At 37.6% G+C, this 138457-nt stretch overlaps 16 protein-coding genes and 1 long non-coding RNA gene across 31 annotated transcripts in view; 9 read left to right on the forward strand and 8 right to left on the reverse strand.

Annotated features, from left to right (window-relative positions):
• Positions 1-4871, forward strand: part of LOC131298166 (putative disease resistance RPP13-like protein 3) — a 5771-nt gene extending 900 nt beyond the window's left edge. The window contains exons 2-3 of the mRNA XM_058323494.1: positions 1748-1903; positions 1992-4871. Coding sequence (XP_058179477.1) covers positions 2030-4693 — 2664 coding nt within the window. The 5' untranslated portion in view covers positions 1748-1903; positions 1992-2029 and the 3' untranslated portion in view covers positions 4694-4871. The remainder of the gene's footprint in view (positions 1-1747; positions 1904-1991) is intronic.
• Positions 4872-6843: 1972 nt separating this feature from the next.
• On the reverse strand, positions 6844-12921 carry LOC131298167 (ABC transporter F family member 5). Its single transcript, XM_058323495.1, has 9 exons — positions 11590-12921; positions 10401-10742; positions 9148-9288; positions 8876-9055; positions 8647-8802; positions 8320-8421; positions 8095-8223; positions 7238-7342; positions 6844-7109 (listed from the first exon to the last, which is right to left on the reverse strand). The coding sequence occupies exons 1-9, from the start codon at positions 12493-12495 to the stop codon at positions 7014-7016; spliced, it is 2157 nt and encodes a 718-aa protein (XP_058179478.1). The 5' UTR covers positions 12496-12921; the 3' UTR covers positions 6844-7013.
• A 6355-nt stretch (positions 12922-19276) lies between these two features.
• Positions 19277-26833, forward strand: LOC131298168 (uncharacterized). Of its 2 annotated transcripts, XM_058323498.1 has the most exons (4): positions 19277-19817; positions 21591-21833; positions 23280-23376; positions 26815-26833. In XM_058323498.1, the coding sequence occupies exons 1-3, from the start codon at positions 19641-19643 to the stop codon at positions 23325-23327; spliced, it is 468 nt and encodes a 155-aa protein (XP_058179481.1). In that variant the 5' UTR covers positions 19277-19640; the 3' UTR covers positions 23328-23376; positions 26815-26833. The 2 variants fall into 2 exon arrangements, with proteins under 2 accessions (XP_058179481.1, XP_058179479.1); XM_058323496.1 differs by lacking the exon at positions 26815-26833 and having other exon boundaries at positions 23280-23503.
• Positions 26834-27134: 301 nt separating this feature from the next.
• On the reverse strand, positions 27135-36049 carry LOC131298169 (developmentally-regulated G-protein 3). 2 transcript variants are annotated; one of them, XM_058323499.1, is made up of 10 exons: positions 35830-36048; positions 34590-34643; positions 33423-33596; positions 31592-31663; positions 31318-31377; positions 30532-30641; positions 29228-29527; positions 28094-28285; positions 27583-27634; positions 27135-27480 (listed from the first exon to the last, which is right to left on the reverse strand). In XM_058323499.1, exons 1-10 carry the CDS (start codon positions 35869-35871, stop codon positions 27430-27432), a joined length of 1107 nt encoding a protein of 368 aa, XP_058179482.1. In that variant the 5' UTR covers positions 35872-36048; the 3' UTR covers positions 27135-27429. The 2 variants fall into 2 exon arrangements, with proteins under 2 accessions (XP_058179482.1, XP_058179483.1); XM_058323500.1 differs by lacking the exon at positions 31592-31663 and having other exon boundaries at positions 35830-36049.
• A 697-nt stretch (positions 36050-36746) lies between these two features.
• On the forward strand, positions 36747-43416 carry LOC131298171 (uncharacterized). 3 transcript variants are annotated; one of them, XM_058323502.1, is made up of 10 exons: positions 36747-36992; positions 37813-37908; positions 38090-38164; positions 38525-38593; positions 40283-40359; positions 40545-40633; positions 41922-42051; positions 42486-42576; positions 42668-42733; positions 43048-43416. In XM_058323502.1, the coding sequence occupies exons 1-10, from the start codon at positions 36834-36836 to the stop codon at positions 43165-43167; spliced, it is 972 nt and encodes a 323-aa protein (XP_058179485.1). In that variant the 5' UTR covers positions 36747-36833; the 3' UTR covers positions 43168-43416. The 3 variants fall into 3 exon arrangements, with proteins under 3 accessions (XP_058179485.1, XP_058179486.1, XP_058179487.1); XM_058323503.1 differs by having other exon boundaries at positions 36851-36992; positions 37813-37987; XM_058323504.1 differs by lacking the exon at positions 36747-36992 and having other exon boundaries at positions 37861-38000.
• Positions 43417-43768: 352 nt separating this feature from the next.
• LOC131298172 (stress enhanced protein 2, chloroplastic-like) lies at positions 43769-49592 on the reverse strand. The gene is made up of 2 exons (XM_058323505.1): positions 49201-49592; positions 43769-44398 (listed from the first exon to the last, which is right to left on the reverse strand). Exons 1-2 carry the CDS (start codon positions 49516-49518, stop codon positions 44129-44131), a joined length of 588 nt encoding a protein of 195 aa, XP_058179488.1. The 5' UTR covers positions 49519-49592; the 3' UTR covers positions 43769-44128.
• On the forward strand, positions 45236-46657 carry LOC131298170 (uncharacterized). Its single transcript, XM_058323501.1, has 2 exons — positions 45236-45757; positions 45875-46657. The coding sequence occupies exons 1-2, from the start codon at positions 45380-45382 to the stop codon at positions 46541-46543; spliced, it is 1047 nt and encodes a 348-aa protein (XP_058179484.1). The 5' UTR covers positions 45236-45379; the 3' UTR covers positions 46544-46657.
• Positions 49593-54773: 5181 nt separating the features above from the next.
• Positions 54774-55980, reverse strand: LOC131298174 (protein MIZU-KUSSEI 1). Its single transcript, XM_058323506.1, has 2 exons — positions 55382-55980; positions 54774-55057 (listed from the first exon to the last, which is right to left on the reverse strand). Exons 1-2 carry the CDS (start codon positions 55874-55876, stop codon positions 54854-54856), a joined length of 699 nt encoding a protein of 232 aa, XP_058179489.1. The 5' UTR covers positions 55877-55980; the 3' UTR covers positions 54774-54853.
• A 1896-nt stretch (positions 55981-57876) lies between these two features.
• On the forward strand, positions 57877-61441 carry LOC131298175 (uncharacterized). Its single transcript, XM_058323507.1, has 2 exons — positions 57877-58315; positions 60941-61441. The coding sequence occupies exons 1-2, from the start codon at positions 58076-58078 to the stop codon at positions 61145-61147; spliced, it is 447 nt and encodes a 148-aa protein (XP_058179490.1). The 5' UTR covers positions 57877-58075; the 3' UTR covers positions 61148-61441.
• A 5220-nt stretch (positions 61442-66661) lies between these two features.
• LOC131298176 (protein HEAT INTOLERANT 4-like) lies at positions 66662-77141 on the forward strand. Of its 2 annotated transcripts, XM_058323508.1 has the most exons (14): positions 66662-67154; positions 67963-68001; positions 68087-68140; positions 68354-68417; positions 70216-70274; positions 70844-70968; positions 71107-71166; positions 72013-72071; positions 73783-73862; positions 74128-74166; positions 74453-74515; positions 74612-74659; positions 74739-74867; positions 76668-77141. In XM_058323508.1, the coding sequence occupies exons 1-14, from the start codon at positions 66942-66944 to the stop codon at positions 76713-76715; spliced, it is 1080 nt and encodes a 359-aa protein (XP_058179491.1). In that variant the 5' UTR covers positions 66662-66941; the 3' UTR covers positions 76716-77141. The 2 variants fall into 2 exon arrangements, 1 of the variants encoding a protein (XP_058179491.1); XR_009190467.1 differs by lacking the exon at positions 76668-77141 and having other exon boundaries at positions 66678-67154; positions 74453-74536; positions 74739-74773.
• Positions 77142-77405: 264 nt separating this feature from the next.
• LOC131298177 (nuclear transcription factor Y subunit B-1-like) lies at positions 77406-78277 on the reverse strand. The gene has a single exon (XM_058323510.1). It carries the CDS (start codon positions 78161-78163, stop codon positions 77681-77683), a length of 483 nt encoding a protein of 160 aa, XP_058179493.1. The 5' UTR covers positions 78164-78277; the 3' UTR covers positions 77406-77680.
• A 4550-nt stretch (positions 78278-82827) lies between these two features.
• On the forward strand, positions 82828-96043 carry LOC131298178 (protein ACTIVITY OF BC1 COMPLEX KINASE 8, chloroplastic). Of its 3 annotated transcripts, none has more exons than XM_058323511.1 (21): positions 82829-83428; positions 84727-84862; positions 85282-85448; positions 87097-87217; positions 87291-87391; positions 87802-87900; positions 88849-88959; positions 89053-89132; positions 89266-89335; positions 90375-90448; positions 90545-90614; positions 90741-90829; positions 91262-91386; positions 92282-92362; positions 92449-92509; positions 92621-92675; positions 92765-92863; positions 92963-93052; positions 93877-93936; positions 94032-94180; positions 95509-96043. In XM_058323511.1, the coding sequence occupies exons 1-20, from the start codon at positions 82976-82978 to the stop codon at positions 94146-94148; spliced, it is 2259 nt and encodes a 752-aa protein (XP_058179494.1). In that variant the 5' UTR covers positions 82829-82975; the 3' UTR covers positions 94149-94180; positions 95509-96043. The 3 variants fall into 3 exon arrangements, with proteins under 3 accessions (XP_058179496.1, XP_058179494.1, XP_058179495.1); XM_058323512.1 differs by having other exon boundaries at positions 82829-83422; XM_058323513.1 differs by lacking the exons at positions 93877-93936; positions 94032-94180; positions 95509-96043 and adding an exon at positions 93360-93735 and having other exon boundaries at positions 82828-83428.
• A 585-nt stretch (positions 96044-96628) lies between these two features.
• LOC131298179 (uncharacterized) lies at positions 96629-99367 on the reverse strand. The gene is made up of 2 exons (XR_009190468.1): positions 99020-99367; positions 96629-98939 (listed from the first exon to the last, which is right to left on the reverse strand). It is a non-coding gene; the product is annotated as an uncharacterized LOC131298179 (long non-coding RNA).
• Positions 99368-108082: 8715 nt separating this feature from the next.
• Positions 108083-111627, forward strand: LOC131298180 (uncharacterized). Of its 4 annotated transcripts, none has more exons than XM_058323514.1 (7): positions 108083-108350; positions 109167-109387; positions 109584-109922; positions 110013-110059; positions 110393-110455; positions 110869-111001; positions 111236-111627. In XM_058323514.1, exons 2-7 carry the CDS (start codon positions 109261-109263, stop codon positions 111250-111252), a joined length of 726 nt encoding a protein of 241 aa, XP_058179497.1. In that variant the 5' UTR covers positions 108083-108350; positions 109167-109260; the 3' UTR covers positions 111253-111627. The 4 variants fall into 4 exon arrangements, with proteins under 4 accessions (XP_058179497.1, XP_058179499.1, XP_058179500.1 ...); XM_058323515.1 differs by having other exon boundaries at positions 108140-108350; positions 109172-109387; XM_058323516.1 differs by lacking the exon at positions 110869-111001 and having other exon boundaries at positions 108089-108350.
• Positions 111628-112712: 1085 nt separating this feature from the next.
• Positions 112713-115460, reverse strand: LOC131298181 (pentatricopeptide repeat-containing protein At4g39620, chloroplastic). Its single transcript, XM_058323519.1, has 2 exons — positions 115062-115460; positions 112713-114033 (listed from the first exon to the last, which is right to left on the reverse strand). The coding sequence occupies exons 1-2, from the start codon at positions 115401-115403 to the stop codon at positions 112969-112971; spliced, it is 1407 nt and encodes a 468-aa protein (XP_058179502.1). The 5' UTR covers positions 115404-115460; the 3' UTR covers positions 112713-112968.
• Positions 115461-116689: 1229 nt separating this feature from the next.
• LOC131298182 (transcription factor TGA1-like) lies at positions 116690-124187 on the reverse strand. Of its 5 annotated transcripts, XM_058323524.1 has the most exons (11): positions 123751-124187; positions 123414-123477; positions 122720-122779; positions 122084-122249; positions 121914-121988; positions 121304-121363; positions 121074-121151; positions 120885-120951; positions 119898-120169; positions 119124-119348; positions 116690-117265 (listed from the first exon to the last, which is right to left on the reverse strand). In XM_058323524.1, exons 4-11 carry the CDS (start codon positions 122237-122239, stop codon positions 117113-117115), a joined length of 1086 nt encoding a protein of 361 aa, XP_058179507.1. In that variant the 5' UTR covers positions 122240-122249; positions 122720-122779; positions 123414-123477; positions 123751-124187; the 3' UTR covers positions 116690-117112. The 5 variants fall into 5 exon arrangements, with proteins under 5 accessions (XP_058179507.1, XP_058179505.1, XP_058179506.1 ...); XM_058323522.1 differs by lacking the exon at positions 122720-122779 and having other exon boundaries at positions 123751-124186; XM_058323523.1 differs by lacking the exon at positions 123751-124187 and having other exon boundaries at positions 123414-123717.
• Positions 124188-133616: 9429 nt separating this feature from the next.
• Positions 133617-138316, forward strand: LOC131298183 (uncharacterized). Its single transcript, XM_058323525.1, has 3 exons — positions 133617-133932; positions 134543-134689; positions 137612-138316. Exons 2-3 carry the CDS (start codon positions 134567-134569, stop codon positions 138077-138079), a joined length of 591 nt encoding a protein of 196 aa, XP_058179508.1. The 5' UTR covers positions 133617-133932; positions 134543-134566; the 3' UTR covers positions 138080-138316.
• The last annotated feature ends 141 nt before the right edge of the window (positions 138317-138457 follow it).

Below are 138457 nucleotides of genomic sequence, written 5' to 3' on the forward strand. Positions count from 1 at the left end.
TTGCTTATATACACTATTTTGCGAGCCCTACAAAATGAATGGTTCAGATTATTGCGATAAACTGTCAATGGGACCCATACATGATGAGGGTGTAAACTCCAAGTTTACACCTCTACTGTAAACAAGTTAATCTCATTATTACATTTATATGGTGGAAGTTTGAGTAGCGGTTTATATGGTGGTTTTGAAATGGATACAAAGTTTCCACATAGTATCAGAGCGGCTGAGCGGGCCTCATTTCACCCTACATTTTAAAAATTCACAATTCACACCCCATGAAGAAATAGACCAGCAGCAAAAATATTGCATTATGATAGACCCAAAAAGAGATTACACGTGAGTCACGTGACAAACCTCAAACACGGCTGCATGTAAAGGGGGATATTAAAGAAATATAGTCCCACATTGCTTGAGAGTACAATGAGTGATCACTTGATAACATGAGGGACTTCTCCACTCATTGCCAATTTATTTTGAGATAGATATAAAGTTTTCACATGAGAATTGTTTTGAAGGAGAACTTGTGGGAGAGTTATACATAAAATGCCTACCTCGATGTTTGGATTGCCCAATCCCGACTCCAAGCTCGGTTGCCCACATACGAAATTCATAAAAAATCAAAAGGTGGATAGTAAAAAATAAAATAAAATACGAAATCAATGTTACATTGTGCTTTTAACTTGAAAATAATAATTCAAAATGTAACCCTAGTTATACTAGTGTTTTATGATTAGTATGATCCGATTCAAATGAAACAACATTTTCTTGCATTTTTTGAAGTAAATTCTTCAATTAAGTTTTTGAAGTTTCGAGTTTGAATGGTGTGGGGTCGTACCGTCATAGAAAAGAAAAGGGTTTCACGTTTCCTCTATGGTGGCTTTGGAATGGGCTTTCTTTCAATCTGAAACTTTTTATTTGTTGGGTTCATAATTTTTGTTTTTGGTTGGGTATACAACAACAAAATTTTTATTAGGATTACAAGTGTTTTTCAGATTATTTATTTTTCTGGCGGGAAAAGTCTCAAAAGGAAAAAAAAAAAGTTCTCAGAGTAAAAAATAATCTTATTAGAAAATGTAATCTTTTTTCTGGGTTTGACTTTGGTTTTATTTTCATTTTAAGGGAGAATGGGCTACCAAACGGGAGTAAGGGAAGGAGCTGAGGGGCTGTCTAGGCCCAAAACGGTGGGGTTTTGCCTCACGGCACATGTTGCCGTCCTTGGAGGGCAGCAGCGTCCCAGGTCCCAAAAAGAATACTACTCCAACTGATTTTGGATGTTTGTGCCGCTGTAGCACAAACATATAGTTTTGTGCGTGTGTGTGTGTTTTTCCCGAGGAATTTTTCGGTGCCGGATAGGTATATTTCACGTGGTACCCGCTTGGCACATTCGAGTCGTCCAATACACTTTTGAACGGCTCAGTTTGAAACCCTCTCTCCCCACCCACCCCAACACTTTCTCTCCTTTCTTTCTCTCCAAATCCGAGCAGTCCAAAAACGCAATGAACGACTCGGATGCGCCGAGTGGGCACCACGTGGTACCCACTCATCACTGAAAATTTTTCCGTTTTTCCCGGATTGAACATGGACAAATTTTCTGTTTCCAGGAAATAAAGAACTGGCAACTGAACATAACAATAGGCCTAATGATCTTTAGTATCCAACTTACCTATTTGTTAAGGTTTTCTCTAGCTAACTCCCACTGATTTGAGATTCCTTATATATATTTTTGTTTTTACCTTTGTTATTCTAGAGGTTGAGAGTCATAGATGTGCAAGCAAGATTGTTGTGAGCCATTGCCAAACAGAAAATTTTGCTCGCGTTCAAGCGGAGCTGTGCTCTCCACCCAATCCCTCCCACGTTCCTCCCATTACTTCCTCAAGTGAATCGTAGTTCATTCATCTAAAGGGTATGATTATTTTCCAATATACTAGTGTCAAATCTAGCAAGTTTTGGTGATTACGTATTGAATTCGGTATTTTATACTTGTTAATTAGAGTAAGCTAGGTGAAGCAAGGAACACAATCAACGAACCATGGTTGATGCCGTTGTCTCCTTCGTTGTGGAAAGACTTGGTGAACTACTCATCGAACAAGTTGTCTTTTTGCGCGGAGTGAGAGATGAAGTGACATGGTTGAGAAACAAATTGGACATGATGTCGTGCTTCTTGAAAGATGCGGAAGAAAAACAGGATGGAGACCACCGAGTGCGCAAGTGGATATCCGACGTTAGAGATGTGGCTTATGATGCCGAGGATATTATTGACAACTTTATACTCAAAGTAGAAGAGGGAGAGGGGACTCCAAAAAAGATGGGGCTAAAAGATTGCCTTAAAAAGTATTTTTGCATTTGTAGCAAACGTGCTAGCCTTGTCGAACAAGCAAATCTCTATGGTATAGGAAAAGAAATAAATACACTGAAGAAGAGGCTCGAGGAGATCCAACGAAATCGGGAAATTTTCAATATTAGAGATATCAATGATGGAAGAGAAGGATCAGATCGCACGAATGAAAGACTAAATCAACTACGAAGAGAGACGCCATACGGAGACAATGAGCTTGTTGTAGGCTTTCAAGAGGATGCTGCAAAATTGGAGTCTGAACTTGTCAAGGAAGTCAAACACCGAAGAGTGATATCAATCGTGGGCATGGGCGGCTTAGGTAAGACAACTATAGCTCGGAAGCTTTACAACAACAATTGCCTTAGAGACAAATTTGACTGTTGTGCTTGGGTTTCTGTGTCCAAAGATTACAAAATCCAGGATCTTCTTCTAAGAACCATAAAATCTTTCGAGAGGCCGACAAGGAAAGAGGAATTTGAACTTTTGGAGAAGATGAAAGAATTAGATGATTTGGAGACTCAGCTACGTAAGTATTTGGAAGGACGTCGATACTTGGTGGTGGTTGATGATGTATGGGACGTAAATGCTTGGGCAAGCTTGAGGAGAGCTTTTCCAGACAACAAAAATGGAAGCATGGTAATTATGACGACCCGAAATAAAACTGTTGCCGAGCATTGCGATGAGAGACCGTATGTCTATGAGCTCCCATTTTTGAAGGAAGAAGAAAGTTGGGAATTGTTCTGTAAGAAAGCGTTTCCTACCTATGACGAGGTTGGAGACAAGAAAATTTTTTGTCCTCCAACCTTGGAGGGTTTGGCAAGAGAAATGGTCAGCAAATGCCGCGGCTTGCCCCTAGCCTTAGTCGTATTGGGAGGGGTACTGCACAGAAAACATCCCGATGAGTGGTCCAAGCTGAAAGACCAAATATGGCGCCATGTAACAGAAGAGTCGGATAATGTCAAATACATATTGGAATTAAGCTTCAACGATTTGCCTCATCACTTGAAGTCGTGCTTTCTTTACTTGGGTTTGTTTCCAGAAGACTATGAAATTGATGCTGAGAGACTTTGTTGGTTGTGGGAGGCGGAGGGTTTCATAAAACTGGATGAGGAACCTTTTGAGATGGCATATCTGCAACAGCTAATTGACAGAAGTTTGATTCTAGTTTCAGAAAGAAACTGGAGGAGAATCGTGAAATGCCGAGTGCATGATTTGCTCCGTGATCTTGCAATCCGAAAGTCAAAGGAGCTAAATTTCCTTCACATCTATGATGGAACTCATCATTCACAGCTCACTCGAAATAGTCGACGACTGGCTTCACATTGTGGATTTAAGAGGTTTGTTTCATTGGATCATTCAGATATGCGCTTACGAACTCTCTTGTTTTTCAATTGTGAAAACGAATCCAATGATTTTGAAATAGCACAGTTACAACCTTTATGCATGAAGTTGAGATTACTGAGAGTGCTAAATCTTGAGGAGCTTTCTTTCCGTGGTTCTCGAGAAACAGGGGAAGTAAGGCTACTTGATGAAATAGGGAAACTTATTCACTTGAGGTACTTGGGGTTACGTGGCACAGAAATAAATCAGCTCTCGCCGTCCATCGGTAACTTACATGCCCTACAAACGTTGGAGCTAAGTTATGATTCCGATCCAATTCAATTACCTGATGAAATACGCAATGCAAAGCAGCTAAGACGTTTAGTTGGAGTTTTCAAGTGGCCGTTTCCGGTGGACAATTTGACTGAGCTTCGAACTCTCAGAGGGGTGGTAGTTGAGGATCAGATGGAGTTCGAACCAACGGGTTTGATCAATCTTCGTGAGCTCTGCGTAAGAATTGAGGGAAGGGACAAAAGAATCACACTAGACTCTATCGGTGGACTTAGAAGCCTCCAAGCCTTGCATCTAGCAGTTGATTTAGGAGACTCTGGTTTGTTCCCTGCATTGCAACCGCTTTCTCATTGCCAAAACCTCATCCAAATGAGATTAGAGGTCGAAGGAGCTTGGAAGTTGCCAGCAAAGGTCCACCAATTCCTACCGAATCTCAAGTACCTTTTGATAAAATCTAAATCTCTTACTGAAGATCCCTTTCCTGTGTTGGAGAAGCTTCCCAATTTGACCGTGTTGGAGTTGCAGAACTATCGTGGACCTAAATTGGTTTGCTCTGCTAAAGGATTCCCTCAACTCGAAATCCTAGAGGTTTATGGAAGTTCTTACGGGGAGCTGGAAGTGGAAGAAGGAGGAATGCCCACGCTTAAGGGCTTTACAATGAGTGGTTTTAATCTTTCCGACAATTCAGAGAGGCTACGCTCCATCCCCGACCCGCCCTTTATTGATGATGAGGTTTGGCCTTACTAAGTAACAGAACGTGTTACCTGGGAATAATAGCTTGCCTGTTGTAAGAGGTGCTATACAACCTTTAATTGTTTATTTTCTTGTGATGTTGATGTTGTTTGGACTACTGGGCTCAGTAATCTTCATCGGCTTTCATGTAATTAAAGCTTGTGTTCTAATTAAGCTCATGAAGCCTATGTTTCGTGTGGGTTCAGTACTAATGCCAAAGGTGGTGGCTAAATTGTTTGTTTTTCAATCTTGGAAAAAAACTTCTCCTGCCTTTTTATCTATTTTTTTATTTAGTTCATGTGAGAACATCAATATAAGATACAGTTATAGGGGCCTGCTGAGAGGATTTGGACACTCAACAACTTGGCCTAGCTTGTAAGTTCCCTGCTACGTTTGATATAAATATATTGTGCGTAAGGGTGAGCAAAAAATCCGTCAAACCACGAATTCAGTTCACATCAATCCGAACCGAAATGTTTGGTTCGGTTTTTTAGTAGTATAGTTTGGTCATGGTTTTAAAAAATTAGAAACCGCATTATATGGTTTGGTTCGTGAATTCACGTTCACGGTTATGATTCCAAACCAATCTGAACCGTATAATACACACACATATTTATTTATAGTTATATATATAATTTAATTATGATTGAGCAAATAAATATGGGAGTCTTAGTCAACTACTTTTCTAATTTATTGATCCTATTAAATCCACCGGAATATTTAGTTTTCCAAGAAATTTGGACTAAACTTCCATATATCACAAGAAGTTGGTTGCTACCATGCTGCTGGTTCTACCCTTTTGCTACCTCATTTTAATTCAATAGTTTTAATAATTTTCTTTGACCTTTTATTTTGCTAAACTATCTTAAGATGTTTAGTAGTTGGTATTCTTAGTTGGTTCATTTTAGTAACTTACCAGTATTTCATTTTTTTAGTTAAGACTTGAGGCAATGGTTGATATTCTACTACTGGAGTAGTTGGTTGATATTAGTGTGTTTTGATAATTTGTAAGTGTTTTTTTTTTTTGTTAATTGAATGGAATTGGTTTAAATATAAGTTTTTTTAGTTTATCTTTATAAATTTAAGTACTTAAATATAAATAATTTTTTGAAGATGATAGATTAATTCAAAGCAAACTATGGTTTAAAACCAAAACCGAACCGTATTTAATGGTTTGGATTGATTTGGTTCTATGTCTTTTGTGGGTTGGTTTAGTTCTCCAAATTCATAATCCGCAGTATTATTTTGGTTCTTAGTTTACTATAAAACCGAACCAATCCGGACCATACTCATCCCTAATTGTGCGTCTTTTGTTTCATCTAAGAGTTTGTTGTTGTGTTGTTTTTTGATCTTATGATTTTCTAAGCAATTGTGGGATGGGGATATAACTAGGGAAGAGAAATAGCAACCGACAAACACGAACTCGGGCTTCACAGCATGTAGAGAATTTCCTGTACCTCACTGGCTTTATCCGAGAATTTTTGGGGCATCATAACAATCGACTAAAGGGTAATCATTTGGATTTGAGCTTATGGAACAATACCGACACTCATGTTATAATCTAAAGTACAACTTACAATGAGGGCCAATTTGGATTTAAAAGTGAAACGGTAACTTTTTTTTTTTTTTTTTTCAAAAAAAATTCGTATTTGATAATTTTGCGTCAAATTTTTGTTAATTATTGATTCGCCTCGGCGAGAAGAATCGAAATCAAATTGACTTATTGATTAATTCTTGTCTTTTTGAAAAAAATTATGAGTTTTGATCAAAAATTTTTACTTTTCCCATACTTCTAGCCAAGACAAATCAATAATTCACAAAAGTTTGACGCAAAATAAACAAATGCGAAAAAAATTTAAATAAAGACAAAAAAATAAGTTACTTAACTTTTCAATACAAACCCACCCTGGGCAGGGGGAAAAGGAGTTCTTTGAGTATTCTCCGTATAAAACAATCACATTTAATGGAGACCTATCTAAATGAGTTAATTGACATAGCAATTTCATTTAAGTAGCAATGTAGCATAAAGAAACTGAAGTTTGATTTCAACACAACACTTTAATTGGGAACAGGTAAGCTACTGGTATTTCTTTCTCGTGTGCTCCGACTAGTACATAAGAATGAGATTTGCAAACGATTACGGGGGATACATACCAAAGGGCATATATCGTTAACATGAACCCTTTATCAAAAATTTGGGTCACATCTGGATTCAATTCAAACTTCAAAGTAACCAAGTAAACTAATTATATTCACCGTTATATACACATGGTCAAGGTTTTTGACAAAGTAAGACCATCTAAAAGATACAGATTTTTTCCAACTAAAGTATAGCTCAATTCCATCTTTTAGAATTCTTCGACCCTTTCGATTTTGCTTTTGCATTCTGAAATGCCTGTGATTTCTGCTTCTTACGCACTTCCCTTTCAGCCTGAAAGGAATATGCAAAGCAAAAATTAAGCCTTTGATCAGATTTTACCCAGATATCAGTGTAAACATAAATTTGCCACTTTCCATTTTCATTACATGGTTTGAGAATAACTACAAGGGTAGCACTACCTTCGACATTTTCGACTTGGCTTTTGCTTTAGGAGATTTTTCCTCGAGATCAGCCTCCCGTTCAAGCGCTTTTTGTCTTGCTTCAATGTTCTTCTCCAAATAGTACTGCAATTTTGTAATGGTTGGATTCTCAGAAACCACCATCATTCTCATAAACTTAGCAGTTCTCTAACACAAGCATTTGAGTCTAAATCCAAGTTTAAGAGACCCTTCTGAACGGTGCTCATACCAAAGCGAGCATACACAAGTAAGTTCGAATTCTTGGAGTTCAACAACGTTTGAGCTGATAACATATGCATAATATACAAAATCATGCTCCATCTGTCCCTTTTTTTTAATTGTCTATGCTTTTTTTTTTTTTTAAAAAGATTCTTAGATGATTTTGAAATTGTCTAGAAGAACTAATTCAGATTTATTGTTAACAAAATTTCAAATACAGAAATACTTTATCAAGAAAATATAGGAGTAGTATTTATTAAAGTGAACAACTTTTAAAAAATAGACAAACAAAATAGGATGGATGGAGTATATGCAGTATGCACAAATGATAGATTATTCCTTATACTAATCAGTTTTTTTAGGGTTAAGAACTGAAAAGACTTGACCTGACATATTAAAATTACTGTCAAAGCGCATAGCTACGATAACTGTTGAGGGCATGATTAGCCGAATAATGGTGAGAATTCAGTAATCCAGTAATTCCAACTCATGAGTTGGCATCCACAGCCCGCGATTGGAACCCATATGTAAGGGGAAAAAACACCAATTTTCTGATGCAAGGCATTTGCAACACAAGAAGCAAATGCTAAAATAAGTATGCTAAAATTCCAAGTCGAATAAGTTAAAGAAAAGCTTACATTGTAATCGCCCTCATAGTCTTGTAAAGTGCCATCCTTGACTTCCAATACCCGATTAACTATTTGCTTTATGAAGTATCGATCATGAGAAACAGTAATGACAGTGCCCTCATACTCGGATATCGCCTCCTAATAAGTACAATAGAGTTCAAAAAAATAGAAAAGGGTGATGATGGATGTAATAATAACATTAACTGAAGAAAATAAATGGAATAGGGAGCAAACCTCAAGCATCTCTTTTGACGGTATATCCAAGTGGTTGGTCGGCTCATCCAAAACTAGCAAGGTTGATGGTTTTACCATGAACTTGCAAAAGGCGAGACGTGCCTAAACTCAACAGGCAATGAGATAAATGTGAAGCGAAATAGAACACAAACTACAAGCCCTGATGAAGCTAAGGAGAACATGTTAACTCATTAAAAGTAACACCCTAACGATAGTTGTTTCCTATAAGAGATCCAAAACGTAAAGCTAGATTCTTATGTAACCACAAAGGTGATGCGAGCGCTCCATGAAAACTAAGACCAAAAAAAAAAAACCACGAGTACTAACCTTCTCGCCACCGCTCAAGAAGGATACCTTCCTATCAAGCATATCAGCTTTGAAATTGCAACGCCCAAGGAGCCCTTTTACATCATCCATGCGCCAATCTTCCGCAACTTCTGCCACAGTCTCGAGCACTGTTTTATCCAAATCAAGTGCCTCAGCCTGAAATTAAATAATTAATCGTAGGGAGAAATAATGGCCCAAGAAAACTATAAGAATTATCACAGGTTTATACCTGATTCTGCTCAAAATAATTTGGAAGAACATTGTGTTCCCCAAGCAGAACTTCGCCTCCTCTGGGATTCTCTAAACCCATAATAAGTTTAAGCAAAGTACTCTTTCCGCACCCATTTGGGCCGATAATGGCAATTTTCTCGCCCCTTTCAATCGTCACATTCGCCTTCTTAAACAAAACCTGACAAAGAATGGATCACATGTACAATAATCAGAAACAGAGAGCTAAACTTCATTAGCCTTTGTCCTCTTTCAGTTCATTATGTTACTTACCTCATCCCCAAATCCAAATTCCAGATTCTTGAGTGTTACAACAGATCTCCCGCTTCTTCCACGCTCAGGGAATCTTATTTTCATTTGTTTCCGTATAAAAGGCTTGTCAACTTGTTCACCTTCCTGAAGCTTATCAAGTTTCTATTTACATAAAAATGAAACAGCAGTTATTGACGCCGCCCATAATAAAAGAGAATGTGAACAAAATCATGATCAAGCCGCGTAGAAAGCAACTTTGTTTTAGTCCTGCATATCAGTGTCTCACGTAGCAGTTGTTGAAAAGGTCCAAAGAGTCCACAATAATCGGTAAAGTTACTTTTTAAGGATAACTGATAGAAACAGTAAATAAAAATCGCGGTCCCCATTACAGAAGCGAAGCAGCTATCTACCATGATTGCAGCCTGATGGGGACACTAACATACTACTGAGCCAGTAAATATATTCTGCAAAGACCATCCATGATTACCACACAGAACAATGAGACTGATACAAAATAATCAAAATAGGGGAGCAATGTGTAGATCTAAATATCAATCCTCGTTCTCTTTACCAGGATCTCTTAGCATTTCGAAATGTTCTTCTTTCTCCAACATTTCAGTAAGAGCGAAAACCCAAAATAACACGATTTTTCTTCACACTTTGACATTCATTTCCTTTTCCCCTATCCATACCCCCACCAAGTCCAAGTTCTAAGCAAAATCTACCTAATTTATGTCTTAGCCCCTTAGGTTTTGAAGACACCGTTATCAATGTTAGAACTCTCAGGGATGCAATTTTGCATCATCAAGGAGTATTCCACACTTTATTTTTCGAAAGAGCCACATTTCAAGAAACAAGTAGTCTTCACCACCTCCCCAAAACAATAATGCTACCCATGTTGAGCACTGCTCTTCAGAAGAGCCGCATTTCAAGAAACAGATAGAAATCACCACTTCCAAAAAACATAACGCATGCCGTCTTGTGAACGCAAAAACTACGAATGCTTTATCCTGTGTAGGGAAGATGATGTGAGTTGTGACCCCTGATAAAACTTAGCAGGACCTGAGATACCAAAGTGAGTCTGTCTTCCTCTTATTTATAACCATTGGTAGGAAGTTGGTCTGTATCAAATAAAGTAAAATGATAGATTTTGCAACAAGCAATTGCTTAGGATTATAAAGATTCATCACTAATCAGACATAACTGCTTCCGCCATAACACTATGGATTAGAACATGCATTCACTGAATGGAATAATTGAGTAAAATAGTACACCTTTTCAGCAGAAGATGCACGGCCAGCATTTACTCCTGCACTTAATCTGCTTATCAAGTCCCTTGTATGCTCGATTTCCTTTTGCTGCTTCTCCCACGCTGCAAACTGAGCTTCAATCCAGGCTGCCTTTGCAGCAACATAGTCAGAATAATTGCCCATGTATGTCCTCGATACACCCATGTCTGTTTCCACAATTTTTGTACAAAGCTGGTCAAGGAAAGCCCTGTCATGGGATATGATGACCATAGGCACATCTTGCTTATTAAGATATCCTTCCAGCCACTCAATTGTGTCAAGATCGAGATGATTAGTGGGCTCATCCAATAGTAATAAATCTGGGTCCTGCAGATTATATCACATGTCAGCACTTAACCAATCAATCAGAAACTACTGTTCTTACACATTGAAAATTTAATCAATAAGGCCAAAAAAAAAAAAAACCCATTTAGAATACACTTTTCAAAACTTCACTTAATTTGGTTAACTTATGCTAAGCAAGTGCAATTTTGCAGAAATGATATGATATGGTGGAAGCAGCAGTTCCTTGAAGCATGGATGGGTATAATAAAGGAATGCCGCATGACACGGCATGATAACAAAAGGAAGTCTAAATTTAGCCTTAGTATACCTATACAGCAATGCTGCAATACAGACACTCACACATTTAATATTCATTGCCCAGACATGTCTCTTAGATTATTTGAGAAGTATCAGATAATGGTTCAAAATTACAAAAAAAAAAAATTTGAAGGAAGTTTAAAAGTAGAGCATGCATTGACCTCGCAGAGTATTCACGAGGATTGTACCCATCAAGATGCAAGACTGTTTAGACTGCCAAGTAGAAGTATCAGTGCTTTATTGACACTAATTTACTGTGTTACAGCATACTGAATTTTAAAACTCCAACACCACTAATGCAAACGCAAAGAGCATATTTACAACACAATCTTTGATTCTGAAGTCTACGCATCAAAACCTATTACTCACTCCGTCCCATATTCTTAGTCTTTTTTCAACAGTCGTGCCTTTAATCTGGTCAACAATAATCAGTTTTTTTGTGGAAACAATTAGAGACTTATTCCCACCAATCAAAATTTCTTTTTTGAAAAAGTTTTCAAATTCATCAAAACTGGGGACTGAGGTAGTAACAAAATTTCAAGACCAACAATGAATCCAGTTACACTGATACCTGAAGTAGAATCTTCCCAAGTGACATCCTCATCTGCCACCCACCACTAAACGAAGCCACTAACCTATCTGAATCCTCCGGAGCAAACCCAAGTTCAGGCATCAACTTACTAATCTTGACATCCACCTGATCCAAATCCACAGACTGTGCTCTCCTCTGAAGCAAATCAAACTCATCCAAAAGCCTCCCCATCAACTCCAAATCGTCCACTGACCCCTCAATCGCCTTCTGCACCTTCTCCAACCTCTTTGCCACCTCCATCTGCTCTTCAAAAGCACTTAACAACTCCTCCTTCACCGTCCTACTCAATGAAACCTCGAATTCTTGACTCAAAAACGCGATTTTCATATTGTGTTTGGCCTTTATAACATTACCAGAATCGGGTACTTCTAACCCAGCAATAATTCTCAACTGGGTTGTCTTCCCCGCACCATTTACCCCCACCAAACCCACTTTTTCGCCTTTCTTCACTTCCCAAGTCACGTCTTTCAACAGAGTCACACCCTTGTAGCTCTTACTCACATTCTCTAACCTAACACCCGATGATACACTCGATGCCCCGGTATTCGATTTCTTGTTATTTGCACGCTTATAGTTGATTTCATCAGTCGAATAATCCGAAAACAGAGATTCGATATCGTCCTCCTCGACACCAGTCTTTGCAACCGGTGTTTCGGCGGTCGCCTCTGACAATTTAGCTGAAACCCTAGTAGGGTTTTTTATTGGTTTTCTAGGGTTAAGGAAATTCGTTCTGTATTTGATAGAATGATGATATGACCGACCTGCGGAAGAAATTGGGCTGAAAAGTGGTCGGAGATTAGGTTTCTGAACGTCTAAACGGGAGGATGAACCGGTGAGGAAGGTTGAGCGGAGGTCGATGAATTGGAGTTTTGTTGCGAAGTCCATGTTTGGATGGCGGGAAAGTAACTGAAATTGAGAATTTTTTTAGCGATGAAAAGAAAAGGGGGTTAATTTTGAGAACGGGAAAGAAACTCTGAGATTTTCTCTGTGCGGGTAGCCGAGAGAACAGAGTGGAAGAGAAAACACACACTCTCTCTCTCTCTCTCTCTCTCTCTCTCTCTCTCTCTCTCTCTCCCTCTCTCACCCTATCCGCACCAGTGCACTCTATCAGTCCATGGAAGATGAAGAAATCCCGGGTAAACTATTTTTAGCAATTTTTAGTCAAGCCAAAAATTGGAAGTAGAAGAAAAAAAAAGACACAGAAAAATCAATTTTACAGGAAGAATGTTGATATAAAATGAAAATGAAAATGAAAATGAAAATGAATTCTTCTCCAGTCCGTGTTTTGGAATTGCCTGAATCAATTATTTTTGGCCGAGCAGCTCGATAACTAATGTTCTAAATTTATTAGTAGTAATATCTTATTGATAAAATTAGTCCCTTACTCAGCAATTTTTAACACTCAAATAGGCGGTCGAAATTTAGACAATCCAATCCATCCATCCAAAATAAGGATAAAGGAGGATCCGAACCCATATAAAATAAGCAAAATCAAAGAGAAAAATTCACCACTTTCTCCCAAAAAAACTAATTAAAAATCAAGACTAACGTTAAGGAGAGTACTATGATAAAAAAAAGAAAGTACTTTATAGAATAATTTTGATTTTTTGTGGGCTTACTTTAGCCCAAAACAATAAATTCGAAGAATGATTCAAAGTGTTGAGCTCGAATGTCACACTTAGATAACCTTCTTTATTAAACTATCTTAATTGAACATTAATGAGTTTAGAAGCATATTGATTATGTGTGATGATTTAAGAACAGTTTGAGATTATAAGGCTCCGTTCCGGAAATCTTTTTAAAAAATAAGTACTTATTTTGAAACTTCTCATTCAAAAATAAGAAGGGTCATTCCACAAAATCCAAATAAAAAGTTCCTTTCACATTTTCAAACTCAAAAATAATATAAATGAAAACAAAAATTCAAATTTTTTTGCACCGTATTAAAGATCTCAATGAGATCTATCAAATAAGATTCATAGTGATAAGAAAATTATTTGCGTAAACACATGATTTTTGAGCTTGAAGTTGTCTTATACAAAAAATAAAACTGTTGCTATGAGAATGGGCGCCGACGGAGGGAAATCGTACCGATGGCCGCGCCGGGCCATCTCCGGCCACCGGACGGCCGATCCGAGTCGTCCAAAATTCTATAAAAAAAAATCAAGGGGGCTTAAGCGGGAATCAACGGCATCCGATGTGTGTAGGGTGCTTGATCCGAGTATCCCTTATTATTAGCACTCCATTTTCCAGCTCACATTTCAATGATTGAAGAAACTATTAATTGCATCCTATTTTTGTGGCCAGCAAAATATTTGCAGCCGAGGGGATTTAGATAACGCCCTTGGAAGGCATACAAGTCTTGTGGTGTAGAAAACTGCTTAAGTTTGATTCCAATTTCCATCCACTCATTAAGTGCCACGTGTACTAAAATCTTAAGATGTTGTACAATCCACACATTCTGAAGTGTTGAAAGGAGAATCCCGTTGTTGTTCAGTGAATTTGCTTCCAACGTAATTGTAAATGATCTGATTTTTGGAATCAGACCGCAACAAAGTAATTTCTTCTTAATCTCTTAGTCCTTGCATAAATGGTCCGACTTTGATCGGACCGTAGAAGAAATTAATCGAGATGCACGTAAACTGACCCAAACATTCTTCCAACTTAAAAAAACGAAATAAGAAAGGAGACATTTGTAAATGCATAAGCCCAACGCTGATAATCCTTTCAAAGCCCAGCTCTTAATCTGAATATCCCAACCCACAAAACATCACCACTCGGCCCTAAATTTGTATTGGGCCACAAATGAACGAGAAGAGGTTTACTCCGCATGTAATCTTTCCAAAAAAAATAAGGGAAAATGACGGCCCATGTCGTGTTTTGATAATTAATACCTGCAAAAGACAAGCTAAGAATATTTGTTAATGCTGAAAATGTCCTTAGCGGGTATTAAATATCAAAACACATCATTGGTCGTCATTTTCCCAAAAAACAATCCATCAAAATGGTAAATTCCACTAAAGCCGGATTTACGCCGACTTTAGGCCACGAATTTTTTGGTCGAAAGATAGGGTCCCAATTGAATATGGTTATATTAATATCAATTAGAAAATATCAAATAGAAATGAATCACTGGTCTAGAATGAGAAGATTTATCTTTAGAACGCTCAGTACTCTGGGTTGAATCAACAACGGGTGCTTGAGATTTATCATATTCTTCTTTTTATTGATATTGTCAAATGAATGCTCGAGTTTATGACCAGATCTTAATTCAATCTATAATCCTCATAAACAAAACTACTTTCACAGATGTTGGGTCCAAAAATATAAACAAAATTATTTTCAGAAAATGATTTGTTAAGATATAAAGCAACCACATCTATATTATATAATATGAAGATTTCTCTATATTTTGAATCATCGGACTTGTACATATTTTTTCTATAATTAAGATTTACGATTTTTAAGACTAGAAATATACTTTGAAAGAATGAATATTTGGAAGAAGTATGAAAGAAAAACTAAAATTAATGTTTCCTAATCTTATTCGGATTCCTTATTTTCGAATTTTCCTTACTTTCCTAATAGTTATCAGTTAAAAACGATTACCGTGGCTGTCTCTCTCTCCAAAACGGATTCCAATTTTGAATCCAAAACTGTTTTCTCCCTCACACATACATTTAGCTCTCTCTCTCTCTCTCTCTCTCTCTCTCTCTCTCTCTCTCTCTCTCTCTCTCTCTCTCTCTCTCTCTCTCTCTCTCTCTCTCTCTCTCTCTCTCTCTCTCTCTCTCGGGGGGGGGGGGGGGGGGGGGGGGGGGGGGTTGTGCTATCATTTTTTGAAATATATTCAAATTGCTAAATGTTTAGTTGGTTGAGTGATTGAAGGAAACAAATTGATTAATTATATATTTGGTTATTTGATTCATTGTAATATGTTGGTGGCAGCAAATGTATTGATCCAATCCGTCCAAAAATTCTTTAAAAAAAAATCGATGGGGCCCACTCGAGAATCAACGGTATTCGAGGTGTATAGGGTGCTTGATCCGAGCACCCCTTTTTCGTGTATATATACATTCGGCCGTCCTGTGGCCAGAGACGGCCCGCCGGCGGCCATCGGTACGATTTCTCTCCTCCCGGTCGGTACCTATATCATTACGCCATAATACAAGGGCGTAGGGCACATTCATACTGAATAAAAGACAAGTTGATGCAATGGATGATTACTTTGATCCAATGTTTAGCCTCATTCTTCTCCTTTCATTAAAGTGCTCACACTTTTTGCACATATTACACAATTGCCGTGTAGGTTTATTTACATCTAACAACTATACATTAATGTCTCTATGATTTTTCAAAAAAAAAATAGAGAAGAACACCAAAACTTTCCAAATTCTGTGCTAATTTGAAATATATATATATATATATATATATGTGTGTGTGTGTGTGTGTGTGTGTGTGTGTGGGAGCATTCCGGGAACACAAAAAAATACTTGTTATTGGCTACAAAGAATTACTATTGAAGCCAATGGTTGAGATTAGAAACGTTCACAAAAACTTACTATTGGCCGCAAAGAATTACTTCTAGCCACGAAGAATTGCTATTGGCCGCATCGAATTGCACTTGGCCGCGAAGAATTACATTTGGCCCATCGAATTGCACTTAGCCGCTACTAATTGCACTTGGACGCTACTAATTGCACTTGGCCACATCGAATACTCTTGGCCAAGTGCAATTCGATGCGGCCAAATGTAATTCGTAGCGGCCAAGTGCAATTCTGTGCGGCTAAATGCAATTCGATGAGGCCAACAGTAATTCTTTGCGGCCAAGAGTAATTAGTAGCGGTCAGGAGTTATTCTTCGTGGCCAAGAGTAATTCATAGCGGCAAGAATAATTTTTCGCGGCCATGAGTAATTCGATGTGGCCAAGATTAATTCTTCACAGTCTGGAGTAATATTTTGCGGTCATGAGTAATTCTTAATTCTTCGCTTTAAATTCTTTTTCTTTTTAACTAATAGGTAAGAGAACAAAATTGTTATTCAATACAACTTAAGCTATTGGTTTAGATAATTTAGAGTTTCATAATCTTTCTGGAATTGAAGATTGTAGGTTTTTGTTTACGTCTTTTGAGGTAGACAAAGTTTCAAACTCTGCTCCTTACTTGGTTAAATGTAATCTTGAACTATTTTGTTTTTCTATTTTTCTAGATCATTTAACGAAACAAATGCGATAGGGGTGTCACTTTTGAATGAGTGGACATTTTAAAAAATTGAATTAGAGTTGAAATCCCGTATAATTATACATTCTTAATATCTCTGATGCTATCTCTGAATGCAACTAACGGAATTAAACAAATATCTATTATGTAATGTTTTTCGTTTAAGTTAATGTAAATAAGTAAATCAATCATTCTACAATCACAAATATTTACACAAATATTTATACAAATTCATATTCATATTGGGGCCCACACACATTACACTTTCAGTATTATGGGATCAATCAAAAAATTTGAATATTTGTGTATACGTGTGTGGTTGTAAAATACAGTAATTGCAAAATGGATATCACTAGTTTTCGTACAAATGCACTTTCGGCCCCTCCTCTCCCTTTTTTCGCTTTCTGTGACTTTCTTTTTAATGCATTAGTAACAAAGGAAGCAGTACCCCTTTGTTAAAGCAAAGAATCAATTCCTCTGTCCTTCAAAAATCAGATATTCACTAAATCTACTTTGATGTAATGTAATAATGTAAATAAAGAGGAAAGAAAGAACTTGCTGCACTTCCGGAGAAAGAAAGTCGTCTTGGTATTGGATCCGCTCTTCTGTTAGTATGAACATGAATTAGATTTTATTCGGTTTTTTTATTCTTAAGAGAAACCCTCCACCCGAACCCTTCTTAAAACCGCCAAGCCCTCTCGAATGAGTTCTACTATAGAAGCTTTCAACGTACACCCAGGGACAAATCTTTCACTCACTGAGAAGTGAAAACCTATGACTAGATCGTCCTGAAGACAGATGTGACGGGAAGAAATGGCATTTGGAAGTGTTGCTTAGGTTTCGGCATAACAAAGTTTGCACTGTCTTTTCGCACTTAGGCGCACAGCGTGCCATTGGTAATGATTCTACTAGCTGATCCTAAGTAATCATTATTGTTCATTGGATTCCGGAGGAAATACTTCGTTAGGATTGAGGAATTGTTGCGATTCTTCCTGAATAGCCTGGATTCTCCCGTCGAGAGTCACTTTGAAAGTGTTACCTAAACTCTTTCGACTGAATATGATAAAGCCTATAAAACAACGAGCTACTATCATTTCTTCATTATAGATTGAGATCTTCTTCAAACTTGATGCACAAATAGATAGACTAGCAGCACATAGCATCTTTCTAGCCTACATATTCGTGGAACTCAATCTCATTTAGAAAGCTTCTCTCTATCTTTCAGCAACGGAACGGAAATGGGTTTAGGAAAGGACTTTTGAATCGGATGCGCTCTATCCTTTAAAAATCAGATATTCACTAAATCTACTTTCATGTAATGTAATAATGTAAATAAGGAGGAAAAATGCTCTGAAATTCGTTAAACTTGTAAACTTCTCTTAATCTAATCAATGTTCAAAAGATAAACAAACGGAATTCAGAGACGTTCTAAGCTTACAGTGTATAATTTAATGAACGATCTTCTTAGACTCCGAGGAAGTGTTTATAATGAGGCTTCTAAGTATGAAGTTATTATTTTGGCCCTAAATTTAAAGAATTTTTCCATTTAAAATGTCAATTCTTCGGGACCAAAAAAAAACTTTGAATAAAGATTTAAACAACTTTACCCTATAGGGTATATCTATATATACATTATTGAAAAGTATTTTGTAGTAATCTCTGCAAACATATTGATATGGCGGCTAACAACTTCTTATCCGGCATTTAGTATTTTACATTCCACATATGTAGGGGCTTCATGTTAAGTTTGTCCTTATTTTAATGTATTATACTATGGAGACTCTAGAAAAGTTGAATTTAGGAGATTTTTTTAATCTTTGTAAGGTGGTAACAAGGTAATTTCATAACAAACAAACAAATGGAGTAGTAAGATATAGGCATGAAAATGTCTTCTTCTTTTTTTTTAACAAACAAAATGGTTTGAATAGTACTATGCATTGAGATGGGATTTCTTGGGTTTATCTCAACGTCTGCTACTTCCGGTGGCTATTGACAATTGTACGACAGAATATCACTTGTTTATGATCGTACGGATTAGGGTCAATCATAGGTTACTCCTTAAAGATTTACTACATTTTCAACGTGATGTTGTCTCGGAGTAATTAATTTGAGGTTTCGAGGCATCGTCATGTAGTGTTTCAACACCTTAATTTATTTCATATTTTTGCGGAGTCCATATATTTGGTATTCATCAATCTCGCAAAAAATATGAAATGAATAATCGTGTTAGGACATCACGTGATGGTGCAAATAAATTTTCGTTGTGTCGCCCCTTGGCTCATAAGAGCAAGTTTACCAGAATAGGAAATCACCTTTTGTAGCTATTTTACATATTTAAGACACCAAAAAAGGGCTACAGCAGATTAGACAAATAAGTAGGTATTTTTCATTTATGAACCGTTCTTTCTTTACTTCTACCTAACAACTGTTTACAAGTTAAGTATTAAAATATTGTTTCTTTCTCTATCCTCCCTACCAATCTCTCTCTCTCTCTCTCTCTCTCTCTCTCTCTCTCGGTGCTCATCACCATGAAACAAATTTCTTCCCATGTTTGATTAAAACCCAATTTCAGCACAAAAACTGATCAGTTTGATCAAAATCCAATTTTGAGTTAAAAAACTGATTATCCACTGCCAAGGTGGAAGAAACTCTGGAAAAAAATGATAAAGTTAAAGGAAAAAAGTGAAAGAATATATATTTTAATTGATATTAGATAAATTATACAGTATTAATATAGTTATGAAAGAAAAAAAATAATTGTTAAACTCGAATTGTGAACCATTTGCATGGTGTTTTACCAAATCATTGGGGTACATGCTCAAGCTTGTATACACAAAACTGCGCCCCTTCCGAAGACACTGCTTCCACCCCCGCCTCTCTCTCTCTCTCTCTCTCTCTCTCTCTCTCTCTCTCTTCATATATCTATCTGCTAAGCATATATATCAACGCCTAATCCTCCTTGCAAAGAATCGCATGGAAGACCCAAAGGAGGTAAGTGAAACTCTCTCTCTCTCTCTCTCTCTCTCTGCCTTTTCACTATGAGATTTGTATATACTCTGTTCTGGTTTCACTAGCTATCAGATTCAAACTCTCTGTTCTCTCAGATCGAAATTAAATAAAAACCCTCGGTTCTCTTACATTTTTCCAGGCATCATAAAGAGAGGACTTCAGTTTAGTTAAAAGATAAGCATATCTGGCCAAGCAACAGATACATACATAAGTGTTGTGTATCTCTACCCGGATGTTAAAATTTCGTTTTATGACATTAAATGTTGATATATTCGAGTAATTTGTTCAATTTTACTCATCTTTTTCGTTCTGATTGTTGATGCATGTCCTATCGATGAGCTTGGGTATGCGGTTTTTTTTTTTTTGGTTTCGATTTAGCTCTTTGAAAAAAGCTAAAATTGATTCATGGAAAAAGAATGGCATGCCTAGAGGTAAAAGGGTTAATTTTATATTTTTTCCCCCACAGAGGCAAGGGTTAGTTTGAGATTAGTCAAATATTTTGGGCTTGAAAAATCTGCTCTTACCGACGGAAAATTCAAATAAGACAGAAGAAAAATCTGGCAGTGACAGAATTTTGAAGGAATTGCCCTCAGATGAAAATGTCAGAAAATGACCTGTCAAATTTCGTTGACTAACAATAAAGATGCAAAATATCAAGAATATACTAAGGGCGGAACCAGGAAATGATTCTGCCCTGGGCGATTCCGCCCTGGCTAACCCAAAATTTATATATGAACCAAAATGCCGACCAATGTTCATCAAAACATAACAACATTTCGCAGCATTGGAATGTGGTGAACTGAGACCTCCTACATGCATTATAATTTTAACCTAAAGAGTAAGATTGTAAGAACTAACATTTTAAACCAATTTGAGCACATTAGTCAGTGCTCTGCATCAACTAAATCAGTAAAAATCTAAGCACACAAATCAAACACCAATGCTCTGTGTTTAACAAATCTAAGCACTCTCTGCATTTAACAATATAAGTACAAATTTAAGCATACTCCCCACAAATCGGTGCAAACAGGAAAGAGAAGAAGTTTTGTACGGGTTTCCCCAGCTCACCGACGAGGAAAGAGAAGAAGTTGGGTTAGGCTAAAGAAAAAATTGAGCTGGGCTAAAATTAATTCGGCTACAAACCTACTGATGAATTTTTTTTTTTTTGGGTTCATGTGAACTTCACTTGGGCTACAGCCCACTGTAGCCCCTTGTATGTTCCGCACTTCAATATACTCAACATTCGTGTGAAAGATATATAAACAAAAGGTTGGGGTGTGTGTGTGTATATATTTGTACACAGAATGATCGTGGCTCAATGTGATTTTTTTTTTTTACAAGTATTATTATTTTTTTTTGGACAAGTCAATGTGATATGTTTCTGTCAATGTGGCACGTATTCTCATTTTGATAGTAACTTTTTGTATGAATTCCTTAGGTTTCCTTTGTAAACAAACACTTAAAAAAAAAAGTATGGTCAGCACATAAGTCGAAAGGAAAAATTAAGGCCTCTTCTTCGAAATTCGTCTTAGGCCTCTGAAATGTCGGGACCGGCCCTGTTTGGATCTTGACTTCAAGAGGGATTTGTAAACGGTAAAAATAAATGTGACAGAATTCTCTCCACGAATCTAAGCAGTGTTTACCTTTCTTTTTTCCCTTTCACAAAAATATGTGCACAATTCAATATATTTTTCTGTATTGAGAATTTGAAAAATTGTTACTTAAGGGTATAGTTTTTTCTTCTTTATTGTGCAGAAGAACAAGCCATGGCTATCAGTGCCCCAGTTTGGGGACTGGGAACAACATGGAGAAATGCCAGACTACTCCATGGACTTCACAAAAATCAGAGAAATGAGGAAACATCACAAGAGGGATGCATCCAGAGCTAGTCTTGGCAATGAAGAAGAGCTCACCTCCTCAACCGCCTCTGCTGCCACCAAAACCACCGTCCACCACAGTGATCATCACCATTACCACCAGAACAACCACTCTCCAACTGTAAGATTCCATTACTTGCTTTGTTAAAAGAACTAGTTTTTGTCTGATTGATACAATTGGTGTTCCATCCCAAAATTGTATTACCACAATAAAAGCAGCTTTACAAGTAGGTACAAAGTTGTTCATTATTAGCAGAGATTTAATTAGTCTTGCTTGTTTGAATCGCATATGTTGCAAATTAATAAGAGAATAAGAAAATTCTGATGTTTAGATTCTCCGTAAAAAATAGAGGTTGATGGTCAAATTCGGGAAGAGTCTTAGTCTTATTGAAATGTACGTATAGAGAAAGATGGATGGTTAGAAGTCTGATTGTTAATCTCTTAGTTAAGCAGATTTTTCCGCTAATAATCTGTACATTGAGAGTGAGTTAGTCCAGTGAATAGTTCAAATCAAGAAACTAGCAGTTTTTTTAATAAGTTTCTGTGCTAAGCCATAGCAGTATTTTTGTTTCAGCGTCTATTACGTTTGGTGCTCTTGGTTGGTGGTGTTGGTAATGGTTGGTAATGAGAAACAAAAAGACTTGTCATTATTTTGGTCCTTGTTAATGTGAACCCCTCACGTGGGATCTAACGGTTCCGAACACATCTGTATCTACGTGTTCCATACAGTAATGGCTGATATGACGCTCCATAATATAAATAATGGGTCGAGTCCGTTGTTCCAATTCCCACAATCCTTTAGACCTATTATGGGAATTCGGAATATAGAACTATGGGCCCTTGAATAAATACTGGAAGTCAGTAGTTAGAACTTTATGAAGAACATTGATGATAGTGGGATGCATGAGGTAGGATGGTGGTGACAATTGCTTGTACCAATCGCCTTTTTTTTTTTATAACTCAGCTTTTGCACACCTCGACGAGAAACCAATCCCACCGCCCATTTAAGGCCAATTAAAGGCAGGGCAAAACTCTATATGAAATGACCTCAAAGGAGTTGATAGCAAATAAGAGATTTCAAATCTGAGATCTTAGGAGGCAACAAATTCCTAAGTTTGTCTCAGGCCTTGATCACTAGGTATCTAGTGGTCTCCACCGCAATGGAACCCTTTCCACTTTGAGCAAGGATTTTTGCATTCTGAGCTCACAGCCAAAAAACTCTGGTAGCTTACTCGGGGAGCTACTAGACGTTTGCCCGTTAGCCAATTATTTTCAGGTTCGGGACTAATCAAGGCTCTCATGAGTGGGCCAGGACACCTGGTAGTAACTTACTAGTAATTTGAAAGTCTTTTTACAAAAAGTGGTGCATTTCTGATGAAACATGAAAAGTCCCATTTGGTTCTTTGTGAAGATTTTTCCTTTTTGAGTATTTGATAAGAATGCATTGGTTAGACATGTAAACATTTTGCTCAAGAACGATATCAAGTTAGTTTTCTCTATATGTTATGGTAAACTCATGTTGAGTTTTGCCTGGATGTTTTAATGATTTTTTCCCTTTCTCTCACAGCCGAGGAGGAGCATTTTCAGCTACTTCAACTGCTTTGCAAAAGCATGAGCTTCCTGGATCAATTGCACTCTAATTAAAAAGTTTTCGTGTAATGATATTATACACTTGTTTTTAGTTTAGGAACAATGATGTGTTTGTGAATCCTATGAGGGCATGTTGATTCTTGTGAACATACGGTATTCCTTAACGGTGGTAAATTATGATGAAAAAGGAAATTAAATCTGTGGAACAGTTAGCCATAGTTAACTGGAAATTTGAAGGGGGTAAACAAAAAACTAGCAGGACTCTGCCAAATCTTTTACCATGCATGTTTACGTACTGTTTAGATGACTTACCAAACTGTGCAAATAAATCAGAATTTTCGCAGACACAACTGAATGGGAGGAGGATCATACACCATAGCAACAATCAATTAGGGTTGATTACAGCTCTAAGTCTAATGCAAAAGGGAAGGAAATCTCTGAAGAATAACCGAAGGAAATCTCCGAAGAAGAATAACCGAGGCAAAAGTTGCACAAATCACCCTCTTTTTCGCGCTGGAAAGAAGTTCATAGACAATAGTGAAAGCGCAGTAATGCAATGTATTACTAACAGTGAACAGCGTTTTCCTTGTGATACAGTGCAGTAATACAACGTATCCCGGACAGAACAGAGATTTCCTCTCTCATTGTTTGGTTTGGTTTAGTTCATTTTGACTTTTTGATGACTGGATTGGCGTTCTTTTTGGATAATCAAATTGGAACCTAGCTTGGATAATCAAATTGGAACCTAGCTTGCTACTGGAGTAGCATTATGAAATCAACAATTAAACAGGCACGAAGCTTTCAATCGATCGGAAAATAAATTAATAAATACATAGAGCATGAAAAACAATCCTGATTAATATATTGAATTCTCGAATTATATACTATATCCTACCATGCACCTAGCTAAAAAGTCCCACTAATTAAATTCAGAAACTAAACTCCTAACCTAACTTATTCAAAACAGATCTCATCAACAAGCTATGATAGTGATGAAACCTCATTAGAGAGAGATTAAAACGAAAACAAAATCCTAACCGGCTACTAACATTGCTGAGGATATATACCCAAAATCAATGAACTACCCCCAGGACATTGACTCACTTGTTGGAAAATACTGCAACAATGCTCCTTGTTAAAGTCACCAACCCAATATGTCGCAATGCAACCAACCACATCGCCAACAAGTTCACCGCATTTCCTTGGATCGAAGTATCCAGTAGACGGCGGATTCTGACTGGCTGGTGGCGGCTTTTGTTCGGCCGGCGGCGATGGAGTCGTCGGTGGTGGCTTTGGAGTGACCGGTGGCAATGGAGTTGGTGGCGGCTTTGGAGTGGCTGGTGGCGGTTTCTGACTGGCTGGCGGAGATGGTGGATAGTATGGGTTATACGGTGGATAGTATGGGTTGTATGGTGGATAGTATGGGTATAGTTGTGAATAGTACAGGTACGGCTGTCCATATCCAGCGCCGTCGAGTGATTTGGATGGTGGCAGGTGAGACTTGGTTTCCTCGGTGGCTAAGGCATTGGTCATCCACATACCAATGCAAACTAGTACTAACATAAAAACAATGGTAGCTGAACCTCTCTTCATCATCATCACTCAAATTATCTCTCTCCAATTAAGTTGGGGTGATGGAATGAAAGTTTGTGATCACCTTTTTATAGGCTTAAGTGAGGTATAAATGGATAACAACTAAAAAATTCAAATGGGATTTTTGTGATAGATTCAAATGATGAACATGCATTTAACAAAAATTTGAAGGAGATGACAATTGATCAGATAAGTTACATATCTAAATGACCTATACTTATCTAGGAGTGTGGGCACATTTCATTAATTTTGCATATATTTTCCCAAATACAACATTTCATTAATTTTGCATATATTTTCCCAAGTACAACATGAAAATTGTTCCTCAGACTATCTAGGATTAATCTCTATACTAGCTAGATACTGCATGGATATTAAACAAATGGGGTGAATAGGTGATTAGTCGTGAGAAGGCATCACGTGGCGTGGCCCTGTATGCTAGCATTTACAAACTAGCTTTTTAGATTATAAGCTTAAACAAATTAAATAAGTTATAAAGTTTTATGAGTTGTAATTTTTTTTAACTTGTTTGCTTGAATATGCCATCAAATAGCTATTCATTTCAGGATTGTTTTATAAAGTGTTTGCTGAGGGGAAAAAACATACGCAAGAATGTTAATAGTTATCCTATCCAATGTTTTTAAATTGGGATACGTATCGTGTATTATTTTTTCACTTATAGTTCGTATCAAGATATGTATCGTATATCTTGAGATATGTTTGCTGGAAGAGTAGGAGATGAGGGAGAATACTAAATAGGGGAAGAAGAGTTTGTATTGCACTTAAACTCAAACTTTTTTTTGGATTGGTACAAAATGGTTAGAACTCATCCCTATTTGTATTACTCCATGAAAGACTCTAGTACAAAGATATTTTCATACAAGATAAACTTTGAGGTAATTCTAGAATTACACTTGAAATCAATTCTCACAAAAAAAAAAAAAAACTCTAGAAGTTTTACAAGGATATTCTAGAGCTAGATATTTTAGAGTTTCTAAAAACTACTATTTATATCTTTTTCGATAATATCTATCATATTTGGGTTTTGCCAATTGGAGTTTTGTCAAAATACTAAATTTAGTTTATGTTTCAACAACGTTAATCATAATTAAAATATAATTAAGAAGTAGATACACCTAATAACACCAACAAACTATGCTTCCATTTAAATAAAAAAATAAGATGCAAAATTTCAAAGTCTCTCAACTGGGCCTATTACATTAAGGCTTTATGTTCCCTTTGTTAGGAAAAGAAAAGTATGACAAAATACAATCGAAGTATGATTCTTTTTTTATACAAGATCTACATTGAGGTTGAATTTCTATCAAATTAAGGGTTTGAAAGATGCCATAATTAGATCAAACGGCTTAGATTAATGTATTTGGAATTCTGCTTCTTGAAATAAGGACCGACGTTTTTCGAATAAGTAATTGTAGGATACGTACAGAATTAGGATGCGCATATAAATCGTAGGATACGCTATCGTACCGTAGGATTTTTATACAAAAAAAAAAAATACACGATGGGATAAGTATCGTTCCCTGAAGGAGACGATACAAATTGTAAGATACGTATCGTCGTAGGTTTTTAACAACTATGATCCTATCCCTCTTGGCTATGTTGCATAGGTTAATTAGATAAAGATCAAAATCGTAATTAGATATAGAGAAGTTTACTAGGTAACTCCCTCGGCTGCGTATGGTTGTGTTCCACATGCATTTTCCCTTTTATATTTCATGAAGTCGTCTTCTCTTATTTTCATTAGGTAGCATGTTTCATGAGTATTGTTTATATAATCAGTCCAATTGAAAAAGACAAATTCTTGAATTAATGTCGAATCGCTCACCAGGATTGATCAAACGGAAAACAAATCAACGAAACGGCAAAAGAAGGATGGTATAAGATTATATTCATGCATCTTATACACTTGTTTTTAGTTTTAGGAACGATGATGCGTATGCAAATCCTACGAGAGCATGTTGATTCCTGAGAACATACCGTATTTCTCAACGGTGGTAAATTTTGATGAAAAAGAAACGATGATTTGTTTGCGAATCCTTTCTCTTGTATCGCTTCGTATTTTTGCATTTGACTACAACCAGTTTAATTAGAATGAAACACCACCAGTAAGTAGTAACACCATACCACCAAAAAGCAATCACGTAAGAGCTTCCAAGTTTCAAGGAGATCAAAAAATGTTATGCGAATCCAAAAGTTGAAAGCAAAGAGAAGCCAAAGGTTACCAGAGTTCAAAGTTCTTCAAACCAAGAGCTAAATCTAGTTTCACCAAATGTATTGTGACATAAATTTATCTTAAAAACAAGCTAGGGAATAGATGAACGATTACAAAATAGGCTTTAGTACAACATGGCTTAGCCACACATCAAGCTGTACTTAGATCAAACAAACAGAACTCTAACAAAAATAAGACATGAGCCAAAGCTTACCGACTCAAGTAAGCTTTACCTACTGCCGCCTATTCCTATCACCAAAAAGGGCACCACCAACTGATGTAAAACTACAGAATACTATCATCACACCTTTTTGATGATTTGCACGACATCTTCATCTTCAAGTTCATGCTCCTGTGTTTTGAGGTGCCAAACATGAATGTTAATAAACAAATACAATATGCCGGAAGAAATAAGAGCAACCAAGTAAACATGGGCTAAGCATGCACTATTTACCTTGCCAACTCTCTGGGGCTTGTGTTTCACACTTGAACCCCAAACCAGTGCGCTGCAACAATGCACCAATTAATAAAGTTAGAATTTAGTAAGGGAGTAGGGTGAATCCCCAGGAAGGGTTCAAAACCCCGAGATGAATATCCAGCTAAAATACAGCACTTGTATTTGTGGCCATTACTGCATGTGCAGTAACTGAATCACATCCACAGGATCCACTTCACAAGTTTTATAACTGGCTTCATAAAAAATGGAAGGTTATTACAGAAGATAGCGTCACCTCTCGGTCTTCATGAAGCAAAGATAATTCTATTTTTTGTTCTCGTTTCTGTATGGATGTTGCTTTCACAAAGCCAATTTTTACATTTTCAACAAAAAATAAATTCTAGTTTCTTAATCTTCCTTTCGGAAATATAGAACCCATATATACTTCATGCACAAATTGTCGTTAATGGATGTTCACAGTCTGAAGTTCAAGGAAAGTCGGGTTAAATTATAGTTTTAGAGGACTCACAACTTAAATTGTTTGAGCATATCCTTGTGAATTCGCTCGCAGAAGTCCTCGACTGTCTTCTTCTTGGATGACAGGATTACAGGGTCTTCGTAATCCGGATTCATACCCTTGGGCTTTGTGTATATGCGAGTTAAAGCAAGATATTCCCATATCTTGTCAAGCAGACCATCAAGGTTCCATTCCAGGTGAGCACTGCAGCAAGTCATTCCAATATGGAAAATAAATACATATCCAAATAATAATGTAGCAGGTAGAAACAAATATTTTTTAACCAAGATATAATGCTCAGAAACAGCACAAGAAGTATAGCAAAGCACCACTCTGATATCAACTGTCAAATATTCATTAAATGTAATGTCCCCGTTATCAGAACATGATGCAAGTGAAGTAAAAATACGGAACATATGTCCAGGGCATCGTGAGTTAGACTGCGGTTTACCAATTTCCTCATACAGAAATGCTCTAACACAATTTCAACAGGATACAACATCCTTTTCTTCTTCTATTTCTTTTTTCATATGTACTAACAGCATACTGCATCACAATTGTTTTTAGTCTTGGAAGTATCTCTGCAGCTCTACTTAACAAATGTAGCTAGTTTGGGAAAATTTATGCAGCATTCAGTTTGACTATTTAGCTGAACATTACTGAAATAGATTTTTAAGAGAGAGAGAGAGAGAGAGAGAGAGAGAGAGAATATGCCGTTTTGCAATAACCTGCAAGTTCGAACTAGCAGTCTTTGTAGTTAGTTTCATTATAGTGAAAATTTTCAAAAGCATGCCTTACAGAAACAAAAACTGGAACAGAGATGGAATACGCAGACCAGATTTTTTTGCAAAACAATTTCAGAATTCAGGTTTCTGGTATAACAGGAAAATGAAACAAAAAAAAATTAAATTAAATTAAAGGTATATATTTACAATTCAGTAATCAATTGCAACATCATCTGATGGTCTTTCTCTGCAAAAAGGAAATCATCTAACTGAAGACAACATTCAAAAGATGGTGTTTCACTTCATAGACACCATCTCAATTCTCAAATATTTACTTACAGACTCCAATTTATATTCATGTTTTCCAATTCAAACCGAACACTCACGAAACTGTAGTCTATGGAAGGGCCGAAGGGGTTACCTTACTGGACAGTAATGAGGAAGTTTATCCAAAATCTCCAGCTCTTCCAATGTTATCTGATCAATTTTGTTTACTGCATAGATGCAAGGCATATAGATCCTACTACCCTCGATAACATCAATGAGGTCATCAGCAGTTGCATCACACCTAAGATTGACATCAGCATTGTGTATTCTGTATTCACTACATATTGCCTTCACCGTTTCAAGATCCAGATGTGTGTTGGCAACTGTTGAGGTGAAATTAATTCCACCCTTCTCTTTCTTCCTGAAGGAAAGATTAGGTGGTTCCTTGTTTAACCTGGATGAAGATAGAAAAAACGATCAAAATGATCAAAACCAGAGCAAATAGGAGCAAAAATGTAGCTGTAGCCTGTAGGTAGTAAGTACAATGTCTACAGCTCTAACACACTGAAGTAGCTCGGGAAGTATACAATTTTACGTAACTAGATTAGACCACCCCATACAACATTTTACAGAACAGCAAGTATGGAAAGTCTCTGAAGTAGTAGAAAGGGGGAGAAGAAAGAGGCGAGTTGGTGTTTTATCATTTGGCATATTGTGATAAATTTACTAATAGGAACACAACCAAAATTCAAATAGAAAGATACTTCTGATCCAAAATACATACTACATTTTTGCATCTATATGAATGGTCCAGAATTCCTGATAACGCATTTAGTGACGAAAAACTAGATTTTGGCCATAAACTGCTAAGTATTAAAGGAATGCCACTCGAACATTAATCTCAAAGTTTGATTCATTTCGGCACAACTAACAATCAGTGAACAACATATACTTATCACTTCATACTCAGTAATAAAACAGCAGCCCTGAAAATGTGATGCAAACAGACGACGGAACATAGTGAAGGAATTAGAAGCAGTAGAGAAGGAGGGGAAACAAGGGGGGAAGAATCGAACAATATCCATTAGATAAAGAAATAAGGGAAGCAGAAACTGCATAAACAGAGAATCATCCACTATAAACAGTAATTACAGGAGTTTGTTTACTTAAGAAGACATTAGTTCCTCATAAACTCATGAGGAACTTTATCCATGCCACGGGCAACATTTGATAAAAGGAGCATTATCTTCCCCTCCCAGCCATTTCCCCACCTTTTCCCCAAGATTTTATGAATCTATTCCCAGGACATGCATCAGTATCATAATAGAGATCGAATCAAAAGTATAAAGGAAGACCTTACAGAAGCAAAAATATAGGATGAGCTGGTAGGTCGATATACATTATGTCTAGAATACAAAGCAGCTAACAAATTTAAAAAAAAGGAAGATTTCAAATCACCTAATGCCAAATCCTTCAAGCTCTTTCTCTATCAAGCGTTTGTGAGTTATTGGCTTTATTGCATCAAGAACAATTAGAATACAGTTGCATGTCCTTGCAGTACTGATGACCTGGATTTTGATGAAACATACTGAGTTACTGATCCAATAAATGAGCATTAGAAACTGTACATAAATAATATCTGAAAGAAGTTATCTTTAACATGCTAATGGATTTGTGATAGGATGATTTCTAAATCCAGATAATCATTGTGTAATGCTAAGATAATGATTGCAATTGATTTCCATACGTGACAATTAGAAGATTGACAAACCCTTTTTTTTTTTGAGCTATAGCAACCAATTGCCAAACATTTTAGTACCATACATAGGTTCGAGAAACATATCTTCCAAAAACTCAGCATTGCTGCTGGCCTTCTTTTGGGTTAGATGCATCTAGATAACGCAGCTAACGGCACGAATATGGAACTGTGATACTGTGTATATGCCTAATTCATTAATCAATGGACATGAAACAGTGTCTACTCAGTACATTTCGGTAGAGTATAGAAGTGCTGTTGCATTGAGTACCAGAAACAACCATCACCCAAGAAGTTGACAGAAATTATGGTCAAGTAATGGAAACAAAACAATACTTTCGCGGGTACACTACACAAATATGCAATGATTACCAGAACCCTGATAAGTCTTTTAGATTCCTTTGTTACCAGTGAGAAAGAGCAATGAATATCTAATATCTAATAATGGAAGAAAAAACAACGGATAGACAACAATAGTCATAGTTTACCTGTCTCCCTCTACCCTTACCATCCTTAGCACCCTCGATAATACCAGGGAGATCCAACAACTGCCAGATAGTAGAGCAATAAAAAAATAGTCAATTATCACATGTGGAAAATGAGAATCATACGGTGCAAGGGGTACCTAATCACTAGTGAACATGGGAAAAGAACGAAGAACCAATCTATTGATGTTGTTTATGTACATTGCCACAACTAATGCAGAAAACTATACCAAAGACCAGGATAAGCCCTTCAACACATGCATGAGAATGATAGTACCTGAATTTTAGCTCCTCGATATACGATCACGCCGGGGATGCAAGTCAATGTAGTGAATTCATAGGAAGCGACCTATGAGCATGGAAAACATAAGGTCTTGATAAAACAATAACAAGAACCTTAACCCTAAGTCTATAAGCAATTTTGTAAATCTGAATGTTCAACACAGAAATATAAGAAACCAAAAGCGAAGAAGGCTTCTTAGACAAAGTAACCTGTTGGATAGTAAATGGTATTGTTTGAAAATTACATACCAACCAATAAAACTTTCAACTTCCAAGCAGGAAAATTTGTTTCAGTTATTAGAACAAGTTCTTCGACATAGGTCAGGAATTGTTATCTTTGTCCCCTCTTGGCTTCATCTCAGAAATGGAGCGAAATCATGAAAAGTAAAAGTTATGGACATTTGAAATGTGGACTATACACTACATGCTCCCAATTTGATTTCCATGCGTGCTTTGAATATGCTTCATAATGAAGATCCATTACAATCATGGCAGTTTAAATATTAATTCCAAGACTTGACAGGTCCCTCACATCAAAAATACCACCGATGTTATCAAGCATGCACTATTGGGTTCAGAAACCCAGCAAGAAAACTTCCTCCCCTTACAAATTTAAGAGCCAGTAAACCAGGAGTCGATCAAGGATGTATAGATTCTTACCTGTCATGCATATCTCTGAGGTTCCAATCCAAGGGTTGTCGCCCCAAGTCCCACAAGATTTAGGCCAACCCAGACAAATGTTAAGGTATAAGAGGGTGCAAGCGCAGCCCAACCCAGCACAAGGCATAAATCATTACCTCCAAGCTCAGCCTAAGAATTTTAGGCATGCGCACATCTCATGCTAAGCAGTGTTTTGGAGCAGCAAAACCCTTAACTGACGCCAATTTCAGCCATAAACCAATCTATAAACTCATGCAGAACAGCCTACAATAGGAATTGTGGTGTTTTGCGTAGGGAACAGTAACCGACAATATGGGTCACCGGCACCTCTAGTTAAGCTGTCTCAATGCGTTTTGACTATCTAAATCGGCAATCCTGCTCCTAATAAGATTTGAGGAATTAGGGAATCGAAGCACCTAGTCTAGTCATTACTTGATGGATTCAAGCAATAAAAAAAAGTCAGCGGGGTGGCTGTTGGTTTCGTTGAAGACGCGAAGGCAAGAGCTCTCAAAACTAGAGAATAGTACTTGGGTTATTCACACAAGGAAGAAGAAAGAGAAAGATGACTGGATGAGGAGATTACTCGAGGCACCAAACTCGAATAGTGCCTTCTCCAATATAATTTTGCCCAGAACTACAGCAGACCACCTCTCTATTGCTGCTTTATCTCCTCCAAAATTGTAGTGTGGGTTACGCACATCACACACCACTAATGTTGCAACATCTTTCATTAGAGGCATCCCATTCTTTTCAGTGTGTGTCCCACACACACACACACACAGAGATGACATTATTGAACCCTATCCATATGAACTTCACTGTGTTTAAAATCTAACAGGAAAGATGGGAAACCAAAGGACAGACTAGACAAGAAAGATCTAACTCCCAGACCTCAGTATAACACTATCTCCTATGTTCCTCTTAATTGGATAACATGAGACTGAAAATTTTCCCCTTCAGTACCAACTTAGAAGTAACACAACATAAATGCTTAAGATCTCAATTGAACTACAACGTCGATATAAAAATCAAATGCACTGTAAGCTATTAAGGAATAATCTTTCCCACAGAAAGTTAAAGTTGATGCAATATTAAGATACAGTGTTGCCTCGTATCCCCGTTAAAGAATGGAAACAATTATGAATTCAAGTGTGAGGATTACACACCTCTGAAAAAGTCCCAGTTAATTTATTCAGAAGCGTTGATTTCCCAACTGAAGGGAAACCCACTAGACCAACTCTTGCATCTCCGCTTTTTGTAACATCAAAACCTTCCCCAGCACCACCACCTCCTTTGGATGGAGGTGCAAGAAGGTCCCTCCGTAGCTTCGCAAGCTTAGCCTAGTATCACAAGCATTGGAATATGCAAAATTAGCGAGAACGAAAAAGGTATCAATAACAATTTCTAAAAGAAGATTTTTTTTTTTTTGATAAGTACTTTCTATTAAAAAGCTCAAACCCAACTACAAACTCTAAGGGGCATTCCCCCGTAAAGAACAAGGCACCTATACATCAGAAAAAAAACAAACTAATGCCAACTGAAATGAGCAAGAATAAAAACTAGAAAGAAATCTATATATCCAATTCTAATTTTCCAACTCCAAAGCTACTAGTGCGAAGGGCCAAAAATCTTGTCTGTGAGATCTTTGAAATCTAAAAGAAGATTGCGTGTATTTAACGGAACATCAAGTAAAAGCACATGAAATCAGGCGATGGTAGCTCAGAAAAGTGACTAGCAGTCTACCACAGCAACTTCAATTGAGATCTTTGAAATCAGGCAATGGTAGTTCAGCAGTCGTGTTAGCAAATAGCTTTTCAAATTTTTTCCCAGCCAATTAAAAGAACTTATTGAGATCTTTTGATAGATGGGAAAGATTTAAAAAATCCAAAGGCACAATTGTCAAAAGTGGACAAACAAAATGGGACAAGAAAGTATACTACTAGTTCCAGTTTACTGAAATCAATTGAAGATGAAAGAAACCGTGGTAGATTCAAGACCACTCACTACTTCCAAAGGAAAATCAGATTCAATATTCAACTTGCAATAGATAAACTAGCACACTATTAACAGTACATGCTTGCAGGCAATGACTAAAAATGATTGAAGAGCATCTACTGCAAGAAATTGCAAGTAGACATACTACCACTAAATCTTAATCAACACTTCAGTATTAAAGAAAAGTCGGTACAAATGTTGCTTCCTTTTTCCAAATAGCAAGACTCTTCTTAAAAGAATGTACTAAAACAGAGTCCTAAGTAATTATATAATGAATGCTCCCTACAAAAACAAAAAGCAGCACCACTAGAAATGTTAGAAAACACAATTATGCATACCTTGAGCAAGCCCAGATGATGGGCAGTAGCTTTGTTCTTTTGGGTCTTGGCCATCTACATTAAAAAGGAAAGAAACGTCACATCCTTAAAACAGACCAAGCCATGAGCAAATAGAGAAATATTGGTATGCCATGAGCAACATATGCTATTCACTAATGCGACATCAAAAATTGCATAAGGAATTATCTAATATTGGCTGAAACACACGCATAAGCACACACATGCACAAGAACACACACGAACAGCAAGGATTCAATCTACTAGAAGTGATTAGAATGAAAGGGGCAATTTCACCAGCACAAGACTGAGACTCCACTTGATTCTTGTTAAGACGAACCCAAGAACGTCGCAATTAGAGAGGAAAATGTTGTACGTACTATATAAAGTCAATACGTGCCGAGTATATAAAGGGTGACATTTGGTACTTTATCACTTTTACTTCGTTAACCCTTCTTTATCTCCACCCAATAGTTCCCATTTCAATTGTGATGACTGAAACAATAAGGGATTTGGTTTTTCGAGGTTTTTATGACACTATTCCTTTCCAAAGGAAGCCACGTGAACGTACTTTTTTCTCTAAAGTTTCACATATAGAATTTGGCTAACATTTAGGATGTTATCAACATTGCTGCATGACCCGATAAGTTCAACCAATTACTAAACCAGGTTACATAATTTCTGCGTATGTATTTGGATGAGTCTAAAAAGTTGAAAACTCGAGCATTTCAACTTGAATGGCTCGCTGTCACTACACAAGAGTGCTACAAACATGAAAGGGCCAAAAAATCCAGCACGTTGATAATAAATGACTAACAGCGCTCAATGAATTCCGTCACTTTCTTCAGAGAGTTACCTGTACCTCTCTCGAAAAAATCCCTGCAGAAATAAAGACTCTTACTTGCCGTGACCTTGTGGCCAATAAGTGGAATAGGTTATTGGTTTCAATGTCTAAGGAATTTTTTCGCTTGTGATAGATAAAGCAGTAAAGGTGAAAAACTCCACATTTTTCTGGGTTACTCATAAAAACAAAAGCAGAACTACTATCCAAGAAGATTTGACCCGAAATAATAATAGACGGAAACAAAAACTCTCTGTGGCTCGATATGGATGCAAACTGCAAAGCAGCTAGGGTTTTGAAATTCGGGAGACGGTTGAAAGAACACATGCATACAGTTTACATATATGGACACAGATGTAGATATATGCAGAGAGAGAGAGGGAGAGAGAAGGGGGATGAGACCTCATCCTCGATGTCTTTGATTTTTTGCATAACAGTAGCCATTGTTGAAGCTGGAAGCTCGAGGAGAGAGTGCGCCTCACTCGATCACGAAGTACCGACTGCTTAGACTAGTAATTGGTACTACGCTACAAGCTTTGGATTGTTGGAACTCCGAATTTGGGTCGTGCGATGAAGATTGAAGAAGGAAGAGCCTATAGCTACGGTGGAGGAGTGTAATAGAACTGGCGTGTGGGGGTACGTATCAGGTCGTGGTTCTTTAACCTCGCGACTCCAACGCACGAGTTCAGAAAACGTTTATCATTCTTCGGTAAATGGGTTCGATCCGGTATAACCCAACCTATTTTCATGAAATAGAATCCTCTTTGATCATCTTAGATTACGTATCAAACAGATATCGATTAATATGGTATTCAACGTAGTTTATCTTCTTGACAAGATCTACAAAATGAACAGTTTAAATCATGGATATAAACCGGTATGAGCTCGAAATTCAACAAATTCACATTGTAATTCCAATATTGGCACGTTACGACGTCGTTTCATACACTTTTCAGGGTCAAGATGCGAAGTCTTGATGACAAACGGGCGACCTGGTTGTTTGAGAAAGCTCGCGTTGTGAATTCTTTGATGAAAGGGGTTTGATACAATGTGGCTCAAGCTATTTTTAGGAAAACAAATTCACACCGATCATCTTCGATTATGTATCAGCTAGTATTTGATCGATACAATACATGACATGGTTTATTGTCTTGGCAAGAGCTACAACATGAGCGGTTTCGATTACAGATATAACCTGGAATCAGCTCACAATTTCCATAGAAGTCCGTTTCAAGATACCTCGCACGTTCAAATTGAGAAGTCTTAGTGAAACACGGGCGACGTCGTTTTCGGAAAACCTCCAGTACGAAAACCAGTGAAAGACTCCCGCGTAACCTTATCGACTTTATCCGACCATCAACAGTCGATCGATCGACCAAAACAAGAGAGAGAGAGAGAGATCATCAATGTCCATCGCCGCGTCGCTCTCCGCTTCTCTATCTACGCCTACTGCACATTCGACATTCGAATTCCACCAAAACTGCGTCGCAAGAAAATGGAGGACCAGAGCTTCCTCCGCCGCTCCTGGCGTCGACTTGACTACACTCGAATCCGCTATTGCCAAGGTAGAATTCTCTTCCTCTTGAATTTCTTCTTGTTCCTTTCACAAAAGCATGTAGAATTTCTAATCAAATGTTATTTCCTACGAAGTACCAACTTACCAGACTAAAAGAACTCTTCACATACAGGCGCAGAGCGTAGCGTATCAATTGTAATTTGTATTTTCATGCTTGTAATTAGGAATTTGACCTCTTTGTTAATAAATGTTTGGAAGCTATTATCACAGAGTGTAGGAGTATGTTTCATTTTGATAACTCAAGTTGCAGGAAAGTTCTGTTAATTTTATCATAATTACCGGCATAACAAGGTTCTAGAGTGGGAAAGACAACTTTACACGCAGCCACATATGTATGTGTTGGGTGGGCTTTGGTTCAATGTATGGGTCTAAACTACGAGTGAGATTGTCTGTAGGTGAAGTCTTGAAGTAACAAAAGGTGCTCCAGTCGTAAGGCAAGAGATTTAAAAGGCCATTATGATATAGCAAATGTGGCAAAGTAAAAGCTTCCCAAAACTGCACAGTTAAATGCCAAACTGTTGCAGTTTGGCATTTTTTGTTGCAGTTTGGAAGCTGGAATTTTTTGTCATTCTTAAAGCATCAATTGAACTGATCTTTTGTTTATTATTACTCACTGGATTTATTTTAGTAATTGACTTGTAGAGTATGCTCTGCCCTAGTGGTAGTTGTGAGCTGATTGAAAATTCGTTTGTATGAGTCAAGAATTGGTGGTTGCAGTGTTCATTGTTGTGATTTACAGTTTGGAGAATGGTAAGAATAAGATTCTGTACGTCGACCTATTGCTAAGGTAGCTCTATGATTTGCTGCAGAAAGACAGTGATGCTGTTAAAGAGGCACTTGATCAGCTGACCAAAGTAGGCTGGGCCAAAAAGTGGAGTTCTCAACCATATGTTTCACGTCGTATGGTCAGTCTCCATAACAAATGTGAAGTTCTGGGAAAGTGCTACTCAAACATTAGCCACACCTACAAACCTATGCATAAATGTACATGAATGATGTATATCTGTTAGCTTTTAAAACTTTTATATATTTACTGTCTGGGAAAGAAGGTCTGTAGTATAACTGCTTCAAAATTTTATGTGACAGACCTCTCTTCGGGAGTTGACCACTCTTGGAATTAAGAATGCAGAGAACCTTGCAATCCCAAGTGTTAGAAATGATGTAAGTTCCTTTGCACTGATATTGTTGCTGGTCCTGATACAGTAGAAGAGCATATAAACCCCGCACTGACATCATTCTGTAACTCTTTGACTAACCTTGATAATTTTGTGTGAAAGATCAGTTTGTGGGCATAAATCCTCAACAGGATTTTTGTTCCCCTCCTTTTCCTTACCTTGTTCCAGGATCAGTAGGTCTGTTTCATGTGTTGCAACCGAAATTTGTTTTTAGTTGTGCAGTGCCATGCATTTCATCCGAAGTTTTGTTTATGTTGATTTGTTCTTTTCTTTCTGTAAGACTTGCAGTTGTAAAAATTGGTAAATGAATTATTCTCCATGAATTTGATTTCATTCGGTGATGCAGGCAGCTTTTCTCTTTACAGTGGTAGGGACAACAGGCTTTGTGGGTGTTCTTGCTGGCCAGCTTCCTGGGGTAACTTTTCTTAAGATCCTCTCTGGTAAATTATTACGCAGGTTTCATTTATTTTGCAATATATTGTTAACCCGTATTTCACTGTTTTTGTCTTTTGCTTATTGCTGGAATACAGTTCACTTGGGTAGAGAGGCTCCTAAATATTGTCATATGTGTTTGGTTCTTTTAACTTTTTACCTGGACCATGGTAATGGAATTTTGTTGTGGATGCCAATTTGGTATGAATCACATAAGCACAAGTGCTATTCAGAATATCGACTACCAGAACTGACTAATCATAGGACTGGAGGCCTTTTTCACCTTTCCTTCTGTTTAAGCGGACATAGTCATACTGTACATTTCCTGGTTAGTTTCAGTTTCTTCTGTATTGGTCCATTGAGAATGTATTTCAAACGTTATTTTATAGAAACTTCCTGATGAGCTGGAGTTATTCTGCTCAGTTTTTATGTTTTAGTTCAGCCCAAGACATGCTAAGCACTCACTGGAGAGCAGTACTTAAAGTTCAAACTGATTGACCACACCTCTTGTATAGGGGTTTTGTAAATGTAAACGATGTCCCACTGTTCTTCCCCCTCTTCTTCATAGAGTATAAACATTGCATATTCTCACCCTGCTGGTGTCCATTTAAGTTGATAAGAGCTGTGGAAGCTCTTGATAGTTTAGCCTACAGACATTCTTACAGGGAAGTAGTAATTCAAACAGATAGATACACCTCCTGGAAAGGCATTTTGGAAATGTAATCAGTAGGCTACATCTCTCCTGTGTGCTGCATAATATCTGACTTAGGTGCAGCATTTGGTGAGAGTCTTGCGATCTCACCTTGACTTTATACTTCAAAGTGTATAGGAAAATCATATTCTTAGCCTGTGGTTGTCCACTTTATGTGTATAACAGCTGAGAAACTCTAAATGCAGCTCTCTGATGATTTCTGAAGCATAGTTGATGTGTGTGGGAGTTGTTAAGATAGGATGACCAGAAGGTTTTGTGGATTCATTTTACAGCAATTTCAAAACATGTTAAAGATAATAAATCTACCATGCGGATTGCTCTCTCTCTCTCTCTCTCTCTCTCTCTCTCTCTCTCTCTCTCTCTCTCTCTCTCTCTCTCTCAAAAAGCTTCATTTTTCATGCCTTTCTTATCAGGTGGCTGCTTCAATGACTTCTGTAATGTTTTGAACACTCGATGAACTATATAAAACTCAAGCTACATGATGCTCTCAATTTCCCAAGTCACCATGATTTTGCTTTTTATTTTCCTTTGTAATCTGCTCATCCCACATATACGGTGCTGTGGGCCCATTGGTAGACTAATTACATCCATTTGCTCTTATAGCTGTACCCTGAACATTGGTCAATGACCTATTTGCTTTCATTCTACGCATGGTTATGCTCTCTGTCCTGCAATCTCACTCTCTCTTTGTCTGTTTCCTCTATTTGTATGATTGCCATATTTTAGATTCTTCAATGCGATCATATGTTCCATGTCTTTAATATTTCAGCCTGTCTAGGTATTGCAATGAGGTTTTCCTTGACCTAATTTGTACAATTCTTTATTTTAGTAGCCTAATATTCATTATAGCTTACTTACCAAAAAAAAAGTATTTATTATAGCTAGGCTGGCAACTGCAATTGTTTTTGAAGTGAATGAACGAATAATTTACTTACATTTTCCTCCACATTTACTTGTTAGGATTGGGGATTCTTCGTGCCATACTTGGTTGGGAGTATTTCTTTAGTAGTTTTGGCTGTGGGAAGCATTTCACCTGGGTAAGTTGTTCGTCAAAGATTGAGCAAAAAACCAGAAAACAAATCTGTTATGGATATACGAGGTTTTATACCAGAAGATTGTCAATGAGGTTTTATATGGTACAGTAGTCATTGAATAAGAGAACAGATGAGATCTGACCGTGAATTTATGGATCTTGTTTAAAGACGATTCTTCTTCATTGTAGGCTTCTTCAAGCTGCGATTGGTGGATTTGCATCCTTTTTTCCTGATTACCAAGAGAGGATTTCTAGGCATGAAGCAGCTCATTTCTTAGGTAATTTTGTTTGGATTTAAAGTGCAAGCAACGGCTAGTATGGCATAAAAACATTGGGAACCACAACAGCATAATGGGTAATTAAATGTATCTTTCTTGTTATGTATTCATTATATTTTCAAAATAACCCTGTTCATAGAAGTGCATACTTCCATCTCTGAAATGTGAGGGGGCAATGCCTTTTTTAATCTGACATTATGACATAAAATGCACATCCACTCTGCAGATGTGAGTGCTGTTTGTTTGTGTTCACGTGCCTCTTATATATGAACATGATGAGATTTGATTTTAGATGTATATTTATTCTGCAGACATGAATGCTAGTGTTCATGTTCATGCATGTGCAGTTTTGGATGCAGATGGGATGGGATCCTCTTTGTCCGATTTATTAACTTTGTGCTTTTCAAGTTGCAAACTATCATGAAATGGTAGTCAACGGTCTTAGAAATGGAGTGATAATTCTAAAATCTTGGTGATTTCTTTAGGCCTATGTTGCAGGATCTCCTTTCTCCAACTTACAGAAATGTTCTTGCCTTAACGAACACATAACATATGAGATACATCTTAAGTCTTACAAGCATAGGTATATCTGTCCAGACCTACCAGGTGTCTGATGAGTGGCGGCCACCTAGCAGGCCCTACCTCGGACAACCAAGAACATGATCCATGAGTCTCAGAGACATGTCTATGAACACTGTGAACGCCACTATTCGTATCATGGAGTGATCACCAGTGTGAGGATGCTACTTATCCTCGCAAGAGTGGTCACCTCGCTACACATGTGGGGCTACACACCCATGTAAGATATAAAGAGAAGAACTCCAGAGCATCTCTCTCTCTCTCTCTCTCTCTCTCTCCACCTTCACTGGTTTTGTGGTTACCTAGCTTCTACCGTCCCTACGTTCAGCAAAAAGAAAGAAGAAACTGATGTGATGATATTGCCAATGGTGAATCATGATCCTCTCACTAAGTGCTGGCTTTCTGTTTATTCACCATGTCTTTTGGTGCCCTTGAGAGACAACATGTCCAGAGTTATTGTTAGCACACACTCCTGTCAATCCCATGTGGATGATGGATCTGCCCTTTCAGTTCCATTGCATGCGCACCGTATGGTAAGTATATGGTTGAATGAATCTCGTGGAAGATCCCCTTGCTTATTTTAACAAGTTGCTAATCTGAGTTTTTTCCTAGTCATTTTAGTATTTTTGTCTTTTCTCCAATTTGGGAAGCATTCTTTGATGAAACTGGGCCGGTGAATTCTTTGATGAAACTGGGCCGGTGATTTCAGTTGCCTACTTGCTTGGCCTTCCTATATTGGGATATTCTTTGGATATTGGAAAAGAGCATGTTAATCTCATCGATGAAAAGCTGGAAAAGCTTATATACAGTGGACAGCTTGATGCAAAGGAATTAGACAGGTACGAAAGCTGTAGTTTCCACAACAGCATATTTCTGCTTCTACTTTGTGTCTTTATCCCCAAACAATCTCTCTTTTATCCTTTTTCCTTTCTCCCTTTTTCCTTTCTCCTCAGTTGTATCAGCTTTTAGTTTACAGTGATAGTGCTGCATCTGCATGCTATGATGTCAATGTATTAAGTTGAAGCCATTCCCAGTGTTGCTTGTCTCTACGCTTCTCCCCTAAGAACCCATGTCCACAGGATAGGGCAAGGTAGGGTATGGGAAATGTATCCAGCGGCCGTACCAAATTAGACTTGTGGATCATCTAAATCTCAATGATATTTGAAGAGGAAGAAGTCACATTGATTATATTATAATGACTAATCTCACATGGATGAGAGATAGATATCCCATTTTGTTTAGAGACGATGTCACCGCTATTTCTTTTTCTTAGGTTGGCAGTTGTAGCTATGGCTGGACTGGCAGCTGAAGGTCTTCAGTACGATAAAGTGGTCGGCCAATCTGCCGATCTTTTCACTCTTCAGGTTTGTTACATTAAAATTTCCCCAAAGTCAAATCTTTCTATCGACCTTCGTAGACGTCTGATCTTTTACCCATTTCCTTCTATCTTCGCAGAGACTCATAAACAGGAGCAAGCCGCAGATTAGCAAAGAACAGCAGCAAAATCTTACCAGATGGGCTGTGAGTATTGCATTTGAACCTGGTCTTAGAATACTGAGTTTCAATGACAATTATATCGAAAACTGATTTTGTCACTCGTTGCTAGTTTTCGTGTAGTCTCAGTAGGATATGTTACTCTCTTCTTTGCTTTTGTTTTTCCGCTTTAATGTAAAAGGTATGCCGCCCTTGTCCTGGTTTGATGTGTTGTTTCCAATGAAAATTCATTTACCCAAAAACAAGATTAGGAAAAGAGAAAGTGTCAGGTAAATTTGATCGATCATATCAAGGAATGTTGGTATCTGTGGAATGCTGATGGCTCTGGGGAATTAATGCAGGTTCTGTTCGCGGCTTCCCTCCTAAAGAATAACAAGGTAATTCACGAGACCCTAATGTCAGCAATGGCGAGGAAGGCAACTGTGTTAGAGTGCATCGACGCAATTGAGAAGGCTGCATAACTGATTAAAATATCTCTGGAGCTCTAAATGATTGTATTCGAGGAAGAGAAATACAAATATGCAGATAGTACGACACCTCATGCAAATACAGATTTTTTCAGTTACCTAAATTTTCTGTTGAGAAATATTAAGGACATCTATTTGTTTTCTCTCTCACAAAAGATGGTAAGACCTATGAACTCTGGCGCCTACTGTGAACTTGTAAGAGATGATATGGAAAATATATGAAAGAGTGGATGCATTCCCAAATTGCTTTTTCTGGAGGTCTCTGGGTTAGGCTCTCTCTAAAAGTGCGACGGAATGAAAGTGAGGATGCATTAGCAAAATGCGTTGTGGTTTCCCCTATCCCAACTAGCACCTATCCAGCAATGGCCAGATCCTCATGCAAAATAGCCCATTTTAAATATCTGCTCCTTTGTCGTTCTAAGATACCAAATGGTGTCTGAAGCTTCCTCCGACTAATTTATATATCTCCCGTCCCAAATACATGTAGGGTTCGTAGATCTATGTGTTTGACCGACTGAATATGAATGTCAGGTAATATTAGACATATAAAGAGACCACATATTTGTTGAAACATCTTACAAAGAAAAATAGACAATATCACAAAGGATGTCATACCATTAGTCAACTCAGTATTAATTCAATGGGAGTTTTACATCTTATGAATTTTGTATTTTTTCCCACTATCAATTCTGTCAAACAAACGATCCCATAAGCTAATTTGCAAACCCAAAAGCCACCGAAGCCCTCAAATAGCATGAAGGAAAAATAGAGATTTAAGTATGCTAGCCTTGCGATAAAAAAAAAAAAAAAAAAGTATGCAAGCCTTATCCACCACTGAAACCCGATTCAAAGCCTATCTGCACATAGTCTTGACGAGGTAACAAACTGGTAAATCTGTTATTCGTATAAACCGCTCCACTCAAACTACATATACAATTTCTGATCATGCCTGCTTTTACATATCATCAGACCAATCGCTTGGTTCACCCTCATAGAACAAGCCATCAACAATTTGATCGATCAGCGAGTCGATGAACGTGTTACAACTTAGGGTGAAAATTTTACCCACTCTGTTCCGAGCAGAGGAAAAGTAAGCGAAAATGGCAGCACAGGTCACGGCTGCCAGACACACCCCTAATGCTTCAGCAATCCTTTCCACGTCCATCTTCCTGAATAAGGAGTTCCCCGTCACTTCCTCCGTTGTCACTGTAGCCGCAAACACCATCTGCACAGAATAGCAGATTTAAAGTGACTTCGTTTGTTCTAATTCGCTAAACAAAATTAAGAGATCTGAAACATACTATCCATGGAGTAACTTTATGACTAAAAACTAACCAAGAAATCTCTAAACATCAACAATATGCAGTTATGCAGTATCATATAATTTGTTAGATTTCTTAAAGCTTCCAACCTAAGAGCATCCCCAATGGGGATGTAAAACCAGGTGCTATACTTATAATACAACCCAGATGTAAAAAAAACTGCTCCAATGGGGATGTAAAATAGCAATTTTGGAGATGGAAAATAGCACAAATGGAAAGGGAGATGTATATTTACATCTCCTTTTGGCTGCAGCTATAAATTACAGGTCACCAAAATCATCCAATCCAACTGAAATACCAGAATTTTGGACAGCCGGAGGTTACCTGATTTCGTCGGAAAGGCATCGGAAATTGGAAGAACACGCCGGAATCCGGTAGAACACGCCGGAATCCGGAGATGACCGTCTCGTACCCCGATTCTTGACGATCCATGGACGGCGCATGCCGCCGGCTGTTCGCCGGCTGTACCCTTCTGAAACTCTGGCCGGCTGTGCCTTTCTGTCTAGGATTTCTCCCTTCGGTTCAGAGAAAGGGAGAGGAGGGCTGGGTTGGACGCCAGAGAGAGAGAGAGAGGGGAGTCTGCTACAGAGAAAGAGAGAGAGAGAGAGAGAGAGAGAGAGAGAGAGAGAGAGGAGCCGTCTGGTTTGAGAGGAGAGAGGAGGGGTGGAGTCTGTCTTCGTAGAGAGAGAGAGAGAGAGAGAGAGAGAGAACAGATGATAAAAGATTAAAAGAAGAGAAAGAGTAAAGTTGGACACCGGTTGGAATCCGACCGTTGGTCTTTTTTTTTTTTTTTTTTTTTATTAAAATCCGACCGTTGGTGACCCAACGGCTGTTTGGGTGTTGAAAAAAATTTGTAACGGTCCATTTTTTTCCCCTGCCTATAAATGTGTCTTAATAGAATTTTAGACAACAAAATTTTTATTCATTCTCCACAAACACTCTCCAAAAAAAATAGTGTATTAATTATGGCAGAAGGAAGTCGTAGTGCGAGAGGAAAATCGTTCAACTCCGATCAAGATGAAGCAATTTGTAATGCTTACTTGTGCATTAGTCAAGACCCGATTATTGGTACCAACCAACCAAGATCTAAATTATGGGATCGGATTGCAAAAAAATACACTGAATTCACAGGAGGCGATGTACGATCGGATGCTTCTATCAAGTCTCGATGGCAAGTCATCCAGCAGGCTTGCAACAAATATCGTGGATATTTAAGGCAAATTCAAAGGCAACATCAAAGTGGAATGACAGAACAAAATGAGGTATTATTATTTTGTTAATAATATTATTTTGTTAATAATATTATTTTGTTTTCATAAGAATTTGTTAATATTATTATTTTGATAATTAATTAAATTATTTTGTTATTATTTGTATAGATTGATCTAGCGAAGAGACATTACAAAGATACTGAGACTAAACCTTTCGCCAATTTGGATTGTTGCTGGGCAATCTTAGAACACAGTATGAAGTGGGCGGATTTAACCCCACCCAGGTCCGACCCAAGATCTTCACAAATGGATACAAGTTCGGTCCCGCTATCTCCTGATTTCTCTCAAAATCCAAATTTAGACTCTCCTGATTTCTCTCAAGTTCCAAACACAGCGACTACATTAGAAGATAGCAATCCTACGAGTGGAGGTAGTGTTCAGTCTCCAAGAAAGAGGCCTCCCGGATGTAAAGCATCGAAGGCAAAATTATTGAAGACCAAAAAATCAGGAAATGAAGAACGTGAATGGATAAACTTGATGGAAAAATTCAACCAAACTACATCTGACAAGGAAAGTAGGAGAGCTGAAATGGAAGCAAGAAGAGTCGCGGCTTTGGAAAGGTCTACAACAAATGATGAGAGAAGGGTGGCGCTTGAGGAGAGAAAGGCAGCAATAAAGGAAAAAGAGATGGAAGATAGGATTATGCAAATGGACTTGGATTTGGTTCAAGACCCCCAAATGAAGGCTTATTACCAGTATCGCAAGGGTGAAATCTTGGCTAAATGGACGGCTAGCTCAAGTTCGAACGGTTATTTTCCTGATTTTCCTGATTATTGATTGTAATAATTTTTTATTGTCATATGTAATAGTCTTTAGCAATTATGTAATAATCTTGACTTTGATGTAATCGTTGAGTACTATTCGATAATAAAATGCATTTTATTTAGCTAATGAAGTACAAGACTCGATAATGAAATACAAGACTCGATAATAAAAAACAAGACTCGAAAATGAAATACAAGACTCGATAATGAAATATAAGACTAGAAAATGACATACAAGACTCGATAATGAAATACAAGACACGGGAACCTCATTCTTCATCTCCATTACGGGCCCATAGGTGTTCAATAAGATCATTGCGGAGCGAATGATGTGCCTCATTTGATCGAATCCTGCGGTTATTTTTAAAGAAATCAACCAATGCAGGAGTGATATCTCTCGATACTTGAATTGGATTGGAAGAAAGAAGTTCAGTAATTTCATCACTAGCATCGTGATCACGTTGGTCTTCAATTATCATGTTATGCAAAATGACACATGTTTTCATGATGCAGCCTAGATCCTCCTCATTCCAGAATCGCGCCGGTCCTCTCACAATTGCCCAGCGCGCTTGGAGTACGCCAAATGCCCTTTCAACATCTTTGCGACATGCCTCCTGCATCCTCGCAAAGTGTTGCTTCTTTCTTCCTTGTGGTTGAGAAATGGTTTGGACGAGAGTCGCCCATTTTGGATAGATACCATCAGCAAGGTAGTACCCCATGTCATACTGACTCCCGTTAACAACAAAATGGGCTGGAGGGGCACGACCGGCACTGAGATCATCAAAGAGATGAGATTGATCAAGAACGTTGATATCGTTGAATGACCCAGGCATGCCAAAGAAAGCATGCCAAATCCACAAATCATACGATGCAACTGCTTCAAGTACGATAGTGGGTTTTCCGCTGCGGCCACTGAAGAAGCCGTGGTAAGCAGTTGGACATTTGTCCCACTGCCAATGCATACAATCTAAGCTGCCTAGCATTCCAGGAAAACCACGCTGATTGCCCACATGTAAGAGCCTTGCAGTATCTGCTTCATTTGGTTTTCTCAGGTATTCTGCTTCAAAAATAGAGATAACGCCTCTACAGAAGTTTTGAAGAGAGTCAACTGCTGTACTTTCTCCAATCTTGAGATACTCATCAAGACTATCAGCAGGCGTCCCATATGCCATCATCCTCAGAGCTGCTGTCATCTTTTGGATACCAGAAAGACCTGCAGCTCCCGTTGCATCATTCCTTTGGACGAACGTCACGTCATGTTGTTGGAGTTTGCCCAAGATCTTGTGAAATAAGGGTCGACTCATTCGAAAACGTTGCTGAAACAACTTTTCGTCGTAGAGCGGATACTCACAAAAGTAATCATCATTGAGTCGTTGGTCAGCAGCAACTCTGTCACGGGGGATCCAGGCTCGACCGCTTGTAGAACCAACATGACCTCTTTGTTGGCGTCTTCTTTGAAATTTTTGGTATTGCCTGGCCATGATCAATTGCGCCATTGCAATCTCATCATCATCGGAGGAAGATCCGTCAAATTCTCCCAGTAATATTCTGTGGGTTAAATTGCTCATGATGATTTTTTTGGAAAGAGAAGACTGTATATAGATTTGAGTGTGAGAATGAATAATGGGGAGGATAGTATATATAGAAGGTAAGTAAATGGTGTAGTTGAGAGTAGATAAGAATAAATGACTGAAGTAAATGATGTAGGTGAGAGTAGATGAGAGTAAATGATGTAGGTGAGAGTAGATGACAGTAAATGATGTAGTTGAGAGTAGATATGAGTAAATGACTATAGTAAATGGTATAGTTGAGAGTGGGGAGTAAATGGATCAATTAAATGACGTGGTTGAGAATTGATGGGAGTAAATGGACGAAGTAAATTGTGAAACTGAAGTGGATGAGAAGTAAAAACAAAAATATGGGACGGAAGTATTTTTTTTTTTCCGGAAATATTTTTTTTTTTAAGTTCTCGATTACCGGATACCAAAATTATTTTTCAACGGAAGTAGTACTTAAATTAGAATTAAGAAAGTTGAGGAAAATTAAGAAGGATTGAAAGTTTGTTAATTATCCATCTTTTTTTTACATCTCACCATTGGATAGGCATAGGTTCTATTTTACATCTAACCAACTTTTAACCACTTTTTTCATCTAAAATAACTATACAACCTCTTCTATTTTACATCCCCATTGGGGATGCTCTAACACAACATTGAAAATGAGTGGAGTAGCCTCTAGAATACGCTAACCAAGCAAATGATGTGGGATAAAGTCTAATATTCCCCTCACGGGCCTGGATGCATTTGGATTGTGGGGGGTACGAAATGAGGAGGCGAGGAGATTTGACTCAGGCAATAGAGATTCAATCACATGAGATGAGACCACCCAAAATATACGCTTGATACCATGTTCAATTTGGGTCTCCAACCTAAATTCAGGTTCAATTGGCAATAGGCGGAATAACCTGTAAAATACATATTTACCCCCCCCAAAAAAAACCCTGTAAAATACATAAACCGAGCTTGGGTGGCATCAGCGATGCAGGTAAACTCTAACATAATTAATACTACAAGATCCATGCACAATAACTAGGTTGAAATATCTTCGATTTATTCTAGGAGTATAAGTTTATCGCATAACAAACGGGGATCGGAAATTCGGAAACATTACCATAGCAAGACGACCAGAGATGGTCTCGAAATCCTGACTCTTCTTCGAGCTCTCAATATAATCCGACAACGTCACGAAAAACGACGTCACTGCACCACCGTTATCGTCATCGCCGCCGTCCTTCCTCGACTTGATCACTCCGACTCGATCAGTTGATCCGTACGATCTTAGGGTGCACAGGCGCGGCTGCAAAACTATCTTCACGTTATCCGTTACCGGCGACATGTCAGAACCTCTCATCACTTTCTGAACCTGAACCGGAGTCGCCGGTTTGGTCGACTTCAGCTCGCAGAATACTAGCCGAGACGCCGTGGCCATGAGAGAGAGAGAGAGAGAGAGAGAGAGAGAGAGAATCTGTGGAGGATTCAAAGTGGAATAAGGAATCTGTTACGGAAGTAAAAGTACTCCACTATTTTGGGTGACTTTTCGCGGTGGGTGAGGAGTCCACGTCTGTCGAAAAGTTTTGAGACTTGAGAGATTTGCTTTGGGACGCCATTGCGTGGGGCCTTGTGTAGACGTGGCACTATCACAGGTGGTTAACGTGGCTGAAAACAAAATTGGGTTTGTGCAACTACAACAATTTTTTTGGAAGATTCTCTCAAATGGGAGGAGCCATCTCAAAAAGCACAAGGATTGTCTGCATTCTCCGTTTGTATTGCATATGTGGGATCGGAGTATTTGCAACAGTTGGATGGTATTTTTAATTGTTGAGATTAAAGAAATTTTTTTCAAAAAGTTTTTTAAAATTTTGACCGTTAAATGTAAAGATAAATGATTATGATACAACTGCATAGGCTCTCTATAGTTGAACTACAAAGAGGACGGGTTCTCTCAAAAATTCCTCAACTGCTCAGTTTCGTCCTTATGAATTCAGAAAAAAATATTTACCGATATCTGTTGGCACTGATTTTTCCATAAAAAATTGTTTTGAAATTTATGGGTATTTTTTGTATTTTTTTAGACCTAGAGTGGGCCCCACAAGCATGCGGTGGACACGTGCGGTAAAAGTGAAACTATGCGGTGACTACAGCACGACGCTTTAGAGTAACGAGTGAGGAGAGATGGATAAATAAATGAGAGTAATGATTGGAAAGAAAATTTATTGACAACCGTGCGCAGAAATAAAGGATTGGGATCTCTAAACCCAAAGCGAACACAGCGGTCTCTCAAATTTTATGGTCAAATGTATTGCCAAATTCTTCTATGAAAATTTGGCATCAACTAATTTGCTTCAAAATTGACATAAGGAGTCAAATACAAAATTGACTATTTGACTTTTTGAATTCGTTTAGATTGTTCGTACCATTTTGGCAAAAAAAAATAAAAAAATTGTTTAGATTTTGAGAGCAAATTTGACATTATCATTGGAGGGTAGGAATGTTAGGTGTCAAAATTAAATGCGTCAAATTATCACATTAACCTTCATAATTTGTTAGACATCTTCAAATTTGAAGAAAAGGTTGGAGATGCTATGCGCATGCCCCATTCCTCACGAGCTCGAAATTTTCGGAAGGTAAGATGGTGCCCCATAGTTTTTGAGTTTATCGATTTGGACCTTGATCTTTTCTTGTCGTTTCAATTTACTACTAATAGTTTCTTGGGAAAGACTACAATATACACCTCTTATTTTGATGTGTATCATATGCACCCCCAAAATGTTATGAATTATAGAGAAAATGTTACAAATCGTATTGCTAAAGAGTTACAAATCGTATAAAGGTTACAAGATACACCAAAATGTTATAAATCATAATGAAAATGTTACGAATTGTACTACTGAAAAGTTATGAATTCTATAATAAAAGTTACGAAACACGCTAAAATGTTATGAATAAAACATAAAATAGGTACATATGGTACACCCTTTTAAATGTTGTGTATTGTAGACTTTTCCTAGTTTCTTTCATCTTAATTGGTTTCAGCCAAAGACACATGCATGCTCTTGAAGCCGGAAGGAGTAAAGTATCAAGCTCTTGAAAAATTCATAATTAGAATTCAAGATCCAGAATCAAACTCCTAAACTATGTTGAACAACCACTTAGCTCGGAGGTATCTATACGCACACATTTGATCTCTTCTTTGTTTCTTTTGGACTTGAATTGTTGCAAAAAAGTCAGTATTTTGAAAACTTGGTCATGTGAGTTGCACAAGATATGTTCTCTTTCATTTGGAGAAAAACTTATTTATGGAGGCTAGGGTTTCGTAAACAAGTTTTATGGAACTCTTACCCGGAAAAGTTTGTTTAAAATTCGGATCATCGAAAACACTTTTGGATTGTCCGAATTCACCCCACTGTAAACAGCTTATTCACTGCTCCGCCGTGAATCTCTCTTTGGTTTGAAATGTTAACAGAGAATAGCAACTACTCCAAAAACAAAAACGAAAATAAAAGAGCAATGTTTCAATTGAGGAAATAAACATCACCTATATATATATATATATATATATATATATAATATGGAAGAGCGGTACATATTTTTCACCGTTGGATTGGTACATAAATTTCAACCGTTGGATGAGAAATACAATACTAACTGAAATCAAAATACATACCATCTTTTTAATTACGGAAATCTCTGTCAATACATACCTTCTTTTTGAAGGAAAAAAAAAAACATGCCTTTTACACGTCTTTGAATCAATCAATGCCTTTTCATGACCGAAATCCTTTATTTTATTGACTAATTTTCTAGAAATTAGTGACTAATTATGGTAATCTACAATTAATGAAGTTATCCTAATTCTAATGCTATAATCAGCTAAAATTTGAATTAAAAATAATGAATACACGTTATGGTAATCTATTTGATTATCTCCAAAATTGGAATTCATCCTAATCTTCAGGAATTTATAGATAGTAGAGCTAGCGATACATTTGGAAAGAATGAAAATTTAGAAAAAGGATGAAAGGTAACCTAAAATTGATGTTTCCTTATTAATCTTATTCTGATTTCTTATTTCCGAATTTTAGAAAGGAAATCAAAGGTAAATAGAAAGGAAACAATATATGGCTCTTAATATGGTAGATTTACATATTTCCTTTCTCTATCTTTGAATTTTAGAAGGCAAAGCAAAGTTTAAACAAAGAAAAAAAATGAGATATATTCTCTGAAAAATGGGGGAGAGAGGGGTTTTCTTCTGTTTTCGGCAGTGCCATCGTCCTAATCTTCTCTCTCTCTCTCTCTCTCTCTCTCTCTCTCTCTCTCTCTCTCTCTCTCTCTCTCTCTCTCTCTCTCTCTCTCTCTTCCCATCTCCCTTTTCAGCTCTCTCTTCGACCACCAGGTTCGTGTTTATTCTTCTTCTTTTTCGTTTGTACTTTTCATTCAATTCTTTTTTATCTCCGGGTTCATTTTTTTTCCTCTCTTTTGTGTTATTCAACTATATCTTCAGGTACCGCTTTTACTGCCGGCACCACCAAGTTCGGGTTTGTTCTTACTTTTTTTTTCGTTTATACTGCTGTCACCACCCTGTTCCTTCTTTTTTTTTTTACATACGTACGTAACTGATTTTTGGTTGCTGGCTTTGAAAGGTTGAGAATAGAAATTGAGTGGGGAAAATGAGAAAAGGTTTTTTTTTCTTTGCAAAATGAGAAAAGTTAAAGATTTGAGCTTCGTACGTGTGACGTATCATGTGTGTGTTGGTTGTGTAAATCTATTAATTTGTGTACCTTCATTTGATGGCTATGTTCTTTTCATTAAGTATGGCCTTTTTCTAGAAACCAAACATGAATCAAATCTTTTTACCGGAAAATCAAAATTGGTTAGTGTTTTCATTTTTTTTAAAAATGAAAACACTAAACAATTTCATTAACCCTGTTTTATTTGTTTAGCTGTTGGTGATCGTCCTTTAGTCACAAATAGTGTCATGGAAGGACTTCAAGGTTATGCGATTAGATATCAAAAAGCCATTGAATATTGCAATTTCGCAACTGCAGAGAACTTTTGTATATAGATATACACACCTCTTTTGTTGTAAGCAATGAGATGCAAAAAAGTGAAATGGGAGAAAAGATAAGGTCGCATTAGTTACTTCCGTCAACAACACCAAATGGGCTGCTGCAATTTTTACCTCCTTCAAGAATTTTTTTCTTTTCTTTGAGAAGGTAGATACATGTACCAAATGCTTCATGTCAAGTGATAGTGGTTGTTAATCCAACAGTGGTTATTGAGGTTGATGACTCTAGATACTGTTGGCTATCTCGACAATAGTTTTTTGTGGTGTTTGTTAAATAGTTTCTATTGCCAATTGTTATGCCTTTGGTATAAAAGGATATCACTTTTTGTCAGGAACTTCCAAACGATCTTATGACTAGATGAGATCGTTCATGAAACCAACTAGAATCTACTGCAAAAGCAACATACTTTTCACTCCTTCTATAGTGTAGCTGGGAAAAAAAATACTTTTTCATGTTGTGCTTTGTGGATTTAAAATTGAATACTCTATCATAAAGTTCTTTTATTGGAATTCTAATCTTGCCACATTTTCCACATTTTCTCAATCTTTCCTTGGAAGTCTAATCATGCTACAATCATTGTTATGAGACTAACTGCTCAGTCTCCTATTTTGTGGTTTGTAGCTTCTCATATTTGTTTTTTTTTGGTTGGTTGCACTCCATGGTGCAGGAAGATATCCCTTTATTTGAAGAGAAAAATTTTGTTGGTTGGTTGAACTAGGAGGTCTAAGTTAGATTGTTATTTACTCAAAGGTGAGTGCCCATTAGTTTTGATACTTTTGAACATTTTTTTTAATCCAAGTGTTGTATCTTAACTTTCAGACTTCTTACTTTAGTTCTTTATGCTTTCCGCTTCATTTGATTTTATCATAAACAAGCTCTATTTCACCACAAAAAAGGGAAGAAAAATAGAAAGTGGATGGTTTTATTCATTTTTACGCACTATTTCTATTAACCATTCATAAACTTCATTTAATTTTCAGGACTAAGATTACTTGGTTCTGAAAGTAGTTCGACTTTCATTGTTACATGCACAGATATGGATGAGGAAACGAATTAACAATGGCTGCGACTGCCACCGAAATGTTTTGATGGTTGAAATTGTATTTAGGAGCGGAAACAATATTGCACCATTCAACCTATTAGTCCAAAAATAACATATTTTGATTTTGATCATTAACTTTCTTCTTACTTTTTGGGTATACTTTGTTAATTGGACATTGGTCTCTAGATTTTCTGAAACTTTAATTGGGAGTTGTCGGGTTTGATTTGTATTTCATATGTGAACCAAGGGTTTCTTATTCCATGAATGATGATTTCTACTTTCTTTTTTTTGAAACTTTAATTTGGAGTTGTCGATTTTGTTGGTGTTCCATCTCCAAAGCAAAGGTTTCCTAATCTGTTAAGTTAGTTTTCATCAATTAACAATTGAGAGTTGCTAATTATTACTTCCTATCTTATTATTGAGCGTAAATGCTGAAGAATATGCTAGAATTATTGTTTTTCGCAAAGTTGAAATTGTTGGATTGAGGTTGAGATATTGCATATGCGAGCACGTAATGATTTGCATTTGCTGATTGCTCAAGCCGTGCCTTCAGGCACGGGCATGCGCTAGTATATATATATATGCAGACACTATTCAGTTGTACATATAAGTCATGACCATGTACAATAATGAATCACTCACACAAATATATACTATCATACCCTTACAAAGAAAATGCTCAATTCAGGTCCATTGTTTCCATCGGGGCTTAACATGTAAAAGGTCTCCGAGTCCTTTGATCCCACCATTCGTTCAAAGTGGGCCCGGATGTACGCCAGTTCGCCGTCCGGTCCATTCACATCAGATTTTCCCGGCAAGACTCCGGCACCCATTGATATCGCCTTAAGAAGCTCCATAACCTGCAAGTACATAGGGGCGAAGATGGGATTTATATTTACCTGTGACAAAATCTTACGTACCTTGAATTTTAGAAACATAGTTCAAAATTGCTGCTTGATTGTTTTTTTTGGAGAAGTTGAAATTTTTGAACCAATGTTGAATTAATTTATATTGTATCATCATACAATATAATTTAAATAATTTTCCTCTACGCTCTTCTTTTTCGGTTGTAGAGATTTGATATTTTCTCTCTGTTGATAATGCAATTTTCTTTTACCGATCGAAAATAATAATTTTCCTCTCCACAAAAATGGAGTTGTATGAAATTAATATTTCTGCCTTGCCTGTAAATCCTCTTCTGAAGCCTCCCTTTTGACCCCATACCCATTCTTCTTCCCATTACAATACATAGCCCACATAGGCTCTTCTAAAAGCTTCATCTTCTCCTTTTCCGGTCTTTTATCGCATTCGAGGGCAATTCTGACCAATCCCAAACTCATTTCCTTTTGCAACACGTTCATTTGCATGGCCAGCTCCACCACCGTGGTTGGAAGGGTCCTAGGATTTTCCTGTATGGACAAACTTACCCTTCCCTTGCGGTATCCAAACAATGTGCCCGTAACGCGGTTGCTCGAACCGCTGCTCCGGTGAACTTCCGGTAAAACTCCGCCTGGGAGCGATGAAAACTTGCAGGTGGGGGTATTAACGATGGGGAATGACCTGAGAACGGATCGAATTGCTCGGAATACTTTGATGGATTTTTGTTTCTTCTTGTTGGATGGTTGTACAAGGGAAGATGGGTGGTTTGGTAGTTGTGGAGGAAGTTTTGGTTCTCCCATCACTGGATTTTTGCAGAATCACAGCGATGGGAGATTGCAGGAGGAGAGAGGGGGAAGGCTTGGTTATCGCGTAAACGCTGGTTTGAGGTTTGGTGCTGCAATTGTGGTTGCAAAGACTATAATTATGAGGGTTTTTTTTGTTAGGTCTAAAAATGGACCCTAGAATTGAGGAATTAAGTTTTACAGTTTGGGTCATGGTCGCGATAAGTGTGTATTTGGAACTTATAAAATAAAGAAATTAATAATATTCTTTTCGTTTTGCTTGATTTCCAATTTGGGAAGATGTAGGAATTCAAGATGGCTGATTGAGAATTACTTTGTTCGGGCTTGGTTAATTCATTGAATACTAGCCAAACACAAAACAATAGTGGTTATGATACAAATCTGCACATAGATACGTTCGAAAACGTTTGATGCATGTAGATTTTATGATTGTACGGTGAGATTCCCATGCACCAAATGGCCTTAAACACATGTGTCTGAATGTTTGTATTTCTTGCAAAACTTCTCAGCAAAATAAGGCTCAAATTTCGATAAATACCGATACTGTCCATTGGTCACTTTCCTTCAAAGGGTCCCTTTTTTCAAGCATGGTTCAGTCCTAGCCAATTTTGGGACCTAAATTCTCAAATCTCTCGACGCCAAGAATCTTTTATGTGTCAAGGTTGATCAGAGATTCGGCTAAGATTGGGGTGGGACAGGAGGTGAGGTCTGAAGCCCTTGATCTATTTGGTTTCCACCATCTAATAATACAAAAATGAGTCAAATTTTTGGAAACTTGATAATTTAATAAATTCAGTTTCGAGTCTTTCGACACTTCTAATTCTTTTTCTTGAAGCAGAGTTAAATTGTGTCGTAAGTAAATTATGGCATATACTCGAAATGAATGACCGTTGTATGACTCGATATATATACTAATATATAAAATGGGTAAAACCCAATTTCATTTGGATCAAGGAGGAAGTTAGGAATTGGATTTTGATTAGCCAAAGCTAGGAACCGAGATCCTCTGTCTGACCCCAATCAGGACAGGGGCCTGTCCCACCCCTCTCGGCCGTTGATTTCGCTAATAAACGGATGAGATGTGTCGAGCCAAAATGACATCGTTTTGGAGAAAAACGACTTCGTTTTGACTCGGCACATCTCAGCTGTTGATTTGCGAGATCAACAATCGAGAGGGGGTCAGACAGGAGATTTCGGTTCCAAAGCTAGTGTATGCATCCAAGAAAAAAGTGCTTTTAAAATACAATAATTGCATACATGAGTATTTGGATAATTATCTCATTTCCAAATAAGAGGAGGTCGTATCATATTTTGAAAGAAATTCTTATATAGCAGAAATAAAAAGATCAAAAAGTCTGTTGGCACAGCTTTTATGTGCATAGGTCATGCACAGATTTGTGTGTAGGGTCCTTTTTGGGTCTCACAAGAATAATTTGAGCCGTTCATTTAATCTTAAAATTTGAATGAAAAGTTTAAAGATTGCATCAAGTACTTATAGTTATGCGATTGAGCTGATTTTATTCGGACATGCTAAAAAAATAGTTTAGATTTAATAAATGACTAAGATCATTTTTTTTGGACTTCAAAATTAGCCCCACGCACGGATCTGTGTACAAAAAATACGCGCCCACAGTCGAACTGCAAAAAAATTTCTCAATAACTTAGGAGTCATATTGGATTCTGAAATATACTAAGGCAGGTCTAACTTTATTATTGATTTCTTTTTAAAAAAATCGTCTTTTCCTTTAGTTTATAACTTTTTCAATAATTATTTAGATTCCTCTGGCAATAGAAATTCCAAAAAAAATTATAAGTGCGAAAGTAATGAAATTTCTAGAAGATAAAAAAGTGGTCCAATCAAATCCAGCCTCACAAATCATTTTTCTAATAATAACTTTGGACTATTATTTATAATTATAGGGGGCGTATAGTAATTTCGAAAACTTTAGGCCCCCCATCACTATTGGAGTAGTATTACCAACTGGCAGGGGCAGCACCAAAAACTTCCCAACCCGTTGCAACAAAAGGAAGGCTCCAAGTCCTTCGCCGTCAAGTCTATTCTCACCCTTTTCGCTCTCTCGCTCTCTCTATAGATTTGTACTTGCTCCACCTACCATTCATCTCTCTTTCTCTCTCCTTCTCTCTCTCTCTCTCTCTCTCTCTCCATCTTGTCTTGGCTAGGAGCAGTACTTCATAATGTTTGATTTAGGGGACGAACTCATAATCGGTAGCCAAAGAATACCATGGCTAATATGGATCCAACTCCTCGTAATGCTCCTCCTCATAATTCTCCTCTATTACTTCACCGTCTCCGCTCTAGGCTTAGATCCTTCCCCCTCCGCCACCGCCACCGCCGCTGCAGCTTCTACTTCCACTGTTCTCCTCGCCTCCGGTAACGCTGCCGCCGCCAGTGCAAGCCAAGTACACAATATCAAGGTGCGTAATCAGTTGCCAACTTATTTTTTCTTTTTGATAGTGTCCGGCTCAACTTACGCTAAAAGCGATGGCCCAATTAAAGTGAGAGAACTGCTCCAATTGACTTCAAAAGATCAATTGTGCTTTATTTGGTTTGTTTTTTAAAAAAAAAAATTTCAAACTCAAAAAAACGCTTATTATCCATATTTTCAATCATTGCTTTCATTTCTTTTTCTACTAATTATCCATTTGTTCAATCATTATTCTCATTTCTCTCCCTATCTCTCTTTGCTCATTCTCCCCACTCATTACCCTTGTCTTCAGTTATTATCCTAATTTCTCTGCTCACTCATTGTCCCAAAAACCATACTCAAAAATTCTCAAAAACTCTGTGTTTATCAAACACAGAGTAGTACCTGAGAGTTCCGAATCCTGAAATCTTTAAGGGGAGCAAACCCCTCTATTTTTAGCTTACGAGAAGGATTAAAGCAACCTTTATTCTGAAAAAATATTGCGCAACTGGTTATCTTGAACTGTATGTTGTTTTATCTCAAAATCAAAGTCATAATTTTGAATTTGCTAAATTGGAAAGATAGAAACTCGTTGAGGGAGAAGAATGAGAATGCTAGAGGAGTTGTGGGACAGTGGTAGGCTGGTAGCAATGTTGTGAATGAATTTTTGGCTGGTGCTAGCTTTTGAATTTTTTCTCTTTTGGTTTTGCATGGTTAGAACAAATAGTATCTATCAGTTAGCGTAAGTGTTTCGTACTCAGAAAGTTGACTAAAGATAGTTGCCATGAAAATGAGTTCTATGGTCTACATTCAAAATCAATGTGAACTTTACCCTATCCATGAGCTATTTCTGGGTAGTTAGTGGACAATGATTCTTGTGTTGTATTGTTGGTCAGATTTACATATTTTGATGCTCTATTTCATAAGTTAACCTTCGGTGAAGTATTCAATCTTTTTTGGTGTTTCACTACTTTGAAGTGTGAATCACTCCAAATTGATTCCAAACGACTCCAAATTGTTTGTCGGGGGGACCCTTTGCTTGAGTAAAGCTAAAGGTTGGTATCCCTTGTTGCCTTGTTGGGTAGGCAAAGAATTCCTTATATTCAGACCAAAAGATAATTCCTCCGTGACAAATTAGAGATTGATATCAGTTTAAGACATGAAAAGACACAGTTTAATCGACCAAGGGAAGAAATTCAATGGACGCTTATGTCTTTACGAGTGTGTCAACTCATCTCCTGATTAAACCATGAGAGATTTTTTTGCACATGGAAGCCTTGTCGACTTCCAAATGGGGCACCTGATGACAATTTCCCCCTGACAACCTCATTAAACCACGAGGCAGGGAAAATTGGATCGGCTATTAATGGCTTTCAGGATGGTGCTGTGGTTTAGGGGGAAGAAATTCAATTGACTCATATCTTGTTTGAAATTCTCTGTTTCCCTTCTGGTCTTGTATTATTGTCAAACTTATAAAGTTTTGGCAACTGGGTCAAATCTCAGTTTAGCTAACACTTAAATACCTAATTAATTTAACTGTTATGGATGAACCAAAGGTTCGATGTTTTTCTTTAGTGTTAGACAGGCCACATAGGCAAAATATGTGAAGAAATCACGAATACCAAGATTGTTCATCATTTTTCTGCTCATCTGATTAGTGCTGTAAAATGAATATTTTTACTGTAAATTGTTAGGTGATCCATCCTCATATAACCAGTACCTCACACAACATAGAAGTCCTACTTGAATATGGCACTACAGTTTTTGGCTAGAGAAGTTTTTAGAATATATTAACTGTTAAAAGTATACAGCCCTCAAAGCAACCTTTCTGCCTGTCCAAGCCATTACCCATTAGAGAAAGAAAAACATAACAAAACAAAAGAAAAAGTGGCATGGATGGTCTCAAACAGTGGCATGTCGCTGTTGCACTATTATATATCCACATTATCCTCTACCGACCAATTTGTCAAGTCTGTATTTGTTCTGTTGTGATCATCTTCAATTCTTTTAACTAACTCAAATAATTGGAAAGAGGGTGAGAGAGCCTCTTGTTGGGACTCAGCAGAGTCAAGTTCATTGTTTCTAGCATTTCTCCTGGATTTGTCAGATCATTTAACCCTGGATGTAGAACTATATATTCTTTACGAGAACAATTCAGGCACAACAGGAAGAAGCCCCTTCTGGCCCCTTCTGTCCCCTTCTTGGTATTGTTTACTCAAGGCTGGACATTTTGCTGCTTCATCCTCAGAATAATATGCATCTCCCTAAGATGTTTTCAATCCCATTTGATACCACATTATGTTGAGTTGCATAATTTCCTAACCTTATTTGGACAAAGCTATCTCGTTTTATGCTACAGTTGGATAGAGGACTTGATAGGGTCAAGGAAATGAAAAGGGAAATGGAAGTACTGTGGGTGTGCTTTTATTTTCTTGTGAGTTGTGACAAGTCTTCCAAGTTCAAGCATGGCCTAAGTAGAATTTCTTTTCCTGTATCTATGACATGAAACTGAAGATGTAATCTATGATCTCATTCTAATATAGTTCATTGAAGTACATTTTTGAAGAAGAATATTTTGGTTAGAGGAGGATTTTGTTATTTAATCTTTACAGTTCTGCTGCTACTATACTTGTAGGTGGGTGAGGGCCACAGTATTACGGACGATATGGGAACAAGCACAAGAAGAAGAAGAATAAGAAGAGAAGACACCCAAGAGAGGGATGGCATTGCTTACCACCCTTGCCATTATTTTGGTCTCGCTAAACAAGCTTTTCTCAAGTGCTTGGGCTTTGATCCCACCTCTAAAGATTCTTCCAACTCACGTCACAGAAAAGAAGAATAATGTATTCAGCTCTCTAGCTCGTCAGTTTGATCATTGATGTATACGTACATAATATCTAGTTTGTCGAAAAAGTTACTCCAAGCGCCGAAATATTACTCTAGAAGAGTTGTACATATCGTAGGAATGTCTTTCATTTATGATTTTTGGATAACTATAATAGGACCTATGTATATGGAAGGGAATGTCATACTAGTGCGCAACCTAAGTTATGTGAGTTCCCCTGGTATTCACTGTATTTTGGATTTCCCAAAACAGTCCCTTCGTGTAATTCTGAAACACAACAATCTGTCCTCATATTGCTGCCCCGACTCTCCTAACTTGTCAAAGATCATCATCATTTTTGTGCTTCTTAGTCCTTAATTTTGTTGTAGTTGATTTCTGCCGAGTTTGATGCCATTGTGATTAATGGGTGTGTCCCCCTTTTTATTCTTGGCTGTCACTGTGAAAGAGGACTATTTTTCTCATAAAGGTGGTGCTGTCGATTTCAATTTGAAGCTGAAAACCACAGCTCTCTTGGAACCACAGATGGGCTAACCACCGGAAACCTTAGAAGAGTCATGCAATGTGTATGCGGTTATGTTACGATTTCATGTGTCTAATTTAAAGTGGCAATTATTTACACGAATTTTCGTATGCAAGGAAACTTGATCATGGAGCCGTTCAATCACATTTTCTCTGCTGGTTGTAGCTCCCCAGGTGTGAACAAGGATGAAGTTGAAACTTTAAAGGTGACGGGATATAAAGTAGGTAAGTGATCTTATGGAAGTTTCTGTGCTTAAAAAACTAACGGTCGATTCTTCTATTTTCCAAACAATGTTTATTTCTTTTCTTTTTCTGCACGGATTGAACGGTTCAGATTATCAAAATTTAATCGGGAAAGGGAGGTCCGCACTTAAGGAGCTCGCTTAAGGTCCTTACAAGAAGCTCTCTCTCTCTCTCTCTCTCTCTCTCTCTCTCTCTCTCTCTCTCTCCCTATATATATATATACTATATAACAATACATTTGACAACACTTTTGACAACACATTTTTCAAAATTCCACGTGGGATCTTCATACAATTGATCGGAGCCATTCAATATATTTAAAACATGTTTTTAAGGGGTCCCATAAAAAATCAACTCATTTGGATATCGGTAAGGGCTTGATCGGCTCATTTAATTGATTTTTATCAAATTTGACAGGATAAAATTGAATGAGCCGATCAAGCCCTTGTTGATATCTAAATGAGTTGATTTTTTATGAGAACCTTTAAAAACATGTTTTAAACAAATTGAACGGCTCCGATTATTCACGTGGGGCTCTGAAAAATGTGTTGTTCGGCTCATTTAATTGATTTTTATCAAATTTGACAGGATAAAATTGAATGAGCCGATCAAGCCCTTGTCGATATCTAAATGAGTTGATTTTTTATGAGAACCTTTAAAAACATGTTTTAAACAAATTGAACGGCTCCGATTATTCACGTGGGGCTCTGAAAAATGTGTTGTTAAAAGTGTTGTCAAATGTATTGTCTCTAGAACCGGCCCCATATATATATATATATATATATATAGAGCTGTGTTTGAATCCAATCTCCGCCCTCCATTCTATATTCCTTTTTTAATCTTAAATGTTTCCCTGATATAGAATTAGATGAATCAGTAACAAGGTATGATTTTGATTTAATTTTGTTTCAAACCTAATTTTGTTCCCTTCTCCTTTTTGGTTCAGAATTTGAAACCTCTCTCTCTCTCTCTCTCTCTCTCTCTCTCTCTCAACCGTGGTTCAAAAATTGAGAGGTCCTTTACCTCTTCAGTTAGGGTTTTTTTTTCACATTTTTGCAACATGAATATGAGTTCATCCAACAACGTCGATGGCAACAAAGTTCTATTCCTCCCGTGCTCTCATTTGGGTCTTTCTGTTCAGGTCTTCTTCTTTTTTAATCGCATAAAAACTCGATTACGTAGGGATTATTTCTAAATTAATTTATGATGTTTGAGTTTGTTTTGCAGCAGGTTTACCTAATGAGTTTATCGGAAAATTGAGGTACACTTAAAGTTTTTGTTTACATTTATCCATTCGCATGCTCATGAATTTTTACTATATTGAAGGTAGACGGTTTGTTTGGTCAGATTTTTTATTTCTACTAAATCTGCTTTTTCATTTTTTGAATGTAAACAAAAAAAAAAAAAAACCACATCTTTGATAAAAAGATGTGATCGCTATGTGTGATAAAAAGCCTTGGTGAAGAACTCGTATTGGCTGTCTAAACATTTAAGTTCTTGATTAGGTAGTATTAGCTCTATTTTCTTTCTAATTTTATCTTTCGCAATTTTAATTGGAGTATAACCGGTGGTCTTCTTCCGTAATTTTATCTTTGTTAAGATTAACCTTAACAAAGGGTTAGTTGGTTTTGGTTATTTTATTGGAGACTTGATAAGTGTACTCGTATGTGATTTTTAATATAAAAGGCATCTTTGATGAATTTCTCATAGTAAGAGCGTTTTGCAAAACTTAGTGATGTTGTTCAAAAAAGGGAGGGGAGGCTGATCTAATGAATATGGTTTTTTCCCTCTGAGGTAATTCCAATCAGCTACTTTCTTCCTTTTAAAAAAAAAAAAAGAAATGAGAGAGAGTAAAGGGTTTAAAGGGTCTGGCGAGGTCACAGGAGGCAGAATGGATGTGTATCTCATTGTGATATCCGTGCTAAAAATGAAACCTTTTTCTTTTGTGGGCATAAAAAAGTATTCGTTAAAATCATGGGAAAAAGTAGCCGGACTGGGTACTGAAAAGGGCAAGTCAAACATCTAAAATCGGACTATGATTGGAACGAAGCCTCTCAAATCCAAATTAGAAATCGGATGATTCATCTTTACAAGTAGGATATTTAGAGAAACATGATCTATTTGTGCCTTAAAAATGTGTGAAATTGTGCCGAATATTCAATGAAAGTATTAGACAACTATGAGTGAGCAATTATGTGAGAATCAATTTGAAATTTCTGAAGTCAAACAAACAACGTGTTTTTGTTCTAAATACATATTACCTCTCTAGGTGCAATGCCCAGTTCCAATGCCATATTTATTTTGATAATATTCTTAGTTTTGTTAATTTCTTTTTATTAGGTTATGAAGCAGGGGTTGGTGTTGCAGATGGGAGAAACTGCATGAGAGAGCTATGGAGGTGGGCGGGTGCATAAGGATCACATGAAATGGGTTTCAGTTTTCATGCAGAAATATTGCAAGATGTGAGGTCCTGCTGCTATTACTAGAGGGAGATGAGAATAGAGGATTTGATTATGGTAAGAAGTGGAAAGAGATACGAATGGGTTGAAGTGGGTTAGAACGGGTGAGAATCTAAAGGAGGATTCGAATGTAAGTCATGATAAATTGGGGTTTGAAATTTATTACGGTTGATTGTGTTTTAATAGGTTAGAGGACGAAGATGGGTCTCTCACTGGTGTTGTGTCTGGTTTTGTAATTGCTATTGTCGATTTGTTAAACATGCAATCACATTACGTTTAGGCTAAGATGACATTGTTTGTAGTTAATTTCACTTCAAGTGTGAGTGTGATTGACTCTCGATTTTTTTTTTTCCACGGAAGAAGCAAATTCATTAATCAAGCCATACGGCATCTACAGATAATTTCGAATAGAGAATAGGACATACGTCAAGTACAGATTTCCACCAAAATACAGAGAAACAGAGACACAATACAAAAAAAGATTAAGAGACGAAATTAATGTCTAGCGCCTATGCAAGAGCCAAACACTCACTTCTTCACACCGTCAACATGGCCGGCTAACGTGGAGCTAGTACCCAAACACCACCGTCTCGGGATGGCGGAGCTCCGAATCAAAGATAACATTAAACCTGTGGAAATCAGTCACCCGATTTGGAAAAATCAGATCAGAACAAAACCACCCGGGAAGACCCACCGGGACAAAAACCGGACCAACATCTGGACAGAAACCGGCCTCAACATCTGGACATAACCAAACAAGAGTCCGGACAAAACAAAAAAGAAACACAAAATCAAAACCCTAACCTGCCGAAACACTCAAAACAACCACCGCATCACCGCTGCCACACCAACCACAGGAATCACGGCAGCCCCTACTACCGCCATGCCCAATCCCAACACACCATATCCACTCACAGCATCGCCACCAACAACCCAGCAAAATCGCACCATCCACCACCCGAAACGGCCAAAGCGCCGCTAAGCAAGAGACCGGCTATCTCCAACAAGGTAGAAAGGCGGTCCACAACGGGATCCAGAAAGCCGGCGGAACAGGATACACCCAGCAGAGTATCCGGCGGGATCTTACCGGAGGGGGGAGGGGGTGGAAACGAGGAAGGTGGAGGGAAGGGGAAGAGGGAGGGGGGAACAACAGCCCACAGAGGAGAGGAGCGGCGGCAAGGGAAGGGGAGAAGAAAAAGGAAGACAAAAAGAGGCGCCCGGGGGTGGAGGCGGCGCCTCCCCCCAAGCAAGCAAACAACGGCGGCTAGGGTTTCTCTAGTAAAAGTTTAGAGAGAGAAAGAAGAGAGAAGGGAGAAGGGTTTGTTCTCAATTGACTCTCGATGGAGCTGTTGAATTTTAGATTAGTCGAAGTGGTTCCCACTAATTAAAAATCGATTTGTGTTGGGGTCAAATTATGTGGGTGTGTGTCCATAGGCACGATTTTGCTGAAGAGTAACGACACTAAAAGCCAGTTCCAATGCCACATTCTTTGAGTGGTGCCTTCAGGCATGGGCATGCGCTAGTATATATATATATATATATATATATTGTATTTGTTAGTTTGCGTTCATTTTTTGTGGATTATTGTTCGTCTCGACGAGAGTAATATAAGAGACAAAAATTTATGAAACCAAATTAAATTTTCTTGCAACAAAAATAATCCAAAAGGAAGTCTGTCTGGTGTGGATTGTCTGTCTTTGTTGAACTTTTTAAAGACTTCGATCATAATTTTTTTTATTTTTAAAAATTTCTCTTGTTGAAACAAATTGATAATCTATATAAAAAAAAATTTATGCAAAACTAACAGATGCAAAAAAAATTGAATAAAGATAAAAAAAAATCTCTCATCTCAGAAATATTTTCTCCAATTTTTTTATTGTTCGTCATCCATGTTTTTTCATTTTTTATGATATTTTTTAATCAAATTTTTTACTTATCTATTTATTTTTGACTATATATAGCATAATTTTATTCAAAAATTCAATTTTTTTTTTAAAATGTTAAATTTTTTTTGCTAAAGATAAAAAAATATGCAAATCTATGAAATATTTATATATAAAAAATATATTTCAAAATTGACAACCAAACACAGGAATCGGTCTTTTTTATTAAGCCGAACTGGGCCTAAAAAAGAAAAGAAAAGGACTAGACGGACCCAATCCGAGTAAGCCCCAGATAAAGTCAGGCTTAAGCCAAGCCCAGGCCCATGTAAAACCAATAAAATCGGGGCCTAGTAAGTAAACTCCGTAGCTTGAAAAGGCTGCCACCCCCCATCTACCAAAATTTGAAATATTTCTCTCTCCTCCTACCAAAATTTTGAGTAACCCATCCCCGCGTCTCTCTCTCTCTCTCTCTAGAACCCTACCTCCCTTCCCAAGCCACACCTGTCTCTCTAGACTACATCTCTCTTCGAATTCAGACTCTGCCCGCTTACATTTCACGCGCGTCCTTTCCACGCCCCTTTTCAAAACCCTACATTTCTCGCTCCCCCGTTTCTCTCTCCCTCCTCAATTTCTTCTCGCTTCTTCTTCGCTCTTTCTCTCTCTCTGAAAGAGCCGATAGGATTTGAAATGAGGAAAGGTGCGAAGAGAAAGGCGAGCAAAGAGGAGGCTATTAAATCCACAGAAGAAGAGAACACCACTCCTGCCAAGGAGGACTCGAGCAAATCAACGGAGAAGAAAACTACCAAAACCGAGTCCAGCAAAGCTGGGGCAAGACGTAAGAAAGTCAAACCATCCAAGCCTGAGTCGGAGCCCGAGTTCTTCCCTGACAGGCGTAATTTGGTATACACATATTGTATACATCTTTATACAGTTGGTAGCATTGTTTTTCAACTTCTTTGCCTTTTGAAAACTGTACTTGCAATCTTGCTTGCTTGCTGAGAAAATTCAGGAATCTGATTAGGTTTAGCTACGTCGCTTTGTTTTTGTTTTGTGAATTTCGGTTTTCCTGTTTTTTTGTTTCTCACCTACGAAAATATATTGCGTGTATATGTATGTATGTATGTATGTGTGGATGTTCAATTAATTTGAATGTTTAGGTGAAACATACGAAAAACTGTACTCGCTGTCTTGCTTACATCCTTGCTGAGAAAATTCAGGAATGGGATTAGGTTTAGCTATGTTGCTTTGTTTTTATTTCCGAATTTCATTTTTTCTTTTTTGTATTTCGGATGAAGGAAATTAATTATTGGAGACACTTGAGGGAAAATAATATGATGATGGAATCCAGTCTTACATGTTGTGTTGGCTTATGAAACATGAAGTAGTTACTTATTGATCCAAATGAAAACTATGTTGCTATCCATTGAGATGGAGATAAGCAATTCTATATTTCTATTTGCTATGGTTCATAGTAAGCATCCTGCCTTTTCTATTAGACATTTGCTCATCAGGTATCTTTTCTCCTGTTTTTATGATGCTGCAATTCTGCCTTACCGATAATTTGCACTCAATGCCTGAAAGTAGTTTCCCGTTGAAAGCTCATATTTGGTGTCTGAATGGAAGAACTGTTTTATATCTTGTAAGTGTTCACACAATCTTCAGTGGCAGCCTAATGCTTTGAAATCACATGTCATGTTATGTTTTGCAGGAAGATCTATGGAAACAGGTTTTCCCTGTCGGAACAGAGGTTTGGCAATGATGCTGTTTTCTCATACTATTAGTTTCCCTGTTTTTAATTCCGTACTCCTTAATAATTTTTTTCCTCATGGCAGTGGGATCAGTTAGACCAGGTTTATCAGTACAATTGGAATTTCTCTAATCTGGAGGTGAGTTGCATGAGTATTGTTGCATTTTCTGTCAATATGATAGGCTTATTTAATGGTTTTGTTTTCTTCTTTGGTTTCTGATTACCGTTGAGGTTAAATAAGAAAGACAATTATGAGTATATTAAGGAAAAGTTCAAGTGTAAGAACAATATTTTTTGCTTACTACTTACTAAAAAAAAGAATTTAATGCTAACTGCTGTTTATTGTGCCCAGAATGCATTTGAAGAGGGTGGAGAGCTATATGGGCAAAAAGTCTACCTTTTTGGCTGTACTGAGCGTAAGTGACGACCATAATTTGGAATCCTTGCATCTTTTTCTCTAAGTTATGTAATCCTTTATTTTCTTGTTCAGTTTCTTATGAGGAGTATGTGATGTTACCTTCCAATTGAGCAAACGGTGTTAAGATGGTATTGGATGTGCTTTGGTTAGCACTCAGCACAACCGAGTTGAGTAACTATTAAACCACCGTTGCTTGATCAATCCTCTTTATGCAAAATGTATTGCCGCTGTTACTTTCTCTTTTTACTAGTACCATTGAAAACTTTTTACCAGGTTTGTCATTGAATCTAGCACCATTTGATAACTTTTCATCATGTTTGACAAAAAGACAACATTTCACCTCCGTTGCAACTGGTTAGATCTAATGTTCTTTGGTGTTGATCAATGACCCTAGTCATCTCACAAACTACAACCCAGATCAATTCCATGTGTCTTCACTCTTCAATGAATGAGTGAATATCGCCTTTCCATCAAAGAATACTATAGTTTAGACCCCATTACTATTATATTTATATCTTTAGTCATGTTGGGCTCAATGAGCCCTTGTTTCCCTTTGCTCAACCACCAAGGATCGTAGTGTGTGTGTTCATTAGTTCTAATATGGTATCTTTGTCTGGCGTGATGGAACCCACAATTGCTGGCTCCTCCACAGTGGTTGATAATAGCTTTCTAGCTAAGATATCTTGGATGACAATGTTACTTTGCGATTTGCATGTTCTCTTACAACAGTATTAGATTGTTAATCACCAACTTATCTAAAAGCTTAAGCTATTAGAGGGAGGGGCAACTTTATTATTTATATCTTCAACACGCCCCTTCATGTGTAGCCAAGCTCTCCTCCATAAGCGGGCTAAACACATATAAATATTTTAACATGAGGTAGGCGGTGAGGTTCGAACACAAGATCTATTGCCTGCTCTGATACCATATTAGATTGTTAACCACTAACTCATCTAAAAGCTTAAGCTGTTAGAGAGAGGGCAACTTTATTATTTATATCTTCAACAAACAATACCGCTTTTTTCCGATGTGACAATCTCCTAGCGATGGCTCGTTCTTCTAATCTTTTAGTACCATGATATAACCTCATAAATTGATATGGAAAGGCGAGAAGATGGCTGCTAAACTTCTGGGAATAAACTGTGTTTATTCTTCCAAGGATCATTCACGGCATTGCACCTTAGACATTCTCCATAAGAATTTGTGTTGCATAGCTTACATCCTCGTTGCAGATGGACATGCTTGTAGCTGCACTCTATTCCTTTTTATGTGAACACCCATTTGGGGCTCTTTCTAAGCAAGAATGGGCCGATGTGAAAATGATATCTTAGAGCCCTCCACTATACTTGGAGCCTTAGAGGCATCCACCACCTTTGTTTTGCAGCTGTTGCAAATCTGAAGATATCTTGGAGGCCTTCTATTATATTGGGAGGCCTTTACCTTTCATGCTTTGCCGAATGTAAGGAATATCAAATTTTCATCACACTTGTAGTTGATGAGCTTGTGTGAAGAATCACTCTCCAGAGAGAGGGTCAGAAGGTTAATCTGGTAACTCTATGGTGGACATGAGAGGAATAGAATATCATTTTTTCTTAAAAAAAAGCATTCACAGAGGTTTTTTCTTGTTGTGGTGTTGTTACCATCTGTTATATATTGTCTCCAAGACACAATGCCAATTCACTAGATATCATTTTTAGTGTTGTTCTTGTACTAGTCATGATTTAATCCATAAGTGGTGATGTGCCTTCCCTTTTTCTTGACGTTTCGTTTTTTTGGATATTTGTTCTGTTTTGCAGCTCAATTAGTCTTTTTCAAGGATGAAGGAAAAGTAACCTGCATACCTGTTGTGATTGCTGTAAGTTACAAAATTATTAGCTTTGTTAATCTGAAGGTTATTTAATCAGTGGCCCACCTTTTCTCTCTACAAAATTCCTATGCCTGTTGCTAGCTTTTGTTGCTGCTCCCTTGACATGCACTCCCTAACTAAGAAATCCTAACTTCTAGATTTTGGGTGTGAAATTTTCTTTGTTCCACCTATCCATGTGGATGCTAACAGGATCTTTAAATAGCTATTTCCAATCCTTACGAAGGAAATATTACTATTTTTTGTTAGAATTGCTCTTAGCCTTTTACTTTCACGATTGTGACATATTCACTATTATTGAATCTTCGGAAGCTCCAACATTATTGACCTATGCATAATGGTATTTTGAAGGAGTATTAGTCTAACAAATCCATATTTAGGTATTAGTCTTTCTTGACATCACCAAATGGATGCTGAAATGAGACTTCTCTAACCATTTGAAACACATTGAAACATGCTCTCTCTCTCTCTCTCTCTCTCTCTCTCTTTCTCTCTCTCTCTCTCTCTGCAGGCATTTGCTATTTTATACCTTATTCCTGTTGTTCCTTCTTGTGGAATAGGTTGTTTCCCCTTTTCCACCTTCTGATAAGATTGGGATTAATTCGGTCCAAAGGGAGGCAGAGGAAATTGTGCCCATGAAACAGATGAAGATGGATTGGGTTCCTTACATACCATTGGAAGATAGGTACCAAGCTTGATTTACATTATTTGGTTTCTTATTTTGGTTTTTCCTGGCTTATCTATGCAATGTTTCTCATTGCTCACCACGTCAAAGTTCTTAGTCAATCACCTTATGGCATTCTCCAATATCATTTGCCCACAGAGATTCTCGAGTTGAAAAACTAAAGTCTCAAATTTTTATTCTGAGCTGTACGCAAAGAAGGTATCATTGCATCCTCTCACCTTATATTTTCCTTTGTGTTTTTTGTGTCCAGATGCTTTGGAGTCTGTTCATCTGTTAACTATTTGGTTTTAGCTAGTTTATAACACTACTTCGCAAAGCAATCTGGGTTTGTTGAACATCTACTGGATCAGGAGAATTTTTTGGTAACGCAATCTAGAATTAACCAACCATGGTACAAAGATTAAATTTGGAAATCCATTGCCTATTTGGTTAAGTAAGCCCTAAACACTCACAAAATCTGAAGGAAAACTTCCCTAAGCCAACAAAACAAGGAGACAAGCATTGCACCTTTCAAACACAATATGGAACTATCAATATTTCCAAAAGCTTTCTATCTCTCCTGTTCCACAAACACCACATAAAGTAAATTGCAAGAGCCTTCCTTGCTTTCTGGAAGCTTTCCTTGAGACAACCTCTGCTCCAATGAGTTAACAATGATGTAGCAAATAAGGCATCACCTACTCCACCAGCAATCGATTACGCCCCATCCACATCTCCCTTGCCACTGAGCCATGTAATAGGAGTTGGTTCATAGCTGTCCCTCTTTCTCCCTTGGTCACTCCGGCACATTAATTTGCCCTTCTTCTCCACTTCTGCGTAAATCATGGGAATAGCCTCCCTAGCCACCTTTCTTGGAAAGAAGGCCACATTAGGGTGGTTGTAGTGGGGACCTCAAGGTTAGGTTATGAAATTTAAACCATCCAACCAAATTATGGATGGCATTTTGCAAATCAAGTATTTTTTGATTGAGTTCTGTGTATTTCATTAACGTTTATGTTCTTTTACTTGGTTTATATAATAATATCTTGAACTTGCTTGTTGCAGGGCTGGTTTAAGACACTTGAAGTTAGAGCGTGTGAAGAAATTTGAGTACTGTTTACCTTGTGTGTCCTATTTATCTTCTATTGTCTGATGTTACTTCTGGATGCCATGCTAGGGTCATTTCTCATATTATTGGTCGGTTGCTAGGTCCATTTGGCAATTACCTGTGTGCCCAAATCCAATTCGTGACCTCAAACCTGTAGTAATTCAAAAAAAAAATTATGCATATGGCTAACGTGAGACTGAAAACTTTTGAAATATTAATATGTTTGAGATGGGGTTGAACACTGTTATTTCCCTATCCCTGTACTAGATGAAACAAATATGACTCTGGTTATTTATTCTTAAGGGGGTTCGAAATTTTCTACTGTGAGTTGTGTTTGTGTTGAAACCACTTTGGCATCAACCGCGGACATGGCATTTAATACAGAAAACTGAAGGAAATCTATTATGTGGCCGACCCTAAGTAGTTTGAAGAAATCTTTGTTAAGTTGAAACCAAACTGGCAAATAATATTACGATATCAATCTGTCCTATATTAAGGCGCCGTTCCAGCTTTTCAAAAAGTTCTTTTTTTTGGGGCAAAAAGAATGCTTGTTCCAGGTTTCTGAACCTTCTTTTTTTTTTAAAATCTCCGACCAAAACGATGTCGTTTTGGTCCCTGTTCCCCACAGCGCCCGAGTGAAATGACAATACTGCCCTTGCCCCTTTTCCATCTCCTAGGGCTTCCACTGTTCGCCATTTTCATCTCTGTAGCCCTCGCTCTCCCTCTTTCCAGAAGTCGCCCTCCCTCTTCCCCTCTCCAGAAGTCGTTACGAGCTAGGAAGAACTCCTATGTCCAACCTCATCTGTGTTGCCCTCCCTCTCCCCTTTCCAGAAGTAACAACGGGCCGGGAAGAACACGGAGAAGAAAGGTCCGATTCCAACAGAGAAAGCCAGTTCGTTAGTTACCCAATGACTCATGTAAGAACTGAACCTTAACCCAGGAAAAAATGTTGATAATCACATTTGGCTGGATAATCTACAACAACAAAGGAAACCCAAAATTTCCACCCAACGGCACTCAAAAGGGGCCACTAAAATGATGCCCCAAAACGGAGCCAAAAAAGGCAATCACCTTTCAATTTATCCAAATGGGTTCCCTCCGACAGGGTTGAAAGAATTTGGCGTAGCAGGTGCTGAATACATTATACTCAGCGGCCGAATCGGCTGGTTTGGATTTGTGGATCCAAATGTGGTGCTTGGCAGATTGTGGACACAATTTTCTGTGAGCGTATGTATTCGTATGAGCTTCGGCCGAACCAGAAGAAGATTGAAGAGAGAGAGAGTCTGGGTTTGCTCTGTGCCGAAGAGGGAGAGAAGAGGGATGGCGTCTGGAGAAGTTGAGTTGGTAAAAGGGCAATATTGTCATTTCAACATGGCTCTTTTTTTAAAAGAACAACTTGTTAAGAGAAACTGGAATGGATCTTCTTTTTGTGCACTGTTCATTACCTGAAAAGGAAGTTTGGAAAAAGGAAGCCAATCTGGAACGCCCCCTAAATCTTCATGCTGTGAACTTGAAACTTCATGGGCTTCTTCATTGGCCTGTTTCTTCAAGAATCGAATGCAAGAAACTAAGCATGTTCATTCCTCGAGCATTGTCTATCTAGAGTTGGGGAAATAATCAAGTATTGTAGAAGATGTCTAGCTTTGTGAATTTTGTTGATCACCTATCTTGATGCTGCTTTTGGCTACACCGCGGAGAATCTTTTGTGATGAGATGTCCTTTTGCAGATTTCTACCAGCCCCTTCAGGAAGATGAACTTGAACAGAGCACCATCGTGCAAATCATATTTCCAGCTGAAGAAAAGCCGGTAAGGTTTTTGTTTGTAGTTGAGGATGAGGTCCTAAATTTTAGCGATGATATGGGTCTAGAGTATATTAGATGATTAAATAATAGTCTTAGAGTGAACACTTGGAAGTTTGTTTGGGATGAATTCTAAATCATGCATATAGTAAATGGGAACTCCTCAAATGGGTTGACTTATCAGCTGTTGTCAAGTGCTTTGAATAATTTCTTTTTTTGGTCAACTATAATATGTTTTATAAACTGATTTCATTTTCGCTTATTCTCTTCAGGTATTTTGTGAGTTTGATTGGGAACTTGATGAACTTGAGGTATGCATGACTCTTTAGTTACATTCCCATGTCTGTATTGTTCTCATTGAAATTGGAATTACAATGGTTGGTTGGCAACTTGAATCAAACATGTTTCTGTGGCAAAGTGAGCCAATTGTCAACACTTCTTGCCATCTGCAAGTGCCACTTCTCTTCTTTGGCTATGATTCTTGAATAGTATTAGTTTCTGTTATGAGGCTTTGGTTTTCCTCACCGTTAATGACAGACCTGATTTCAGGGTTTTGTGATAGAATTGCTGTTTAAACTTGCTTCCAATGGTATGTAGGAATTTACTGATAAGCTCATTGAGGAGGAAGAGTTATCTGCAGATCAAAAGGACGCTTTCAAGGTGAACTTTCACTAAATAATAGTAACCAACTTATATCTTCCATGTGATGAAACTAGAGTCTGTAAATGTGATCACCTTTTGGGTTATTTGTCTCAGGATTTTGTGAGGGAGAAGGTCCGTGAAGGAAAAAAAGCTAACCGCGAGGTATTTTATTGAAAGCAACTTTTTCTGTTAAAAGTACTGTGATGGAATGTTAGGCATTGTTGCAACTTTTCTCTTCTAGGCAAGGCAAGCACGGAAGAAAGCTTTAGAAGAAATGAGTGAGGAAACGAAAGCAGCATTCCAAAATATAAAGTTTTACAAGTTCTATCCTGTGCCAACTCCTGATTCTCCTGATGTGTCCAATGTCAAGGTAATCTTTGCGAGCTTGTTGATAAGGCTTCTTGATTTGGGTTTGATCCATGCCATGATTAGTCCTCATTGAATTGTGAGACCAAGTCCAGTGGGTATTCAACTAGGCCTGAAATTTAGAGGCCGTTAATAGATCCTCTATAACTTTGTAGTTTTGCTCTTTTGCTACTCTTGTTAGTTGTTACTGTTGTTTTTTATTCTCAAATAGAGAAGCTTTTAGAAGTGTACATTTATTATTCACGAAAGTTAGTCTGACATTTTTGCAGAGCTCATTTGGGTAATCAGAACACCACCACTGCACTACGCATATTATTCACAAAAATTAGTCGTTTGCAGAGTTCATTTCGGTGATCAGACCACCACCACTGACCACTGCACTAACCATTCGCCTATTCTGGCCTTATCTTTTATTTACTTTGAGGAGGAACTATGCCGATGTTGAGTTTAACTTCCCCCCGGAGGATTGTTGCTTTGTTGTGATGCTTATCTTGAAGACTGATGCTCACTTCATAGTTAGTTGAATCTTCAACTACTAATATGAATAGGGGATAGTAGAGGGGAAACTTTAACTTTACACGAAGTTAGTCTAAGAGAGATAATTGAAGTTATAGAGCTTATTATAAAATCCTCCCTTCTCAGTCACTCAGAAATTTCTTGTTTAAAGAAGCAGCTATAAATTGGTGTGGTATTTTGGTGCTATTTGTGCTAAACAGAAGTGCAGTTCATACGGATTTGCCACAAGCTGCCAGTTGTGTGTACTGTGCAGTATTCATTGTGTTATTTCAAAGGTTTCGTATTAGTTAGTGCTGGTCTATTTTCAAATACACACACACACATGTATGTATGGATATGCGCATATATTTATGTATATATGTTTATATATTTGTTCTACTTTAGATTGGGACACAACTTTTATTTTCTGATGTTTGTGTTTGTTGTCACTATATAGTTGGATGACAAAAAAAAATTGCTATTTTCAGTCCTGTCAGCCTCAATTCCGTGTTTTTTTGGGTCCAGAAATTTGGATTTTAGAAGAATGATAGTGGCCGAGACATAACATGTGGTATCTGTTGCCGCATACTAACAGTTTACTTGTATTTATTGTTGTGCTTGCATGATATATGCTGTCTTTAGTTTATAGCTGCCTATGGGTTCCAAGTTCCAACTTAATAATTGTGTAGGTTGACCTGGGCAGGTCTTCCTGCCCAATTGTCATGTGTAGCATTTAAATGCTCAAGGTTCTGGGTTTGAGTTGATGGACCAGCATGAACATCTTTTTAACCTAGGAAAAAAAAATCTAGTTGGTTTCCCATAGCTGCAAATTCATGTTTCCAAACTCAAACTTTCTTCATTGTGAACTACCTTTCTGATTGTCAAGGCTTGAGAACCGCTCTTCTACAATCACACACACTTACACAGACACAATACACACACTCACATTCATGTGTGGTCCCACACACACCGGAGGTGTAGTGTTTGTGGGTCCCAACATGAATGTGACTGTGTGTGTAAAAGTGTTTGTGTGAGTGTGTGCTTTCTTGTTATAGTAAATCAATCAGAAATTTGAGGAGCAGGTCTGGAAACCTTTCAAGTGTTGGAACATGGGATTCATTCCAAAGGGATTGGACGACTGTTTGCAGAATTGCTGTCTGTAATCTGTTATTCAACTGCTTCAGGAAAATCTAATTTCTGTATCAATAAATAGAACTAAATAAAATTAGTGCCTCAGCCAATCTTTTCTGATGCAAAGGAAATTTCTCTAATGGTTTGGCCTTTTTGTTTTCTGTATTTTGCTGTGCAGTCTCCATTTATAAACAGGTATTATGGGAAGGCACATATAGTTCTTTGACTTCATGCCGAGGACTGAATTGTCATATCCAGACGGTGAAGCGAATGCTTAATTTGTTCATTTTGGCTGCCACAAAAAACCTAGCCAAGGGTAAAAGATTCAGTTCCTTTGTAGAAATTTGCTGGCCATTTGGTTTCTTGTCATCTCAAATGTAAGCTTGTAGTTCTACCATGTTGGAGGAAAGCGGAAAAAGAGAGATACAATAATGAGGTGCTTTGTATACCATCGGATGTAGTTCATGAATACAATGCTGAGGTTATGATTTTGGAAACTGTTTTCTCCGGTCTTAGTTTGGTTTGCACTGACGTCATTTTGAACTTCTCCTTCTGCCCAGCAGAAAGAGGAGACCCTTGGTTATGTAGTTGTAATTCATTAGTTCTGGGAGTTCGAATCCCCCATCATTTTCAATGGAAGTTAGTAACTTTTTATCTGGTTGTGTATATGGCGAAATAAATTGATGATAGAAATTGGCAAATTATAGCACTGTTTTGTGGGTGATCTTATAATCTTTGAGAAGCTTAAGCTTTGATAAGTTACGGTATGACTTTTGGATTTTTTTTGTTTTTTTGTTTCTGGGTGGAGAGTAAATTAATACCATTAACTATAAAGTTATTCGAGGGCACTATTCAACCCTCGTGAATGTGAGGGTCCATCTCCACACATTTGTAATGGGGTTGGGTCATGCTCCCGAAGCATTGAATAATTCTCCATATATTCACACATCACCATAGCTAATGCAATTTTACATCATGTTATTGTGGTTTTTCTTGCACTTTGCTAGGCAGTGTTGATATCGATTACAAATCAAAAAACTTAAGACATAACAGGACTACGCAAGGGCTAAAAGTTAGAAGGGAAGAAACAAACTATAGAGATTAACATTTTATATGTTACTAAAATCTACCACCTTAACAGTTAACCCCATGGTGATGAGTTGGCTTGGCATAGCCCTTTTAGCTTTTTTCCTATCCAAGTTGATGGAAATTTCCCATAGTAAAACCACCATTCACCCAATTTTCCTCGTACCCAATAACTTCATGGTTGATGATAGTATCATTAATGTCACTAAGGGGCTGCTCTTCTTGTCTACTCATATTGGGGTTCTTGAGATGATCTCCCTCAGTCTCTCTGTACTTGGTGAGGTAAACCATCAAAGGTCCCACATAGTTTTCAAACCCCAGGGTTCTCATAGCCCACAGAAGATCGTCGCCGTTGATTGTCTTCCTCTTCTCTCTTTGGCACTTATCGGATGCTTCACCTGTTATGAAGCTTATGAACTCGGAAACGCATGTCTGGACCGTTTCCTTTGCTTCTTTCGATATCTTTGCATTTGTGGGGAGGGACTTTTTCATGATCCGACTCACGTTGGCAATGGGGAGGAATTGGTCTAGCTCTTTGTCCCTTGAAGGACTTCCAATGGGGCTTGTTAGAATTTTTTCCGCTGCCATGGGGAAAGGAGTTGAAATGGAAAGAGAGGAAAAGAAAAGGGGAGAGGAGAAATGAAATGAAATGTTTGGAGAGGTGTTTGTGGAATCTAATGAGAGAGGGGTTGGGTTTTTAAGCTTTGTGAAAGAAGAGAAAAAGGAAAGAGTATAAAAAGTGGAAGGGCGGTTTGATGTGGACACAAAAGGAAAGAAAGAAAATATCACTTGGTAATGGGAAACCATTGGCAAAGGATGGTGTGGGAAAAGTGTGGAATCTGGAGGGGGCTAGAAAGAGTAGTACTCCTAATTTGGAGCTTTGAAGAAAAATAAGCGAAGAAGTGATGTGGTGTCATGGTAATTCATTAAGTTTATATGGAATTTAAATACTCGGTGACGTGCGTAATGTGAGTCTTGCGAGAGGTGGAGAGTTTACTTTTTAGCGATTCGTTTGAAAATCAAAGTACGACGATACACTCATGGGCGGACCCAATATAGAGCAAGCGGGGTCACTTGACCCCACTGAGTTCCAAAATACCCCTAGAGCAGGTATAGTTTTGAGGAGAATTTTATAATTTTGTCCCAAAACGATCACATTCTTGCCTTGAAGATCCCATGAAATTTATAATTCTTGTCTTCTTTAATTGTGACGTTATGCAAAGAACTCAATATTTTCTCTCTCCACAAAGTCTACGAGTCTATAAACTCTTACTTTATAGTCTGTTCTTGTATCTCTCTCTATAGACAAAAGCAAGCATAGGCTTCTATAAAGACAAAAGCAAACAAAGGCAAAAGCAAGCAGTCTTTTTAGATGAAAGCTAGGTCAGACAATTACCAATTAATGTAAAAAAGGTTGGGTATGGTAGTTTCTACTCATTGTTTTTTTGTTTTCGTATTTAGTTCCAATTTTTACATACAAAAATAAAATAAAATACATATGTTATGAATATTTGACCGCACTACAACTAAATTCTGGTCCGCCCCTGAATACACTATATTTTGTAAGTGTATTGATTGGATATTGATCCTAGTTTAATATTTTTTTTGCTCGGCGATTCTAGTTTAATATTGTGCTATGTGCAGGGGATATCTTTGGCTAGTTAAATCTCTTTTAGTACACTGAATTGATTTAGTATAGTGTGAAGATGATATAATTTACATCTTTTTGTGTAAGTTTATCCTTGGCAACGTGTTAGATAGATGTACTAGGCTCGATTTTGATCGTCTAGCAATTACTTTGATCAATGTTGTGGAATGGATATCATTTGTTGATTTTGATCGTCTAGCAAGTATAGTCTACGAGTCTATAGACTCTTACTTTATAGTCTGTTCTTGTATCTCTCTCTATAGACAAAAGCAAGCATAGGCTTCTATGAAGACAAAAGCAAACAAAGGCAAAAGCAAGCAATCTTTTTAGATGAAAGCTAGGTCAGACAATTACCATTAATGTAAAAAAGGTTGGGTATAGTAGTTTCTACTCTTTGTTTTTTTGTTTTCGTATTTAGTTCAATTTCTTATCCAATTTTTACATACAAAAAATAAATTACATATGTTATAGATATTTGACCCCACTGCAACTAAATTCTGTTCCGCCCCTGGATACACTATATTTTGTAAGTGCGCAATATGCATCCTTTTGATTATATAGGTACCTATAATATTTAGACGTAAATGCAGAACTTCAATCTTGAATTCATAGCATCTACGTATTTCTGTGCAAATATCTTGAATTTTGATATATCAATTCCCATTTCAAATATCATAAATTTCTTTCTATGCAAATATCTTGAATTGTTTTTTTACCAAATATATATGAATTTAGGGCAATTCAAAAGAGGAGTGTGTATTATAGCAATTCCCATTTCAGAAACTGAAGTGCCTTGTCCTCCAAATAAAATAAGAACTGAAACCAACAGATTAATAAACAAACTTGGTAGATACTACATTATTTATGCGTTTCTCCTCTAATGACTCATATTAGAACCAAATAAATAAATAAATTTTATCAATTGATAAGGTCAGAAGCTAGGGTAAACAAGAAAGGTGGATGCTTGTAGGTCAAACCAAGAATCAGGTTTAATCAAATCTTGAACGAATATGTGTTAATTGTGATCTGTTGTCAATTATACTTTTGATTTGTTGGTCTACCTTATTTTTTCTCCCCCATGCCTTGGGTGGCTGCTGTGCTGGTGGAGGAAAATGAATTGTATAATCTTCATGCTTTCCAACAAGAAATTTGACTATTCTAAAAATTTGGGGACAAAAATACTATCTTGATTTGCGCAATTATTTTCACACTCCCTTAATCTCGCACTCCTTTTCTAGTCTTTTTCTTTAGGTGGAATTACCATGTTACTCTTGCTCACTTGCACCTCTACGAAAGGACATTGTAGTATATTCTCATAAATTATGATAAAAATAGGATTGCAAATAGTTAAAACGAAAGTGTAAAATTCGATTACTCTTGTTTCAGGATTTTTTTTCGTCTTTGTTAATCTCTCTTAGGAATTGATTTTATTCTAATCTCTAGTATTTTACTTAGGTAAGCTACCTACTTGTATTCGAATTACTATATGGTTTGCTGGCAGATATTAATAGTGTCCAAACATTAATTACTATTGCAATTTAGTCAGGTTTAGTGTGTAAACACTAACATGGCCAATTAGTTACAATGATTTTTTCATGTACTTCAGGTTGTTTGGGCCGACTCACGCACACTAAATATCTGGAACTCTTACTACAAATATGTTAGATCATGTAAGATTACCAGAAAATAATGCTATAGAAACGGAACCAAGCCAAATTTACTACTTTATAAATTATGATATGAAATTGTAGTAGGTTAGGCATTGGTCTCTCTCACCACGAATTCATTTAAGAGCCTTGAAGTATCACGTGACAATGCTCAATAGCACTTATTCGAGGTTAAGTACTTGCATGTCCCAACAAAACCTGCCCACCCCAAAGTTTGGGACTACCCAAAATGTATTGGTTCGGTAGAATGGGATGTGCCTGGATTGTGTTCTACCCAAAGTTGAGACTAGGCTAGTAGACAATACTACACTGGTCCAAGCATCTGTACCCTGGCTAATCAAGAAAAACCTTCTCTCTCTCTCTCTCTCTCTCTCTCTCACTTTGTTTTTGTTTTGTTTTTTGTAAGTGGCTATAGATTTACATTTAGTATGAGAAAAAAAAAATGTATAGTAAACTTGTCAAGTAGACAGTGAGTGAAAAGAAGTTTTCAGTTTATTTTTATTTAAAGTTTTCATTTCACAATCTATAAGTAGAAAAAGTGTAGCAATGGCAGCGAATCCACTGCAATACGTTCATTCGCTAAAAATGTTATAAAAGATTTTCGTAAGGGGAGTGATTTTATCATTCATTTTTTTGTTAATGTCACTCTCTTTTGTGTCTTTATTAGATGATTTTTTTTTTTTGTGAAAGAAGGAGAGTGACATTAAAAAAAGGGAAGTGGCAAAATCAATTTCCTTTCGTAAAATCCATTCTTTATTAGATTTTTGACTTCTTCAATGAAGTTGAAATGTTAGATTTCTTTGAGTAAATTTTATTAACCAAGTTTGGGTGGCTTAGATGAGCAATATGGGATAAAGTCTAATACTCCGCCTCACATGCACGTGAAGGTGCGAAATGAGCTGACCAAGAGATTTGCTTCGGGCGACAGAGACTTGATCACGAGAGGTGAGGCCACTCAAGACCTAACTCTGATACAATGTTAAATTTCTTGGAGGGTTCCAACAGAGCCGGCCCTGACTTTACGAAGGCTTAAAGCAAAAATCAAAAGAAGGCTCTTTTTCAGAATCTTAATGAACAAAATGTAAATGGGTAAATTACCCTTCCAAGAACTAATACTATCAATAAGAATAACCCTAAAATAATAACCAAACATTACAAGATTTCAAACTCGTCACTTATATAAATATGAGGGGCCCTTAAAATTTGTACTTTTGGAGGGGCCTAAAGCAACCGCAACACTTACTTTAGCTTAGGGCCGACTCTGAGATCCAATATAAAATCAATTGGCAATAGGTGAAATAACTTCTAGATTTTATTAACCAAATCTTGGGTGGCTTAGATGAAAAATATGAGTTAAAGTCTAACATAAATAAAAAATCGTTCTGAACTTCAGGACTTAGTCATTTGTCTACTCTTTTTATATTTTCTAATTGTTTTTTAACCTTTCTAACCAAAACTTGACTGATTCAATAGACACCAGTCAACATAGGAAATTTCTAAATCTACCTTCTCTTAAAGAAACACGAAATTCATTAACACAAGGGATTGACCAATTGAGCATGAAAAAAATAACTATAGAACTTCGTGCTTGAGAGATCGCATGATCGAATTTTATGAAAGTCAAACAATTCAAATCGTCTGAAGAAGTTTTTGAAAAAAAAACCCGTTGAAGCACTTAAGATTTGCGCGGGTATTAACTTCACAATCTTCAAAGTAGTCCTGATGCACGCAATCTGGACATTAGAGCACGAAATTCATTTCTTACCGGAGGGAGTATAGAGTAGACACGTAATCCTGAGAAAAGCGTCGTCCGCAGGAACAGTACAATCTCGCATCCAATCGGAATCCTCAGATATCCCAACACTCTCATCTCCTCTTGCCACGTGTCCTCCCCCATCACCACCCCTTTCTCTTCACTCTGAAATTTTTGTCGAAATTTCAACTAAACACTTCTCTCACTCTTCCTCTTCTTCTCCCGCGACACTCTCCTCCACTGCCTCTCTCTCTCTTTCTCTCTCTCTCTCTCTCTCTCTCTAACGTGGTGAGAATTGGGGCTAGGGTTTGATTTCATTCCCAATTCGAAAAATGGCCTCCACTTCTATCTCTACCTGCACTTTACCTGAACCTTCTACCTTTCTCCGCCCACACTACACTCGAAAACTCCTCCGAGTTTCTCTCTCTAGAATTCCTCTCTCCAAGCGCAGTAAATCTACTCTGCTGTTCCGTGCTCGAGTTCAGAGAGAGGAATTTGTAGTCGAAGAGAGAGAGAGTGAAGTTAACGGTATTAACCTGAATGGGAATGGTAATGGTAGTGGAAGTAGTTATGGTTATAATGGAGGTGTTGGAGTGATTGAGAGCGGTAATGGAGCGGTTAATGGGAGGTTAGTGAAGTACGTTAATGGAAACGGTGCGGCTGCGCCGAGGATTGATGAGAAGGTTTTGGAATCGAAGGAGGAGGAGGTTCGGGGTAAGAAAACTATAGAGGAGATTGGGCAGGAGGAGGCTTGGTTTAAGAGTAAGGGAAAAGAACAAGTAGAGGTACATGAATTTTGGTTTCGATTAATGCGGTTATGTAGGGTCCGTTTGGTTGTGCAGAATTTTGTGTTTATTAGTCGCATGCAACTGAAAATCACTGTTTTATAGACATTGGCATACAAGGGGGAAAAACAGTGAGCTAGGGATGCAGCTATTTAGCAGTTCGTTGTAATGACTTAACTGGAACCTGTGTAGGCCAGTGGTTATGGAGTGTGATCATAATTCAAATGCTTGTAGAATTTGTGGTAAAGAATGCAAGTATCAACCCCAAGGTCTTTGTCCCGAGTTTAATTTAATTGGGTCCTGCCCCAGGATTATTCAAAGTGCGCATAAGCTGGCCTGGACACATGAGTTATAAAAAAAAAAGGAATGTGAAAGGCTGTAGAGTTTTAAATTGGATATTGATTCTAGTTTAATATTGTGCTATGTGCAGGGGATATCTTTGGCTAGTTAACTCTCTTTTAGTACATTGAATTGATTTAGTATAGTGTGAAGATGATATAATTTACATTTTCTTGTGTAAGCTTATCCTTGGCAACATGTTAGATAGATGTACTAGACTCAATTTTGATCGTCTAGCAAGTACTTTGATCAGTGTCGTGGAATGGATATCTTTTGTTGATATTGGTTGTGTTGTCATGGTTTTGCAACTTAGTGTGATGTAAAAATAGTAGTATGGTATACCAACTGGATTGTGTAGTAGTCCAACAGATGTTGAATTTGGTGGGAATTGGGACAAGGGGTACTTTGTACGGGGTTCTAAATGCGAGTTGATCGTAGATAAGAAGGGTGATGTAGGGATACCTAAATTAAGCTGAAATACAGTTCCTTGTCTGAAAGCAAGACAACAGGATACAACATGCCTACTTACATGGCTATATATCAGAATTTTTAGGTCATCTTCTTCTTTCAAAGCTTTTCAAATTTTCTAGAGGGCTACCTTTTTTTTTTTGGGGGGGGGGGGGGGGGGGGGGGGTTTGAGTGTTGAGTGAAGGCCAAGAGGGGGTGGGTGGGTGGGAAGTAGTGTTCAGCGAAGAATGAAGTTTATGTTTCTGGTTTTGAAAAGTGGCCCATTCGAGGATGAGAGGAGAATCAGGGACTCTATGCATCAGCACCTCTCTTCTTTGAAGGACCTACTCTCACCTGTATTTACCAAGTCAAGCACATAACTGGAGATTGAAATGTGACCAAGAGTGTGTTTGTGCACATATACCTGGATATGTGGTTATATAGTTCTATTTTTTTTTTTTTGCCTTTGTATGCCTAACTATCCCATTAATGAGAACAAACCACTTTTTCAGGTGTCTGTTGCTCCTGGGGGCCGTTGGAATAGATTCAAAACCTATTCAACCATACAAAGGACTTTGGAAATTTGGGGTTTTGTTATCTCTTTCATCTTCAAGGCTTGGTTGAACAATCAGAAATTTTCTTATCGAGGTTAGTTACTTCCATAAGATTTGGAATGGTGATGAGTTAAAGAAATGTGTTTGGCTACCACGAAGATGTCACCTTATAGAGTTTGATTGCTAATTTCACATGAGATGACTATCCATGTAACCATGCAAGTTAAAGGAATCATCTGGCAAAGTCAACAATGCAAGAGGATTATTTCTGATGGATGTCATACATCAGTAACTGATTGCATAATTATGCTGTTTTTATGCTTACGTATTTGGGACCCTTGTTCTGAAACGCATGATACTTCATGATTTCTTAAATTACAGTTATTAATTGTTTCATCTAGCTTCCTTGAAGTCTCACCAGATAACAATATAATGTGCTTTTGGTATCACAGTTGTTAGTGTTGACTGTTAATATTTTGGTCAATATCTGAACTGTGGGATAATAATAAGCAGGTGGAATAACCGAGGGGAAGAAGGTTCAAAGGAGGAAAGCCCTTGCCAAATGGTTGAAGGAAAATATTTTGAGATTAGGTCCTACATTTATTAAAATTGGCCAGCAGTTCTCCACAAGGGTGGACATTCTTGCTCAAGAATATGTTGATCAGTTATCAGAACTTCAGGTCAGAAATATTGTACTAAGCACCCTTGAATCATTGATACCATTGCATGCTTCCTCATTTAATATCCTTCCGGCTTCTCATTTCCAAGATGAGCATGGCCAAAGTGTCATCCCTCCGCGTGTGTCTTTTGTTGCTATTAAGATGTACAAAATGGGTTTTATTGGTGTAGCTTAATCATCCTTTCAGTGTGGGCCAGGTCCTACATTCCAGTCTCCTGTTTCCTGCTCCACTGTGTACTGTTTCTGGCTAGGGATGGCAATGGTTCAGTTTGTTTCGGGTTTTGGTAAAGCAAAAACCAAACCCGAAATTTATAACTGAAACCGAAACCGTCAGGTTTCTTTTTATCTAATCCGCTACTGAAACCGTTCGAAGCCGGTTCAGTTCGGTTTTCCCCGATCTGGTGGTTAACCTGCTTAATCACTGAACCGATCTGAAACCGACCGAAACATGTATTGACATTGAAGGTTAAATCATTGAATTCAAGCAGCCTAAAGCATGAACTATTACCCCAAATGGCTCGCATTCATTCAAGAACATATAATTACAAAACTTAATAACTCACAATATAGTCAATAGAAAAGTAAGATATATAGGTATCTTGTAAATATATTACGGTTTGGGTTCGGTTATGTCTATGTTCATGGTTCGAGTTTCGGTGCGGTTCTCATATAAATCCGAACCCAAACTGAATCGGCTGGTTTCTTCAAATTAAAAACCAAAATCAAACCCACAGTTTAAAAATCGGGTAAAAACCGCCCCGATCGGTTCGATGTGGTTTGGGGAGATTGCCATCCCTATTTCTGGCACTGCTTGTATGTAATGTATGATCATTTCCCTTGGCAATTTTTTTCACCTTTAAAAAGGTGAAATGTTTTCAGTATTATCTTCAGTTTTTGCACATCAAAGCTTCAAGCTTTGCCGCTGCATTTCCCTTTGATGCAGCTATGGGTTCAAATACATGCACTGTGCAGCTGTGCCTATATGTAGGATAAGTGGACAAATAATGGACTACTCCCCGTTTTCCATTCATTAATATGCAGATGCATTTAATAAACTTTAGCAATAATGTAGAGGCTTTTTCTGTTTAGTGTTTTCCTATTAATTAATGAATTATTGAGGTTAAGAGAGAAATGTGGCTACTGGGGGGAAAAGGTGTTTGAACAACATTTGTCCTGAAAGCTTAAGATGTAAGGCAATGATCCAACAATGTGTACCATGCTATCCAACACCCTCCATCTCGTGCAATCCTATCTTGCGTTTGGAGATACAAATACCATACATGGTAAAGAAGAATCGCGTCAAAGAATGAGAGGAGAAGCAAAGTGCGATGAACAAAGGTAGATGGAAAGATCGAACACAATCGAACACAATTGAACACAAGACTTTTCAGAAACAATGTTCTACTGGCTTAAGCTTTTAGCCATGGGCTCGACAATGTGTAAAATGAAGCTATCAAGCAAAAGGAAACAATGTTATATTGTCTTCATAATACATTTTGGCTTCCTTTACCCTGATTTTTCAAAATTAACTAGGAACGTGTTTGTTTTGCTAACTATTCCTAAGAAAAGTTTTTTAGTGACCATCTGTATAAGCTAGTGACTGGTCTCATGCTTTCCAAACCACCAACTATCCCCCTGTTTCTATGCAGGATCAAGTTCCCCCTTTCCCATCCGACACTGCTATATCCATAGTTGAAGAGGAGCTTGGAGCCCCCTTAAATAATATTTTTGAGCGGTTTGATTACGAGCCCATAGCTGCTGCTAGTCTTGGTAAGTTTTCTTGGTTGTGCTTTTTTTATCTTATAGGAAAGGGAAACCAGACTTCTATGTTCTCTTCATACAGGTCAGGTTCACCGTGCAAAATTGAAGGGGAAGGAAGTTGTTGTTAAAGTACAAAGGCCCGGTCTCAAGGATCTTTTTGATATTGATCTAAAAAACCTGAGGGTTAGTTTGCAGATCTATTGAAGTTGGTGCTCCTATGCTTACTTTGTTGGAGTAATATTTATGTTATCCCGTGTTTGTCTTCTTTTGGCTCCAAGGGTGAAATATCATTCCTTGTGTTCTTACATAGTTTAGGCAAACTTATTTGATAGCAGAAATGCTTTCCAATTTTTTTTTCTTGTTAGGTTTAGGGTGCCCTAAATTGACTGGTTAGGAAAGTAAAGGGAAACAAAAACCATTTTCGTCATAGTATGTAATATTCACTGGTTGCTGGGAAGTGTGGATCCTGTAATAAATGTTTTCTTGAAGAAAACGTTCTCCCTTAAAAGTCACATAATTTCTTTCATAATGGTTGACCTATGGGTTTGGCAATTGTGATGTGCATATATTCTTTGCTGATTTGTTCATACCAGGTCATAGCAGAATACCTTCAGAAGGTTGACCCCAAATCAGATGGTGCAAAGAGGGATTGGGTTGCTATCTACGATGAGTGTGCAAATGTGTTATACCAGGTATGACCTCCCTTTAAGCCACGTTTTAGTAAGACTTAGTTAAAGGTGTTTATGTTTGATGATGCATCTGGTTCCTTACTGAGCTTTTAGATTTTCAATGCATAATATTCTTACGCATCACGTAGGGTATTGACTATTGAGAAGAAACTATGATGTTTTGGATCATGAGGTACATAACACCAAGTATGGGTGGAATGATGATACCTAGATGGATGTGGTGTAAAGGCTGTCTAGAAGATTCATTATTACAGCATCCAAGTGAAGCAAATACAGATTTCGTTGAAATGGCATCTATAAGAAGCTGAAGGTAGCCTCTTATGGAGATGCTTAAAGGAAGTCAACTGAAATCTTTAGTTGTGCCACAAAGAGACAGGAGGACTGAAGAAAAGGTATTAAGGTTGAATGAGATCATGCACTTTATGAAATAGATATACCCTAGACGAAGTAGGCTGAAAGGTTAAAAGGGAATGTGGAGCTGACTTCTCGTAGTCGGTAACTTGGTGCAAGGCCGTCTTTGAGTTAAAAGATCTGGTCCAGTCACCAACCAATCTTTCTATCCTTGGGTTTGCGGAGGATATAGTGGCAGGTTTTCTTGGGACTGGTAAGAAATAAGCAAAAACGTTGAATCTTAGAATAGAACTAGGTAGCCAATTTTGCATTTTCCTAGACATTGAGCTGGCCAGATATCGAGCGCTAATGGTAAGACAACATGGTAACTGCTGAGACCCATGCACCTAGAACTGAAGATGTGGATAAATTAACCAGGTGCACGCAGCAATTGTGCTGTAATAATGTAATATCATTACATCAGTTTGCTTCTCTGGTTAGTCATGTTTAGATTATTCTCAAGCTTCACTTTTCTATTGCAACTCTTTGTATTAGCGCTTAGTTTTCTGTTTGATAGTTCAATGTTAACTGAAGTTAGTAACAACAAAGCATTTTCTTCAGGAGATCGATTACACCAAGGAAGCTGCCAATGCAGAACTATTTGCAGAGAACTTCAGAAACATGGATTATGTGAAAGTACCAACAATATCATGGGAATACACCACACCACAGGTTTATCCTTTTAGGAATCCTGAAAATAATGCCCGGTGTACTTTGATTCTTTTTGTTTATCCTTGTTTGAATAGGTTTTCCTTTTGATGGCAGGTTCTCACGATGGAGTATGTCCCAGGGATCAAAATAAACAGAATACAAGCATTAGATCAGTTGGGTGTTGATCGTCAGAGGTAAATGTAATTCTCTACTATTTGCCTTGATTTTATCATGTGCAGCTTGTGACATCAATCCTTGTCTTCGAGTTTTTGATATTTGAGTAATTTCTAGAGCCTAAATGAGTTTCGGTTGTGCTATGCTCTCTAGGTTGAGCCGGTATGCTGTTGAGTCTTACTTGGAGCAGATTCTGTCTCATGGTTTCTTCCATGCTGATCCGGTGAGTTTTCTTATACCGTTGTTTATTTTAGTCCTAGAGATGGTTTACAAACAATGACTATTTAGATTATCCTGCAAAGTATAGTTGTGGACTTCTAATCGGCCAATTCCAGTGCCAGTTTTTGGAACATATGCACGTTAATGTCTGTGAATCTTAATAGATGAGCTTACTTAGGCAGATTTTAAAGAGCTCACAGAGTCCACACCTGTAGGTTTTCCTTGGTGAGAGGCTCGAGGAAACACCACGGAACATACATTTATGCCCCAAGTCCTCGTGAAGCTTGCATCTATGTTCTTAACTTCAGGAAATGCCTCATAAGCTACCATCGATTGAAACTATGGAAACAAGAACTTTATTTTGTTTCGTAGTCTTGGTAAAAGCTCATTGGTCTAGGATAACAATCCTGTTATCCCAACTTTTTTACTAATGCATCACAAGCATTAAAAGATTTCCTTATTTGATTGATGTTTTGCATTATTGTGAGGTTTGTTTACAAGGTTTAAACCTCCTAGCCTACGATTTAATATCCTGGCACATGTATTCTATTGGTAAACTCTAAGTAGCTTGCATAGCTCTACTGGACCCAGATAGATATGATGTGGACGTACTAACACAGCAAATCCTAAAAAGGTTGAAAATGGATATGACAGAGACCTGACAGTACATAAATATGTTCAAAATTTCTTCTTCCTATGACCTACAATCTGTGATGGGAGGTCTCTACATACTTTATGTGGAGGCGGCAATAATCAATACTTTAGTTTACTTGGAGTTCTGTATTATTTTGGATTTTATTTATTTTTTTCCTTTTCAGAACCAAGTCTATATTTACGTATAAGGATGTGTAATGAATTACGGTATATTGGCTGCATAATATTGAATTAGAGGACACCTGTTACTGTGCTCTTCGTATGTTTTCTTCTCTCTCTGTTTCTTCTTGTTGTGCCGTGCTAGTACTACAGAGGATTGGAAATTAGGATTTTGTTCCTATTTTGATTATTCTTGCAGGATTAATCGGACGCTTAATTTTCTTTTACAGCATCCTGGTAATATAGCTGTTGATGATGTCAATGGTGGAAGACTGATCTTTTATGATTTTGGAATGATGGGAAGGTTCTTTTTCTAAACTATTTTGTGCCCCTCGAGAATAAGTATCTGTGCACTATTGTGGTAATACCTTCACCAAATGAACACTTTTGATGTTTTCAGTATCAGCCCCAACATCAGAGAGGGGCTGCTGGATGTATTCTACGGTGTTTATGAGAAGGATCCAAACAAGGTTAATTTCTTCCATGAATGCACTAAACCCTGTTTTGTGAAAATTTGTCGAAGGTGGTTGATGAATTCCTCTTCATTTCTGTGTCATTTGCTGTTCGTTACTTTGAAAGCTAAATCTTTCGTGCAGGTTCTTCAAGCAATGATTCAGATGGGTGTTCTTGTGCCTACAGGGGATATGACAGCTGTCAGACGAACAGCACAGTTCTTCCTTAATAGGTGCTTCCTTAGTTCAAAAATAACTTCTGGATTCCTTTTCATTTTCTAGTGTCAGTTCTTCATTAGTATGCGCTTTCTTTTAATGTTCCCTTCTTGTTCGCCACTCCTGAATTCTTCTACATGGCATTCCCTGCACTTTGGTTTTCGAGGCTGTGTGATATAATGCAAAAAGGGATCCTCTTTGTCCATAACTCATTGAGTTTTGAAGTTAGGCTTTGGTTTTGGTACATCTTTAACTGAAGAATAGTTCATTTTCAGTCTTGACATCCTTATTTGGCAATGTAGCTAACTCAATTGGAAATATTGACCTTTGGAGTAAATTTGTAACCACTACCAATCCTCGAAGGAAAGCAAAGAACCTGGAAAAGGGTTTTAAAAATGTTTTCTGTATCATCCTTTAATCTTTAGAACTAATATTCGTAATGTTTGTAGCTTTGAAGAGCGTCTAGCAGCACAAAGAAAAGAGAGAGAGATGGCAACAGCAGAACTTGGATTTAAAAAGCCACTGAGCAAGGAGGAAAGAATAGAGAAAAAGAAGCAGCGCTTAGCCGCAATAGGTAATTTGTTTACATTTTGTAGTCAGTTAATTAGGCTGTTAACTTCTGAATTGACTAGGTTCACTAAATTGAAACAACCAATCTATATGTTTAGGAATTCGTCTTTTGCTTGGAGTTGATACATTTTGTTCAACTCAGCTTATTATGTTGAGGATCAATTTTCTGAGCCCCGTGGCTTTGCCCGGTTGACAATACATTTTTGTGTTCATCTTTTGTCTATTCAGCATCAGCTCTTTCAAATGGTCAATAGACTCAATACTTGTTGGGTGGCCCTGGCTGCTTGTTCCCATTTTTGGTGTATCTCTCAAGTTTGTTTATTTAGATGGATATTAAAGGATACTATGTCGTTTATCTTCTTTTTGGGCTTCGGACTCTCCTTCTTTTAAGGGGATTTGATTTGATTAGTCTTGATTTGCAGAAACCTTTAAATTATTCTGCTGATGAGAATATTAATGATGGTAGTAAGACTTTTTCTCATCTTCGTACTTTGTAGCCCGATCCATTTTGGGGGGTTTCACCTCTAGAAGGTTGGTTTACTTGATTGAAGGTCATACACTAGAAAATTACATTGACCAAGTGTTTTTCTATTTGGACTCACTGTCCTCGTCAGCTCATGCTTTCTGTGGTTTACCTTTGGCTGCAATTATGATTTCTCTTGCTCTCTTCAAAGATAAGATGTTTTCTATTGGTTTAATAGTGAAAAGTATGGAGAACTAAGTTAGGTGAGAAAAGAAGCAAGGAATGAGACGACGGAGTACGGTGAAATTTGAGAGAATAGCTTTAGGGATTGCTTTGTCCCTTAACCGCAACATTTATCTATGTTAGAGTTAGTTCACAATAACACCCTCAACATTAATGAACACTAACCCTACAGGCTGTTTCATTCTCTGAACAGGAGAAGATTTATTGGCAATCGCTGCAGATCAACCCTTCAGATTTCCTGCAACATTTACCTTTGTTGTGAGAGCTTTTTCAGGTATTCCTTGAGAAATCTAGTTTCGTCATTGCTTTATATGGTACTTCCAACAGTAATGTCTTGACGCTGAGATGTCATCTTTGCAGTGTTGGATGGCATCGGGAAAGGCCTTGACCCTCGTTTTGATATTACTGAGATTGCTAAACCGTGAGTCTAATTGAAGCTGGCATAATCCCTTCAAAATTTATTATTGAACTCTCAGATGTAGGGGATAGCTGTCACTTTTATACTAACATATTTTGCTTGTCAAATATCTAGTTATGCTCTAGAATTGCTAAGGTTTCGCGAAGCTGGCGTTGAAGTTGTCTTAAAGGCAAGCTTAGTGAACTATTCCCCTTTCTGGACTTTATACAGCAAAATCGTATGATTACCTATTTCATACTTTATGTTATAATGGCTCAGGACTTCAGGAAGAGATGGGACCGCCAGTCCCGTGCTTTTTACAACTTATTCAGACAGGCCGATAGAGTTGAAAGGCTTGTTGAAATTATCCAACGATTGGTAGTGATCAGGCTCTCTTCCAACCTGTGGTTTGATGGTCGTGATTCTCATCAACTTTTGTCATATTAAATTGGTCTCATAATGGATTTAATTCGACAGGAGCAAGGTGATTTGAAGCTCAGAGTTCGAGCTTTGGAGTCAGAGAGGGCTTTCCAACGTGTCGCAGCTGTACAAAAGACAATAGGAAGTGTGAGTTTAGCTCGCTTATAAGCTTAGCTATCTCTTCAAGTCCCCTTATTTCTTAGGAACTGTTTTAACAAGACATTATTCCTGGCAAATACCACTTTCTCGTCAATTATGAAGCACAAAAGCTGGTATCTGTTATCCTAGAAGCCATAATATTTCCTTTCTGTTTTCGAACTAAAATTGAAATAACGAGGATAAAATAGTCACGTCACTGTTTTTCAGTTATGCCGTCTCTCTCTCTCTCTCCCTCTCTCCATGTTGAATAGCTTGTTGAGATAGATGAAAGAATATATGATTTGTTGTTTTCCAGTTGTACTGCTCTCTCTCTCTCTCTCCCCAAGTGTGTGTGTGGAGAGGTTTCAACCTAAGACTTGCAGCTATTCAAATTTACAGCTCAGCCGAGGTCCAATCACTCAAGTGACACTCATACACAACCAACCCCTTACATTGTGCGCATTTGCTTGATGGTTACTTTGTCGCTTGCTTGCAAACATGGATTTTTGCATGCATGCATGTCATTACATCTATGTGTGTAAGCTGCCTGTGTGTACTAAGTTGTATTGCTTTGCGCTCAATCATAATTAGGACTTTATGCGGAGATTTAGGCTTGTAAAATATAGTTCCTAGTTATTTCACCGGCCGATTTTGGAAGTTCTTTGTAGTTGGTACTTGTTAGAGGATTGGTTTTGGACCTTTTGGTGTATATGATTGGATAGTAGAGTATAATTTGCTTGTTTTAAAATGATGAAGTTTACGAGGAAAAAATTGAACTTATTTGGTAAGGTGGGAAAACCTCCCGATTAAACTTCTCTTGATCTAATCAACAGGCAGTAGCTGCTGGAACCCTAATAAACCTTGGAACAATTTTATACGTCAATGCGATCCGGGTAAGCGTCTTATTTGATTCTTCTTTTGAACTGCCTGTTGTCTCATTTTCCTTAAATTTTAGTAACTTCTTTGCTCAATTGGCCTTGTTTTACAGGTTCCTTCTATCGTGGCATATACACTCTGTGCTTTTTTTGGCTTCCAAGTACTTTTTGGCATTTTCAAGGTTAAGAAGTTAGATCAACAGGAGAGGTTGATAACGGGAACTGCTTAAGTTTTTTGAAACGGCAACTGCATAAGTTAATAGTAAGTACAACTTGTTTTTTTCCCCTTTTGATCTAATATGTAGCTTCCTTTTTTAGTTCTACTGTATGCTCCTGTTATTATTGTTTATCCCTCCAAATCTTGAAAGCTGGGCTTTTAATATCCTTCCAAATGGTGTTAGATTTTGTAAATGCACTTTTCATCAAGTAACCAGATTGAGTCACTAAGGTTCGATGCCAACATTGTATGACATAGTAAGCTTTGAAGTTGTTACCCATGTGCCAAGTTTGACAAGGAAGTCGGTCCAAATATCTGGTGTAAAAGGATGATTGGAGTAGTTGATTAGCTACAAGACTTCAAGGGTCTTCTTACCAACCAAGGGATCATGGAATAATCCCCTGGAGGAAATTGAATGTGAATGGCTTGAGATTCAACCCATTGACTCACTTAGTCCTCAGTTGGCAATCTTATGCAACTCAAGACTTTCTCCTTGGAATTTGAATCCGGTTTTCAAATTTTCGCATTCTTCTAATTCACTCTGGGACAAGGCAACATATTCATTATATTCTTTATAAACTTGTTTTCTTTCCTTGGATAAGATAATTAAAATGCATCATAGAGTTTTTCACGTGTAATATGGGAACCTTATCCACTCTTATGTAGTAAACTAGATCAATTAACTATGTTTCCTGGGTTATTGTTCGCCCTAGTGTCAAGTATCCTTACATATGTTTTGTACGCATAAAATCATCAGATGTACCTTGGGTCTTGGCCCCTTGGGTGATGGCCCCTTGGGTGATGGCAAGTAACGTATCATTTGATTTGAAAGTTTTGCATTGACTAAGGCTCCGTTTGTTTGAGCGTAAAATATTTTTCGGTAAAATATTTTACCTATTTTCCGGTGTTTGGTTGGGAAAAAAATGAGGAAAACATTTTACATGTAAAATGTTTTCCATTAATTGGATGAAAATAACTTACCCTTAAATCTTCTATAAGTTATTTTCCGAAATGAACCCGCTGCTTTATTACAATTCTCACTACCCAGTTTTCTTGATCGTCCGTCCTGACCCACGTTCAATTTTAATGTTCTCGGATCTTTCCACTGTTTAAGCCCCCCCTCTCTCTATACATTATTTTGTCAATTTCTGAAAAAAAAATTCAAATGCCAACCAAACATTGAAAAATAAAAGTTCGAAATTTGTTTTCTGAAAAAATATTTTATATCGAAACAAACGGAGTGTGTAAAGTTCACGATTACTTAGCAAATGACATGTCTGTCAACTATGTCTGCACACTTTAACCATATTTCATTATCTTTGTTTTGCTGTGAATTTTTTTTGATCATCTCTAATATTTTCCGCACTTTGCAGATGTGCAGTACTCTTTTGCTTCGGTTATGCTGCAATTGCAGATATAGAGGAGAGACCATCTCGTTACACATTAGCTGAAGAGCTTGATTCAAAATTCTCCGGACTTGATGCAGGCCAATACTTCCAACTCCAAAGATATAAATTAAGCCTTTATATCTGGTCTGCAATGTTATATATAGTAAAAGTATCATCTTTATTTTCTAATCTGGATATGCGTATATGTTAGGCTAGATGATCTTTTCAACCCTAATGACCTTTGCACGGGTATATTCGCAGAATGAGTTATCTCTTCTTGTATTTCTTTTTCTTTTTTTTTTTCCTTTTTGTACTGAGCTGGTCATTTTCTTTGTTAGAGTCCTATTGTAGATAATTCACTGTAAATTCCTATGTCATGCCGGTTTTTTATGGCTTCCAACCTGCTTTGAGGGGGTTCGATGCTTGTAAACTGTACAATAGGTTTCGGGGGAAACTGTATGTAATCATAAATTGAACTCTGGGGAATGTTTTGATGAAACAATTGTTTATTCTCCATGCATTCTGGTCTATGTCCTTCATCTTGTAATTGCGTTCATACTAATTCGGTCTTTGCTAATATCAGGCAAAAAAATACTACTTTTCTATGTTCTTATGAGTCCCTTGGGAGCATCCAATAAATTAAGAACGAAATACACATGTTTACAAGCTCATATTTTTCATTAGAGTTAGGATGGCAGAGCGAGCCAAGCTACTCAAGTTTATTTAGTGTAAGGTCTAATAGCTTGTTCAAGATTGACTTGCAAAACTAGCCAACCAACTTAAGCACGTAAGTTGAACTTGACATAGAACATCTAATTGCTTTGAGTTATAATCAAGCTCAACTCGTGATCAAGCAAAACTGATGCTCATTTGAAATCAACTCACAACTAAAAAATCATATGCTTGAGAATTCAGAATAATCAAATAAGAGGCTTGACTCAGCTCATCAAAGTTCATAACCTGTTGTTTGACGGTAAAAAGATGAATCCCCAGTGTAGGAGTCTCCTTCTAGGGTAAGGTTTCAGGAGCTAGTGACAAATTTTGATCGAAATGGTTCATAACTGCAAAGTATTATTTGAAGGAAAAGGAACAAGATATTGATACATGGAATGGGAGCTTCATCGAATTGTGCCAAGAACTAGCAATATTGTTTACAGCATTCCAACATAACTACTAACATCACTCCCACATTTTCAGAAAATTCTTGACCAAGACCTGTCCATACCCTTCGCGAAAGTGCTGATCTCAAACTGGAAGATAACAACCCATACCAAGGTATTAACAAAAATAAGAAAGCATTTTATTGAAACCATCCTCTCAGACGCTGAGAACGGAAAAGAAGCAAACATTGAAAAAAGATAGTGCAGGAGTATGGTTACATCTCCAAAAACATTCAGCCACTTCAGTAAATAGTGACCAGTGCGCTCACATAAACAAGCCAAATTTGGCCTTCTCAGCTAAGGGTCATCATTTAGCCTGAAATGATGAAGGAGGTGAATAGTTTTGCTAACAATAATGGTCAATTAAAAGTTACTAGATAAACATCTATATAAAAACAATAAGCAAGATAAGAATTTTAAATGTGTAAAGTAAAGAGAAGGGAAGAGAGATTGAACACAAGATGTATAGTTGTTTGTACGATGCGTCGTAGTCTACTCCACTTGTCAAGCAATCGACTTGAGGATGAGACATCTAGAAATCCATATTGTTTCTCTCCCGTCTCTCTAAAAGTGTTTCCTCATACATTTCTCTTAGATTCAGAAGCCCATCAAATACATTTCCTATGGGCCCAGATAATGAGTTGTGGCACAAATTCCTGCAACAAAACATTTGTTACTAAATGATGAGGCGGTTTTTAGTCACCTCCGGAGGAGGGGATATCCTCAACCGTCCACCTAGTCCTTCAGCGGATGAAACGGCTTCCGGCGTGCTCGATTAACGACCTATAAAACAGACACGGTAAACTATGGGCACCGGCGTGGCTATCGCCATTGCCCCTCCGATGCCTAAGTCAATCGAGATATATAGAGAATGGACTGAGTATGAGTTTTGCATTGCGTACCTGTGTGAGGTGGAGGTGTGATCTTTATATAGGCATCTTGGGAGGAATCCCTTGGGACCGAGACTTTTAAGTCTCATTCACTCGTGGCAGGTATAGATAGGTGTTGGAGTGTCCTCCTTACCTTAGGACTCCCCTGACCTTTATCAGGTTTGAGGAGTCCCTTCACCTCTGGACTCTTTGATTGTCATCAAGGTTAGGCTTATCCGTATATGACGGGAATAGGTTGGTGATGAAGTATCCTCCTTACCTAGGACTTCATTAGTCCTTATCAGGTTTAGGAGTTCTCCTCTCCTTTGGACTCTGTGGTTATCCTTTATGGACTGTGGCTTGACCTCTTCTGAGGAGATAAGGCTGTAGCTGCTCTCTGAGTTCCCTTCGTGCATGGGTTTCTCACGGTTATTCCTTGGGATGAGATAAGGCCTTGGATATTCTAGAAAGGGAATAAGAGTCCGATTTCTCTGAGTCCTTTAGACTGTATGAACCTCTTGCATGGAGTGTCTCATAAGTCTGGCTGCAGGTTTGTCATATTTGCTGAGCTCACCTGGTGAGCTGAGCTCGGTATCTTTCTATGAGCTATGCTCGTGAGCAGGCTTCCGTCCTTGGACTGGTTTAATAGAGGCTAGCTATTATAAGCTAGATTCCATGTTCTTAATTGGGACTCTAGCTTGAGCCCTTAGGGCTGTGCTCATGAGCTCTTTAGTTTGGGCTGACCTTGGGATGACCTTTGCCCTTGGGTTGGTCCTACTGAGCTCAGTTCTTCAAGCTAAGCTCCATGCCACTAGGTCCCCTACATGGCCCTTCGTGTTGAGCTAGGCTTTTTGGTCTAGGCTGACCTTGGGAGGTTACTTTATACTTATCACTAAGGATGATCGAAATAAAACTGGCAAATTAGGCAATCATTGGATAAACAACTCACAGATGATGAAGATTCCTCATGGAGGTCGTCAAGGTGGATGGAATATTTGCTGTAAAGTTGTTCAAGCCAAATTTCTGCATTTACAGAACCAGTACATGAAAAGAAAAAGGATGGAAAGAGAAAAAAAACATAATGCAAATCAATCACATTGAATTGAAGTTAACTGCATGCAGTACAATACACTTCGTTGAAAACAGATATCTTACATGTGTGTGGCATTAAAAGGTAGGTTGGATGGAATTTCGCCGCTAATGTTATTGGAGCTAGCTAGCATCCCTAATATAAAGAAGCATATGAGATACATATATTACATATGATTAACCCTTTAGTACTTTCATTAATGGAAGATTTTACAGGAATCCATACAGTTGTTTTAGACTAAGGAGGTTGGTGAGGTGGAAACCTAGATTTCCAGTAAGCTCCAGCCCATGTAGTTCACTGTAGAAGTAAGTGAAACGCAGTAATTATTTTTGGCAAATTGACATCTAAGTTAATTATAGGACTTAAAGTGTACTTACATGTGTATGACCGATGATCCAAAACACGAAACTCCTGTCCATGATTCTTCACATAGGTCCGCATCACCCAGTCTCCATCCCTTCGGTTGGGGTGGTCTGTTCAGAGAGGTGTAAAGATCTTGAAGAGCCAGGACTGCATGAAGAAGCGAACCCAGTTTGTTTTGTTTATGTTCACAGAATTTAGAGTCATGCAAAAGAAACAAATCTTCCTTAAAAGTAAAGAGGTCACAACAGCAACATTCTAGGGCCAATAGGGTAGTGGACCGACTAATTAATCAACTTATCACGGACAAATATTAGCAAAGCAAACTTGTGATTGTGTAACCCAGCTTTCATGAATGGCCACCTTAATCCAATGAACTGGTCGATTTTCACCCTACAACTATTTCTCTTGGTTCACTTGTGTAGTGATTATCCTGGTTAGACAGCTAAGCTATAACTGACAGAAGGGTAAATGAAAATGAGGCTCTGATTCGTGCAGTACCTAAGTCCATTAACAGCAATGTCATGTTTAGGGTTTAGGGTTTATTGAAGAAACGGATGAGGAAAGGAAACTATTCGTCCTCTTTTGGCTAAAAGTCACCAAACAAAATTTCTGAATTTTTTGAAAAGTCTATCAATTTTCTCAGTCCAACCGAACAAAAAAAAGGTGTTATTTAACTTCTCTCTTTCGTTATTCTTTACTTTCCAAGAACAAATCTTTGAAACAAACAAAGGATTTTGAACAAAATAGAATTGTGAAACTAATTCCTAATATCAGTTTACCTACCCTAAATCAACAAACACAGTTGTTTTCCCAAAATCAACAATTCAAAACCGATTAAAAGAAAAAAACTGAAATAGCATTCAGAATGGTCATAACCCCAATTCACCGAACATATATATATAGCATCTTTTCCACAAAAGTATATACTCTAAAAGATTATCAACTCCTCGTTCATCATTACTTTATATCCGAAACATAGCCCTCAAATAAATTAAAACGATTCGCAGGCAAAACGGATTTAAAAAACGGCAAGAATTTCAGGAAGGAGAAAGGAGTGAGTTGGTTTAACTACCGTCGGGCTCAGCCGGAGGTGGCGGAGGGGACTGGGAGGGCTCCTGTGACACCCGACTTTTAAAAAAAATAAAATATATATATTCAATGCTAACAATAAACAGAGTAATATTTAGTGGTCGCTTGCCGTTAGAATTTAAAAAGTATATATGAAATGATATTGGCACTCCAAAAATTGATGCAACACTTCAAAATCAGTGTAACTCCAAAGCCACTTTCCTTTATTTTTGAAGTGCCTACATCAATTTTTGGAGTGCCAATATCATTTCCCAAGTATATTAGTTGTGACGTAATATCTACAAAAAAAATTAGAGTATTTTTCTGCTTATGTGTCAATTTTTATTAAGCTCTGCCGATATTGCTCCACCATGTTAAGAACATTGCGACACGGGAATAAGGCACGAATTTCCGCGAGGTGGAGAACCATGGGTTTCAAACAGAATAATCCGGAAAAGAATCGGCGTCTTATTATAGGGCGAATCGGATAGAAATCCCTAATTAAAAAAATATTCTAGATTTTGAAAGATACACTTAGATTCTATTAATTATGTTTAGATTTTATTAGATTAAGTTAAATTTTATTAGATTATTTTAGGTTTTATCAGATAATCCTAAATTATTCTAGATAATATTAGATATGATATAATTGGATAAGATAAGATCTTTCTAGATGTACCCTAGTTTACTATAAATAGCTATGCTCCCATTCCCTCACACACACCCCACACAGCACACACACCTCACACACACCACCGAACGGGAGAAAGAAGAAAAGAAGGGAAAAATAATCAGGTGAGTTCCCACCTCCTTTACCTTACATGCACACACACTTGTGCACTTGTAGGAATTTGTAAAGTGTTTAATTCCTTCTTTATAAATCACAACAAATAGAAAGTGGAAAAACGGTTAATTGTACGTGTGTATTGATTACATGTATACCTCTTATATTGTTGATCAATTCAGTTCTTTTCGGAACAAATGGATTCATAAGCTTGCAAAATTGATCATGTAAAATTATTGGGCTAAAATTTAACCGAGCTACTCGCATAGCTTGTGGCTCGGCTCGACTCGTTTTGTAATCGGATCGAACTTAAGCCTAAATTTTAGGTTAGCTCAACACAATCTAAGGTGAGGTCTCATTTTGAAATAATAATTAGAGGTTCCCTTAGTTTGGCTAGGAGAAAAGATAAAAATGAAGAAAACATAATTCTACAAAGGGACATTTTTAGAAGATCACTCATGTACTGGAAATAGAAAATTGGAGATTTGTACACTAAAAGATGTATTGTAGACCCAAAAACAATGAAAAGATATTTTACAGTTAAACGAACAAAACATTAAAGTTTTATTAGTAGAATGATTAATTAAATGGTTTAGCTTTAATATTTCTAATCGTTAATGTGTTATTCTAGGAATCGTTACACCTCGCTAGATTTTACGGTAAAATTTTGAAGGCGGAAAGGTGAGTTATGAATTATTCCTGTTACATGAATTTTTCGTAAAAGTTATATTTTTGGCTTACTAAAGTATGGTTATGTAACACTCAAATTCTTTTGTAACAAATATACCATGGAAGTTATGACTCCTGCTGTTCTCTGATAAAAATGATTTTAAAAATTCCATGGTGGGTCATGTAACTTCGATAATTCATAATCTCACACAAACAGTGGCTTATGTTTGTTGAAATCTTTCTTTTCAGGTAATCAAAAATAGTAGAAGGACAGGCCGAGTAACTATACCATTAAGCTTATGTCGGGGTTATGCAGTGGAAGGGAAACAGAAAAATGTAGCTCATGTCTCCGTTATTAAAAAGAAAATCTAGTGACTTTTATTTTTATAGATCGCTACCGCAAATGTTAAGTCTATTTCTATTTTATAAAAAAAAAAAGGAGAGCAATAGAGGCCTTTTGTGAGACGGACTCACTGGCTGGTCACGATATTCAAATCCACTGGATTTGGGTCGTGATAGCTCCGGATCTTGGTCGGGGAGCTCAGATTGCAGATTTGGGTCCGGGTCCGGATTGGGCTGCGGATCTGGCTAGGGGATGATATATTCAAAGATTACTGTTTCGTCAAATCGTCCCTGCACACAGCACAATTGAACATCCCGTGTACTACCGTTACGTCCATACATTCCAGGTGATAGAAATGAAAGCAAAGCAAAGTCGCAACATGTTCGCCGTGGGGAAATGACGATTGGCAAACGGGACATATGGTGTCGTCTGCTACCAGTTCCAGCAATATTTCTTCCGGGTCCAGCATTCCATCAGGGTCGGGGAGCTCGGGCTGTGGATTCGGGTCCGGATTGGGCTGCGGATCCGGTTGGGGGTTGATCGCCAAAGAATCAAAGATTAATGTTTCGTCAAAATAGTCCCTGCACACAGCGCAATTGAACATCCCGTTTGCAACCATTCTGTAAATACATTTTCGGTGATAGAAATGAAAGCAAAACGTAGTCGCAATTGTAAGTCAAGGTCATTAAGTCTGTTAGTTAGATTAGTTAATCTGTTGTATTAGTGGTAAGCTTGTTTAGCTTAAGTAATACAGTTGCTGAGCTGGATTCAGTTAGGGGATTCTGTTGTATAAAGTGGTGCACGATCACCCTTGGTTCGTCAGTTGAGAAATCAAGAACATAAATGAAATACAAGATTCTTTCTTTCTATATTCTACTTTCTCTCAGTTTAGATCTAGGTTTATGAAATTCCACATGGTATTAGAGCCAGGTTTAAAGCAAATGAAATTTTAGGTTTAGTTAGAGTGAGATATTGAAGTGATCCCATTATAGTTCTGAACCAATGAACATCAGGAAAATCAGGGTCAGGATCATAGAAAGTAGGCTTGGAAGATGTAGGAGGTTTACATTCAAACATGCATGCCTTGACCAAAAGATTAGTTGCATACTTAGTTTGTGAAAGAAGAAGATTTGGACCATGATGTAGCACCTCAATTCCCAGAAAATAACTCAAGTTGCCCAGATCTTTCATTACAAACTTAGAACTAAGAAGTTGAATCAACTCTGTCATATAGGAAGAAAGACTACCAGTAATCAAGATATCATCAACATAGATTATGACCAAAGTGACACCTTCTACTGTGGTCTTAATGAATAAAGAAGAATTAGCTTTACTTTGAATAAACCCTTGTTGAAGGAGAAAACCAGAAAAGATGGAGTACCAGGCCCTTGGTGCTTGCCTCAAACCATATAAGGCTTTAGAAAGTTTACAAACAAACTGTGGATGATCAGGATCCTTGTATCGTAGTGGTTGTCGCATGTATACTTCTTCATTGATGACCCCATGCAAGAAAGCATTTGATACATCAAGTTGCTTGATAGGCCAAGAATAATGGACAGCCAAACTAAGAATACCTCTGACGGTTGGTTGTTTAATCACAAGACTGAATATCTCATTAAAGTCAACACCTTCAGCTTGTTGGTTGCCATTGGCAACCAACTAAGCTTTGTATCTGGCAACAGTCCCATCAGAGTGTCGTTTAATTTTGAATATCGATTGAGAGCCTATGATATTAGCACCTAAGGGAGGTGGTACTAAAGACCATGTCCCTTGTTTCACCAAAGCTGAATATTCCTCACTCATGGCTTGTTGCCAAACAGGATACTTCATAGCTTCAGAAAATGTAACTGGTTCTTTGTCTGGCAAGGAAGGATTTGTACCAACAACATTCAAACTAAAAACAACTTTGGGTTTAAAAATTCCATGTTTGGACTTTGTGGTCATAGAATGAGGTGCAGGATTATTAGGATGAGAAGAAGGAGGAGGTATGATAGAATGAAAACTCTCTGGAACAACAGTAGAGACATTTGGAACAGAAGAAGATGGAGACACAGAAGATGGAGGAGAAACATAACTGGAATCAGAAGAAGAATGAGGAATAGGACTAGTAAGAGAAGCAGAAACAGGAACACTAGATTCAGCAAGAGGAGAGATAGGATAAGATACATGAATGATGATATCTTCAAAAGTAGTTAAAGGAACATGAAAAGAGGTGTAAGAAGGAGAAGGAGGAGGAGTAGTAGAAGAAGAAGAATTGACTAGAGCAGAATATGGAAATTCAGTTTTCACAAACTTGACATGCCTAGAGACGTATACTTTGTTCGTACAAGGATCAAAACACCTGTAACCTTTAGTATGAGGGCAATAACCTAGAAAAACACAAGGTGTTGATTTGGGATGCAACTTATGAGAATTATAAGACTTGAGCCATGGGAAACAACAACATCCAAAAGGTTTGAGAAACAAATAGTCAGGAGATTTTTGAAATAACTAAGTGTAAGGAATTTGAAACTGAATACTAGAATGAGGTAACCTATTCATAAGATAGACAGCATGCTAGCAACATGTTCGCCGTGCGCATCGGCAATTGGCAAACGGGACATATGGTGCTGTCTGCTACTAGTTCCAGCAATATTTCTTCCATGTCCGGTTCCACCATTGAACCTAAATCAAGAACTGTAGTTGAGAACGGTACTGAAAACAAAGAGTTTTGCTGGAAAATGTCACAGACAAATTCGAATTGAAAAATGTGATGAAATGGACGGTTAATTAGCTATTCATATGAATGAACGAAAAGCAGTGATCAAGAAACAATTATTGCACTGTATGTACTATGGAAAACTCAAGAAATATACCAGAAATCAAGAACTAAAGAGAGACAGAGAGAGAGAGAGACTCAGAACTCAGCCATGTATACAATGCTCAGAACTCAGCCATGTACTCCATGTGCAAGAGCCGTGTTTGTATGGATTTAACTCGAGATTTGAATTAGGATTTGTGAATACCTTTTGGGAGAGGCTTTACTCTCCTGATCACGAGAGAGAGAGAGAGAGAGAGAGAGAGAGAGAGAGTTGGTTGGGGGGAGAGCCTCTGTATTATGGGTTACTCGAGGTACTGAAGCGGTTAGAGAGAGAGGTGAGGCGGGAGGGAGAGAATCTTGCTGAGTCAGCATTCAGGCGGGATAAAACGGTTTAAACCGTTAGGGAAGGCACGTGCCACACGGTTTAAGTCGATCTAGAGAGAAAATCTCGTATTTTATTTTATTTTTAATATTCCGTTTGACAAAAATAAGATGGAATCCCGTATTTTTTCGCTCCTGCTATCACTGTTGCTATTATTTGGTACAAGTGAGGGCTACCTTAAGTGGCATATTTCGCGTGCGGGTGCGTGGGAGGAGATGTGAGAGCGAGTGTGAAAATGTCTTTTAAATACATTCCAAACTTCTAAAATTTCTTGAGGGTGAGGATTGAAAGCATAAGGACAACAACGCGCACCCTCTGAAGCACACACTATAAAGGTAGAAAATTCAAGGGTAGCATACTCGATCAAATGGGTAGTTTTTTCTCCGACTGCAGATCCCATAGTCCTCACTATACTAAAAAATGATTGGTGTTGAAAAATTTCACTGATCAGGTGTGCTATCATATAACTTTGTATCGGCTAAGTTAACAAGTTGGAGATAAGCGGATTCGGACCGTTGACATCCGTCGCAGGGATCCCTCTTATATACTTTCGAAAATCTTACTACTCCTACTTTTCAAGGTGTTTGGAAATAGAATTTATTTCTAAAAATCTACATTGAGATGTTCATCGAACCTGAATAACATCTTGATAAATTTTATAAAAGCCGTAAACTTGTGCTTGTAGTTTTGCATATCAATTATTAGACTAAATCCCGTTCGTTTTGGGATTTTGGATTTGAATTTATAGGTAATGAGTATAGAGAGAAATAAAGTAATGATTGAAAATATGGGTAATAATTGAGAAGAGATAGAGAGAAAAATGAAAGTAATAATTAGAGAGAAATAGAATAATGATTAGAATCTAAAATCCAAAACCCAAAAACGAACGGGGTTGAAATTCTGCAGTTCCTACTCCTAGATTTTAGAGGTTGTGGTGGTGGGTTTCGAAATTCTGTTTGTTATCCTTGGCTTTAATTTAGGCCTTTAAACCCAGAGAAGTTCTATTTTGGTGGATCCCGTTGAAGGTTTATTTATTTATTTAACATGATCCCTAGGACAATTCAACACAATGCATTTTTCCTACAGTCAAACACTTGAGGCCCCAATGGTAGGGTGCACTTAATTGCTAGAAAAACGAAGTCCGAAGTTTAATCTTCGTCAAATGTGTTAATCTAATTATTCTAAGATGTCGTTCCATTTTAAGAAAAGGAAAGGTTTTGGAAAAATAAGGTAATTTCATGATAAAAAATCACATGTTTACGCAAATAATTTTTCTACCAATATAGATATTGTTTGATAGATCTCATTAAGATCTTTTAAACGGTGTAAAAAAAATTAAAAAATCATTTTTCATTTTCGTTATATTTGAGTTTGAAATTACCTTTTTTTTGAAAAAGAAGATTATGGGAGAAAGCAGAACGGAGCCTAACTGTAGATTTGTTGATAAAAAAAAATTGTAAAAATTGTATGCTAGAAGATGGGCACATAGTGTATATGCACATTTTTAGAATGGATGGGAATAGTGAGGTGATGGTTATGGTAGGTAGTTTTAAATTGATTACCATTTTTTCATAACTATTAGTACTATAGATGACAAGTTAAAAATAGGGAAATGATAATACCAAAACTGTTTTTATTGGTGTCAAAACTCTAGTGCACTAAAGGTTTGTACCATATGCAGTTTGTACCATATGCAGTGTACAAGACTTTTATGCACTAGAATTTTGGCATTATCACTACCCTAAAAATTATTCATAAACACTTGGCTTTATATGGTTTTGACTTTTGAGGGAGGATTTTGGGGTAATGAGTGGGGAGAGATAGATGGAGAAATGGGAATAATCTCCCTCTGTTTCTAAATAAATGTCCGGTGCGTAAATTTAGGCCTTTAAAAATATGCATGCAAATTTTAAATTTTTTTCACAACGTAAAAGAATTCATTAATATCTATTGATTTGTGACAAATTTCATTCTTTTATCAGAAAAATGCATATTTTTAAAGGTCTAAATTTGCATGTGGGAACATTATTTAGGAACGAAAGGGAATAGAAAATTTATCAGGAACCGTGTTATGAGGTTATAGTGTGTCTCACTGGGGGCTTTTTGACATACTCCTCCATCACGATCTGGGACATTTATATAGGAGTACCAGTGAAATTTACTTATTTTTTAGTAGGAGTATTTTTGAATCGTATCTGTATATTATTCCCTACTTTCCTCTATTGTTTGCTGTGCTCTCACTTTCCAATCGGTTGCCCCACCACCACGAACCGCCAGTTCCACCACCACAATAACGTCGTCCGGTGGTGTGAGATTTTTTTTCGCTCAACTGCTATGACTCTGTGACTGGTGGTCTGATCAAATAATTACTCCTACTACTTCGGGACCCTTAAAATACTGAGATCCCGCCAACTTGAATTTCAAATTCATACCCAACACCAATCGAGTGTGCGTTCGTTTCTCAGGCGCCATCGACTGCGACTTGGGATAAGCTCAAGCACGGTACCATTTGCTCTTACTACAGGACCCTTATTATGTTGAGTTCAATTCTTCTTTGCCTCTGTACAGGTGCATTTTCGGCCTTAGGATTGCATAAATATTTTTAAAATACACAATCTAACAATCCAAAATACACCGGTACAGAGGCGCACCAATTTCTCGATAAGGATTTGAGGGGAATTAAGTTTAGTCGCAAGAAGGATTTTAGGGAGATTAAGTTTAGTCGTAAGAGACTTAGAGCAAATCTAATGGTGGAAGGAAAAATGAGGGAATGAATATTTTAATATGAAAAAATGGTTAAAAGTTAGTTGAATAGAAAATAAGACTTATTTTTTTCCAACGTTTAGTTTTTAATAGAACCAATGAGTCTTATAGGTAACTTTCCCTTCACTTTATTTTTCTTCAAATTAATTTAACTACTACTACTCTTCCGTTAAAAAATAGAAAAATCAATAAACTGGTATAATTTTTTTATTTTTTCTCTACACTTTAGATTTATAGGCTTGGAAAAAAAAAGGGAGCCCCTCTCTCTCTCTCTCTCTCTCTCGAAACCTACAAAATACAAATCCATAGAGGATACCCCCCCTTCTCTCTCTCTCTCTCTCTCTCTCTCTCTCTCTGTGTTGAAACCACAAACCGCGAAACCCCAAACCCGGAAACCCTAGGTTTCCAGATTTGAGATGCTCCGGCTAGGTTGAAGCTCCGGCCGCGATCCCTCTCTCCGACCAGTTTTCCAGATTTCCAGATTTTTCAATTTCCGACGGGTTCAAGTTTTCCGGCCATTTTCCGGCGAATTTCAGGTAACTCCGGCCTTCCACTTTCTGGTACAACCGTACAAGTAGTTGTTTTGGTGAGCTGTCAATTATCCATCTTTGCATCTAGGGATGGATAAATCCATTGCATCTCCTTTTCCATTCCCCATTGGAGACCAGGTTTTGGCATTTGGGGATGGAAAATGACTATCCATCCTCCCATTGGACTTGCTCTTATGGAGGATCGATTCAAGATGTTTTTTGGCTTCTTTCTTGACAAAAAATTGGAAATAATTTAGCATATTTGAGCTTTATTTGCTTGTTTAATGGTTTGAAATCTATTTAGTTGTCTCTACGGATGTTTAGCTTCGGTTGGAATATTTTCGTTTTTGTATTCCAATTGTTTGATGGAATGTGTCGAACAAGGGCTTTCTTTTTTTTGTCGCATGAATGTATTGTGAGATTCGTCATTTAGTTGGGGCTTCTTGTACAAATATATCAGAATTTTGAAGTTATAAACAGATAATGTTACTTTAGTGAGTCTTCCCTGAACTGGGTTTGATAGTTTTTGGAGGATTTTGATTTTGCAAATGCTTTTGGTTATCCAGATATACGAGAAACTGCATTTTTTGTGCGAATCTGTTTGCAGGATTATGTGATTTTTTTTTGAAAATACCATAACTTGATTGATTTGACAAGTTTTTGAGACGGGCCTTGATTCCTTTGTAGGGCATCGCACAGATACAGTTACATGATTGGAACAACTTATTAATTTGTCTGCTATTCCCATCATTTAAAGCCATTTTCCTTCACGTTTATATGTCAAGGTTGTCAGTCGAGTAATTATCCAATTTTATCTGTCAGGTTAGGTGTTAGGTTTGCTAGGGATTTGCTTATACCATTGTCCTGGTGAAGGCGGTGAATCGGTCAAGCCATCTTTGTAGGGCTACGATTTTCAATGCCAAAACGAAGAGCTAAGAGGACTGTTAAACAATCCGCCTCATCTCCCTTAGGCAACATAGATGGTGCTAGTCCAGAGGATCCCAAATTTGAAAAGAAAGAAGATACATTCATAGACCAAGATGGTATGAATTTCTCTCAATTGTTATTCTGATCTTTTTACTGCTTTTTTGCTCAAATCCAATTTTGGAAATATATTTTTCTAGGTTGGCGTTTCTTCCGATTTTAGCCACTTCTGTGAATTTACGTTTCCTTCCTTGTTTTATAGACTGCATCAAAGTATACTTCTTCGCTTTAGTTTTAGGTTCTATCCTTTTACAGTTGATCGTGAAAGTGCTGCAATCAGGGCCATTCGTGATGTGGAGATTGACCATTTGCTAACTGGGTTGCGTCTGCTTCGGTCAAAATTCAGTAAGGAACAACGGCAGATTCCTGTACTGCAATTTTTCAGGGAAAACCTTCCGGATCTTGAAGTTGTTAAAAATGGAAAAGATGGACAATATGAAGTGCAGTGGAAGGATAAAGATGGTACTATGCCGATGAACCAGGCTGATGGAATAGACATACATGCTTCTCTTTTACGTCAGATGTCAGCGGCTTATCCTGACTGCTCTACTGCATTTCCATCCTCTGGCGGCTTTGAATTTTCAAGCCTGGCTGGTATGAATAATTTATTTCATGGGTCTTGAATTTGAATTTGTGCTTCAATTGGAGCTTATGTGATCCTTTTTATTGGTGACACTTTGACAGCCAGAGCGAGCCTTCTTGGTGCGGATAATCTCCAGACCAAGGATTTCGTATGTTCTCTTCTGATTTCTTTTGGGTTAGCCACAGTTGTGTTTAAATGCAACTCTCTCTCTCTCTCTCTCTCTCTCTCTCTCTCTCTCTCTCTCTCTCTCTCTGTATTTTGTAGCCGCTTTTCCTTACTGATCAATATTTTCTTCTGAAATGTTAATCTTAGTGACTGATAAGAAAAGTTATAATGGTTTTCAATCATCACTTGAAGCTAATCAGTAATTTTTCTGGGTGTTTCCTTGCCCTGGCAATATATCATAGGTGTAAAAGTTATCCAAGAATGGTGTTATTCTCATGATCTATCTTATATTCTTCTTTGGATTTGTATTTTGTAGGTTTTGGAGGAGCCATCTGATACTCAAATGTTTGGTCTGCACGACGGCCTCCAAACACCAGGGGTTTGTAGCTTCTTGACTGTAGTACTCGGTCTTTTGTTTATATCTGAGCTTTGGTTTCATTTAAACTTGAAAGTTCAAATCCATGTGAATTTGCAGATGTAAAGAGGACGTCAAACCACCAACTTGACTGCACAACTGAGTTTGAAAATAAATCTTTTTTCATCTATCATTCAATTGGAGTAAGAAAAAGAAAATATGTAACCCAAGTATAGTTAAGTAGACACATTTAGCCAAAGCACTTTTTAACCTACAAACTACGGAAATGCATAATAATATTAGTTTCTTTTAAGAGGTCCTGCCGTTTCTTCTTGGCCCTTGGAAGCTAAAGCAATGCTTGACAAGTTGTTGTTCTCTATTTGTAGAGCTTGACAATGCCTTGAGCACCTTTCTTATTTATAAAACTGTAATTGCAGGTGACTAGTCATAGGATGTCTGTTGGAATGACTCCTAAAACGTTAAGGCTTCCAAAGCACGGTGAGATGCTTTTATCTGTCCATGGTTCACCCCTTGGTGTCTATAAAGAAGACAACATGGAATGCATTCGTGGTATGTTTCACTTGTGATTTCTATGTCCTTTTCTGTTATCACGTTTAGCATCTGCGCGTCAAGTGAATAAAAAGAGAAACAAATCCAGTTACTTCAGCATTGATGCTGTTTCTTTTTTCCAGTGGGAATCTCATATGTTTTCCTACGAGTAGTGTTGAAAATCACAGTAATTTTTCCTTGAATGGAGAATTGCCGCTCTCTTATTGAACTGATCTCGTAACTCTTAATTTGCAGAGTCAGAAGAAGGATGAACTGCTGCCAATTCAATGAAACCTGCGGATTGAAGTTTCGGTAGCACTCCTAATGCAAGGTTGCTTAAATGTGCAATAGTCACTTATCGTTTGCCATGTTATCTAGTTAGGGTAGTTTATTGGAGGGGAGGCCGATGTAGTTTACCTTGTATTTTTGTTCACCTTCCCCCACACGCCAAGATTTATTTGCAATGCTGATGAGATGATCTCCTCATAGTTAAGAGCACTTTCAATGGAGTGATGAAAAGTATGTGAAACTGTACAAATGGACAGAAGTGATACCTAGCTTTGTTGATCGGATTGAAACCTGCTGCTGAGATTGCTACTTGAACAGGAGACATCTTATTATCAAAAAACCTTCTACTTTTGTGCTTCCATTCTTTATTTAGAAAAATAAAAACACCATAAAGAAGAACCACTGTTGAAGTAGAAGATCAATCTTGATGTCTGACATGACGTGATTGACAAGAAAACCCTTGAAACAGCTGTGTCTCAAGTTAAGGGAGTAGAATAAGAAGGTTTCAACACAATGGCAATAACCTTTTAATGTGTGTAGCATTGAACTGAAGTTGAATTGTTTTCACAAACTCATACTTGAGCATGAGATTTTCTTGGTTGAATGTTCTTGGTCAAATGCAGTCATTACTATATACCAAGTTATGAGTTTGGCCGATCAAAAAAAAAAAAAGAAGTTATCTGAGTTTGCCCTATGATGTTTTCCGATGACCCATGAAGTTTGCATATGAGAGTTTTCAAGCTACTCCTTTATCAATATCTTATCGTTGTGCTGTTATTTTCACAAGGATTCTGCATTCTGCAGGGTATCCTAAACCCTCCCATATTTCCGGAATTCACATCATTCAGTTAACCTTGTAATGTTCTCCTTCAGATTCTCTTCACTGGTCGATATCAATACCAACTAGAACTGAGGATGGCTCAGACTTACATTTCCCCCCTCGATTATCTCATAGTGCTCTACAACATGTTGCGGGACAAAACTGAGCTACTTAAAATGAAAAACGTTACACAGCCCAATCCACAATATATTTCTTTGTATGCGATAAGAACATCTGAATTGCAAGGCAACAATTTCTCTAAACGAAAAACCAAGGGCTCAGTGGGAATTGCATTGCTTTGTACAGCCCTGGCTCAACGTTCATTCACCAAACTCAGTATAATTATATGATGTTTCTAGTGTGTTTCTTTGTTGCAATGGGATTTCTTGTTCAGAGTAATCCTCTAACAAAGTTTCAAATTTCATTCAATACTCAGTAAAGGATAATCCCGGGTCAGTTTTCAGGATATAGGGCTGATGCTGATCGTTTGTTACAGCAAATATAGCACTCTATTTTAGAGCCCATTACTCATGAAGTCATAGCAATAAAAGGATTTGATGAATTAGACTCCACATTTAAGACCCAAATCAAAGCTGTGAGGCCTTAAATAGAGCCCAAAAAAAAAAAAAAAAATTGAATGATATAGAAACAAAACTTCATCAAGAATCACAGGGTTGGCACCAAAACAAAAACAGTCAGTGACGGAGCTCACGGAGAAGAAAGACATACATACCAAAAACAAAATACACAAGACTTGAGAGGCCAGTATGAAAACCCCCTGCTGTTAGTAAATCCTAGGTTAGTTGAAAGAAAGAGAAGACTCACCAAGCAAAAATGTCCACTACTTGCACTTGTTCCCTTACAACATCTTTTAGCCCACTCAACCAACTTTGGTTGCTGTAGAAGACCCAAAGGCTCCCAAAGCATCAAGGAAGAACCTCTTATTAGGGATTACACCATCTTTGTCCATGTGCGCCAGCAATTTTTTTAGAAGCTCCTTCATGTTGGCTTTAGTGTAGGCTTTATATAGAAGCTTGTAAGTGGAGGAATCTGAGGAAACCCTGGTATTACGTGAGCTCTCAAACAACGTGTCTGCTTCAATTTGTAAACCATTCATGCAGTAAACGTCAAGCATGGCATTTAGGGTAGAAACCCTCGGCTCCAGCCCAGATGCCATTACCCCATCAAATATGCCCCTAGCCTTTGAAACACAATCACAGTACCCATACATCATAATCATGCATTCATAAGTAATGAAGCTTGGGGTGTATCCCATTTCATTCATTCTCTTAAAAACAAGCTCTGCTTTCTCCCTAAGTCGTGCTTTCCCGTAGTTTGTGATCATAGAATTGAAGGTGGGAAGTGTTGGTTTCTCCTTAGAACGCAACAAACTTTTGAAAACTTGTTCCATCTTCTCAAATTCTTGTTTCTTCCCATATGCATCAATTAGCAAATTAAAAGTGATGACATCTGGCTTACACTGATTACTCTTCATGCGGGAAAGGACCGACTCCATTTCTCTAATCATTCCATTTTTTCCATAGGCATCCATTACACCATTAAATGTGAAGATATCAGGGCTAACGATGCTCTCATCAAGATCCTTGAACAAAGTAACAACTTTATCGACGTTTCGTGCCTGAGCAAAAGCTCTGAGCAGAATATTATACGTTACAATGTTGGGTCTACACTTTTCCATTCCCTTCATCTTGTCAAAGTAGCCAATAGCTTTGTCCAAGGCCCTGGATTTGTCTCGCGAGTGGAGGTGGGCAGTGATGAGAGCATTATAAACTGACGTGTCCGGGCGGCACCCACTATTACGCATCTCAGAGAAGAGCCACATGGCCATCCGGGTTTGGCCTTTCTTTCCCATCACAGATATTAACTTTGAGTAGACCCCATTGTCAGCTATGTACCACCTTTGTTTTTGCATCCACCTGTAGACCTAAATATGAGATATATAAGTGAAAGAATTGAATGTTTACACCACTAAGTCAACAACAAGAAGCACCTCTAAATTTCCTCACTTGAGGTTGGCAGCCAACCCACCAGATACAAACCATATTATCTACACAAGTAATTCACCAACACAGTAAACCATATACCTATGAAATGGCCCTGCTATGATTACCAGTTATTGCAAGTGTAACCAAAGCAATACAGCCTTGAAACTGTGAACTAAAGTCCCTTTTGATTGGTCATACAGGTGATTGGACAACAAGTCCAAGAGGACTGCAATTTCAGCATTTGAATGCAACAATCAGAAAGAACTACATAACCGCCAGACAACCAATCTGACAAAACATTGTACATAGCGGCCTAAAGGTAATAATTGTTGACAACATGATGTGCAGTAGCTGAAATTTACAGATGGGTTGATGACAAGAAGTTCAGTTTCAACTATATCTATCTACTTAAAACCACAAGTGGGTACGTTACGGTAATTTATGTGTTGAGAAATCGGCTAAACCAATAAGAACAATCAAGCAAGAAACAAAGAACGCAAGACTCAGTTTTTAGTTTTTACGTGATTCCCAACTGTGTAGGTGAATTCATCCACGTATATTGAATGAAGAATGAAGTACAGTTACATCCATTGCTTATAACATGTATTTATAAGCTAAGGTTTCCATCGCCAATTATCGTACATAGTACCCTGTAATCTATCACAACACCCTTTCACCAAAGTGCAAATTAAACTGAATCAGGCTTCACAAACCCAACGTGATGCTCGTGTGGTAAGGGAAGGGTCTCACAAAATCAAATAACCACTATAAAAACGTTGATTTGTTCGTTTTGGGTCTCAAAAACTCTGGACACGGTCTCCAATAAATTTTCTCCATCTCTCTTACTCTTTGCCGTCAAAACCCAAACCCAAACCGAACAATTCCAGCACAAAATGAACAAATTCAAAGCATCCACAAAATCAAAATGCATAACAACCGTGTGTGACAAAGAGAGAGGTGTGCTAACCTCAAGGCATTGAAGCCACTTGTCACTCTTCCCAAGCTCTTCAAACAGGAGAAAACAGTGTTCCACTCTCACAACCTTAACGTACTTACTCAGCGTCGATACCAACGGCCTCTTGTCGTCAAAATTCCTCAGAAGCACACGAACCAGCTCCTCCGTCTCCGACCTCTTCTCCGCCGTCGAGCCCGTTTTCCTCCTGGGTCGGGTCGGAGAGCGGACAGTACTGGAATTGGGTTTCCGAGGAAGACATAGATGCGGACCTGAGGAAGTGGGTCGGGTTGATTTCAAAGTGGAAATGGGTGTAGAGGAGAATTGAAGCGAGCAAGGAGAGAGATTTAGGGGCATGTTTGGAGGGATTGGATTTAGAAACAGCGATTGTGCTGAAGCAAAAAGACGGGGGTGGTGTGGAGATCAAACAAAATGAACCTGTCTACTGGCACAGCAAATTTGTGCACAGATTTCTGTGTGAGGCTCATTACGAGTTCCACACAAATAATCCGAGCCTTTCATTATGTTTAAAACATTTTTTCAAGGGACTCCGCGAAAAATCAGCTCAATTCGATACATATAAATGCTTGATTTAATCATTTAACTTTTCATTTTTTTACAGAATGAAAATTTAGACGATTAGATCAAGTACTTATAGGTATTGGATTGAGCTGATTTTTTCGCGGGAGCCCTTGAAAAAATGTTTTAAACATAATGAACGGCTCGGATCACTTGTATAGGACCCTTAGTGAATCCCACATAGAAATTTGTGCACAATCTGTACACAGATTTGCTGTGCCAGTAGACTTTCTGCAATATTTATTTTAGAGCAAGTGTGACGCTAGTTGTGTGCGTGCTGATATGGTGTCATGGTTCTACTTATGGTCAGGTTGTGCGTGCAAAGGATGAGGCTTGAGGCTAAGCTGCCCAAACACCTCATGAGTAGAACAGAGGGATCACGTCAACACGTCACGTGGTATCGCTGGTAAGCGTTGCAGTTTTCTATAAATCACGTGGTATCGCTGGTAAGTGTTGCAATTTTCTATTAATCACATGGGAGACATGATTAACCTTAACCACTATGGTAAAAGCCGTAAGATGTACCGAATCAAATAATGAGGAGAAATGGTCTATTCTCAATCTCAAAAATAAAACTATCAACATTGGTCTTATTTTTGTTTTGAACGGAATAAAAAAGCAAGATTTGGCTTACTTTTTCACTTTCTTAAAACCGATTTGGTCCATTTTCTTGCGTTTCACTACTAGAGATGAGCTTTAAGAAGAACAAATTTTAATCAAGTGATGAGAATTTCGGACGAAAAAAGTCCCCCAACAATTGGCCTTCTTTATATGTTCAAAACGAAGACGTAACAAGCTACGAAACTCAATTTTCTTATGATTAACAGATCACAAATGACTGAGTAGAAGGAAAGTGTAGTTACATCAAAGAACTCTGACGTTTGACCTATCTAGAATTGAGAATTCTTTCAAGTTTACAAGCGAGATACAGCTAACCAGCAACTTCAAAAGGAAAATGAAAGAAATGGAAAGGAGAACGAAAACGGCAAATCTGGATAGAATAGAACCCATTAAGCCAGCTTATAAACATTGTACCTAGGCATTTGTAATGCAAACAATACGCATATCCTCCACAAGTTTCTGTGGAGATTCAATAACTTATTCCTCATTCCGAAGCATGTTCCATGATGTAATTTACAACCACTGAAAATCAATGTAGGGCATTACATGAATACATTACCACAAAAACTCAAAGTACAAAGAAATCACTGTAACTGGCATTTTACATGATAAATTCTGGATAGAGACTCCAATGAACCTAAAACTGCCCCTCACTATAAGGTAATAATGTACAAGCACGGAAACAAAAACTAGTACCCTCTTGATAAAAACAGTCATCCACGTGTACTTCTCGAATATGGGAGCCTGCTTGTAAAAGGTCAGCAGCTGGGATTCTGTCCCTCACTCCAATGAAGTTTAGCAAGAGGTACATGCTGCTGAAGCATGATTTCTGCTGGAGATAATATCTAGCTTCTTCCACTGTACGACTAGGAAGGTTCAGGTTGATGATTAGACCAGAGTGAACTCAGATCCCGAAGACGCTGAATGTACTCTCCCAAGGCAAGTAGGCCCCGGGCTGCTTGGCGGGTGTTTAGGATGCGATACATTTGTTGCAGGGTTTCCTGCCTTAGATGATCTGCCTGTTTTGAGAAACAAAAATAAAAGAAAGAGGAAGAAACACATTAAGAAACTTCAAACATAAATGTATATCTATAGGCTGTTTTGACATGCACATATGCATTTATGTGTATATGTATTTCTACATCTATGAGTTATAATCTCTAATGATTCATGTAACCATCACCTGTATTGTAGGAAAAGACAACAAGACTCAGAACCATATAACCCTTTATGCTGTGTAAACAGTTGAGGTTTAAGTGGTGGCCAAGTGAAATATACAACAGTGTTAAAACATCCAACTCCAAGCCAATTGGCTAGGAGTGGAGAGCCCGCCCAGGCTCAACTACTAGTTTTGGAAGAGATAATTAACCGATGTGGGACAAACTCCAACACTCCCCCACACGTGCGATCCCCTACTCGCACGTGGAGAGGTCAACAAAGGATCCGCAATACACGAATCACACTGAAATAGAGTGCAACTATGGCACAAACAATGGGAAAACGCCTTTGAAAATCTAGCTCTGATACCATGTTAAAGCATCCAATTCCAAATTGGCTAGGAATGGAGAGGCCGCCCTGGCTCATATACTAGTTTTGGAGGAGATAATTAACCGATGTGGGACAAACTCCAACGAACAGCAATGTGGAATTTGAGGAGAATTTCCTGAGAGGAAAGTTTCTATGGACAGAACAGATAAGAAAAGGGGGTGAGCAAGACAGAGAGGACTAAAACTACGCAATGCTCTCAGATTGATTTGGAATAACCGAATAAGCATAACTGCTAGCTAAGAGATAAACATGAAGGTAAAGAGTTTATGGAGCCCAGATCATGATTTACTCAATGTTCATTACGCAATAGAATGGTAACGAAAAATAACCACCAAAACCGGGTGACTTGCATTTGGATAAACCTGAAAGGGATCGTACATCAGACTCCATAATTTTACTCGCAAAAATACACATGTGCACTATATGCACATACAAACTTTTAACAGGGAAACATACAATAAGGGAGAAATCTCCTCAACTCATTGTGGGAATACTTAATACCTTCTGATGAGGCTTACTAGAAACTATCGAACCTATGCTATCAGATAGGTTTTTCTGGTAAAACAAATGAAAATTCTTTTACAAATGAAAGATTGAACCAGCCAGTTTATCAGTTTCTTCCTTTTTCCAGAAAAATTATAGAAAACTGAAACCACCTAAACCTTATCACCAAGAAACCTGACAATAAGTCTTATAATAATGGAAAACACGACTCTCAAACATCATAAAAGGGTTTACCCAGATGAGCAGATCCGTTATCTGGATTTAACGGTAACCCACATGACAAGTCTAACAATATGAACTCTTAGCTTTGTTTCATTAAACCTTCTTTGAGTAATTGGCCTTTGACCAAAACAAGTCGGTAATTAGAAAGTAATTTCCAAAACCAAGTCCTGAAACTTCTTATTGTTTTGAACAATCGGTAATGGTATCTTCAAGACACACAAGAACAGGTATCAACTGAAGTTTCCTTAGAGACAACTGAAGTTTCTTTCACCTTCATCGAACTCTGTGCCCTTTTCTGCGATCAAATTCACTTCTAAATGCACGTTCCAGTTCCGACTGCTATATGGATCAAAACGACCACACTATTCCTGATTTTAAAGCATGGAAGTGCTCAGTGCAAATCGACAATGTTAAAGAATTCGATACTCTGCTTGGTAAACACCTGGAGCCCTCGATCAAAAAAGGAAAAAAAAAAAAACTGTCTCTCTCACACACACACGTGTCTATAACTTTTATTATAGACAAATAATATAGTTTTATTATTTGTCTATGGATAATGATATATGAACCTATGGAAAACTCAATTAGAAGTAACATCATTACCTGATTTACAAACCTCACAAGGGCTTCTAACTTCTCCATGGTCATCTGTGGGATGTAACTTGCTTCACCAAGTTGACCACTTGCTACAGCTTCAGCCAGAATTTGCTGAAGTTTCTCCATTCCTTGTGAAAGAGCATCTTCTGCTTGCTGACATGATTGTTTAAGGTTACAGATATCAAAAACCTGTTCCTCTGTCAATCTTAGGTCAAGCTGTGGGACGAGAACCTGTGATGAAGATAGAAGATTTCAAGGAAGCGTTACTTCACATTTGAGAACAGTAGCAATTAGACGAGCTTTCCTTTCTGTACAAGGAGTGCACCGGAATTCCAAAAAGAAAAATCAGAAGGAAGTTCTTAGGCCCATTAGCTTTTTGTTTATCAACCAGAAAAAAACATTTTCCTGAATTCAAATCTCAGTTAGTTTTGACTTTTCCAGCAACCATCTGTGTAAAAATCAAAACCAGTTCACCTGTTCCAAATCAAACATGGCAATGGGGCAAAAGATGCAATATACAATCCAACCACAAACAGTTGTATCCACCAATATACATTTAAACTTCAATGCTTAGGTAGAGGTGTAAGATCACCAGTTTTCGTTACTAGGTTCTATTCAGGCTCATTTCAGTAGTAGATACTATCAGCGTCAAACTCCTATCAGTTAAAACTGGAAAGTCTTTTCATCAAAGGAGCAAAAGAAGAAAATTCACCAGTTCAACCTCTTGATTGCCTTAGTGTAAGATTGCAAATAATCCTATTTAACTGAACAATGCATTACCTTTAGAAGCTCTGAAGGGCGAAACCCTCCGATCCACAGGAAAAAGCGTTCAGCAGATGTCTTCCATATGCCAGACATAAGATAGAAGACATCAGCTTTTGCAGCAGTTGCTTTCATGCGGAAGAGATCACCATAGTGGTTCATGCTACCCTCAACCAGGATGAGAAGGTCATTATCAAGCATATGAGAAGTCAAAGCGGTCCTTAAGTCGGAAATTTGTCTCTTGTGTTTTTCCACCCATTGTCCATACTCCAGCTCAAATATGGCAATACCTGCAAAGATACTTTAACATGAATATTACAGGATAAACCGACTTGAAAGACTGAATATCAAAACCTAGGTTGAAAGTGAAGTGTATTGCAGGTAATAACTGCATAAGGGCCATATAGATACATCATAGGATTTTCTAAAAATGCTAAAATGATACTTTCAGGTTAAAGACGTATTTTGGTGAGTGCAGTTACAAGTCTCTCAGGAATTTTTGTCCACCAATGGTCCATATCCAAAACCAGGGGAAACATCATCACACAGAATCTAATATAATCGTATAATTTTTATGAGAACATATATTTAATGTCTGCCTTATTTACATAACAGCAGTTATCATACGTTTTTGGTGGCAAAGGAGATTACCAAGCATCCAAGGCTTCAAAAGGATTAGATTTAAATGGAAAATAGTGCTGATAAACAAACTGGAATTGTGGAGTATTTTTCCGAAGCATAAAATTAACATTCTGGAACTTCAAGCTTGTTGCCACAAAAAAAATCTAGACAAGATATACTAAGTCTCTTTGAACATACAAATAGCTAGGAAATCGACATAAGAACTCCATTAACTGTTGTTTTCCCTATCAGTACCCCATTTGAAAGAACTCCAGCTTCCCTGAAAACCTACCATGGGTTTGCAACACTTAACATTGGCAGCAATATTTGAGACTTAAGAGGTTCAAAGGAATCATAATGGTGGACACAAATCAACTGACAAACCTGAGTTTACACTTCCAGAGTATTCTATAGGACTAGTATCCAATCCACCACCACCTAGATACAGACCCTGCAATAAAGCATTTACAGGTTTACTATAATTTCTCTCATATGGAAATACAAAAGGGAAATATTCTCTTTATCAGCATAGCAATGAACAGATGCAATGCAACAAGTCAATATTCCGCTTACCTGATGCCTAGCTCGTTCAAGCTCTTGTTCCAATTGTATTAATTTCAGACGACTTGCTTCTAACTGCTGAACATGAGCCTATAAAGCAAAATTCAGCCGAGCTTAATGTACTAACATTGATGGGCCTATCAAGTAAAATTAAGCTGAGCTTCATATACTAAGGATTCAGCAAGCAAAATCAACGAAAGAACTTCAATATGACAATGCACATCCATATATCCAATACTGACCTTTTTCCGCAAACGGCTTTTGCGAGCGGCCTCCCGGTTTTGTGCAAGACGTCTAAGTGCCTGAAAATCGATATGCAAATTCAGGTCTTACAGACTAGTGTTGAGAAAAAGTTGGAGACTATACAAGAAATAACTTCATTGTTGAGAAAATTACCATGATTGTTCGAAACAGAGGAAACTATTTCCCTCAGAGAAAGTGAATAACGATAAAAATAAATAAAAATAAATCTCACATAAAAACAGCGAGCTACGATGAGGATATGGTGGTCTTGGTAATGTATTTAGGATAAAATTGTCATATGCTAATATGAGATATAGAATGATTCATAATTTCATACACAATATGCAAGTGTCAAACAATGGAAATGTTATAATTATGATCATGTCACTGGACAAATAATAGCTTAATCTTTTGGGACAATTCGTGATCTAGCATACAGAGTTTTCATACTGGGGGTCTGGCATTCAAGTCTTCTATTCACATTTGGTCCATGTATGGTATGTTTGTTTGGTTTAACTCTCTTTAGCATGTGAGTGACTAAGGAGCATCAATATAATGACGTACATACTATAGAAAGAAGAAGTAAATACACGATGTGGTCACTTTCACCTTATCTGAACGTTTGCTTGTCTCTTGGCCAAACTTGTACAATTGTCCTTGTGTTTCATGAGAAGTATCCTCTGACTAGAGACATGAGACATGTCAAAAAGGTTAGCTTGGACGCAGAAATTATAGGGCGCAAATAAAAGATCAAGTACACTGCACTACAAATGTGGCACCTGGTTGTCTAGCTTTGTGTCCACCTCCACAATCATAGTAGCAGAAGTTTTTTGACAGCCATTAACTTCAAAGTCTCCCCACATGCTAATCTGGTGCATTGGTTCGTATATGCCCATCCTTCTTGAGGTGACAAAATGGGTGGTTGGAGAGTTCATGTTCTTTGAACTGGTAATGGAGGCAACTTAATGAGATTTCAATAGTGCTACATAATCAAAGCTAGGAAAATGAAGTTAGCAAGCTGAATGAAAAATGGAAAATCATACAAGAAACATAGTCTGATCTTGCAAGGCTAACTAAAAGAGAGGGAATGAACTGCACATTATGAGATTACTTGCAGAATAATAAACTGAACTTTGAACTGACAAGCTGCAGTGTAAAGCACAGGACTCAGGAAAATTTTACGAGTATGACACATTGTCAGAGTGTACAAAATCCAAATTCCAATGGTAGATGACTTCTTCAGAGGAAAAAAAGCCATTTCTTGTTTATCCATGGATGAGATTAAAAAAAAGAAGGAATCATTCCATTGGAGACTTAAATCAACATGAAGACAAGGTCTTTTCGTTAGTACAAGAGGCAGAAGGCGCACAATGCACTATTATTAAAATTTCGAGGACTCGAGAATAACAAAATACCCAGAAACTCAAACCAACTGAATGTGGGCTTCTTCCCATCCCAGATTGCATCCAACAGAACTAAACCAACAAAAACCAAATCAACGAAGTCTATGAAGTGAATTAGTTCAGGAAAGCGGTCTTAACCCTGTTGATTCAAATACCACAGACAGCTGGCTTTGGTACTCTTAGATTCCAAATGCGTGGGAGGAAGTATATGGTTGTTCTTGCGAAATCACTACTTTCAAGACCCCATGCTCTAACCACTCTCTCTTCAAATTAACTCTCAAGACTCTACTCCATTGACAACTCACTTACTCCATTGACAACTCACTTATTCAACAAGCCGATTAGCCCTTTAACTAGCGAAAACTACCCCGAGCAAGTTAAATCCAGCAACCAATAATAGAAACAGCAGCAACACCACCCCTGTTTGGTTCCTCAGAAAGCAGAAACAGACTAATAAAAACTAAAGTTGGTTTACCTCATTCTTTTTCCTTAACACTCGCTTTATCGTTGAAAACAAACTTCAAAGACAGTACAAAAGCAAACATCTTTTCTCATCACCGCACAAAAGCAAACATGTTCAACTATATATATCCATTATCCAATGAAACGCAGCTGTTTTTTTTTGGCTTAATTTCGCTCATTTCTTTATTTCCTCTCAAGTTTCTTAATAACCAAACACAATAACACACAGAAACTGAAACCGAACCTTCTTTGAGGATTTCCCCCGTTCAATTTCCAGCTATCCAAACACGAAACAGAGAAGCTGACCTCTGCAAAACCCTAGAACCCCGTTCACAGATAACAACAGAGAATAATCCAACGCCAAACGACGCCCGTTGAGACAAAAAAATATAATCCTCCAATCTGATACAGAAGTGAATATAGAAATATGTTGTGTGCATGTATGTATGTATGTATGTATTAGGAGTATTGTTTTTTTTCTCGTATGCGAGTAAGTGTGCGATCGTGAGCTACAGTCAAACAGATCAATTCGTCGTCACATCTCCACTAGCAAACAACAACATTATAAATTATATGCGCACCAGGTCACTTCCATAGTCTTAACCTGCGCACCCTCGCAGGTCCTTAACGTTCACCCTAACTGTGTGACGTCATTTACCGGTGCCGGGGGTTGCTGCGGTTGGGGGTGGGGATAGGGATACGGCGGGAACCTGAGTCACGTTATTGGCGTGCGCGTGCGGGGCGGAATCGAGAGCGAGATCGCGTTTTTCAAGCACATCTTTCGACTATACTAAAATCCGCGAGTGCGGATTGAAAGGGGGACAGTAGTGCGAGAATCGAAAGCGGGATGTATGTTGAAGGATCATGTGAGTGTGAACCTTGATATATTTGGAGGGAATGAGGAATCCACGCGCGACGTCGGAGCGTGGTTTCGGGGATTCGGATTGTGCGGTTTGAGTTCGCGGGAAGTTGAATGGCGGAAAGAAATTCTGTTTGGGGCCTGTTTGTTTGCAACTTTCAGGCTTAATTAGGACCAATAATGATTCAAATCTGTGGAGATTTCATAATTTATTCTCACTTTTTTTCCCACTTTTTTGTACTTCTATAGAGGATTCTTGTAAGCATATATCGTCATTTTTAGAAATTTGGCTTTTAAAATGGAAGTGAGGTCTCCATTTTTTAAGGCTCAAATGTAAATTTAGAGACCAAATCTCTAAAAAAGACAATAGATCCCTCTAAAATTCTCCTATGAAACACAAAAAGTTTATGAAAAAATGAGATAAATTTCAAAAATTTCACTCAATATAGAAATTTGGAGCATTATAGAGCTTGGTTGGAGTTGCTCTAAGTAAGCAAATATACTAGAGCTCAAGTCTAAGCCATAAAATATGCATGCGAAAAAATTATTCAATGTTCATGGTATACCGCCACGTGATACTTCAAACTCATTCTCCACTCCACACAAATGTGTGGTGGTGTCTTTTAGAAATATTTCAAATTACTAGAATTTGCGAGGTTGAGGATTGACTAATTGAGAGAAGGAGCGAAGGCCCAAAAATTACGTGACCAAGGCTCAAGTTCGCGCTTAGCGCTTTGAAAATTTGTTTAAGATTGAATTGTTAAGAAAATAGAGCTCTACGTTGTTTGAAAGTGGAATGAATGATCACTTAATATAATGTTAGGACATCTCCACTCATTGCAAATTGGTTTTGAGTTGGACATAAAATTTTCACATGGTACAGAGCAAGGCCCATTCCTCCCACATTTTAAAATTTCACTATCCACATCCCATAATGACAGATAACAAACAAGCTGACGATGATAGATCCAAAAAAATGGCTGTATGTGAGGGGGATGTTACAAACAAAGAGTCTCACGTTGCTTGGGAATGGAATGAGTGGTCACTTAATATAATGTCGTGACCTATTCACTCATTGCCAATTAGTTTTGTGTTGGATCCGTATCCCCTTTAGTTCATGTTTAGGATTGGATGAGACAGTCCTAATCTTGTCCGTTCGTTTGCTGCAATTAATGATTTGAATGTATTTTTAAACTTTGACGGTAAGAGTTTATGAGAGAGTCCTCATTGAATCTACCAATAGACAATTAGGACCATTCGCTACAGTCCAAAATATGGACCGAAGAGGAGCCAGATCCTTTTGTGTTGAATATAAACCTTCCACACGAATGAGTTTTGATTATTCTTTTAAAGCTTGTTAATTTTTTTAAATTTCAATAACATACTGCTCAATTCGGCAAGGGTAGAATGATTGTGAAATATTCTAACTTATTCGAAAATCGAATTGGATCGATTCCAGAGTTTGTATGAGATTTGCTTGCGTGATAAACAATTCGAGCTTGAACATATTTCTTAATTCGTTAAGTTTTTAAATTAATTTACACCTAAATAATCTATCGCTCGCTTCATTTGGCTCGTTGATTACTGCTTAATCAGATGGTCCTTGTGTGAAGAGAAAGTTCTCTTTTTTTTACAGTCTGGAAAGAGGAGCAGGGAAGGAGGCCGGAAACCGTAATTCCAACACGAAACAAATAAAATAGCTTACTGCAACCCTAATCCACAAAGCAAAAGATAATAATAAGATATTAGTAGGCCATGTTATAACTATTTTTTAAGTTTATAAAATTGATTCTGTAAAGTAAAACTAATAAATTAACATATCAACTATCGCTCTTTGTTTTTGTGTTCTATTAGTGATTAGCTATTTGCTCTCAAACCCATTTGCTCTTTGAGGGAGGAAGTTCTGCCACATTGAGGATATTACTGTATTTAGTATGCCTATTTTTGAAAAGCTTGCTAGTTTCGGTGTCCTTTTGTAGATTTATCAAACATGGCTCATTTTTTTTGTTTGTTCAAACAGGGTTCATACCGAATAGAAGTACAAGAGTTACCAAAAACAAAGATAAATAAAAAATAAAAAATAAAAAATAAAAGACCCGGTATAGCTGGTGACATGGATATGAAAAATACTAGTTCAAATTGTACCCCTCAATGGATATTTACTTCCATCTTATGAGTACAATGTTAAGTGAATAAGCTAAATCTATCTCATTAATTTCTCTCTTATTTTCTTAATTTCCTTTACTAAAACTCTGCACAAATTCATGATCCCTGCACAATCCAAAAAACCATATGCCTTCAAAATGGTATAGCTAAAGGTTAGCTTGTTTCTACTATTACTCCTAAAGCTGCCTGCCTAGGGTTGGAGAGAGGCCAAGAGCTTGGTAGATTGCTACTATTAAGGTTTTGTCATTCGCTAACGGGAATGCAAAGTTTGGTTCAAAAGGCCCTTTTTACAGACTAGACTAGATTGCCTCTTGATCACTTTATACTTGGCTAATTTTTTTTGGTGAACTAATTAGACTTTACTAACTTAACTACTTTTACTAACTAGCATAACAAATACTCCACTGTTGCCTGTCCATAAAGAGGGGGGGAAAAGACAGAGTAGATGAGAATGCTATGCAGCTTTTGTGTCACGTAAGTGGATATAAAAGAGGTGGGAATTGAAAAGGATAACAAGGATCCTACTCTACATCCCATTTTCTTAACCAGTAGTGGTGCTGTAAAACTACAATATGCAATTAGAATTATAATAATATACTTTTCAACCAATCACTGCAGTAGTTGGAATTTTAGAGGAAATTAACTGTTGACTTTTTAAAAACCTATTATGGCCTTGGGTTTTTTTCCACTAGAGAGACAATGCTCAACCCCAAATGGGGCAAATAGTACAAGAGATTTCTCTCTCTCTCTTTTCTTTTTAATAATTTAAGTCGCCGAGCCAGTAGTACGAGAGATTTCTCGAGAACCACTACTATAGAGTGCTTAACTGTCTTTTTTAATCATATTGTATGTGGTTGTTATCACTTATAAAATGTTTCTTTCTTTATTGATAAAAAGAATTTATACATTGTTGTCCGTCCATTTTGATTCCACGTTACCCAAATACATTGCACGCATATTATTTACTGTAACATTCTGTTTAGCTCTTGAATTAGTAGAGGAAATATGTATATAACAGAGAAAAGAAATTGAAAGAAGTAAAACGTGTTTCCATTCGCCTCTTTTGTTAGGAAAATATGATGAAAATGAACTTGTATATACATCATATAAATGAAAGTTGAACATGTGACATGTCTTAGTAACTTCAATAAACATTCCTTCTCCTCTCCTTTTTTTCTGACCCCCTCCCCTAGTTGAGCTGTGCTATTTCTTCTCTTTGTCGTTCCATCCCTCGCGGAACCCTTCTCGGCTGAGTTTTCCTCTCCGGCTGATCTTCCGGTTGGTTTGCTCCTGGATGACCGACGTTTTTATTTTTTTGCCTAAAGGCGTGGTACATCTGCGGACTTTGGGATGGTTGGCCAGCGTGGCCTCCCGCCGAGCTCACTGCTTGGTGTCTCGGTTTTCGCCTAAAAGATTGGTTGAGCGCTCGAGACAGGTTTTGGGTTTCTCATCAACAGCTTGTTTTCCTCCGATGGTGGTGGCGTATGATGGCCTGGTTGGTTTTGGAGGTGGTGGTCTGTCTGTTTGTTGGTGGTGGCAGCTGCATTTTAGGCCCATAGGTGTTTTGAGCTTTGTCCCTTGAGGTGTGTTTGGGACTTGTTTCTGTGTGGCTTTATTTTTCAACCTTTGGTTGAAATCCCCATCCCCTTTTTCTTTTCAATAAATGTTACTTTTGCCGATAAAAAAAAAAAACATCCCTTTTCCTCTGTCTTGAGAAATCCGAGATTTTAAAAAAAAGGTTAAAAAATAGCATAAATATGAAATGCTCTTTTTTCATATCCCTTTCATGGGTAGTGCTGCTCATGCAAGTTGCTCTAAGGAGAAACACCATTAATGCATGCACAGAAAGCACTGCTAAGTGGTAAACCACATCTTATCAATCCACTAGGCATCCTTCTGTCTAAAAGCTTCCAATTTAGCAACTGCTGGCATTAGAGATTGTTTAATAACATTAATATACTTGTTTCTCTTCATCATCATCATTGTATAATAATAAAAGCTTCAAAACGCCAAACACAATCTCCCAAACACCCCCTAATTAATTAAGTGAACACCCCCTAATTAATTAAGTGGGGAAGGTAGATTGTAGAGCCTTTATACACAAAGAAAGAAAGATTAAGGAAATTTAAAATACGATTAAGTTTAATTAATCCCGTAATGGTGCGGATGACGTGTATACCTATAACATTAAATGTTTGGTCAGATGCTTTTTTCTTTCTTTTTCCGGTTAGGGATGTTCGAGCCAGCTTGTACGCACCTCGACTATTTCTCTCTCCGGTCCGGTTAAAGACAGACCATTTACACCAAGAGTAGGTAGATTCGCAAGATATTTTTCTCTTGCGGTCAGATGCTTTTTTCGTATTCTATGTGTATGTTAACTTTAAGTTTCAAATTCAGAATGTTTACGGTGAGATGCCTTTTTCATATTCTCTGTGTGTATGTGTTTTTTTTTTTTTTTGATCCGTCTGTGTGTATGTGTTTGAATGAGGAGAAAGATGCGTCACCAAAAAAGGCAATTGGGATTTTGTTGCCCCAGTTGCGGTGCCATATCAAAGTACACCGCTGCATTATTCTAAAGTGGGTAATTGCCACTAGGAGTGGTCATCACAAATTGGTGGAGATTCTTACAAGATTATGGGAATTCCCCCCCCCCCCCCCCCCCCCCCACAAGAGCTTGGATTATTCTGTTTCCAGTACAGTTCAGTTGAAAAGTCAATTCCCTTTTGCAGCTAGCTTCTAACCTTGGCTGGGCTATCAGTTGGGCTTATTTCTTCCATTAATCGAAAACTAATTACTGTATTAATGATTTTTGTAGTTCAAAATTTCTTTTTTTTATAAATGCCATAAAATTTGTTATCTAGTACTTTAAATTACACATAAGATAAGCACTAGAAGACAGTTGCGGAGTGCTTTTACAAGATTGTAGAGTGAAAAAGTTAGCAGCACTCCTTTTATTATGTTTCATTCATTCAAATACTTGTATTTTTTACCGCTTGTAAGGCCATCCACAGTGGTATAATTAAAAGTCAATTATTTTTAAAATTAACAATGTTGGTGCAAAAGATTGCTCACAATGGTATAATCAAACTTAGCAACATTCTTAGAAATAATCAAATTTTGGGCTTTGGATAATCAAAACTAGCAACCTTTTTCAATAATCAAAATTTGTGGACTCCACACCACATAAGTTAACTAGTTCCAAAATTTGTATACACGCGTGTTTCAATTGGTATTTTTTTTCTTCTCTTCTTCGCCTACTCTATATCTTCTTCACTTCACTCACAAATTATTTCTCTTTCTTTCCCTCAAAAAGTGAAGTTCATATCTCTCAATCATCTACAATTCAACCCATCATCGCCGGATTAAAGTATTGCACTATTCTTTCCCATTTCTATTTTAAAAAATTCATAATAGGAGGGAAGAAAGTCACCAATTTTTCTCCAAAATTAAGAGAGAGAATCGATATATTTTTGCCAAAAAAAAAGAAAGTAAATGGAGGGAAGTGAATGACAGGAAACAGAGGGGGAGAGAGAGTGAAATTGTAATGGACCCTTATTTTGGTTATGAACTAGAAGTGACCATTGTGAAGTTCAACATTGTTAAGCTTAGCAATCTCTTAAATGAATAATAAAAAACTGATGTGTCAACTTTTGGTTATTCTTTTTTTATTATACCACTGTGGATGACCTAACAAAAGAGAGTTATGTTTAGAAACAATAGTCACACACTCGAAAAAAGACACTTGTCTTGAGGTAAAGTGACAAAAATGGAGAAATTATTCTTTGGTCTCGGAGCAAGGACATTTGATGCTTCAGTTTCACATATATTGTGATTGGTAAAATACGGTGAGATCTATGACTTTTGTGTTGGCAAATTAGGAGGCAAAATAACACGTGGTGTGGTGTGATTGGTGTGGAGTATTATTCCAAGAGTACTCAATAATCTCTCAGACAAAATGATTTGGCGATGTACTTTTGTGAATAAATATCTGACACGGAGTAACTTTTTTGTGATAAAGTGGAGGACCTATATTAAACCACATCATTATGCACAGAAAAAAAAAGTCCGGCACATTCTTGTTTTTGCCTCTTTGGTGACAACACAAGATTTTTCAACTCATGAAAAAAATTGGTCATTCTATACTTCTCCAGTTGGACGTGCTCTGATCTCTTTCTTTAAATTCAAACTACAAGTTATGACATGATTTTGGATTGTTTCTTCACTAACTAATGGTGTAAAAACTGTAATGAGACTTCGTGATACCCCTTTATCTCTCATTAGTACAACAATCACCTAATTATATTAGGTTCCGTTTCGCTAAGGTTTTTATTTTTTAAGTACTTATTTTTTGTTTTACGAGACAGCTCATTCTCTTATACTCCCTCCATTCGGATTTAATAGTTATTTTTGGAAGTTCGTGACATTTTTCAATCGATTATATCTTGCAATTTATAATGTTATATATAATTTTGAAAACATTATCTTATAGAACTAATTGAGATCTATCAAACAAGATCCATATTGGATATAAAATTCATTACCAATTTAAAAATATAACTCATTTTTTATCCGGTTAGAATTGAACTAGTGACTATTAAATCCGGACGGAGGGAATAATACATTATCTTTAATTCAAAAAATAAGTACTTATTTGAAAAATAAATACTTATTTCTCTTAGCAGAAAGAACGAGGCCTAAGTACTAGTATGGAAACTTCCATTAATTGGCGATAACGTCTCGTGCTATCACACCAAATATTTCGTCCATTTAATTAACCTTTCCATCTTTCAAGCCCGAGACAAGGCCCAAGGATTGTTAAAGTATAGACGTGGTTTAGGTTTCAAGAAAGATTTGAGAATAATACAGAAATAAAAGTAATAATTGGAGAAAAAACTTATTAAAAACTGTGCTGAGAGATATGAGGTATTTCTACAAGCCCAGAGCCCAAGGTTGTAGAAGTACAACCTTTCAATTTATTTTCTCTTTCTTCAGTACATGTATCTCTCTATTTGTCTTTCAATTTATTATTTCAAAAGCCTCCCTTAAAACCTTTACCAGACAATATCTATGCGTGAGCGAAAGGCTCTTCTAAAACTATCCCATAATGGAGAACTAAAATTCACGATAACTTGTATTGAGAGCTCGAGCGAATGACTTTTGAGGAATTACATGACTAAGGATTAGAAACATGGCTATTCCACGTGAAGATTGTCAAATCCAAAACTGTGGGTTGAATATGGGCCGAAATTCGGGCCTGACTAGTTTAGACTCCTGACGACTCAACAACCCATTCTTGGTTCAAGTTCTGGTCCATCAAAAATTATGAAACCTAAATTTCTTAATAAATAATCTTTTTGACGGGTTTTACGAGAACCTTTTAAAAATGAGGTTACAAATAATAAAAACTGGTCACGCTTTATCAGGAAAAGTTGACTTTTCCCTTAAAAATTAAATAAGTACTTATTTATAATTTTTAAGTTTAAGAATAATAGGCTTAGTAAAATAAAAAAATATGTAATATGAATTTTGTTTGATAGATTTCATCTATCAAATCCTGTAAAAAAAAAATTGAAAAATTATTTTCGTATACCAATTATTTTTAAGTTTTAAATAAGTATTTATTTTTAAGTATTTATTTGAGAATTTGGAACGGGAGTCATTCTAAATGAAGCCTTATTTAGATCATCTCCAGTCTTGATCCAAATCATTTTCCAAATTCAAAATTTGGGCAAAAATCTCAAAAACTTATTTCCAATCATGACCCAAACCTTTTCCCATTTTTGGGTTTTACCCATTCTTTTTTCCTAAATTTGGGATAACTTTTGTCTTGACCCATTTTCCTAACGACTAGAGAGAGAGAGAGAGCCGTACCTGGTATGAACTATGAAGGAGCTAGTCGTAGAGCTTCGTTGGAAACGCTATGGAGCTTTGTCGGAGTTGTAGAGCCTCCCTGGGGTTAGGGGTTTGAGAGAGAGAGAGAGAGCGCTTCGGTGGTGGTGAGACGTCGTCGATGGGGTCTCCAATGGTGGTAGGGGGGCATCTGTGGGGCTTCAAAGCTGGTGCAGATGTTTGAAGAGGGATCCCTGGGGGATTTGGGTTTGGGGTAGGAAATTTGAATTTGATGATTGGAGTTGTGCTCACCCACAATGGATTTTTACTCAAAAATTGACTCAAATATCGGGGGGGGGGGGTTGTGTGGAATGGGTGAAGGCCAGAGATTCTCTAAGAACTCAACAAATGAGGTATCTTTTTCAAATTAACATATGAAGATTAGGGGAGTTCACCTTTATATTTTTGTCTTTTGTATTTTTAAACTAAAATTTATTTTTCATAATTTTTGTTTAGCCTTTCATCATAATTTTTGAAACTAATCTCTACTCTCAACGAGAGAAATTGAAAGAACATAAAAATATGGTCCGAAATTGAAAAAAGTCCATATAAAACGACATTATAGACAAAAAGGTACCAACAATTTGGTATTTTTTCATCGGTATTTTTTGTTCTTTTTTTTTCGTATTTTGTTTTCCTTTTTAAACTCCTCTCGTCGAGAAGGATAATTAGTCCAAAAAATAAAACACGAATTCAACAAAACTTCAAAAAAGAAGACAAAAATACCCAAAATAAAAATATCAAAAATATTAGCGCGAATTCAATAGTATTGAGCCAAGTGCAAGTCGTATAGTCTTAAGAAAATAAAAATAAAAAATATCAAAAATATTAGCGTGAATTCAATAATATTGAGCCAAGTGCAAGTCGTATAGTCTTAGGGCGTGTTTGATTGCAGATTTCGTTCTGAGGGGATTCGTAATGACGTGGGATTAGGATTGGGATTGAGAATGAGATGGGATTATTAATGAGAAGATGAATTATTTATTCATGTTTGTTTTGCACGGGATTAGGATTGGGATTCGGATTGAGAATGGGAAGGGATTGTAAATAACATGTTTGTTTTGGTTAGGATTAGAATTGGGATTGGGATTGAAGTGTGTTTTTAAACATGTATTGCTCAATCCCATGGGGATGGGATTACTAGTAACACCCCCCCATGGTATTGCTAATACCCCCATTTTGGGGGATTAACAATCCCATGGGACAACTAGTCCCCCCTCCAAAAACCTAACCAAACAAGGAATTAATAGCCCCATGGGATTATTAATCCAATCCTCCCCTCCCAAACCTCCTATCAAACAGGCCCTTAAGATTCATTTGATATGCATAAACTCTCTGTTTTTTGCAAACGTATTTAAATTAAAAGTACTGTATTAAGATAATTTAGGTTATGACTCAATAAATCAAAGCTAATAAAATATCGGGAAAATGCCGAGTAGAAAATTAACCCAATAAACCACACCACCAACTAGTCTAAACTCTAAAGGCCTAAAAATTCCTGCAAAGGAGGAAAAAAAAAAAATTTTAAATTAAAAAGACTAATCCAAAGTCGTTTCTGTGGCAGTTCCAAAACCCACGATATTTTCTCCTGATACGGGTCTGCCCAACCTGCCCGAAACCCTCTCTGAGAATACGGGCAGCTTTCTTCACCAACACAAACGCACACACATACACGCACTCTCTCTCTCTCTCTCTCTTCCCTCTGATTATATCTACCTCTCGGTCTTCGCTCTCTCTACCATCTCCATCGGACGGTCCAGAATGAACGCAGCCTCCACTCTCTTGTTCTCGAGGTTTTAGCCCCCCAAACCCCCAGATCTGCTCCATCCGACCTCAGATCTCACCTCTGGTACGTTTCTTTCCACCCGATTCGCTTCACTTTCGGATTTCTTCGAGTTTGGATCATGTATTACGAATTTTCTGCCTAATTTTCTGCTCTTCTAGTAAGAAAGTGATTTTTTCTTCTTTTTTACGTTTGTTTTGTTCAGGTTAATGCACGATTTGCCTGATTTTCGCCTTTTCCAGTGTTTTCACTGTTTTTTTTTCCTGTAAAAAAACTTTCTCCGTCGGCTGAAATTCGCGTTAAAATGAATCTTGTTTCTTACAGTATATTTCAGCTGGCAATAACTTTTGTATTTTTAATGTCCTGTTCTCCATTTTCGGACTACGATTGCTGCAAAATTTATGTATTTTTACTGTTTTTGAGTGTGTTGCCTTGGATAAATCGTGAAATATTTCTCTTCGTTGGCTGAAATTCGCGTAAAAAAGGAGTCTTTTGTCTTATTTCAACTGGTAATGCTTTGACGTTTTTTAATGTTTTTTCTTCGTTCTGTGTCTGTGTTCCCTGTGTTTTGGCTGCAAAATTTGTTATTTTTACTGTTTTTGAGTGCGTTGACTTAGATCCGACGGCTGGGACGGGAAGAGTGGATGGATCTGACGGTCGTTGTGGATGTTTGCAGGTTGTGTCGTGCGGTACCGTACAGATGGAGATTAATAATTGTGGTTCAGTCTCAGTTAAGCAGTCTATGCTAACGTGCACCGGAGAAGCTTTAGCCGCTATGCTGGTCTCGGCTCTGGTCAACACTCAAGTTTTGGCCCAAACTCACGTAAGCCATGTCGCTCGCTTTAGATTTTTCCAAATCGCTTTTAAGATCGTTCCTTTTTTCTTTTTCTTTTTTCCTTCCTGTTATTCTTTTATTCTCCTCTATTTTTCGGTTTTTCTTTGTCAGTTTTTTCGCTAATTTTGTTTCCTTTCGGGCTTCCGTTGCATTTAGGCTTCGTTCCGGAAACAAAAAAAAAATTTTATTTTTTAAGAAGGTAATTTCAAACTCAAAAATTATGGATTTATTGAAATCTAAAAATATGCAATATGGATCTTGTTGATCTTTTATACGATGCAAAAAAAAATTGAAAAATTATTTTTCATTTATATTATATTTGAGTTTGAAAATGTGAAATAAGCTAATTATTTTTTAAGAAGGTTTCTGGAACGGAGCCGTATTGCTCTCTTGTATGCTAACGTGCGCTGCGTTACTGGATCTGCAGCATAACTTAGGACTATTTAGGTGCTTTTTGGGTTAAATCTTTTTGCCTTTTTGATCGAAATGGTTTTTCCGTTATTTTCTCTAGTTCTTACTAAACTCTGGTTAAATCTTAGGATTAATCGTTAACGTCCTAGGTTCGGCTGATTATGTTCTGTCGCGTTGTTACATTTTTTGGATTATATATCTTGCTATTATGCCCGGAATGGTTAAAGATTTCTTCACTAACTTGCGCGTGTGGTGGGTTTAGTGGAGTATTTTTTAGTAGAATTTCTGAGTGCGTTGGTGGGGCCCATTTGGCAATTTCCTTTTGTTTGTGCGGTACATGTTTCGGAATATTCGCCAAGTTGATGCTTTGCACAATCTACGCTAACTATGGCCACGTGTCGTGATTCCTTCAGTGGCGAGAAAGTCAAAGATAAGTTGATGAAAGGACAAAAATGAACATTTGTTCGTTTTTATATATACCAAATGGGGTAGCATCCGCGGATAAAAAAAAAAGGGGTAGCATCCTTCTTCAAAAAAAGAAAAAGAAAAGAGTCTATTATAGCTACCAAACTAACCACTATTCTTTGAACACCACTCGTACTAGGAAAAAATTGTTCCGGCAATTGTATATGTGGGCTGGGCAGTAATTGGCACTCTTTTCTACTATTTTGTCTTAAGTCATTTGATTCACAAAATAACCCTTTTGTTGGTCAATTTTTCACGCATGGAAGAGAATTATTCTATATTCCTACATTTATCGGACAGAAAAGGGAGGGCATGTAAGTAAGAAAGGCTGTTGAAAATCGGTTCCCATCCTGTGTGGGCAACGGCGACGTACACAAAATTCATTCATGAGAAGAAATGAGTGTGGGTCCCACATTTTCGAGTCGTTCCGAGCTATGTGGGCCGCACACCCATGTGAGTGTTCTATGCTTTGTTAGTTGGTGTTTGTGTGCGTAATTATTATTTATTGGGATTAGAGAGGCTAAGGAGAATGGGTGAGTTGTAGTAGTCTCCTTTATGTGCTTAAGAAATTGGGGAAGGTACTTTCATGTGCATGTGCTCGAAATGAAGCGTGCATGAAAAACTTTTGTGAGAGACTTTGTTGGGAAGTCATAGTGAAAACAGGTTTTTTGTTCTTTTAAGTGATCAAAAACAAATAACATGTTGATAGTTGTGAACATGTAACTTGTCGGAGGAGCTAGGAGCTATGTAACACGGACACAGACATGGATAGACATGGATATGGACACGGACACGGCAATTCTAAAAAAATGGGGATACGGACACGGCGTGGGACACGCCACGTGTATAAATAAATAAAAAATAAATATATGTACATATATATAAAAAAAAATATGAACCATTGTATATGAATAATTTCACAAATTGTATAAAAATTTTTCAAAGGGAAATTATAGTTTAACCCAAATGTTTTGAATAATTTCATATTAACCCCCAAAAATTTTAAAAAATTACATTTTGACCCCTAGCCATGTTCCCGCCGTGTCCCCTATCAAAAAATAATAAAAATTATTGAACACGCCATGTGGCGTGTCCAATACGTGTCCCCGCCGTGTCCTCGTGTCCAATACGTGGACACGGCGCCCTTTTGGAGTGTCGGTGCTACATAGGCTAGGAGGGGTTTTTGGGTGGCTCGAAATTGGGAGAGGGAAGTGCCTGGGGCTGGAAGGGGCTATGAAAGGATTGCTGGAGGAGGGTGTTTACATAAGTAGGAGGAAACACATGAGAATGTTATAACTTGTTTTTTAAAAAAAAGTGAAAAACATAGTTTCTAAGAAAGTAAAGCTTATTACGGAAGGATTTGTTGTTCAAGATAGTATCATGTCTCGAAATTTGAGTGTAAAAGTGTTCTTTAAAGCACATTTTCAACTTGATAAAGCTATCAAAGAACAAAACATCATCTGTCCCCACCTTCCCTTTCCTCCCTGTCACAAATTACATCCTTTCTATACGATGGGTCTCTTTGGGTTTTATAGTATGGGGGAGAGGTGGTTTTGGGACAAAGGGGTAGGTAGGGAAAATGGGGAAAGAGGATCATGCCTCATATCTGGGCCATTGTTCTCGCTCCATTTTGACTCAAATGCCGGAGCTTGGTTGCACACCCCCTTCGGCTGGTGAGAAAAAGAATCGAAAGGTGGTGTGCAAAATGCTAAAAGCGCTATGCCAATAGAAGCTTTTGCTAGATCCAGATTACCTTGCTGAAGACGGTCATGGAACTTAGTGATTTGAGCAGGCAGATATAGATTATTTTGATTTTCAAAATACAGTACCTTGTTTCAATCACCGTGGGGTTGGGGGGGGAGTCTTTTGTGTCATAGCCACCCCACTTATGGTTCGTATCTCTGTATGCTTGCTAGCATATGGGTACTTGCCTTGCTTGTTTATGTCCAACTTTCTTTTGCCATCTATGAAATCTATCCTGTTGTTTCCTTTGCTTGACCTTCCATGGAATGCCCAAATTTAAAATGGTATCAGGATTTATTCGGATCGCCAACCATCATCCCTGGACTTAAAGGAGAGCATCATGTCCAATGCCATTCCAAGCCAATAGATGCTGATGCAAATGACGACGATGACGACGATGAAGATGATGGTGACTTTGGAGAAGGTGAAGAAGACTTGTCAGAAGAAGACGGAGGGGATATTGGCAACAACCCCAATGACAACAACAAAAGCAACCCAAAGAAAGGACCCGGGGGAGGAGCTGGTGGTGGAGCAGAAGAGAATGGCGAAGAGGGAGAAGAAGATGATGATGATGGCGATGGCCATGATGACGATGATGATGATGATGACGACGACGACGACGATGATGATGACGACGATGATGAGGATGATGGTGGGGATGCGGGCGAGGAAGGAGTCGTTGAGGAGGAAGAGGAGGAAGAGGAAGAGGAGGATGAGGAAGAGGAAGCACTTCAGCCCCCAAAGAAGAGGAAGAAGTAAATTAGTGGGAATGGTGGAAACTCTTGAGAAGAACTGCTCTTTGTGACTTGTTCTAACTGTATGTTATTGTTTAGCTTATAAGAAGGCTTATTTAGGATAAAGTTTCAGTAATTGTTGGATCTTCTTTCGTATGATTAGAGAACTTTCAAAACTTTGAGCTGCGGCAATGTTGCGATTATGAAAATGGGATGACATGAATTTGGCCATTGTGATGAATGAAAGGAAGGGGTTTGAACATCCAACTTCCTCTATGAGAGTGCTCCAGGACTGTGATTGTTGATTTATGTTGTCACTATGAATAACTTCATGAATCTCTCTATAATGTTGGGAATCATTCAGTCAATTGCGGAAACTCAGTATCATAACATAGTAAAGAAC

Source organism: Rhododendron vialii, chromosome 8a (genome assembly GCF_030253575.1).
Source record: "Rhododendron vialii isolate Sample 1 chromosome 8a, ASM3025357v1".
Classification (NCBI taxonomy): domain Eukaryota; kingdom Viridiplantae; phylum Streptophyta; class Magnoliopsida; order Ericales; family Ericaceae; genus Rhododendron; species Rhododendron vialii.

Excerpts from the sequence above, each read along its gene's own strand:
- LOC131298180 (XM_058323514.1), top strand. The coding sequence starts at position 109,261 with ATGCCAAAACGAAGAGCTAAGAGGACTGTTAAACAATCCGCCTCATCT. Across the intron at positions 109,388-109,583 it reads TACATTCATAGACCAAGATG|TTGATCGTGAAAGTGCTGCA; the intron begins GTATGAATTTCT and ends ATCCTTTTACAG. Across the intron at positions 109,923-110,012 it reads TGAATTTTCAAGCCTGGCTG|CCAGAGCGAGCCTTCTTGGT; the intron begins GTATGAATAATT and ends ACACTTTGACAG.
- LOC131298177 (XM_058323510.1), bottom strand. The coding sequence starts at position 78,163 with ATGGCAGCGGAAAAAATTCTAACAAGCCCCATTGGAAGTCCTTCAAGG.
- LOC131298170 (XM_058323501.1), top strand. The coding sequence starts at position 45,380 with ATGTGTCTTAATAGAATTTTAGACAACAAAATTTTTATTCATTCTCCA. Across the intron at positions 45,758-45,874 it reads GAATGACAGAACAAAATGAG|ATTGATCTAGCGAAGAGACA; the intron begins GTATTATTATTT and ends TTATTTGTATAG.
- LOC131298171 (XM_058323502.1), top strand. The coding sequence starts at position 36,834 with ATGTCCATCGCCGCGTCGCTCTCCGCTTCTCTATCTACGCCTACTGCA. Across the intron at positions 37,909-38,089 it reads CATATGTTTCACGTCGTATG|ACCTCTCTTCGGGAGTTGAC; the intron begins GTCAGTCTCCAT and ends TTTATGTGACAG. Across the intron at positions 40,360-40,544 it reads GTGGGAAGCATTTCACCTGG|GCTTCTTCAAGCTGCGATTG; the intron begins GTAAGTTGTTCG and ends TCTTCATTGTAG.
- LOC131298181 (XM_058323519.1), bottom strand. The coding sequence starts at position 115,403 with ATGCCCCTAAATCTCTCTCCTTGCTCGCTTCAATTCTCCTCTACACCC. Across the intron at positions 114,034-115,061 it reads AGTGGCTTCAATGCCTTGAG|GTCTACAGGTGGATGCAAAA; the intron begins GTTAGCACACCT and ends TCTCATATTTAG.
- LOC131298183 (XM_058323525.1), top strand. The coding sequence starts at position 134,567 with ATGGAGATTAATAATTGTGGTTCAGTCTCAGTTAAGCAGTCTATGCTA. Across the intron at positions 134,690-137,611 it reads AAGTTTTGGCCCAAACTCAC|GATTTATTCGGATCGCCAAC; the intron begins GTAAGCCATGTC and ends AAATGGTATCAG.
- LOC131298174 (XM_058323506.1), bottom strand. The coding sequence starts at position 55,876 with ATGGGAGAACCAAAACTTCCTCCACAACTACCAAACCACCCATCTTCC. Across the intron at positions 55,058-55,381 it reads CTTCAGAAGAGGATTTACAG|GTTATGGAGCTTCTTAAGGC; the intron begins GCAAGGCAGAAA and ends ATGTACTTGCAG.
- LOC131298176 (XM_058323508.1), top strand. The coding sequence starts at position 66,942 with ATGAGGAAAGGTGCGAAGAGAAAGGCGAGCAAAGAGGAGGCTATTAAA. Across the intron at positions 68,002-68,086 it reads TTTTCCCTGTCGGAACAGAG|TGGGATCAGTTAGACCAGGT; the intron begins GTTTGGCAATGA and ends TCCTCATGGCAG. Across the intron at positions 73,863-74,127 it reads TTCCAGCTGAAGAAAAGCCG|GTATTTTGTGAGTTTGATTG; the intron begins GTAAGGTTTTTG and ends TATTCTCTTCAG.
- LOC131298175 (XM_058323507.1), top strand. The coding sequence starts at position 58,076 with ATGTTTGATTTAGGGGACGAACTCATAATCGGTAGCCAAAGAATACCA. Across the intron at positions 58,316-60,940 it reads GCCAAGTACACAATATCAAG|GTGGGTGAGGGCCACAGTAT; the intron begins GTGCGTAATCAG and ends CTATACTTGTAG.
- LOC131298178 (XM_058323511.1), top strand. The coding sequence starts at position 82,976 with ATGGCCTCCACTTCTATCTCTACCTGCACTTTACCTGAACCTTCTACC. Across the intron at positions 92,363-92,448 it reads TGTTGTGAGAGCTTTTTCAG|TGTTGGATGGCATCGGGAAA; the intron begins GTATTCCTTGAG and ends TCATCTTTGCAG. Across the intron at positions 93,937-94,031 it reads TATACGTCAATGCGATCCGG|GTTCCTTCTATCGTGGCATA; the intron begins GTAAGCGTCTTA and ends CTTGTTTTACAG.
- LOC131298168 (XM_058323498.1), top strand. The coding sequence starts at position 19,641 with ATGCTCAAGCTTGTATACACAAAACTGCGCCCCTTCCGAAGACACTGC. Across the intron at positions 19,818-21,590 it reads GCATGGAAGACCCAAAGGAG|AAGAACAAGCCATGGCTATC; the intron begins GTAAGTGAAACT and ends TTTATTGTGCAG. Across the intron at positions 21,834-23,279 it reads AGAACAACCACTCTCCAACT|CCGAGGAGGAGCATTTTCAG; the intron begins GTAAGATTCCAT and ends TTTCTCTCACAG.
- LOC131298169 (XM_058323499.1), bottom strand. The coding sequence starts at position 35,871 with ATGGCTACTGTTATGCAAAAAATCAAAGACATCGAGGATGAG. Across the intron at positions 31,664-33,422 it reads TAACTGGGACTTTTTCAGAG|GTCGCTTCCTATGAATTCAC; the intron begins GTGTGTAATCCT and ends CCATGCTCATAG. Across the intron at positions 29,528-30,531 it reads CTTGAAGGATTTGGCATTAG|GTTAAACAAGGAACCACCTA; the intron begins GTGATTTGAAAT and ends ATCTTCATCCAG.
- LOC131298167 (XM_058323495.1), bottom strand. The coding sequence starts at position 12,495 with ATGGACTTCGCAACAAAACTCCAATTCATCGACCTCCGCTCAACCTTC. Across the intron at positions 10,743-11,589 it reads TTGGGAAGATTCTACTTCAG|GACCCAGATTTATTACTATT; the intron begins GTATCAGTGTAA and ends TATAATCTGCAG. Across the intron at positions 8,224-8,319 it reads CGTCAAAAGAGATGCTTGAG|GAGGCGATATCCGAGTATGA; the intron begins GTTTGCTCCCTA and ends TGTACTTATTAG.
- LOC131298172 (XM_058323505.1), bottom strand. The coding sequence starts at position 49,518 with ATGGCCACGGCGTCTCGGCTAGTATTCTGCGAGCTGAAGTCGACCAAA. Across the intron at positions 44,399-49,200 it reads TCTCTGGTCGTCTTGCTATG|ATGGTGTTTGCGGCTACAGT; the intron begins GTAATGTTTCCG and ends TATTCTGTGCAG.
- LOC131298182 (XM_058323520.1), bottom strand. Across the intron at positions 120,170-120,884 it reads CTCTGGAAGTGTAAACTCAG|GTATTGCCATATTTGAGCTG; the intron begins GTTTGTCAGTTG and ends GTATCTTTGCAG. Across the intron at positions 117,266-119,123 it reads TTGTGAGGTTTGTAAATCAG|GCAGATCATCTAAGGCAGGA; the intron begins GTAATGATGTTA and ends TTCTCAAAACAG.